General features: G+C 34.2%; 1 protein-coding gene and 1 long non-coding RNA gene across 7 annotated transcripts; both read left to right on the forward strand.

Annotated features, from left to right (window-relative positions):
- The first annotated feature begins 1,071 nt into the window (after positions 1-1,071).
- LOC149782500 (F-box only protein 15-like) lies at positions 1,072-71,686 on the forward strand. 6 transcript variants are annotated; one of them, XM_089933922.1, is made up of 16 exons: positions 1,072-1,107; positions 4,335-4,427; positions 9,420-9,605; positions 10,807-10,911; positions 15,081-15,206; positions 18,997-19,089; positions 20,706-20,915; positions 33,094-33,229; positions 36,429-36,511; positions 38,968-39,023; positions 43,713-43,811; positions 48,199-48,314; positions 61,564-61,625; positions 63,616-63,653; positions 64,664-64,749; positions 68,602-71,686. In XM_089933922.1, the coding sequence occupies exons 2-16, from the start codon at positions 4,366-4,368 to the stop codon at positions 68,689-68,691; spliced, it is 1,548 nt and encodes a 515-aa protein (XP_089790048.1). In that variant the 5' UTR covers positions 1,072-1,107; positions 4,335-4,365; the 3' UTR covers positions 68,692-71,686. The 6 variants fall into 6 exon arrangements, with proteins under 6 accessions (XP_089790048.1, XP_089790047.1, XP_089790046.1 ...); XM_089933921.1 differs by lacking the exon at positions 1,072-1,107 and adding an exon at positions 1,114-1,325; XM_089933920.1 differs by lacking the exon at positions 1,072-1,107 and adding an exon at positions 1,114-1,277.
- LOC149782501 (uncharacterized) lies at positions 44,681-46,706 on the forward strand. Its single transcript, XR_016414371.1, has 2 exons — positions 44,681-45,317; positions 46,156-46,706. It is a non-coding gene; the product is annotated as an uncharacterized LOC149782501 (long non-coding RNA).
- Positions 71,687-144,179: the final 72,493 nt, after the last annotated feature.

Here is a 144,179-nt window from a genome sequence, read left to right on the forward strand (position 1 = left end):
ACTCAACGATATACACAAATACCAAAAGTAATCAGGGATAACTGTAATATTTTAGTTGTGTTTAATGGCGTAGAGACACAAACACTTAGAAATATTCATCAAACCTGGTGCAGCGGTGACATGGATATAATTAAATTCAGAAATTTCTTCTCACGAGCGCAAGCTACTCCGCATGGATTTATAACAATAAATTTGCACGATTCTAGAACAAGATATCGTGTAGGTCTTGATAAAATATTTGGATAGCAGGGGTGATGATAAAATTAAATTGAATTAAAAAGATATCATTAATATAATGAACAACTGTACGTGGCTGCGTCAAGGAACCACTAACACATGTGATAAAAAATGTCGTGGAGAATATTGCAAGAAACACAATTACATTTTATCAAAAAACCCTCATGCTGGTCCACGAAGTTGTGTTGGTTGTAACAACGGCGTTAGAGGATTATATCAGATTTGCAAAAATTGTGGTGGAGATCGATACAGAAGTTTGATGATGCATTACAGAAAAAGAAAGAACATAAATCCAAAAATAGAAAAACCACCATCAGAACTTGAATATTACTTGAAGAACAAAACAAATAAAGATGAAACAAATAAAGATGAAACAGATGAGGAGAAACGACAGCGAGAACGCGTTGAGAAATATTCATCAAACTTAGTATGGTGGTAAATTTAAAAAAAATTAATAGCAGCAGAGAGGGCGCCTACCAACGTTGGTCGTCCGTGGAAATTAAACAAAAAGTAAATAAACATGTAGAGTACTTTATTTTTCAGCTACTATTTCGAACTAAGGTTTTATTGATGGGGTTGGTTTCAACAAAAATAAAATCATCTCAAGGAAACGTTTATTTGTAAAAATCTGGACCTTTCTACGAGATGATTTTATTTTTTTTTGTTTTATTTTTTGTCGGAATTCTTGGGTCTGTTCGCCCTCTCTGCTGCTGATAGCCTTTGCTGGAATAGTTTTAGGAACCATGTATTTACCGGTTTATTTTAATTCTCTCACATGTTTTAATAGGCTCTTCATTTGGAATACACCTCTGTTCTTCCTTAATTTAGTTGAGTCCAAAAGACCGGCGAATATTGTTTTGTGCTTCCGTGGTTACTATCTTATTTCGCGTTCAGTCATTGGAATATTTCAGGACAAAAATTGACTAAACTAAGGGATCAGTTCGTGGATTTATACTATATCTTGCATGGCATTGATATTTCAGAACTGCGGATAAAGCGAGAAGACACGGACATGTGGCTATTTGATCGTTGTTTACACTGTAGAATATATTTACTTTCACTGTCTCAGGAATCCGTAGTCCTACAATGTAAGACATACCACATGCTGGTTTGTTTTGGCGCCCAAAACATAAATATCAGCTTCAAGATCTTACATGTAGGACTAAGGAATCTGATAACCCCAAATATACACTATATAAAAAAGATTTTAAAAAGTCCCCTACTCCAGTTGAGGCTCTTCTTAAGTTCATAAGTATTAGGGTTGACACGGGTTAATGAAAGCATTACTAGTATGAGCTTCCTCTAATGTTACCTTCTCCGTTTTATGGATATCTATACAGTTAAGCGTGGAGGGGAAAGATGAGAGAAAACTCTGATTACAAATAACTGCATATGTTTTTTTAAAATACTTTTCAGTCAATTATATTATTATTGGATTAGGGTCTTGATACTTACTTTCATGTCTGAATCAATCAATCTTACCTGAAAAGTTATCCATAATTGCAAGTGAAAAAACTTAAAACTTTAACAAATAATTTAGAAAAGTCTGCAATTTAGGTGTTTATGTAAGAATTGTTGGCTGAAGATGGAGTAAAACAAATGGATAGAGTGTGAGAGTCATATTGATAAATACTAAATCTTCATAAAATATCCAGTTTATTTGATACAACAGTATATATATATATATATATATATATATATATATATATATATATATATATATATATATAAACAGATTTTTAATCTTTAAACTAGTACTTTTAATCCATGATTTTATTGACCAACATGATGGTCACTGTTCCAATTAAGATATTTACTTACAGGCAAAAACATTTCCATAACACAGCTAGCATGGATGAATAATATTCATTGTAAGGCAAGTAATATTACATGTAAAATGCCCAGATTTACATAGGAACAAGAAGAAAAAAAGAATTAGGGGATCAATTTCCCTGTATAATCTACACCTGGTTTGTAGGTAAAAGTTGGAATTGCAATCCCAGACTTGGTTCAGACTTTTCAGGTAAAGCTTAATACCAAATTTTGATAGAACATTAGACTGGATATAACAGTTCTTTCACATCTGATAGCAAGTACATTGTGAGAAGATGTGATTTCATTAATCATAGTTTGAAAGGCACAGCATTTTTAAAAAACTAGTGTGACCTACAGTATCAGTCATTGGATTGATACATTCAGTATTTGGCCAGGTAAACGGTGTAGCAAGAAATTCATGACCTTCTCCCAAAATTAATTCTGCATATTTGATGGGAATTTTGGCCACCTTTCCAGTAGTTGCTGGGATTGCTTGGGTGCTGCTGTGATACTGGCCTAGTTCTGTTATTTTAGGAGGCTAGCTCCAGCTTCAGTATGCAACAAACAGAGCTGACTCTGTAACTATATAAAATAAGTGGAAGTGTACTACTTGAAGAATTGGTAGAGTGCAAACTTTATAAAGTCTATGCATTAAAAACAATTCCTCAGCAAAATCTTTTAATGAGGAATAAACCCAGTGATATAAAATTGCATAAATTGCTGAAAAATTTAGAAATTTGGTGTAGGTGCCTATAATACACAACAATGATCATGTAAGTATTATTTATTTGAAAGCAGAGATTCTTATTTAGTTCCCATTTGGCATGTAACTCTATGGGCACATCAGTACACAACACAGATATTAATTTTCCAGACAAATTAGCCAGACAGAACGAAAGAAAAGTTGTATATATTTTAATAATTGTTTTCAATGAAAGCACTTAGAATTTTGTGCTTTTGATATTTTTATGTCTGGAAACAAAGTGCAGTATTAGGAGTATATAAATTGAGAGTGCTGCACGGTTGTAAATAATGTACAAATTGAAAGTGCTGGACCATAGTAGGACATATACAGACTGATAGTTCTGGAGCACAGTAAAACATACATTATGCAAACTGAGTGTGCTGGACCATAATAAGATATACAATATGTATTTAAAATGAGAGCATTAGACCATAGTAAGACTGAAATGAATTGAGAGTGCTGGACCATAGTAAGACATATACAAATTGAGTGTTCTGAACCACAGAATGACATATATGCAAATTGAGACTGCTGGATTATATTAAGATATACATGTATACAATCTGACCACACTGGATCATAGTAAGACATACACAAATTCAGGGTGCTAGATCATAGTAAGACATATGTAGACTGAGTGTGCTTTACCATTGTAAAACATACATGTATACAAATTAAGAGTGGTGGACAATAGTAACACATATAAATTGAGTGTACTGGACCATAGTAAAACATACATGTATACAAATTGAGAGTGTTGGACCATATTAAGACATATACAAATAGAGAGTGCTGGACCATATTAAGACATTCAAATTGTGTGTGCTGGACCATAGTAAAAAATGCATGTATACAAATGAGATTGCTGGACCATAGTAAGACATAAATGTGTACAAATTGAGTGTGCAGGCCTATAGTAAGACATGTATATAAATTGAGAGTGATGGGCAATAGTAAGACAAATACAAATTTAATGTGCAGTCTCGTAGTAAGACATGTATACAAATTGAGTGTTGGACAGTAGTAAGACATATACAAATTAAATGTGCAGGCCTATAGTTGACAATCAAATGATTTGTGCTGGAACATAGTAAGACTTGCATGTATACAGTTGAGTGTGCTGGACCATAATAAGACTTGTATAAACTGAGTGTGCTTGACCATAGTAAGACATACAAATTGAGTGTGCTGGACCAGAGTAAGACATAAATGTATACAAATTGAGTGTGCAGGCCTATAGTAAAACATATATATAAACTCATTGTTGGACAATAGTAAGACATACACAAATTGAATGTGCTGGCCCATAGTAAGACATACAGATTGAGTTTGCTGGACCATGGTAAGACATACACAAATTGAGAGTACTGTATGATAGTAAGACATATACAAACTGAGTGTGCCTGACCATGGAGTATTTTCAGTGGAGTCTTTACATCAACAGGGGACTGATGGAATATATAACCTTTAGATGACTCTTTCTTCAATGTAGGTATTGTAGATAATTATCATTCAGTGTGTATGTTTCCAATTTCAGGAAAATGAGTTGAACATGCATAGAAAAACATATGGCTTCACAACATAGACAGCAACTTCGACAGTATCTGGATACACACAAGAATCGTAAAAGGTACAGCCATGATAAAATACATTTGCACAACACTTGGGAGATGCCAACTACAAAGCTAAAAAGTTGGAATTAGATGTACATAATGTAGATTTTGCAAATTTTGACTTCCTTATAGAATTAGGTAAGTTTACCATGAGTAGTTCTGTGATATTATTATATTATATTATATTATATTATATTATATTATATTATATTATATATCATAATTACTGATAATTACATTTTATAGTAAAACATCAAAATTTGATATCTGTTAAATTTGTTAAATTGTTTGTACGTTAGTCACTAGAGTATGCACATAACAATTCATGTGTTTCTTTTTTTCGAAATCGGTGGCGTCTTAACCAGTCAGCATTGACATTATAGTGAAAACAGTATTTATTTGCAATGACAACTATAGAACTTTACTTTGTCCAGAACTAGTAATAAATTTGTTCTACAATCAGAAGGATTGTTAACTTGAAAACAAAGTGACTTATGCCTCTACAGGTCTTATTGAGCCATGTGCACTGGCAGAAAACTTAGAAAATGTCATTTGGGAATTAAATCGGGCTGATGGAAAAGGAATATAAAACTTAAATCAAGACTTCTTTTGCATAAAACATAGTGTTTATGCAGCAAAACATATATATTAACACAAATACAGGTTGTTTAGACTTGCACAAAAATAGAAACAATATACCTGTTAGTAAACAGCCATGGTTAACAACATAGATGGACACTTCACTTTGCACTGAGTGTTATTTAATTTACCAGTAATATTTTCAAATTATTAAGTTTCAAATACTGTAACTGCTGATACAAGTACTGTGTATCTAATACCATCATGAAACAAATAAACTGTGCATACCACATATGCATTTGTGAATGGGAATAGTGGCATGAAAACATAAAATATTTGAATTGATAGTATTTTTATGTACTGCAGATATCAAGTTTCCAACATTACGAATACATGTATTCATTTTTTTGTATGCCATGCTTATAAGACAAGCCCTACTCTGCTGGAATAAAGTTTTCAGCAATAAAGGTTGACTTATAAGCAAGTATATACAGTACTTGGAGGATTGCCATGAAACTTTAAATGTACAATCATTCCCAGGGTCTAATTGGTTGAAATGAAATTGGTGTTCATGAAACATCCATATGAAACATATGGCTGCCACATTGGCCATCTAGAAAATACTGAATTGATCACATTAACATGGGGTTTTCACTAAAATAATTCTTAAAATGTGTTCATGGTCTTAAGTCAAAATGGTGCTGATCTGACATTCAACTTGGCCACTATGGCAGTGACCTCTAAAATCACGTCACTTCTACAGAATGAGTGGTCATATTGATTGAGGTTTTATAGATAGTTTTTGTTGTTCTTGTGGGTTTATTGTCATTTTTCAGCACACGATGGCACATTATACATGGCATCCAGTATAAATGGTGGATGAAGAACCCAAATACTTCTTATGATGTCTAGATCATTCTAAATGACAGCTGTAACTAAAAATAACATTTGTAATAACATTCACACATGGTCACATTTTAGACTGGATTCTTCATAGACCTGATGATAGGATTCTACGGTCCTCCCTGGTATCCCATGAACTTGCATCAGATCACCTCTGCATTATATGCCATCTTGATGTATCCTTCCCTAACCCTCCACCTTCATCTGCTATTAAGAGAAACCTCTGTATGATAAATAGAACCAAACTAATGCATGACATCCATGCAAACCTAACACATTGCTTATCTCTTACAGCAGAACAACTCGATAACTGCCGGCATTCATTGCTCGACAAACATGCCCCAGCTACCAAGTGCAGAGTATCAATTCATAAGTGTTCTCCATGGTATAGCAGTGTTAGGGACCAGCTTTGCACTGCTAAAAGAGACCGTCGTAAAGCTGAAAGGCTTTGGCTTTCCACCAGACTCAATATTCATAAGCAAATCTATGAAGCCGCTAAGAAGAATGTCACAAATATAGTCCATGCAGTGAAATCAGCCCACTACACTACTAAAATCATGGAAAGTTCCAGCTGTAAAGAACTCTTTGAGATTGCTAACAAGCTAATGTCAAGGAACAAATCTACACCACTTCCAACTACCTTCTCTCCAGTCATCCTTCCAGACATGTTTGCAAATTTCTTCCGTGACAAAGTACAAACCATTAGGGACAAGCTTGACACCACAATTTCAATTGACTTGTCGTCACCATACAGTTGGGATACAGAATTTGAGCGGCAACCATTTGCAGCATTTGAACCTGTCTCTATGGATTTCGTATGTACAATCCAGATGAAGAGTGCACCAAAGTCATGTGAATTTGATCCAATTCCACCATCACTGCTGCTTGAGTGCTTAGATCCAGTATTGCCTTCACTAACTGATGTTATTAATACCTCTCTCTCATCAGGGGAATTTCCATCATTTTTGAAAACTGCCATTGTAAAGCCTGTGCTGAAGAAACCCACACTAGACCATAACGATTTAAAGAACTACCGCCCAGTTTCTAATCTCCCATTCATATAAAAAATCTTAGAAAAGGTTGTTCTATCCCAGCTTGTATCTCATCTTAATTCAAACAGTCTTTTTAGCAATGTACAATCTGCATATCACCCATACCACAGTATCGAAACTACTCTTCTAAAAGTAGTTAATGACATTCTCTCTGCTTTGGATAGCGGAAAGATTACAGTCCTCACCCTCCTTGATTTGTCTGCAGCATTTGACACAATAGACCATGATATATTACTTCACCGTCTCCAGCATGTATTTGGCATTCATGATACAGCCTTACTGTTGTTCAAGTCCTACTTGGTCAACAGGACACAAATTGTATCTGCAATTGGAATACACTCCAGCCCAGTTGATCTATGTTGTTTTGTTCCACAGGGGTCTGTTCTTGGAGCTGTTCTCTTCATTCTATACACTCAGCCGCTCTCATGTGTCGTAGATCATCATCCAGTGTCTCACCAATTGTATGCTGATGACACCCAAATATACAAATCTAGCCACCCAACTGAAGTTGATGCTACCATCTAAGGTGTAGAGAGGTGCATTTCTGATGTGAAATCATGGATGACATGTAACAAGCTGCAGATGAATGATGATAAAACTGAGGCCATTCTGATTACAACACAAAGACTTTCTCATTCACATCCTTTACCTCAAACAATAAATATCATCAACACCAACATCAAATTCACACAATCAGTAAGAAACCTAGGTGTTACTCTGGAAAATACTCTCACATTGCACCAACATGTCATGAACATATGCAAGGCTGCATATCTTGAGCTGAGACGCATCAGCTCCATTGGCACATATCTTTCAGTTGATGCCACTAAAACACTTGTGTATTCATTAGTATTTTCAAGACTGGACTATTGTAACTCAATACTGTATGGTTCATCTCAATATCTACTCCAAAAACTTCAAAAAGTTCAAAACACAGCTGCTCGGATCATACTTAGAGTACCACGATCAGAGCACACCTCCCCGCTGCTCTGTACCCTACACTGGCTATCCATTTGATCCAGAATCAAATACAAAATTTGTTCTCTGTGCTACGTTTCTCTGATGGACTCTAGTCCAACATACCTATCCGACCTCACCCATGTGTACACACCAGCAAGATACTTATGCTCCTCTTCTGACAATCTTATACTCATTATTCCCACTAAGAAAACAAAGTCATATGGACAGTGTTCTTTTGCATACCATGGCCCAGCAACGGGGCATGAATTGCTCACTGAACTTAGACACAAAGACACAGCAATCACATTCAAGAGTGCTCTCAAAACCCACTTATTTCGACTGCAAGAACAAACTTAAAGACCTAATAATGTTTCTTACCTTAAATATTCTCAGCATGTTTATTTTATGTTTTCTAATTTCATGGTGTCTGTGTTTGTAATCATATCATTATATATGTTTTCATCTTATAGGTGTTGTCTAATGTTGTAAAGCGCTTAGAGCTTCTAAAGATTAGGCGCTATACAAAGTATACAAATTATTATTATTATTCTCAAGAAAAGCCAATTACCATAACAGAATTTAATCAAATTTGACAACACAATAGCTTGAAAACCTTTCACTTTTATACAAATACTGCCAACATTAAATATTTCCTCCATTAATAAAAGTAGAAACAAAGGTATTTAAGTAACTTTTTCTGACAAAAAACCCTACTTCACAGAATTTGACCAACTTTGAAAGAAAGTGACCTGGCAGAGAGACATTTCAGTTTTATACCATCAGATAGAGATTAAAATAAAAACAATCTTGACATTGTTTTCATAACATATGCAGTCAACAGCATTGGAAATAAGTTATACAAAAAGCACGTTTCTGACCCAAATTTCTTGGCTGTCTTCTCTTGCATTTGGCTATGAAGCAGATATCAGACAGATGGGCAATCTCAGGCCCACATTGGCCTCATTCTTTCTAGTTTTTGTTCATAATTTATACACATGCATGTGGTTGCCTTCCTGACCATTATACATAAATCCACTGAAATAGCTGTTTGTTGTCCTGTTTATCATTAGCCAGAATAAAATGTTTGACAGAATAATTAAATACAGAGTTTTGTAGCTTCTAAGAAATATGACTCTAGTTGGAGTGTTATTGAAATGAAAGCTAAGGATAGAAAGAAAGATGATTAGTCTTGAATTCCAGTAATTATGAATAGGTCACTGAAGTGAGGTTCATTAGACTCCATTCTTTTAATATGTTATAAGTTGTAGTTCGTTATAATTCCAGTGTTAAAAAGCATTGAACTAGATGATACTAAACATCCTTTCATTGCCCCACCATGAATATATAAGGGGCATACAATGTTACTGATTGTGTCCATCTGTTAGTACATCTGTCTGGTTAACTTTTGTTTTCATTCAGGAAATACATATATGCTTTGGTGGGGAATTCATATTCCATGAACCCATTTCTGCTTTTATTTTATATTCCATAACAAAATGAAAGATAATTTTTCAGAGAACAAACTGATTACAGTTCAAGTGATGCTGGTTCCAGATCATCTAAAAGTTCTTTTGAGTCTTGTTTCAACTGCACGCCTGAAGCCATTACATCTGGATCATCATCCAGATCTTCCAGGGCTGTTGACTACCTCAGCAGGCGAAAGGTCCCAACCAAAATTGTGGGAAGAGCCAATATTAATGAGTAAGATTTGTTTCTAATCCTCACTTTATGAAATTAGTCTAGTTTAGATTAGTAAGTTCAGTTTGTATGTGACCATTTTTTTGGTGGTATTCATTGGTTTATAACTGTGGATTATATTGTTGTGCTGGATGTGGTGAGTAAGACTAAAGTACAATGTACTTCAGGTGAGAGCACAATATCCAGTATCACAAACACTAATTTATTACTTATATAAAGTGAAATGTTGCTGTAGCACAAGCAAATTTTGGATACAACATTGATGTGGTGTAGCTCCCGAAAGTTTACATTACTTTTCCCAATTTCTTGAAGAACTCCAAAGTTTTTGTACCAAAATAATCAGGAGTTTGATTTAGTTATATTTTTTAGAGATCCACATTGAAAATCCTTATAATGCAGACAATGGACACAATATTCTAGTCCAAATAAATGTATATAATGAACACCATACCATGGAATCTGATAAATTGTCTCCTTATAGCTTGTTACAGATGTTTGTTATTAAGTCCATTGAACTCCACCTTGTTTTGGAAGTTAATTATGCCATATATTATGTTAACTTCCCATTTATTTCAAATACAGCTCTCCATAATTATAATGCCCTTCATTTTAAAATGATTTCAGAAATAATACAATACCACTATTGACCATGTAACCAAAATTAAACCAGGAGGGTACTAGACAACTTTGACAGATCTAACTCCAATAATATTCTGCCATTACTAAACTTATATCAGAATTAATTCTTACCAAAGTCGGTTACTCAATAGAATCACTCCCTATGGAGAATAGAAAATAACCCTCATTATATTCCTTTATGTTATACATCCAATAGAAATCTAGAATAAGTCTACTAATTATTATTATCAGGTTGAGAGATTAGCACAAATTTTACATTCCAAAGTTCAGGTAGGCTGTAGCTGATTAAATTTAATATAATTTATGACTATATTTTCATAATAAAAGGGTCTGCATTAAAATTAGAGGATTTATAGTGATGAACAACTTTAATAAATTGACCTACTGTTTTACAGTGTACCAGGTCTTTTTGACAGCTGTACAATAGGGAGTTATAAAACAAACCAAAGAGGTAATATTTTATGATATAGCCTCTTAAGATCAAAGAATTCTTTAAGTAGGTACCTAATATACATTAATGTATCATTTAAAGTGAAACTGAAGGTCCCATTTGCAATAATTTCAGTTTGCCAGATGAAACTGTGCTGAAAATATTTGGGTACCTGGATGCACTAGGCTTGTTGACAGCTGGTCAGATTTGTCAGAGGTGGAAAGCACTTGCAAATGACAAGTAAGTAAAGTCTTTAAAAGAAAAATTAAAGTGTTTGTACATAGTTAATTAACTAACCCTTATTACATGTATCTGGATACTTTAGTATCAGGAATATTATGAAACCATATTGTTTAAATGTACTTATGTCTGTCCATTTCCGAATAAGATGCTGTTTGACATTCATCACACTTGCTTGTTTTTTTAAATGGTTAACATTTGCAAGAGGAGTGTTATTTTTGGATTCCATGCCAGGGTTTCCTGGGAATGGATCAGAGGTCAAGTGTACAACAGTGTTAATAACAATGACATTTTAAATATCTTTTATACTTTATATGGTCATAGAAATCAAAAGAACATAATACAGAGGAGCCTTGTTTATCTGGACACCTTTGTTCCCAGTGAATATGTCTGGATTAATGATAATTGAATCGTGCACATTTTTATTTTATGATGTCATCATACCATATACATGTACATGTATATGCTAGTTGTAAATGTACTGTTTATTCAATAATGGTTGAAATAAGTTAATGAATACATCTATTGACTTGTGTTTATTTCACATTAAAATAACATGTGCTTGTACATACATGTACAGTAAATATAACATACACATACAGTAAATATAAGTTTGAGCAAATCTTTTTTATGCTGGCCGGTATCTCTACTCATTACGCTTGCTTGATGGTGTTGCCATAATATATGTAAAAAGTACAATGAATACAAACCGATATCTCGCAGTCAAATGCGTTATGTTAAACTAATAAAATGCAGTCATTTTTATAAGTCGTATTTTACAGCAGTTACAGCTGCTAATGAGCTGATAATTGACGTCCCCATTTTATTCTGATATGAAGCCCTATACTGTCCACAACTTAAATCAATCAACTGTATTTTTTACAGCCATCAATAAACTGTGATTGTTACATACAATCAGTAAAAAGAAAGAGGCTTAATGATGCACTTAATTTATTAACCATATGTTACGTCAAAAGGCATGGACGATTTGATCCCAGTGTGGTTATTTAATTATTAACACCCCCATTGGCGACCAGCTAGAACATTGTTTATGCAATTGCTGGTTACAATATGGTCACGCTACTTAGTTTATCCACACACATGATTACGTGATCAATTGATAACTTTAACATACCACTAGAAATTGACCTTTCAGAGATTGATTCATTGACATACCTCCAAATTTGCATAATTGAATCTGTGTTTTCTGACTGACTGTATTTTCATATGCAATTTTTCAAATTTTCTTGGTTTGAGTCCAAGGCTCGGCTAGCGTGGGTACGTGGGAAAGCCTGCCAGTAGCTTCTCGTGGGTCGGTGGTTCTTCCCTGGGTTTTCCAGGGTTCTTCCTCCACCAGTTATACTGGCTGCCATGTATAGCCTATCTTGTGCTGAAAAATGGCGTTAAACCCTTGAACAACAACAACAACAATCAAATTTTCTTATATTTGGACAAATTATTTCCGGATTATCAAGACAAGTATTATAGTAATTTTACATTTTGGTCCCTGATTTTGATTTCCAGTTTCAGAACGAGGATTTTTTGATTAACGGTGAAATTTAATGTTTAGAAATTCCATTCCTGTTGAATTATGTCCAGATAGCGAGGTTTCTGGATAAACAGAGTCTGGATTAATGAGGCTTCTCTGTATATCTGGTGGATGTTCTGTTCTGACCTCTGGGTTACTGTCAAGGGGCAGAATTTATGTTGGGTACTATTGTGTTTGTTCATGTAGATATACCGTATATAATCACTTATGAGTCCATCTGCAAACTACACAGACCCAGATCTGCTGGTGCATAACATGCAGGTGCTGGGTATTTCCAGTTTCTTGGGAGCAACCATTAGAACAAAAAAGATAGACCTTGATCTGCAGGTGCATTATGCAGGATTCCCACGCTACTGGGAAATCGGGAAAAAGTCGGGAGAAATATTAATTTTTTTCCCGATCGTGAAAAGTCCTTGAATTTTGCAAATATTGACGAAAGTCAGGGAAAAACCTGGGAATTTTCCTCCACAACGTGACGCCCGAAACAATTACATAATTGAGTTGTAACTGAACTGGTCATGAGTTAAATTTATCGAGTTCTAACCAGAATATTAGGAGGTTGCAGTATGGATCAATTGGGTGCTTGCCATAAATATATTTGTTGAGACAATCCAAATGCTCAGTGGATTAGATTCATCTAGTAGACTTTTTGTTTCACAGACAGCTCGTTAAAGCATAGCCGCTTAGCGGATGGGCTAGCAAACGTAAACGTTGTTAAATCGAGTTATACCTGCATGAAATTGATATGAAAATTATTTATTTTCTAAGAAATTGTGAGAGTATTAAAATCGTTTTGTCTTTAATCTGCTGAAAGACGATGAAACTAATGCGTTGATGAAATTTCATCTGGTACCCGGATTAGAAAAATTTAGAATTTCTGAGCTGAACTTTGGTGCGAAACTATTACACAGTGACATCTAGCTTGAAGCATTGGTTTCAGATCTTAAATGGAATGCAGGAGAAATGGGAAATTGTCATCCCTTTTATTATATATTAAGAAACGATAAGAGCCCATGTATCAATACAGGTTTGGGGACTGATTTATTGAACTACAAGAAGACAAGTTGATTTTAACAGAAAATTCCGTCCTTGTTTATACAACAATATATAATTTTGAAGGTCTTTTGTCAAAATTTAAATCAACCCTTTTGTAAATGTCTTTAAATGATGGAATTTTTAACCAAATCATCTTAAGGAGTTTAGGTTGGTTGAAAAGTCTTGTTTGAGATTTTATTGGCACAGATAATTTCAGGGTTAAACTTTTTTCTTAACAAGATAAGATTCTAAAACTTTTCATACTGTGATAGGAAATGTTTACTTTGTATAACATGCACACATATTGCTCTATAATTCCTTGGAATTAAAGGTTTGAAAGGAAACAAAATAATTTATGCTCATTATGTTGTTTCCATAGATAAACATAATGCAGGCCAGCAAAGTAAAGTTAGATTTTGTATTCTGTACATTGAAATGGCTTTAAATGCCAGTTTATGGGAATATAGTCAAATTTGTTTCATTTGACTCATTTGGTGGTTCTGTACATGATCATCTATTCTGACATATATGTTTTGGAAAGTCTTGAAAGAGAAACATTTTCAGATTTGGAAAATGCATGTTTTATAATCCAAAATGTTCTTTGATTCCATTCAGTAATGGTCATATGTTAACCGTGAAAAAATTAATTTCATCCTGGAAAAAACCTGGAAATTTATATTTAGAAAAGCGTGGGAACCATGATTATGCTGAAGCAGGTCAGGACCTAAGTTTTTTGCAGTTTGATTCAACTTATAAGCAAGTATATTTGGTAATAAAAGGCATGGCGATTTACAATAGCAAGCCATCAAAGTTGGTCTAGTCCAGCATCTTCTCATTTAATCTTATATCCAGTTAAATTATAGTTTTATGATTATTCATATGTATGTTGTGCAGCAAGTTTGAATAACTTCTGTTCTTGATAAGTAATTTTGATAAGTAATTTTGACAAGTATTCCTGATTTAACAGTGACAAGTAATTTTTAACAAGATTTTGTGACAAGGATTCTTGACAAATAACATCGACAAGACAGTAATCTTGACAAGAATTTGATAAAGTAATCTTGACAAGTATTCTTGACAAATAACATTGACAGCAAAGATGGTTGTAGTTTTCACATGACACTTTAAGGCAAAATTGACAAAATAAGATTTTTAGAAATCATAATTATTTGACAGTTTCAGAATGTTTTCTTTGGTAAACTTAAAATATGGACATAAAAAACACATATAATTACAATTTAGGCAAAGATGTTCTTTGATATTTTAATACAACAATTAAATTTACAAAACTATTAAGAATGCATTTGTTTTATCATAACTGAATAGAGAGGAAAGTAAAAATCTGTAAGCACCAACTATCTCCCTTTCTTGCTAATGTAAGTGTGTATATAAACATAAATTCATAATCTCCTTTTCAAATAAAGACTGTTGACATTAAACATTCTCATTTACAATGTCAAAGTTGTTTTGATGAGTAAACTGTGCAATCAAAGTTAGGAGATATGGGTTAAATTTTGCAGAGTTACTACAGAAGTGAAATTTACATTTGTACACAGTTTTCACATTGTATAGCTTTTTTTTTCAGTTTTCTGTGGAACAAGGTATGTAAGAGATTTGCTGCCATACCAACAGTCTCCAGGCAACAGCAGCAGCAGGAAGCTAGAAGAGAGAGATTGCCTGCATCCCACTGGAAAAAAATGTGTTTTAAAAAGTGGGTACTTAGCTAAACAATATCTTATTTGTCTGAATCATTCAGAAAATTTGTACATAATTATACATTCTGATTCAGATCATGGAATACATACACTGTAAGTAGAATCTGTTAGAAAAAAGAAGAAAGAAAACAAAGAGAAGATATATTTAAACTTTATTCACCACTAGGACTTTATTAAAATTACCATGATTGTTTAATCTTGGTTTTGTTGTCTTCTTGTCAACATTTTGTTGAAAAAATGTATATTTTTTGGCACAGAAAGTTGAGTGTCAGTATTGAATTTGAGTAAATGGCTTTAGGGTTTCTTTTTAATTCACATTCCTGTGGAAGTGAATGCTTATATTTTGATGGGAACCATTCTTATAATATATATTATTACATGGAAACCCTGCTGTAGCATGCATATGTTATACTATGGATTCAGAAATAACACATTTGTGATGTGACTTCGAAATTTTTACTGCACTTTGTTTCTTACCTTGTTTTTTAAATAAAGATATTGGTTCTTAAAAGGCTGACAATTCTTAATCTTGTATTTAACTGTCAATAAGACTAACCATTTTTTGAGTGTTTTTGTCTTCAAAGTTTTGTTTTACGTAACAGCTGCTGTTCAATCCAGGGCCAATACTAGCCAACTGATGCTTGCTCATCAGCTAGCATACATACCCATGTACCAAAACAATTCCTTTGCTGTAATAAATTTATCACCTGAATTGACAAATTAAATTACTTACCTACCTAATTAAGTAGTTCAAAATCTTCAGAGTTAATCTCACAATAAAATGTTGCGACTAGGTGCTGCATTATAAAAGATAAATAAATCACAAAACAAAAGTTACCATTATGCACAATTGGCTTTGTATTTGTTAGCAAACTGTCACATGATCAGTTACTACAGGATGAAAATCAATAAATTTCTTTGGAAAACAGTAAACATATCCTCAATTAGTATCCCTATATAAGTGGTATGAGATATTTTGCCTATGTATGTAGTGTTTCATATACTTTTGTCTGTGTATATAGTGTTTCATATACTTTTGTCTGTGTATGTAGTGTTTCATAATTTTGTCTGTGTATGTAGCGTTTCATAATTTTGTCTGTGTATGTAGTGTTTCATATACTTTTGTCTGTGTATATAGTGTTTCATAATTTTGTCTGTGTATGTAGTGTTTCATACTTTGTCTATGTATATAGTATTTTATACTTTTGTCAATGTATGCAGTATTTCATACTTTGTCTATGTATGTAGTGTTTCGTACTTTTGTGTATGTTTCGTACTTTTGTCTCTGTATATAGTGTTTCATACTTTTGTCTATGTATGTAATGTTTCATACTTTTGTCTGTATGTAATGTTTCATACTTTTGTCTGTGTATGTAGTGTTTCATAAGTTTATTAGCATTGAATTAGGTATTCAGATTTGAATGAAATCTAGCCTCCCCCCCAAATCTTTAGGTTTGAAATGTATACAGGTATCACTTAATGACCTTGACATCTATAAACACACATACTGAAACATAACTGTATCTTTCCTGAGGTTATTCTTAGATTTATTTTTTTGCTTTGAATTTGGACACATGATCTTGGTTGGGATGATTAAAAAGTATTCTTCTTTATGCACAGTTGTGATGGAATTGTTATGGATATACTGTTATGGATGTAATGAGAATAGTTGGTGAGTACACAAGTACTGCACTTAGTCATGCAATTCAGTTTGGTAATTTTCTTATTCATATATGTACCATTGCAAAGTTATCTGCACAAAATTAAATAATTCATATATTATCTCTGTACTATTTTGTGTTAAATATGCATCAGTTTGATCTGTTAACTATGTCACTGAAACTCAAGAGTATTGCAGCAATCCTAACACCACCCATCTTTCATAGTCTAGAGGACAAACCTGGTCAACCCACCCATCTTTCATAGCCTAGAGGATCAACCTGGCCACCTCACCCATCTTTCATATATATATATATATATATATATATATATATATATTGAGATTAAACATGGCCATTCCACCCATCCTTTATAGCCTAGAGGATCAACCTGGCCACCCCACCCATCTTTCATGTATATATATTGAGATTAAACCTGGTCACCCCACCCATCTTTCATAGCCCAGAGGATAAACCTGGCCACCTCACACATCTTTCGTAGCCTAGATGATAAACTGGGTCACACCACCCATCTTTCGTAGCCTAGATGATAAACTTGACCAACCCACTCATCTTTTGTGACCTAGAGGATACACCTGGCCACCCCACCCATCTTTCATAGCTTAGATGATAAACCTGTATATATATATATATATATATATATATATATATATATATATATATATATATATATATATATACATACATGTATATATATATATATATATATATATATATATATATATATATATGTATATATATATACATATTGAGATTAAACCTGGCCACCCCACCCATCCTTTATAGCCTAGAGGATAAACCTGGCCACCCTACCTATCTGTCATAGCCTTGAGGATAAAACTAGTCACCCACACCCATCTTTCATAGTCTAGAGGATAAACCTGGCCACCCTATCCATCTTTCATAGCTTTGAGGATAAACCTGGCCACACACCCATCTTTCACAGCCTAGAGAATAATCATGGCCACCTCGCACATCTTTCATAGCCTAGATGATAAACTTGGCCAACATACCCATCTTTCATAGCCTAGAAGATAAAACTGGCTACCCCAACCATATTTCATGTCATAGAGGATAAATATTGTCACCCCACCCATCTTTCATAGCTTAGATGATAAACCTGGCCCCTTGCCCATCATTCACAACCTAGAGTGTAAACCTGGCCATTCCACCCTTATTTCATGAGCAAAAGGATAAACCTGGCCACCCCAACCATCTTTCATAATCTAGACGATAAACCTGGCCACCCCCTGATCTTTCTTAGCATTGAAGATACTCTGGGAACACTTCTCTTTTTTTAGGGACATATCTCAATATTGCATAATATTTTGCAAAACGTGATGGCTCTCTGTGGACCAAAGCAGTTTTGTTATAGTGGAGTTTCCTTGTAAGTCCAGTCTTAAAATTGTTAGAAATGTTTCAGCTTGTAGTATTTTAGTCTCCTTACCAGGAAAAAAACTTATTTTTTAGACAACAGAAGTCACATGAGCGCACACTTTTGCATCCAGGACATAAATTACATCAATCCAGACAAAATAGATCTTACCTTGTGTCCATGTGAAATTAAAGATGGAGAGTGAAATTCAAAGATGGCATGTTGCATCAAAATTTATGGAGTTTCATTTATTTTAATTCTGAATAAATTATTCATAAAGTGGGAGATACCTACAAATGATTAATATCAAAATGATATTTAAGTTGCACTTTGTTGTTTATACACAAATGTCTGCTTGGTCCCCCAATCATTTACTCCTGCAGTACTCTAGGAAAAGTAATTCTCCAGCATACACAGGAAACCATGTATTATGTATGATTGAGGAACCAGATCTGATGAAACTCAGCTAGATGTGGTAGCTTACAAAATTTTCCTATTACTGCTGGAAGATACAAATTTTAACAAGCCATAACTTGTTAGATGCAGTACTCTGTACCTGTGAGTTATAGTCAGAATATGGTTTTGAGACACAGGATATAAACCGCATTCTAGAACATATGCACTATAAAGCTTGTGTGACATCTGTAGTCAAGGCACATAGAATGTCTTATTGCTATGCAGTCCTTATAAGTTCCATAGTTTTATATGTTAAAGTGCATATCAATTTTACAGATGTGAAGAAGAAAGGAATAAAAGAGCATTCAAACTTCTTGGGAAAGTGAATCCATACTCAGGCATTCCAAAAAATGCAGAAAAAGCCATTAAGTAAGCATAGCAATATTTCTTTCATTTTTAAGGATTCAGCTTTATTTATCCTATATAAGTCAAGTCCAGTTGCAGACTGAACAGATGAAGGTCTACCATCATATAATACAATGACAGATCTTTGTGTGTGTGTGCATGTGTGTGTGTTTGTGTGTGTGTGTGTGTGTGTCTTTGTGTGTGTGTGTGTGTGTGTGTGTGTGTGTATGAGAGAGAGAGAGAGAGAGAGAGAGAGAGAGAATAGTGACTGATGAAAGAACACATACATATTTAGCTACAGCTAACATGGACTCTTGTTCACAAGCAGAGGTATCAGAAAGGAAATAGATTGCAGGAAAAGGTTACTGGTAAATACTTTCAGAAGACTGTATTACTGTCACAACTACAATAAATATTTTCCTGAATCATTGCAGATACCTTTAATTTATTATGTTTAACAAGTGAATACATGAAGGAAATTATTAACACATAGAGGAGAATATTTTTCTTTATCCCATGCTTTCTGGAAAAAGTGCAGAGCTTATATTATCCTTCCCATCTGTATTTCTGTCAAGGCATCTGTTAGTGTTTGAACTTGGAGGGGTGTTTGAGGGCTGAGGAGGTCAATGAGGTGTTTTATAAAGACTCTTAAAAAATTTGTTAGATACTTGTTGATGTTTCATCACTGAGGCCAGGGCTATTACAAATTAAACTGGGTTTTGGATTCCACCCTTTGGTCTTGCCCCAGGTGAGGAGGAGTATTGTAGCTGTGATAACTTGGAATCTGTTGAGCTGTCCATGCTATAATCATATATTGTTTTAAGGGACATGAGATAAAATCAGACATGTGTCCAGTTTGGATTGTGGGGCATGTTCCAGGGGTAGGGGACTTGCCCCTGGATCATAACTTGGAAACGTTTGAGATCTCTATCTGATAGCTGTATCTAGGTTTGAAGGAAATTAAGGAGATGAAAGCAAACATGTGCACAAAATAGACAAAGAGCCATAGAAACATGCCGTTGGGTCATATCATGGATACTTGAGATTCTCACTTTATGACCATATATAGATTTGAAGGACTTGAAGAAATTAAATGAGACAACGTTTACAATACAGACCCTGGGCCATGTCTCTGGATTAATGGAGTTAACTCAGGATCATAACTTGGTAACTGTTATGATCCTCACTTATAGCCATATGCACTAGCTGGACATGAAGAGACAAATACACATTTACTGTGTTGTAACATCAGCCACAGGGTGAGGCCATGCCCCTAGTGGCATAGGTCAGAAGTGCAGGGATGATACAGTGTCATAGACCTAAGATATTGTTTAGATCCCATGTAAAAAACTGTTAAGACTGTTACCATATACCCAAGCATACATTTGACTCGAGGCAAATGCACTTGTGCAGCAGAGGTGCTGGATCATGCCTGTGGAGTAGAGAACATGCCCTTGGGTCATAACTTGAAGAAAAAAAACACAAAAAAAAAGATTCCCATATTATTTCCTTAGTGGCATAGCTTGGAAGAGTGAAGATATGTAGTACCATTGACGTAAATTCTAGAGTGATAATCATGCATTTAAGAAAATATTTCACAAGCGATTGGTGTGTTTTTTATTTAACACTTATTTTATTAGGTCAGCTGGTATCTCATTTCAACTGTCCCTGGTGGATTGGCAAGGAAAGGAGAACCCCCTATACAGTAGAGACGTATTTTACCACTGCATGTGTCTATCTGTCAGGTGGTATGACCTTCATGTTCTGCCAATGAAGGAGATCTGCAAGGTCAAAATATTCTCATGCAATCCCTTGTTCTTTATGTCAGATGGTAGGCCATATTCTAATAGGTAAGAACTTATTTGCAAGTTTTGTTTCATTTTAATTTGTAAATCATAAAAGGTCAGTTGACCTCTCAACTAAGATTGGTTATCAATCAATTAATGCATCAGCCACTGAACAGTCTAATTACCCATTGTCATGTTTACCTAAAATATTATCCCCATATGAGGGGCTCATTTGGTGGACCCAGTGGACCACCAATGTTGATTGTACTATATTACATATACAGTTTCAGATTTGTATAGCTTCAACATTTCTCATCCAATTTCTCTATTGAATACATTACTTGATCACATTAATGTTTAGAATTAACTTCATTATCTCCCAAAATCAGTCTTTCTGAAAGATGAAACATTTGTGTTTCACATCAGTATGTATTAGACACTATGAAAATATTATATATGGGAAGTGACTCTTATAAGATGCTATTATAATTACTTCCCAATGTCACCACTAGGTGGCTACCTCTAAACTTTATGTTCATCAGTTGAAGCTTTTTTGGTACGTGCAACATCATAGTTTGTATACCTCCCAAAATCCTCTGGGTTTCTCAGGAAATATCAGTTGTCTGTCTTCAAACTGAAATCTTTTGTTATTGAATTATCTTTGCTTCATGCATCAGTAATAATTTTTTGTTTGGTTTTCGTAAATAATTTTGTTTTCACTGTTTTTGATTTAGTTAAAGATCATGCCACCATTGTTATGGGTTTAGCTCACCTGGCTTTAAGGTCAGGTGAGCTTATGGTATGACCCTTAACCTGTCATGTATCATGTGTGTTGTCCATGTACAAATGCTATTCACAGCATCTTCTCAAAGACCCTTTTGGTGGTACTCTACAGTTGCGTATTTTGCAAAGGGTTAGGATTTTAAAGAAAAAGAATTTCCCTGACTTTCCTCACTGGTTATACTGGCTAGAGTATACAGCTTGGCCTTACTCCAGATGTGCACCTTTCAAAAAAGTACTAGCTCCACTTGGTCATTTTCACTTCCTGAAATTCAGAGGTAAATTGTATAAAAAAAGAGCCAATAACTTTTTTTACATTTTATATATTTGGTAATTCATTCATTGCACTTTCAGAAGCTGGTATTGTCTAGTCTGGCAAAATTCATTTTCTTTATTTTAATATCTGCAATGGATAGTGTACTTTAGACTAATTCAGACTGAATTTTTAGCACAAGGGAGCAGTCATTTTAGTTAGCAGTGTGTTTAAATCATGTACAATTTCCAAAAGTACAATATCCAAAGAAATATCATCCACATTACATTAATGTAGCATAGAGGTATGCCAACATTCTCTTCATTGTGCATGTTTTAAATGCAAACAACTTCACCTTACATACATCACTCTCTCAAAAGTACATGATAACTGGTGAGCGCCCCCTTTAACATAATTTGTCCAAATATGCCACAAAACATCCTGGACTGAAGATGTCTAAAACTTGTTCCAATGCTGCTGCTCTGCTGTCTCTGATCACCATTACTAAGAATACAAAAATGTTTGTACAGCTTCTTTAAAATAAACCCCCAAAGCCCCCCTCTCAACAGAATTTGACTAGATTTGAAAGAAAGCATCCTGGAATGAAGGTCTTTAAAATGATGCTGAAATACTTTAACATTTGGTCATGTTATTAAAAATAGAAAAATGTTGAAACAACTTAAAAAACAAACTTTCAACAGAATTTGACAAAAAGCATCCTGGCATAAAGGTCTTTGAAATTTATTGAGTAATACCAATCAGTCCCTCAGTGATGTAGAGCCACAATCAGATGTGCCCAGCATTAGACAAAACATAACAAATTTAAATAACTTTTTTGAAATGGAAAATCTTTTGAGTGACTTTTCTAAAATCACTCAACAAAATTTGATCAGATTTTAGATCATATTGAAAGGAAGACTTTTTAAGTTGTACAAAAGATGCCAATCACCCTCATATATGCTGCCACTACTTAAATATTGAATAACTTGAAAAAACTTCTCCTAATAAGCCATTTAACTGAATTAGACTTAATTTGACATTAGCATCCATTGAAGGCCCTTCATGTTCATAGATACCGAACCACTATCAAATATGGTGACCATCACTAAAAATACAAAAACATGTACACATTATCTCAAACAACTGCTTAACAGAAATTAACCAGCTCTGACAGAAAGCATTTTGGCATAGGGGTCTTATATATTTGAGAAATAATGTTTTTGTGTGATCAGATATGGGTGCAGGTATAAAACCTGGAGATTTTTTAAATCGGTACATAAAGTATCCTACTGATCAAGACTTTTTTGTCAACTGCAGCTCTTTGGCTATTAGGCATATGTCAGCCAGGTGATTGATCTGCGCTCACTTGGGCCTCTTGTTGGCATTTTACTGCACCTTTTAAATGACTTGTCATGAATGTTCAGTAAAATTTGTAAATTTTTTACAGAAAGCATTCTTGTACATCGAGCTTTTAAGTTTGTGCATATGATAGTGATTGTCAACAATTTACAGCCACCGGCTACTAAACAAAAATACTGTACAGAATTTGATAACTTTGATAGAAAATATCTTGGCATAAATGGCTTTCACTATTTTGACAAAAGATGCTGATGTGACAGACTATATATGCAGAATATAGAGATTATATAAAATTAATTTTATTATATATTTCCTTCATTTTTCTGCGTATTATTTGTGTATTTTTTGAAATCCAGTCCATTAGTTTGAAGATAAGATGCACCAAGACTGTCTTGCTCATGCACCAAGACTGTCTTGTGCTAACTTGGACACAATATATCCCAAAATCAGCACATGTTATGTTACATATTCTGGAAATGAATATGAATTATATAAATAATTTTTAGTGCAAGTGATCTTTTCTGAACCTGCTTGTTCATACCAGTTTGCAATTTCATCATATGCAAAAGGCAAGAAGATGGACTCATTTTAAAACTTTTTTTCTTTACTTTAGGCTCTAATGCTATTTTCTGCTGAATGCAAGTAACAGGTTAACAAGTCTTCATGCAAAATTAGAGAAAAATAATAATGTTTTTATGATGGACTGCAAAAGGATATGATAACAGCTCATTGGCTGAATTAGTATTCAGATATCCATAGATAAACCTTGAAACTTGTTTTCATAAGATATGCAATGAACTTCATTGTGTTATGAATATCTATATCATCTATTTAATTTATAATATAGTTTTATTTAAGTCATTTGGGTTTATGATGTTAATATTTTAATTCTTTAATTCAGTGGCTGGCTGGTTATATTGTAAAGTACATGTACATTACATGTAGAATTCTCATTTATAACATAGTTGGTATAGTTTTCCTATAGTATGTGCAGTTTCATATTTTTGATATTACCACATGTTAAAATATCACTTTATGTGATTCTGATTGGTTAAAAAAGGTCCATGAAATTATTGTGCAGTATTCTCTTTACTGATTGGCTATGATCGTGAGAAAACTTTTTTAACCCCGCCTTCTGCAATATTTTGTTTTGAATAAACATTTTGGCCACCATTTTTTTATTTGACTTGTGAAAGGGAATTGGGGAAAAATGGTCTCATCTGTTTCAATATTGCCAATTTACCCCCAAAGGAGTTTGTTATGCCATGAATACCAATACCATTATGTGAAAAATGGATGAAACCACAAAACAAGAACAATGACAAGAAGTAAAACTAAGGGTATTGCTCATTTGATAGCAGGTGGCGGCATGGGGGGAGGAGGGAGCAGTATATCTGTGACATAGAAATAGAATTCACCCTATATACAAGTGTGGTTTAAATGTTAACTTACAGAAGTAAATAAACTCACCTGTGTTCATAGATGAATGTGGATATAAACTGGTCTCCCAACTTTCAGAACTTTATCCAACCAAAGCATATTTACGCAGTAAATATGTGAAGCAAATCTGACTCAAAAAGAGATTTGTTTATGTCTTCTGTACTGTTCGAAATCAAATACTGTAAATATCAGTCACAAATACATTACAGTAAATATGGGAATTTCTGCATCCAGTAATCTTGTATCACATGAAAATTGTAACAATGTAATGCTTTGTTTTGAAAGTGATATTTTGCACTAAACATGCACTCTAGGCCTACTGTGTACCATATCAAACAATGTGGCATCACATCACATTGATCATTCTGTTTTGAAAAATGATTTTGTCATTATAAAATGTTCTGTTTATTTGGATGGATGCTTGTTCTTTGATTTATAGTTTGTAAAATAAGTAGATCAACTTTGTTTGGGACTATATTTTATGTACAACAAATGAAAGGTACACCATCTGTCAGAATGAATGAAATTATTCATTCTTTATATCTAAATAATTTCCACTTAAATAAAAACTATGTGATAAAAAGAATCTCAAATGGGTAATGATTTAATATTACATTTATGAAACTCATTGAATAATGTCCAGCTTTTGCTCACCAAGGCTTGCAAAAGCTGGACATTATTCAACTCGTTTCATAAATTCAGTATTAAATCATTACCCATTTGGGATCCTCTATTTATAAATCAAGGCAGATTGACCAGGCCACATAAACAACTATTTCAGTCAAGTACACTATCCACTTAGTTTGAATGGGGGTCATGTAAGCAGCATGATTCTTGGGAGTACATTTGCACTGTAGATTTATCACAAGCGCCCTGGCTGCTGATTGGATAACAAATTAAAAAGTATTGTTATTCTTGATCTAGTAATAGACATTCCTAGGAAGATCTAGATAGCCAGCATGGGATTGCTAATCTTTCACTTGTCTTGACAGACTTTACCTTCAAACCTAATTTTTTTCAGGAAATATTTGCGTAGAAGGGTGTTAATTTCTTCAGTTGTTGAGGTGATTTCATACGGGAAGGCCCCACTTTGAAAGCATATGAAGGAATATGGCATTCTTTACATGCTGTTGTAGTGACAACAACATTGTTTCATTGTGAGCTTCAGTTCTACAACTGGCCAGTTTCTTTTGCTCTTCAAGGAGAAAAAGATAACTGTCTGTTAAAGACTAGCCCTCCATGACTTCTGACACTTTCTAATATCATTGGAGAGTGGAGATAGATCATGACAGCAGTTTCTCTTGCTCATTGATTAATTTTGAGTTGAACTGGCCCAAGTCTCTTAAGCTGTTTTATGTGGCTGCAAGTTTGGCCTTAGATAAGAATGTTGCTCAAGTTGCTATTAAACAAGATGTGCTTTCTGATGGCCTTGTATTCAGTTTTTAGAGTGAGTTAGTTAATTTACTCAGACATGCCCTTTTATTTGACCTGAATTATCTCAGTTCCACTCAGGTGGTTTGTTGGTTCTGATGACACAACCAGGATTTGTGGAAAAGAAATAGTTGCCATCCCTTGGATAATCAAAAAGTGATTATTTACTCCCTCTTGTTATAAGATCCTATTTAAAGAGGTGAGATTCCAGACTCAGTTTGCACCTTCAAGTGCTACCTCAAATATATTAAAAGCTTTTGCCAGGGATGACAAAGACATTTCTTTTCAGTGAAAGTGGAAATGCAAGTCATAACCCCCCAGGTTATGACCTCAGCATATTACATTTTGCAGGATCAGAAATGCATCATGAAACTATCAGCACGTTAGATTAGGTCCATCTCTGTGAGCCTCACATTGGAATGCAGTTGTTTGGTTCAAGATATTATTGAGGTTGCCACACACACAGTTGACTTGACTTTCTCAAGCTTTTATCTTTGTGATTTAGCCTTGCAGAGAAGAGAGTTGAATCAGGTGGGTCCAGTTACTGTTCCCCAGACATCCACCAAATTTTGTTAAAGCTATTACAACCTCATCATGGTAAGGAAATGGCATATGCTTTCCTTATTATTTTTTAAGGCTTCACGATAATCACATGTTTCTATCATTTGTAGATTTCAGGAAAGCTTTTGACATGGGGGATCATGAAATCCTTTTGAAAAAACTGAAAATTTACCAATGTGATGAAAGCACAATTAGATGCTTTACTTCATACTTACATGAGAGAATACAACATGTTTATATAAATAATGTTCTGTCTGAACCTGGAACAATTTGATATGAATTCCACAAGGCTCATTTCTAGGTCTATTATTGTTTATACTGTTTATTAATGACCCACCACTTTTACTAAGGGACTCAGTATCATCTACAGATCTCTATGCAGATGACACAACATTGTCAGACATCCAAAACACAAAACATGAACTGGAAATTTCTTTACAGGATGCCCTAAACAAACTGGACAACTGGTATACATGCAATGGCATGGTGGTAAATACTGGGAAGACTAAAATATTACTTATATCAAGACAGCAAAAAGATCAAATCTTGATAGTGATGAACTATGTCTGACATGGAAGGATACAAATTTGCATATGGTCTGTCATGATAGACTACTTGGTGTTTTGGTAGATAATAACCTATATTGGATTGAACTTATCAAACATATCAGTAAAAAAGTTAATTCAAGTTTATGTCTTCTCAGTAGAATAACAGTTACAATCAACCCTATTTGGACCACTGTAATACAGTATGGGGTAATTCAAATGATAAAAACATAGCAAAGCTATCACATCTTCAGAATAGGGCTTTTGGGCTAATATCAATCCAGAAAGAAAGCAAGGAAAATTTAGCTGGTAGGTTAAAAATATTACCTTTTAAAGACCAAATCTGGTTGAGGAAAGCCAAATTAATGTACAGGATATCCAATAATAGTTCTCCTGAATATTTACAATCACTATTCCAGTATAGACTACCTGGTAATACTCCCCACCTGCGATCAATGTCTACCAAACAGTATAAAATTCCCAAAACAAATAAAGAATTATTCAAAAAACATTTCCAATTCTCTGGAACTTTGCTCTGGAATAGTATTCCAGTTGAGATTAGAAATGCTTACTCTATTTCCTTCTTCCAAACCCAATATATCCAGTGGCTTCAGAGATGCAGTTAAAATAAATAAATTTCCTTTGTATGAGAGCCTCAAGGTAGATTAGTTCTTCAGCTAATTGTGCTATCCTCTTTAAATAAAGCCATAATTATTATTATTATCCCTCCGTTTGCTACCTCTTGCAAGGAGATTGGTTTTATCATTCACATGAAGACCCATACCATACTCATACCTCCAGGGGGTGGTCAAGGTAAAGGTTGGATGCTCATGGATTTCCACCTCCTCTTTTCTATTCTGTTGACATTAATGTGATATGATAAAGTATAACTTACATTTAGATATAGCAGGTAAGTAATAAAAGCTAGTTTTAACCCCTCCCAAAAGCTACATTTGTATTATAAATTATTTTTCTACATCAGTACTTACTCTGTCACATTGCAATTCAATCCTTCCATACTGCCCTACAAATGCAAGCTTCCTAGTTGATGTATTGCTCAAGTTTTATTGATGCCCATCCATCATATCAGAGCAGCCACCTAGTCTTGATAAGGGGGGGTAATTATAATAGTATCTTAGAAAAGTACTTCCTGTAGATGCTATTTATATAGCCTATGCTAATATAGATGGGGCAGAAGATTGTTTCATCTTTCCAGGAGATTTGGATTCAGAAGATAGTGGAAACACATAATCAGGTAAGTATTCATGGAGAAGAATAATTTATCATAAAAGTTTCCGTTTCATAAATTTTTTATCAACATGCATACAAATCCTATGTTAGTCACCTTGATTTTTATCAAGGAGAAAATATGCGCTCTTAAAAACTCTGTGTTAATTAATGGGCAGAGCTTTCTTCTAAAATATGAGAGGTCATGTATGCTTGTGAAGTCTTATGTGAACTTGGATGATCAAGGCAAATATGAATCAAAGTATGGTTCAGTAGCTTGTTTTAATTTAGAACATGCCAGCCAACCTCCCAGATATTATTGGTGTTTTTTCTTCTTTTGAGACTCAAAACATGTGTTTTGTGGTCTCAAGAGGGGTCAGTGCTTGTAATCCAATAAGTGATATCATTCAGTTGAGACTAAAAACAAATCTTATCGAAGCCTCTTAATCCAGGGTCTCAAACTCAAATCACTACAAGGGCCAGATGACGACTAGTACATCGTCCCGAGGGCCACATCACTGAAACAATTTCATACAACAAAAGCCACTCATATAAAAGATAGCCCTTTTAATTGTTGGAAACAAGAGGTGAACAGTGTAACAATCACTTATTTCTTTCAAATCTTGCTGGCTATGAAGGAAACAATTTTGCATTTATTATTTTACAAATTTGAAGTATCATTGTGGGTTGCAGAAAGGAATTCCATGGGCCACATGTAGCCTGCAGGTGGCATATTTAAGACCCCAGCTCTAGATAATAACTATAAATTCAAATTTGAACTAAACAACTTAAATTTTTACATCTGTTTTTCTTGAAGCATTTAATACACTTTTAAACAAAACAAGTTGTTGGCAGACTTATCATTGTCATATATCATCTCAAACCCACAGACACATGTGCACAATACACCCAGACATAGATATCAAATAAAAAATACACATTTTTTTTTTGTCTCAAAAATCCATTGAGCAGATTACTGTCTTAACTACCGTATATACTCGTGTATAAGCCGAATACTTTAGGAAAAATTAAAGGCCTGGAAGATGGGGAGTGGGTGGGTGGGTGATGCTTATCTGTGGGCCAGTGTCTAAACTTGACAGTTTTTAAGTCTTTTTGTTGACTACTGTAAAGGCTGTAAATCTTGGGACACGAAAAAATAATTTTTTTCCATGTCCTAAGACATATGCATGTAAAAATATCATTTTCGGTGACCCGACACTTATTAAACTGTTATCAAGTACTATTATTGATTTTGTTATTATTTTTCTTGTGCATATTTTCTGATTTCTCCAACAGGAAAGTAAATAAAGGTAAATAAAGACTTCAAATTTTGTGGGCCAATTGAGTTTACCTGGGAGACCAGGCTGAACTCTAATGTACAGTACTTACACAGAGCAAAGCATGCATAGCATCATTTAAATCCATCCCAAACATATTAGATGATGCAGATTTTGCTTTATTCATTGTTTCGACCAAATTGCATTCTTCTAGATAACATTTCAGGAAGTCCTTAATAGCTGTTTCATTTAAGTTGAATCACGCGCTCACGAGTTACTCATTTTCAATGAGGTAATATTTATGAAAAGGTACACATGTTTAATTGTACAGCATAACTTACATGTTCACGAAGATTGGTAATAATAAAGGCTAAAATTCTCATTACAGATCAACTAAGATCATTATCAGTCTTTGTTAGTTTTGTGTTTTGGCTGAACAAAATCATACTTTCCACACAATTTAAAGCTTGATGTTTCGGTGTCTCCTTTGTTGATAGTTGGTGGTTACAGGCCAGTTAATCATTAAAACCCAGAAATTGGCTTGTGTTAAGAGGGAATTTTGACCAGCAACTATACTAGTACATTGTTGTGTAATTGCCTGAAATCGTGAGGTTTTTCATGGAATTTTCAAAGCCTTATTTTCACTAAATATTGATCCATCTTCTGAATCTGATATGGACGAAATTTGCAAAGGATCCATGGTTTCTCCCTGTGATGCACCTTATTTTCACCCAGGACGTGCCTTATTTTCATATTTTGCTCAGCTGTGGCCAAACTGCACAATAGCTAAAGGTTAGTCTTAAATAAACAGGCAAGAAAGCCAGCTCAACTGATTAAAAGTTAATCCTTATCGATGCAATTATTTTGTGAAAACGATTTGCCTTCCGTCATGATTCAAAGAAACCATGTTTTACACTACTGTATGTTACGCAAGCACCAGCAGTTGGTTGGGAAATAAAGGATTATCAATTTTGTTGAACTAAAGGTACCTAAATAGGCAGCCTCACAGTACCATGCATGTGGCAACTATTTTCCCCTCATTGTATATCTGACCTTATTCCCTTATTGTCAACTCGTAAGGCATTTAGTATTGTCTTCTATAAAACATAGGTATTTTGAATTAATGTTTTGAGGACACATATGCTGCATGGTATGTATTTTCATTCCTTCTTTTAATTTAACGATGGTAATTAACTTTTGTATATATGGTATAAAAAGGACAGGTGCTCACTTGTGTAAGTTTCATTGGTGGGAATGGAGCTACAGCATTCACGGTGATCATTCTTGGGATTGAAATTAATTGCTGACAATTTTATTGTTGTGGTTTTTTTTTTTTCTGGTTTATTTTCTGATTTTTGTATTGTTGTAGATGAAAAAAAATATCATAAATTTGCATGAATAATATTTAAACTTAACATCCAATTAAGTGAAAAAGCGAATTCTTTCTAGTAAAGTAATTATTTCATCACGATAATATTCACAGTCGTCCTACATGTAAGATCTCGACCCAAAATTCGGGATTTTTTTTCTTCCTGGCGTGAGAGTTGACAGGTATGGTGTAAGGTCGCTTACATCAAAGCAAACTACAACTCAGCTTTTATGGTATTAGCATAATTTTCGAAGGATTATTTATGAAACTTCATTATTGTATTTTGGAGATATCATTAAAGTTTAGTGCAGTGGTGCCCATGATTCGACTCTAAGGGATGTACTTCATTCAGCGGAATGTACTTCTTTCAGTCTGTGTTCAAACCTATAATGTACATGCTGTGGTGCCATTATGTAAATACGTTCAGTAGCCTAATTGCAAGTGTTGAATGAAACCGTTTTTTTGTTTGTTGTGTTGTCATACTGGGATCAAATTTTAATGTGTTAGGTATTTACAATTTCAAGGCAAAATAAAAATGTAATTACTGGTGCACTGATATAAAATGTCCAATGCAATGATGCATAAACAAACAATAACTGAGTCAAAAGGGAGAGGTAGTGTTACAGCAACTCGCAATTGCTCAATTCTTGTCATCATTTGATCAAATTATATACAAATCTAAATTAGGCAGAACCAATAAGATGACAGAAAATTAAATAATTACTTTTCAAACAAGTTTATACCATTTCTTTTTAATAATCATTCATGCCATGCCTGAGATAGGTATATGTGTACTTTTTGTTAATATAAATTTGCCTAAATAAATGCATTCAGAACTTACCGCATGCATCTTGTGATGTCTCGGAGTTGTGGGTCAACTTATACGCAGGTCATGCACTTTTTAGTGTTTATACCTGTTCAGTTTGAGGGGTCGGCTTATATGTGAGTGGGCTTATACGTGAGTATATATGATAGATGATTCCGACTCGCTACTCTTGACAGTTGAGTGCAATGTTTGAAGATGATGCAAGTGTCCTCAAGGACCAACCATTTAGTCTTTGGGAGGTGGTGGGGATTTGGATTTTCTTTCCAACCAAGACATGTTTCTCACTACAAACATATGTTTGCTACTAATCACAAATTGCTCAGTAATCTTTAGCAAAGATGGTTTAAACAGTTTCATTCAAGGCAATTAAGTGCTATAACTTTTTTTTTTTTAAACACTCATCAATTACACAGAAATAGACATTAAATGTTTTCAGTGATTTCTTCTGTAGTATTGGCTTAGATATTGGTAAAGACCTTGATTAGCCTATACTGGATATTGAACATATGTCAGATGAAACTTTCTTTCAGATACCAAACATTAATGAGGATTTTGTTAGAAATGAAACTATAAATACATCTAATTCAGAGGATCCTAGTTTTCATGTCATGTCAGTGAAATTCTTAAAACTCAAAATAGATTACATTGTTTTAAAACTGACATAGATATTTAATATGTCCATAGGCATAAATACTTATGTAGACAATTGGCAAAAGCTAGAGTTACCCCCAGTTTTAAGTCCAAGGACAAATCAGGTGTCTGTAAATATATATCTGTATGTGTTCTGCCTATTGTCAACAGAATTCTAAGACATGATTTCAATTAATTTTATGATTTTTTATAAAAAATAATGTCAGCCAGGCTCACATCCCATCATTCTTGTGAGACAGCTTATCATTCTTGTGAGACAGCACTCACTGGTTTGATTAATCCCTGTTTTGATTAATCACTGGTCAAAGAATATTGATGAAGCAGTAAATGCAAAACTGGGAGCTATTTGTCAGGAGAGCATAAATGAAAATAACAAGATGATTGCTGAAATAATTAAAAAAATTATTGGAATGGAAATGAAATGTAGAATGAATACAGATGAAATACTAATAAAGCATAAAACGCAGATTTGGTAATATTACCTGTTGTATTTGAGTTATTTTCCTTTTCCTTTTTTGTTAGCCCATATCAGCAGTCCTTGTTGCTGTCCTTTGATCTGAAGTGGGAGGATTACAAGAGGTCAGCAGCCCCAGTTGGTGCAGATGACCTGGTGGATTTGTATTCACTTCCTCAGGGTGTGCTGGTTGCTGTCTGGAAGGTTGTGTGATTGTGTATTTATTGGAACATTATAAATAACAGTCTTCAATTCATTTATAGATTTATGTTTCAGTGTTTCAGAAATTTATATTGTGATAGAAATCTTTTCAGTTTTAGTATCAACTACAGGTAGTTTACATCCTGGATCTGCATGTTCTTCCCAAACCTGTGATTCAGTTTTGCAATTGGGTGTCATGAAGGAGCATGGTGCAGTCAAAATTTTCTGCTATTCCAATCCTCTATATTTCCCAAGTGCAAGATCCATGTGTTTTCAGGTTGTTCATGGAAGGTCCAGTGTTGCCCAGGATTTAAAGAGCACAGAGCAGGTAAGGTTGCCAAAAATAGAGGTAGCAGTGGTGAAAGAAAATGGAAAAATGCAGTCAGCTCAGATCTGCTGTGAGGTAGGCTGAAAATTGGCAATTTAAATTTAAGTATACCTGTCAGACATGGTGTTTTGTAGCAAAATCAAGTGTACATAGCTTAAGCTAGGGAGTAAAGAGGTACGGGAAGAAAAGCTGTGTGAATGCATATTACAACATACATATGGAACATTGTAAATCAGGGTGTAGAGTCTACCCATGCTGGAAGTGTGGTTCTGAACCATAGACAGATTACAGGATGTATAGTCTGCCCATGCTGGAATTGTGGTACTGGAACATGGGCAGATTACAGGATGTGGAGTCTACCGATGCTGGAAGCATGTTACTGGAATACTGACAGACTACAGAATGTAGAGTCTACCAATATTGGAAGTGTGGTACTGGACCATGGACAGATTACAGGATGCAGAGCCTGCCCTTGCTATGTCTAGCATTGGACAATGGACAGATTAGAGGGTGTAAAGGCTACCATGCTGGAAGTGTGGTACTAAGCCATAGGAAGATTACCGGATCTAGAGTCTGCTCATGCTGGAAATTTAGTACTGGAACATGGACAGAATAAAGGATGTAGATTGTACTCACATTGGAAGTGTGGTACTTCAGTGTACTGATACTGGAAGTGTCGAACTAGAACATCGACTGATTACAGGATGTTTTTGAGGTGTGGTGGTGCACATGTGGTAAGAGACAAGTAAAAGCCAGAGCACTGGGCAAGACGGCTTTTAATAAAGCCTTATGTGAGCAAAACAAAAACCCATTTAGACAATCAGGTGTCTTTATTATAAGCTATTATTATAGCCTTTAGAGAATATGGTGTCCATGTGATAAGCTAATTATATACAGCATTTAGAGAATAGGGTGTCAGTGTGATAAACTTAATTTAGTATTTAGAGAAAAGGTTGTCAAAGTGATAAGCTTAATATAGCATTTAGAGAATAAGGTGTGAATGAGATAAGCCTAATATAGCATTTAGAGAATAGGGTGTCATTGTGATAAGCTTAATACAGCATTTAGAGAATAAGGTGTGAATGAGATAAGCCTAATATAGCATTTAGAGAATAGGGTGTCAAAGTGATAAGCCTAATATAGCATTTAGAGAATAAGGTGTGAATGAGATAAGCCTAATATAGCATTTAGAGAATAGGGTGTCATTGTGATAAGCTTAATACAGCATTTAGAGAATAAGGTGTGAATGAGATAAGCTTAATATAGCATTTAGAGAATAGGCTGTCAAAGTGATAAGCGAAATATAGCATTTAGAGAATAGGGTGTCATTGTGATAAGCTTAATATAGCATTTAGAGAATAAGGTGTGAATGAGATAAGCCTAATATAGCATTTAGAGAATAGGTTGTCAAAGTGATAAGCCTAATATAGCATTTAGAGAATAGGTTGTCAAAGTGATAAGCTTAATATAGCATTTAGAGAATAGGTTGTCAAAGTGATAAGCTTAATATAGCATTTAGAAAATAGGGTGCACATGAACAAGCAGACCTACACAACAGAGCTGGGCATCGATCTTTTGGATGGATGAAAAAGCAAGAGGAGATGTTTTGAGATCAGATATTACAAAAAATGTGGCATGGTGCTTGCATCAAGGGAAGTCAAGCCCACATACAAATACCTGCAGATCCTAATCTGTGTGATAGATATTTATTGATCTCTTTGTAAAGATGAACTAGCCATCACAAAAAAACAGCATATGGCTAGGCATTATCAGGGACTTGTACATGTGAGTGATTGGAAACTCTTGATTGGTATCAAATGCCCCTGGGAGATTACATGTACAGAACTAATCATGCAGGATTTTTCTTATACATGTAAAGGATTTGAAACTCCTGATTGATATCACAATGCCCCTGGGAAATAACATATATGTAGCTAATCTCACAGATTTAAAAGGAGTGAAAACAAATGAGTGGATGAAAGTGCAGAGGGTTCTGAAACCATCTCTCAATACTTAAGAAAGTTTGAGGACAAACTTGAGAACATTGTAGCGTCTTATCACTATGGATAAAATGCACCAATTTGCTTCATTTGTAAAAGCTATAAATTTGTGTACTTGTAAACTCCTAAGCCTTGATTTGGCCAGGAATGTTTCATTATTCTTCACTAAAGGCTTTTTTTTTATGCAGCATATTTTAAGATGAAATTGTTTTAATTTAAATAATCACACATGTGTCCCATATTTGAAATTTCTTAAGTGATCATCCCTGCAGTTTCTTTGTAACAAATGTTTAAGTTCTGTTTAAACTTGGTATAAAAAGTATAATTGATTCTAATCTTGAAAGCTGGTCTTTGGTTAGATTAAATACCTTTTTAAACTTGAGGCATTTTTGTTAATAAATATTATCCAACATGATTGATATATTAAATGTAAATTAATATCAGTTCTTGTTCATTAGTTGAAAATTTGAAAAAGATCTGACATGAAGAATTTGTTTTTTATATAGTTTTAAAGTTTGGTTAAAGACTGGCCAAATACACCTGCTGTGTCACTGCTTTGTGTCTTGTGTAAGAAGCACCATACTGCATTTGCTTAGGTAATTTCACACAAGAGGTATAGTGAATGTAATATAATATGAGAGTTGAGAGAGTTTCTAATCCCTTGCATGTACAAGATCATGGATTTAGAAGTACATCACAATAGTTTTTATATTTCTTTAACTGTCACATTTACATGTTGCTATGATGGAAGCAGTGTACCACAGGCCATTCAAAATTTGAACTGTTTTTCTAACCAGAAGTTAATCTGCCATTTTTAACAGTCAGGAAATTAGATACTAGACTGTGTATTTATTACATTATATTTTAATTCCAGGCAGACAGTGAGTTAGCTTTTGTATCTGTTGGTCTGCATTTGAATGGACTGCTACAGAAATGTCTGAAAGGAAATCCCACTGAGTAAGTTCCATTTTGAATAATGTATTGTAGTTACAAGTAGGATGTAATTTTATTCAATTACTTTATCATTTTAAAGTGTGATTTACTCTTTAGGACTCATGGTAGTAATTCAGCTTTCATAGGAAACCTATAAAAATGCCTTGATATTTACAATTTGATAACTTTTAATTCCTAAGCGTATATTTGTCAGTATAAACCCATCCTTTCAAACATGAAAGGCTTGTAGGTGTGTCCGTAGATAATAATTTATTATGGAATGACCATATTGATAAGCTTTGTAAAACACTGTCATCCAGATGTGCCCTACTCAGCAGAATCAAGAAATATTTACCTATGGAAACTCACAATTTGTACTACAAGTCATATATTCTTCCAACAATGGACTATTTTTCAAATGTATGGGGAACTGTGCTAAATCTGAAATTGACAGGATTTATAAACTTCAGAAGCGAGCAGCACATGTAATTTTAGATGCATCTATTGATCATCCCTTGAAAGCATTATTTACAGAACTCAAATGGTTCACAACAAACTTAAAGACCTAATAATGTTTCCTACCTGAAATATTCTCAGCCTGTTTTTTAGCTTTTAATGTTTTTCTAATTTCATGGTGTTTGTTTTTGTAATAATATTATTATATGTTTTTTATCTTATAGGTGTTGTCTAATGTTGTAAAGCGCTTAGAGCTTCTAAAGATTAGGCACTGTGCAAAGTCCTTATTATTATTATTATATATGACAGGATAGATTTTCACAAGGCAGTTCTTTTATATAAATGTCTACATGGAACTGCACCAGAGTATCTTCAGGACTTATTCAGGCCTTTTTCAACACAATACCAGTTGAGATCAATATCAATTGTAAACCTTCTTGCACCAAAACCAAGAACAGAGCAATTTGAAAAGAGCTTCCAATGCTCTGGTACAGTTCTGTGGAACAAGCTTCCACTACATGTAAATTCTGCTGAAAATATTAGAGTATTTAAGAAGAGATATCATGAGCATATATGTGTTTCTAATAGATAATGGAATTTAGTATTTTAATACTAAACATGTTAAAATAAACAGTAATTATTGCTATCTTCATATAATGTGCATTGTTATACTCTCCTTAAGAGGACCTTAAGGGAGAATAGTCCTTGACTAATGAGTCACTTTCTATAAATAATGCATTATTATTATTATTATTATTATTATTCTTGAAGCAATCTTCTCTGTTAAGAAAACCATATGAGCCACTTCATTTTTTGTTCTACATGTGTTTGAAACATGATTTCAATTCCACACCTGAATATTCAGGTGTTAATTTTGGTAATGAGTGTTCCAAAGTTAAATCTGTAGAACTGAAATTTCATTAAAAAAAAATCATTGTCTCTATTGTTTTCAGTTTCAGTAGGATAAGCTGTCAGATTCTTATTGCTAAGGTTTTACTTTCATTAGCAACCTATCATGGTCAGCCATACCCATCTTTTTTTTATCTTCAACCACTTCTAGACTGGTTCCCATTTTTCCATATATTTAGTATGGTGAGTCCTATAGTGTCTATGGTAATTATCAATTTTTCAGACAGTGATTCCATTCTAATAATTTAAAAGTACATCCAAATGACAATATTTTTGATGATTGGAAATATATATTCAGATAGTACTTTAAATATATGTTTACAAATATCAGTACTTTGCAGTATTAAATTTTACTTAAATCAAGAGGCATGTGCTTAAAGAAAAATATGTTGTGGTGTATCTACACCAACATTTTCATGTGCCTAGGCTTACCTTCTTCAAAATGAAAAGAAAATTCATATAACTTAGCAGGTCACATGAAATAACTGGTATATCATCTTATGCACTCCTTTGTCCAGCTTCCACCATATTATTGCCTTTTCTCATTTAAATCTCTGTTTAAACTATCTTTGACGACATTTTTAAATACAATATTTTAAATGTCTCAGTAATCATGATGGAAAAAAACATAATATTGCAATGTTTTGATTCATTTATTTGTCATTGACTGTTTGATTTATGAAGAAAACAAAATGAAATAAATGCTTTGTGAACTCTAATGGATATAAATGAGGATAATATTTTTTGTGTAATTTGAAATAAAATGGCGGTTGAAATCCCACCCAAGAATTGAAATCAAAATCACCACACAAAATTAGTTGTATTCATTCTGAATCAGAGCATATTTAATAATATCTTGTATTCTTTTTACAGTAATTCAATGAGTTGACAAAAACTAATTACTTGAATTAAAGGCAGTTATAGTTATTTTTGTTATTTTTTGGTAGAAGAATGAGTATGTCTGCTTTAATTAGATTTGAATGCAGCTTGTGAAATAACTTCCACCTGTATTCAGTTTGTTTTGTTTGAAGATTGGTGATTTAGCACTATAAAGCAGAGACATTCATCTTCCTTGAAGTTTTCATTAAATGGTCTGTTTCTATGATTATTTACAGAATATACACTGTACCAGCTCATAAAATTATGCCAGATGACATAGACTCCAAATATGGTAAGAAAATAAACATTTTGTTTTTGCTTTATGTATTTTCTGCCAATAAAATCTTGAACCTAATAAGTTTATCATGAATGCTGAAAATATCTTGATGGACTTTGTTGTGAAAACACACTTAAATCTTCATTTTAGGCCATCATTTAATTAAATATTTAATTATTTGATTGCATGATTCTGAAGTTGAATAGACTCTTGCTATGTGAAAAACATCCCTATTTAAAATTAGAAGCATTTGTGGAAATAAAATATATGTTTTATAATGAAAAAGAGAATTTGTTTGATAAATTGTTGTGGGGTCACACTGTTTACTTGAATACCCAGTCAACAATAATATTTTTTGTGGTTGATTTAATTTTTTGGGATATTAGTTACACCCCCTCTCAATTACACCTCTCCCTCAATAACTTGCACACAATGGGGTCCACAAACATAGGCTGCACTATAAGAGAAGGCGTGAGTTACCGAGGACCTCTAAAAATTGAAAAAATCCGCTTAGACATCAAGAAAACCATGGGCGGTGGGGGGAGGCAGTATGGAACTGGGCTGTTTAATGACTGAATCCTTGTTTTACAATCACATCAATAATAATTGTTAATAACATGCTTTTACTAACAAAATTGTTCATTTTTCTGTATAAATAAAATTTATTTTCAAAATGTCCAACGTGAAAGATCATTCCAACTGGTTTCAACAACCATCACATGTACGTGAAAACTTCTGTGTATTACATCACTGCTTTTTGTTTTGATGATTCATCTGGTTCCTGGAGTGTATTTAGAATTGTAATGCCAAGTCTGGAGCAAAAGTTACAGGGAAATAGACTAACTGTTGATACACCGCCAAACAAGATTCCTTTTTTTTAAAAAGGGACATTTATTTCGTGAGACAATCGGCTACATTGAAACTCAATTTTGTTATTGTTCTGTTAGTATGGTATTGATGTCATGATTTCATTGGAAGTAATAGTGAAACTTCTTATCATCCCTGAGGATATCTCTAAGTGCCAGTTAGGAATTCTCTGAAACTCACTTGGCCACAATGGTCTGTATCTGTGAAACCAAGCTCCAAGAAACCAAGATGATCACACTTAAGAGGAACTAAAAGAAAAAAATTTGAAGCACAAATTTCACTTAATAAAAATTATTTAATTGGCATTTAAATTTTAATGTATAGCCTACATTCGGCATAAGTAACATTTTCATTGATCAGAAGGTTTCCTTGAATATCTTTAATTACAGTGTACTAAGAATGTTGTTTGGAAAGAAAATGTAGCCAGTTATATAACTTCTTATTAAAAGTTGATAATTTCAAAATGTTGATTAAAATTTTCAAGTCCTATCAACATTTTCGACCATAAAATGAACGATATGTCAGCGTTTTAGTTACCAATTTTGATAGCAATTTTCTTAAAATTCAAGAAATAGGGATCAATTTTTTTTGTATTTTGTGGTTTAAAAAAATTGGGATCCATGCCTGACCCCGCGTTATAAGCGGGTTTTGCAAGTTATTGAGGGAGTGGTGTATATCCTTTCCAGACATGTCTGATTTTACTTAGGTCCATTCCTTTTAGTAAAGTAAATTGTAATTTTAGTTCTTGATACACAAATAAGGTTGTAACTTTTATGTGCTTCTTATGTATCACTTTGAGCACACTGTGAATGCATTATTTTTTGGGTGTACCAAAGTCTGTGCTTTTCATGGGTAAAGCCAAAAGCTTAGTCACAATAAAATATGAAGATATTCAAAGCCCCCCTGCAGCTGGTCAGATATCATTCATTTGTATATTTATTTTAATACCATGGCTATTTATAATAGGATATGTTTATAAAAGACGAGTATTAATTAATCAAAATTTCATAAGCATGAAGGCTTGGTACTAATGTAATGACTCTTATCTACTGCTGCTTTATTATTGTTGTTGTTGTTGCAGGCTTAATGCCATTTTTCAGCACATATTAGGCTATACATGGTGGCCAGTATAACTAGAGGAGGTGGAACCTTGGAATCCCAGGGAAAACCACTAACCCAGGTGGAGCTACTGGCAAGTTTTCTCACATACTCAAACAGGAAGAGTCTGAGACTTGAAACCAAGAGGACAGAGGTGAGATAGCAGTGATCTGTAAAGGCAAGGGCTTTAGACCAATTGGTCACCCAGGGCCCTCCCTACTATATTGTAATAAATACAAAATTACTAATGTTTTGTGTCCTCCTTTACATTGAAAGTACACATTACATCCATTTAGATAATAAATACAAAAATGTTTAATTTATAATTATAATGAATATACTGTACAAGTTTATGCAGTGCAATCAAACATTTGAGAAACATGAAAGTACTTAAGTTAAAGAAAATGAAATGCAAACGCAGTTACATTTTTCTAAGCTCATATATCCTTGAGTAACTTTAGTTGCTGTTATATTTTATGAGAATATCCAACATACTGTATGGAGCATGAAAGAACTGTATCCTATGCCATTAAACACTTTTCCACACACACACACACACACACACACACATATATATATATATATATATATATATATATATATATATATATATATATATATATATATATATATCTATATTATCTGATATAACAATAGACATCTAATAAATATTAGACTTAAAAACAATTTTGTTTCCTTTGATCACAAGTACCTTATAGACTTGATAATGAGACCAGTCAACTGTAAGTTGACCCTCCCCCTTTTTTAGGGCTCCAAAAAATGTATATCTCTTTGACTCTGTGATAAGTTGGAATATGTTTTGCAAGTCGTATCCATCTGTAACAGGTGCTAAACTGTATGGATTGATAGATGGGAAAAACAAAGATAAAACTAAAGTAATACAGCTTCTATTGAGTTGATTATCTCATAAATAAATTGACAAGTTACATTTTGTCCCTCTTCATACATCCATAATGCTTGACAGTTTGAATCTATTTATATAATAAATACATTAATTATAGGTCATGTACCGATATAGATATAGTCCAGAACGATCTTGCAGGTAGACAATGGAAGTAAGGTTGACATGCAAATAAATGTCACTGTCTGATGTAATCAGGTACAAAGCCTAAAAATTCATCTTCATCGTCTGAGTCACCAAAAGTGATGAAATCATCCATCATCATCTGGTCATTGTAAACATCGCCCAACTTGGATTCATCTTTACTGCCATCTGCATTTGCTAATATGTGGAGACTGAGGTTAATCATATATATATATATATATATATATATATATATATATACCCACAAATATTTATTTTTTGGAACTAAAACACATTTTTATATCCACATATTGAAAGTGATTTATTGTATTCCTTTGTATAGAGCAGTACAGCCCATGTTACAATTTGCATACAGAAGTGACTTCTATTCTGTGAACTGTATGGTTTAAATAAGCATGCATTTCATATCCATTAATACATTTTTAGTGGCACTGTGAAACTGAACACATCATTATGTTATAGGAATCTGTAAACATTGAGGTAGCTTGTCAAATTTTGAATGAATCTGCTCAGTTGAATATAGCTGGAGGCTTATAGTTTATGAACAGAAATGTGTTTTAAAATTAAAAAAATGTCTGCAAAGTAATAATGGAAGAAATAATCTAATAATGTATACTATTAATGTATTTGCAACAAGGACTGATTTTTGCTAGTGATAACAGGATCTTTACAATGTTCCTCAATAGGCCAGACATTTCACTTATATGATGATTGTGAATAGTCATAAATGCAGTTTAGTCTTTTTAAAAAAATCAATAATTGCTTTGATTTTAAGATATAATTTTATTTTTAGTTCTTTAAAGGTTTTTATCAGAATTGAATTAAAATGTATTACATGCATACACAAAATTATTTAAATAATAATAATAATAATAATAATAATATTGAGATCTTCTTACTGATGTTGTTAAAATATCTTTAATTAGAGGTGAATTTTACTCTAGTGTTTATCATCATTATTATTGTTATTATTATTATTATCAGTGTATTTTATTATTAAAAAAATTATTTAAATTGACAGGGTTTTCTGTTTGGAAAGACACTTCTAATTTTTTCATGGAGTGTATTTTGGAACATGATGAAATAATGGATAGATTATGAGACAAGGGGCATTGGGAGTAGTTTCACTATGCAGGAATGATCTATTTTTTTATTTTAACAATGATTTTGCAGAATAATATTTCCACTTGTGCTATTGGCTTAGCTATTGATGATGTGGGAAATAATGACGTGAAAACTGGGCAAGAAGTCACAAATTTTATAGCCATGCACATATAAATTCAACATTTCCAGTGCAAAGAAATGTGGCAGGGGTTGTATGAATTCATTGGTAATTACAGTGCTCTTCAGGAATTGTAGAAGTTGCTGTATACACAGTCCCAGATAATATGTAGTAAAATGTTCATTTTCAGACCTTGAGTTATCCACAATTGTATGATTTTCTCCAATGGAGTTTTACATAATTTATTTGTGCTCTTTTTAATAATATAATACAGTTTGGTTATAATGGGAGTCAAGGAATAGTTTAATATATTGTCATGCATCTATAAACTTGTTTTTAGATCTAACCCAAAAGAGTCATTTTTTATTTGTAACAAAGACTTGAAGAAGTCTTTAAATTTAACATTGTCATTTTATAGTGTTTGTGATGTGTGATTCTTTTTTTTCTGAAGGTCTTCATGACTACAGCTGTACCATTGAACTTCGTACAATGCGGCAGTCAATCTGGCATAACCAGTTCCGAAATCTTTACTGTAAAGCTGATACAATGGGTATGTATCACGTCTGCTATATTCCCAGACTGTGTTGGCTTTTTTTACTCACAAATTTTGTTTTGAATTCCCAAGTTGTAGGGGAGGGGGACAGTGCACATGACATACAGTTGCTATGTTACCAACTGAGAATAAGTTATCTTTTCCCAGAAGGCTACATAAAATTACTAGGTACTCAAATTTGATCAAAAGAATTTAACATCTCTGTTTTCTTTGAAGCATTTATTATACTTACAAACCAAAAATAGTTTTAATACTTAGCATTGTCCAGTATCACCACACATGCACACACTCACATAAATACAATCACACTGCCATGTAGAAAAAATAAAACATGCCCATATTATTTCTCTTTGGGGAGGGGCAGGGTTGAAGGTAATGCAAACATCATTTGTGTTCATCTTGGCACTCATTTTAGACTGGATGGTACTGTTGTTCAGACTTTCCCAAAGGTTTTGTTGAATTTTTCTCAGCGTAAAAATTATCTTGCTGAGTGGCAAACATATTTGGTGGTGTTGCTATGTTGACAGATGTCAAACATGTCAGAATGACTAATGCTAATATAGTATTTGCAAGATATAATATGTTCCCCATTGCTGCTGCACTTCACAAAGTCATACTCCATAAAGGAATTTTTAAATTTAAGTTTTGCTGGGCTTTGTTTGTTTTGCTGATGTCTTATTTGTTCCGAAGTTACAGCTATACACCTGTACACAATTTTGACTACTGAAATAATCATGTTTTGCATTTATTTATGGAGTAAAATCGGGATTCACAGAAACGTTGTTGATGATACAAATTGGCAGTAATCTTTACTAATGATAGCTTAAACTTTATTATTCAAGGCAGTGTTGAGTAATAAGTTTTGTTCTTCAACAAGCATCTCTATGGTTGTACCTGACTCGAATGAATTGGGTTGTTCCACTTAGTGGACTTAACCTATTCACAGTAGCCTAATGGGCTCTCCCACAGCAGTGTTCAAAGGAGTTAACAGCCAGTCAAGTAATATGTGTAATGGTGGTACTTATCTCTGACTGCTGTACCTTGACTCCATGATACTCAGCTATAGCAGAGATTGACTGACACTGTTAATTGCTAAAAATAGCATGCCTATTTATAGCTCGCAGAATCAGCTGCAGAATGTAGGACAAATAAACGGGCTTTTTTTAATACAATATAAATGGTGGAACACAGTGAAGAGATTGCATCTATCCCTGAAAAGCGAAAAAATTGCGGTGCTTCAAGACATTGTTGCTTTTGACTTTGTAACAGCAATAGTAGATATTCAGATCATGAACATATGACGTGTATATTTTGGATTCCATTTCCAAAAATGAAAATAATCTTGAGAAGTACGGGTGTTAGGTGCATGCTTGTGGAAGGGGAACTTTTACTACTGACAAAATCACAAGATGGACATATATCTGCAGTAAACATTTCGTAGGTGGGAAGATACTGACGACGGGTCATCCTGACCCTATCCCAGCAACACTTACACCAAATCAGGTTTGTCATTTACATCTATTTAGAAACTAGAACATGTTCGATTAACATCAAGGGTGGGGGATGTTTTTAATCAATAGATGTGCTAGTAATGCAAAGCCTTTCAGTTCTGTGATACAGGGGCAGATCCAAGAATGAAACAGAGGGGGTCTAGATAAAAAAAATAAAAAATGAAAAGTACACAAGAGCTCAAACTTTAAAGAGTATATATATATATATATATATATATATATATATATATATATATATATATATATAAACAACAGAAACAAGAAAACACACTTAAGATTTATTGAACTGAGTAACTTTATTGCATAGTTTAGAATAGACCAGTTATATATATATATATATATATATATATATATATATATATATATATATATATACCAGTCCTGCCTCCTCACTCATTTGTACACTTCAGAATTATATACAGGCCTGCTCAGTGCAAGGGGGGAGGGTACTTAGTGTCCCGCCATCAACTCAGATATCAGAAAAAAAAAATATTTTAACAATAAATTTTCAAATGTTATCCTTGGAGATGTCTAAATAATGGTAGATTACTATAGGCTTGATTTACAAAACTGTACAAAGATGTTTATATACAAAACAATAAACTAGTAGTGGGACCCTTGGGGCATAATTTATGTATTACCAAATTACATAGTAAGACAATGTTACTGTTCAAATGGCAGCTTATTTGATATGTAGGAACCTTTATTCAGATATTTCTTTTTAAGTGTAAAAATAAAAACACGAGTAAACAAACTTATAAATTTCACACATTCAAAATTCAAGTGTGATATGTAACATATTTACTTATGTCTTCTGAATCGTTTTGTAGATACCAGAAGAGGCCATTATGTATAGAGCAACCCCTGTTTGTGATGCTGGGACACAAACTACCTAATATGGCAGTGATGTGGTTGCCAATAAAAAATATAAAGGAAACAATGATTCCAAAATGGTGGAAACTTCCTGAAAAAAAGACAAAAGTTGCATCACCAATAGATTTTATTTTGATATTCTATCTAAAAGTAAAATGATTCATGAATATTTCAGGATGGCATGTTATTTACTAAATGATAAACATTTCTACATTGTCATCAGTTTTAAAATGTCTTGTGTGTACAATTGTATTATCACTAAAAGAATATACAACTTTATTATTTTTAAATGATTCATGTAGATTAACTCTTCAAAATGTTATAAAAACATGAATGAACTGTCTTCAATAAAAACTAAATCAATCAAAACAGAATCATGTCAATTACTTCATTATATTTATATCTTTTTTCTGTCATATATATATATATATATTTGTACACTATGGATATAAATTTTCCATTGTTGAAGGCTGTAAGATAAAAGCAGCAATAAAAATGCAGTTCCATACCATTGTTTTGTATTTCCTTACACATGCTATATTATCAGCCGCTGTCATTGTTTGTCCTACATTTTCACTTTTGTGTATCACGTGATACGCATAACACATTTACATGATGCGTCACCAATCTCTGCTATACAGACTGCCCTGGGAATTGTTTTACATGGGCTCTAAGCATGACTGTTTATTGTTTATACAGACTACATGCTTTGGACATACACAGTGGTGGTAAAAATGCCTCTTTTGTGGGGGTTTTCCCCAGCTAAGATTATCAGAAGTCTTGTTGTTTGAAACATGACCATGTCTTTGGGTTTGGGAGTACAAAATTGTTTTTCACTTGACGTGCTATAGCAGGTATGTGGTATTCCTGTCTTGATCTGAGATCAATCTGCAAACAACAAGCAAGGGGACTTAAGCAACACAGACATAGTGATGTAGACATATTTTATTTCAAATCAGTTTGCATTTACAGAATAAAAAATGTTAGCTCATTGGTACTACTTTTACAAACTATAAAGAATAAAATAACAATTGACTTTAAAATCAAAAATACGTAATAGGTTTGAAAATACATACATATATACATACATACATACATACTGTTGGATTCCAGGTACAAAAGTCATGTATGATAATAGATTAAAGATTTCATCAGCTGAATATTAATATGAAAAAAATGTTTTGGAATATTGCAAACTGCAGCAAAAACATTGCAATTATTGCACACTGTAGTTAATACACTGCAACCTATGTTCTGTCTTTTAAAACCATGGTGCACAAATATGACATGTATATATACATTATTAGCAGCCTGCTTAGGACCCTCAAAAATATTCTGTTGTAACAATTATTTGTTTTATCAATATAATAATGCTTATATTGTATTTCATCAGGTGTGTGAATTCATTGCATACTAAATATATATTCCATGTATCCATTTTTGTACTAATAACAATGTTTATTCTGTTTTATTGGACAATAGTGCTTGTCAGAAATTGTGAGAAATCTTCATGAAGTTTTAATTTGAACTTCCGATATGTGGAAACCAAAAAATATTATGACACTCTTTTAAGTAGTTTCTTCAATTTTTTTTTTTTCACAATCTATTAGAAAGTATAGCAGTAAATGTCTCCAAGGTGATGTTGAGTTGGAAACATTAGAGTATTTTCAGTGATTACAAATTTATCATGATAATGAAAAATCCTTGTTTTGAAATTTAATGCATTGTTTCTGTATTTGATTTGCAAAACATATTTTTATGTGGCTGTTTTAAATAAGCAAAAAGTCAAATTATTTACCAAGAATTAGAATCAAAATATTAAGAATGTATTCCACAGAATACAGTCATAACAAATGAGATTCAAGAATTTTAGGTTTTATATGATTTCAGCAAATCAGATGGAAGACTTGAGAGAGACATTTTAAATGATGCCTGAACATACACACATGTAAGCATCTGAGTTAATATCTTGAACTTAGACAAACTCTTATCATTTGCAGCTCCAGGTTTTGCAGAATTTCCAATAATAAGAAGAGATATTCCCCCAGATCATGTAATACTGCCAAAGAAACTCAATTTTCCTTGGAAAACAGATGCATTCAAAGGCACTGTCGAGGTATATGATATTTTTTGTCTTTCTGACTCATTTTTTAAAAAAAAACAACTCTATCTCTCTTTCTTTTCCTTTAAGTATCACAGTTCTTACATAAAGGTATATCTTACCTGATCAAATTAAATATATATCACAGTTCTTACACAAAAGAATATATGTCTTACTAGATGAACTTAAAATATATATCACAGTTCTTACACAGAAGAATATGTCTTACTAGATGAAATTAAATATATATCACAGTTCTTACATAGAAGAATATGTCTTACTAGATGAAATTAAATATATATCACAATTCTTACATAGAAGAATGTGTCTTGCTAGATGAAATTAAATATACACCGCTCCCTCGATAACTCGCTCCTGGATAACTCGCGATCCCGCTTATAACGCGGTGTCCGTCTTGGCTCCCGATTTTTTCCAGAGAAAATGTATTTAAAATATCTTTAAAATATGCTGAACATGAAAAAATTACGATAAGAATTGATAAATTAAACCTTGATACATTGCTCGTTTTATCATCGAAAATGGTGATTAATGCCCGTAAAAATATAATCCATATTTTGAAATATGCAAGTTCTAAAGAAGAATTAATTTCAGAGATCTCGAAAATGCTTAATTACGCGTATTTGGACGCCAATTTTTGATCTGGGAGGCAGAAAATCACTGAGGCGGGAGTCCTCCGTACACATGTAATAGGTGTGCAGGAAAATGCAAAGATTTGCCGGTCCTGTTTCAGCCACCTGCTTTGTGGGAAAATGTGTTGATCAGTTAACTGTGCTGATATTTACAATGACAGAATTCAGTGACTGAAAAACTCTTTGATGTACTGTTGCCATTTTATAAGAGTACATTAAAAAAAAAAAGAACATGATGCAACAGCTAGGCGGCTAGTTCAAAGGCTTTGACTAGCAGCCGAGTGAGAAAATGTACTGATATTTAGTGATTGAATTCAGAGGCAGAAAGACCCAGTTTTGAAATCCTAGTGAGACCTCTGTTTAAAGATATCATATATTATGTAAGTTTTTATGATAAATAGTTGTCAGTATACTGTAAATAAACAGTCTGGTGAAATAGCGATCAATGAAAACTTCTGGTAAATGCTAACAGGTGGCAACAGAGAATGAAATAAACACCAATTAAACGTCTTCCTGTGTGAAAGTCACGTTCTAATCCTTTAATTCTGTTTCAGTGTAAACATTATAATCACAACATATTCTGTTCATTGAAAACATGAAAAGCATCAATCAACCATCACATCAAAACCCGTGAGTACTTCTGTGAGAACCTAATTACATGTACATGCTGGCTTTGTTTTGATCAACAACTTGGGGAAGTGTTTGTTGCATTAAAAAAAAAATCGATTACAAGAGACCTCGGGTGCTGGATTAAGTGTCTTGGAGCTGCCTTTGACGTAAAGCAAAACAGTAACAGAGACAACGACGATGATAGTGACTTCGAATGTTTCAGTGAAACTGATGTTATTAATGCCGAGGCTGTTTGGGAGAAATTCATACAGACTCATGGTCCTGAGATGGGCGTTTCTCTTGATGATATGGAGGAGTGGATTTGTGCTGACAATGATTGCCCCACAGCCGAATACATGTCAGATGAAACTATAATTATTTCTATAGCGAACAAATTTGCAGCAGAAGACGATTCTAACTGGAGTAACACAAGTGTTGAAAGTGATGCAGACGCAGATTTTGCACCCCCCACCCCTCTGCACAGGAAGCAATCAAATATTTTGATATTGCCATAAGATGGCTGGAGACCCAAAATGTTTACTACGTAAAGCTCATGCAGTTGAGAAATCTCAGGGATTTTGCTCGGCGGCAGAGAAACCAAGGAGTAACACACACACAAAAAAAATAACTGATTTTTTTCAAAAAGTGAATTGATATTTGTCAAGCGTGGCACAAACGGCAAGTATTAGCTTGTTCTAATTTACGTTGTTTTAAATTTGTAGACCAATTAAATATGTTAGTACTGATTAACCCTTGTTTTTTTTCGTTTTCCATTTTACTTCTATCACATTCAAAAATATTTATCTATCTATCGTTCGATCGACACTGTTTCTCGAAAAGAGCGATCTTTTGTGTATAAAAAAACGTCTAATTTGGATCAAAGAATAAAACTAGAATATATCCAATTCAACATAAAAATTAGTGACGTAGTACACAATGTGTGAAGTGGTACACATGTTAAGCGAACGGAAACCACGTGGAATAATGTTTTCGATGATCGCCTCAATATACTGTAATTTATCCTGAAATTAATGTTGTCCTATGAGGAAATAATAAAGTACACCGTTATGAAGAGATATTTATTAACATTTAATCTCAGAACGATTATAAAGTGAGTATTCAACAGTATAATCTGTCTACCCCCCCCACTTATTTCTCCGTTATGTCGTCAATCACTTTATTGGTTTTGGGCTTATTTTATAGGTCCCTCGATAACTCGCGCCTCACTTATAGTGCAGTCGATGTTTCTGGACCCTGATGTGCGCGAGTTATCAAGGGAGTGGTGTATATCACAGTTCTTACATGGAAGAATATGTCTTACTAGATGAAATTAAATATATATCACAGTTCTTACATGGAAGAATATGTCTTGCTAGATGAAATTAAATATATATCACAGTTCTTACATAGAAGAATATGTCTTGCTAAATGAAATTAAATTTATATCACAGTTCTTACATAGAAGAATATGTCGTGCTAGATGAAATTAAATATACCTCAGAGTTCTTACATAGAAGAATATGTCTTAATAGATGAAATTAAATATATATCACAGTTCTTACCTTACATAGAAGAATATGTCTTACTAGATGAAATTACATATATGTCACAGTTCTTACATAGAAGAATGTCTTACTAGATGAAATTAAATATATATCACAGTTCTTACATAGAAGAATATGTCTTGCTAGATGAAATTAAATATATATCACAGTTCTTACATAGCAGGTTGTTGTTGTTGTTGTAGGGTTTAACGCCATTTTTCAGCACAAGATAGGCTATACATGGCGGCCAGTATTAATGGTGGAGGAAGAACCCGGAAAAACCCCGGAAAGAACCACCGACCCACGAGAAGCTACTGGCAAGCTTTCTCACATAACCACATTAGCCGAATCCGAGACTCGAACCGACGCAGACAGAGGTGAGATGGCAGTGATCCGTAACGGTGAGCGCTTTAGACCACTCGGCCACTCGGGGCCCCTTACATAGCAGGATATGTCTTACTAGATGAAATTAAATATATATCACAGTTCTTACATAGAAGGGTATGTCTTAACCCTTTAGCTATGACTGTCGCATCTAAGTGTCTACTGTAAATAGCTCCTGAACCCCACTGATGCATATATGCAGCGCCGATAAGCCTAGTTTACTACCCCAGTGTCGCTTATGTGCGTAAAGTTCAGTATTCAAAACCCCAGTGTCGCATCTATGCGGACGTGACCGCTATGTTAACTAAACTTTGACTGGTTGAAAGTGCAGAAGTTTACATATTTTGATTATCATAACCAATGAGAGGACTGGTTACTCAACATTTTGATACAAGTTTGAAAGCTGAGAGGTTAAATTTAGACACACTGTAAGTGGTTTTCTGCACTTTAAGAAACACGTGTAGTTGATGTAAACAAAAATGGATTCCGATTCAGATATGAGCGACTTTGAAGGGTTCAGTGCAAGCGATATTGAAGAATTTAATGGAGCATTTGTAGAAAATGGATCTGATATTGATATTATCCGGTTTCAACACCCGATGTAAGTGATTTTAAATCGGATGATGAGGAAGACATAGTCCCACTTGCACAATGGAGTGATGACCTCGCCGTGTTCCAGATCAATGATTTCGATTCTCGTGTTGGTCCAACAATCGAGCTTGGACCACTAAGCAATGAGAAAGATTTTTCCTCAGGTTTTTCCCTGAAAGTCTGGTGGAAAAACTTGTGAAAGAAACAAACGATTATGCCAAAAGAGTGTTGGGCCAAAAACAAGACCAGAAATGGTATGAAACTGGCATCACGGAGATGTGGGCATATCTTGGAATATACATCGTCGTGAGTATTATTCAAATACCTAAATATTCCATTGCCTGGATGACATCTGTATATTTTGGGATCCCAGGAATACCCGAAATCATGACAAGAGAAAGGTTTGAAAAAATAGGGAAATATTTCCATGCCAACGACACAAGCATCAACCCACCCAGAGGCCAACCAGGACATGACAAGATTTTCCATATAAGACCTTTCTATGACACAGTTTACGACCCTCCCAAAAACCAGTCAATTGATGAAGGCATGATTGCTTATAAAGGAAGACTGTCATTTAAGCAATATCTGCCAGCCAAACCTACAAAATTTGGCATTAAAGTCTGGGAAAGAGCCCATCCTCAAACCGGCTACGTCTGTGAATTTCAAGTATATGTTGGAAAGTCCGACGGACAGAGAGGGAGAGTGAGAGAAGAAGGGTTAGGATCTAGAGTGGTGAAAGCCCTTACCAGAAAAATAATAAACAAAAACCACCACATCTATATGGACAATTTCTTTTCAAATCCCCAATTATTTGAAGATTTACGTCAAGATGGACTCTTCTGTTGTGGTACTGTCCAAGGAAATAGGAAAGAAATGCCAGAACCTTTAAAAAAAACCCCAGTGGTTTAAAAAGCCAGGGGGATATGAAAATTATGCAATAAGAGACTCTGGTCTGTGTTGCCTGGAAAGACAAGAAAATTGTCCATATTTTATATAACAACATGGATCCCACACAGCTGTCCAGTGTAACTCGTAGAGAAAAAACCGGACGACGAAAAGAAGTAACTTGCCCAAAAGTTGCAGATGAGTATTCCAAAACAAAGGGGGAGTGGACATTGCAGACCAAAACAGAATGCAATACAGTTCTTGTCGTAAAGCAAAGAAATGGTGGAAATATCTTTTTTGGTTTCTCATTGATACAGCGATATGTAATGCCCTGATATGTATGAAAGAGTCACCAAACCACCAGATCAAAACCAAGTCCAGAAAAGAAAAGAAAAGAACACAGCTTGAATTTAGAATGAACTTGGCCAAATGTATGGTTGCTGGCTTTCAGGGAAGTAGGAAAAGAAAAGCTCTGTCCAATGTTGATGCTGAAGGTTTGAGGCACTGGCCAGGATGGTTCCCAAAATGTGGGAGATGCAAGATGTGTGTTAGGGAAGGGAGGAGACATGAAGTTTTCATTGGATGCAAACAATGCCAAGTACATTTATGTGTGGATAATGACTGTTTTGAGAGGTACAACTCTCATCTTTTTAATTAGGGTGTGGATTTCATTCATGTTTTTATATGTACATATGTAAATATTGGATTTATTTTGTGTGATTCAATACAGTTTATATGACTGGGATTTCTTGTATGATGGGATGTAGGAGTATATGTAGTGAAAATATATGAATAACAGACGCTATACAAGGTAAGCTGTTTTTTATTTCACTGAAATCCTCCAAAAAATAATGAAATAATGAATATAAATGTAACCATGTTTTTATTGTCAGTTTCTGTAGTCAGCCATGATGATGCTCTAGTATTCAGCCTAGCAACCAGCCTCAGTAGTATCAGTAACTGATATGATAGCACTCAGCAGTAGTGAGACTGCACAACAGCTGTAGTAGCTAAAGGGTTAATAGATGAAATTAAATATATATCACAGTTCTTACACAGAAGAATGTCTTAATAAATGAAATTAAATATATCTCACAGTTCTTAATAGAAGAATACATCTTGCTAGATGAAATTAAATATATATCACAGTTCTTACACAGAAGAATGTCTTACTAGATGAAATTAAATATATATCACAGTTCTGACACAGAAGAATATGTCTTACTAGATGAAATTAAATATATGTCACAGTTCTTACGTAGAAGAATATGTCTTACTAGATGAAATTAAATATATGTCACAGTTCTTACACAGAAGAATGTCTTAATAGATGAAATTAAATATATCTCACAGTTCTTACATAGAAGAATATGTCTTGCTAGATGAAATTAAATATATGTCACAGTTCTTACACAGAAGAATATGTCTTACTACATGAAATTAAGTATATGTCACAGTTCTTACACAGAAGAATACGTCTTACTACATGAAATTAAATATATGTCACAGTTCTTACACAGAAGAATACGTCTTACTAGATGAAATTAAATATATGTCACAGTTCTTACATAGAAGAATACGTCTTACTACATGAAATTAAATATATGTCACAGTTCTTACATAGAAGAATACGTCTTACTACATGAAATTAAATATATGTCACAGTTCTTACACAGAAGAATAAGTCTTACTAGATGAAATGAAATATGTCACAGTTCTTACATAGAAGAATACGTCTTAACAGATGAAATTAAATATATATCACAGTTCTTACAAAGAAGAATATGTCTTAATAGATGAAATTAAATATATATCACAGTTCTTACACAGAAGAATATGTCTTACTACATGAAATTAAGTATATGTCACAGTTCTTACATAGAAGAATATGTCTTGCTAGATGAAATTATATATATGTCACAGTTCTTACGTAGAAGAATATGTCTTACTAGATGAAATTAAATATATATCACAGTTCTTACATAGAAGAATATGTTTTACTAGATGAAATTAAATATATGTCACAGTTCTTACGTAGAAGAATATGTCTTACTAGATGAAATTAAATATATGTCACAGTTCTTACGTAGAAGAATATGTCTTACTAGATGAAATTAAATATATATCACAGTTCTTACATAGAAGAATATGTTTTACTAGATGAAATTAAATATATATCACAGTTCTTACGTAGAAGAATATGTCTTACTAGATGAAATTAAATATATATCACAGTTCTTACATAGAAGAATATGTCTTGCTAGATGAAATTAAATATATGTCACAGTTCTTACGTAGAAGAATATGTCTTACTAGATGAAATTAAATATATATCACAGTTCTTACATAGAAGAATATGTTTTACTAGATGAAATTAAATATATGTCACAGTTCTTACATAGAAGAATACGTCTTACTAGATGAAATTAAATATATATCACAGTTCTTACACAGAGGAATATGTCTTAATAGATGAAATTAAATATATGTCACAGTTCTTACACAGAAGAATATGTCTTACTAGATGAAATTAAATATATATCACAGTTCTTACATAGAAGAATATGTTTTACTAGATGAAATTAAATATATGTCACAGTTCTTACATAGAAGAATACGTCTTACTAGATGAAATTAAATATATATCACAGTTCTTACACAGAGGAATATGTCTTACTAGATGAAATGAAATATATGTCACAGTTCTTACATAGAAGAATGTATTACTAGATGAAATGAAACATATATCACAGATCATATATATAAGTATATATCTCGCCCAAAGAAATGAAATCTATGCATATCAGGTCAGTAATTTAATTGTTTTGCCCACAATCATTTGTTTATCATTTTAAAATGATCCACTTTACTCTTGCAACACATGCCATTTAAAACTCTTTCCACATTTTGATGGATACAGCTGTTTTGTCAAAGTGGACATGGATGTACACACACAGATAATTATGTCATCAGGTTCTTATCTTGTGTATTACATCATATCATTAGCTCATCTAGCCACGAGGCTAAGATTATGTTATGGTCATGTATTGTCTAGTGTTCATTATCTATAACAATTGTTATTTAAAGCTTTTCCATACCTGCTTAATAACCACTTAGTACATGATTTTACAGGGAGCGTTCTGGCATTGTGGTCCATCAGATAGTTCATTGGATCCTGAACTGTCCTCTGATATGGCTACTATTGTTCAAAATGGAAAACCTTTAACCCATTCAACACCATAGACCAGTAAAGTGGTCCAGGAACAATAACTCCTGCTCAACACTGCCTGGTATTTCAGTCTCACACACATATCATGTTTTTATGATATATTCTTTGATTGGTCAATGACAGGGAAACCCCATTAGTAAATAATTCTTTCATAGTATAATTCTTTAGGATACCATTTGGATACATGCAGATTTTAAGGTAGGTTATTAACAAGAGTTGGGGTTTTTCTAATCTATAAGTGTAAATCTTCGAAGTCATCTGAGTTCATCCCAAATGGTGGACTCATCTGAGGGGGTGAGTAGGAAATGTGTGGGGACAAGTAATTGAAAACATTGGCACTTTTGATCTTGTAGAATAAATCAAGAAGAGAGGAAATATTTACAACAAGATTGGAGATATATTGTGAGGAATTAAAAGGCTTTTAACTGCTGATATATATGAAGCATTAAAATTGAATTTCATTAATGGACCGAATCTCAGTTGGTTCACAATAGTCACATTTTCAGAATGTGCAGGCCCAGTGTTTGTATCTGATGGATCAGGAACACCTCTTGAATATTTTCAGTTATTGTATAGTGAGTATGTATTTTTGGGAATAGCAAGATTTACAAATATGAATGCATACCTGACTGACACAAATCAGCAAAAAGATGCATGGACTGATATCATGTTATCTATAAAAAAATGGTTTTTATGGGTTTTTGATAATGATGGAAGTTATGAAATTTGACAGATATGTGGTTTTGGTCTTAAAGTAAGAACTTCTGTCTTGTTGGATCCAGTTTTGGAGAAATTGTGTCACGTAACAAGTTTGTCCAGCTACCTGCATTTCAGTGATGATACAGGTGAAAATTTTCAAGGTGACACATTACATCAAAAAATATTCATATTTGATAACTGTCAGAAATTTCAGTCAGAATATGTTCCAAGCAGAAAAATGTCAATAGATGAAGCTATGGCAGCATTTAAAGGTAGACATGGAATCAGACGGTGTATGAGAGAAAGACCTGTCAATTCGGCATTAAGTTATGAGTTGTTGCAGATGCAGTATCAGCATACTGCTACAACTGTGATGTTTACCTGGAAAAAATGGAACTTGTGTGAGAAGAAATCAAGATTTGGCATCAAGAGTAGTTATTGAACTAACAAGATCTTTTGCAAATGAAAGGCTACATCATCAGCAATTTTTATACAGGTCCTCAGTCAGCAGATTCTCTGTATCAAGTGAATACCTACCTTTGTGGCACAGAGTGCATGAATTGCAAGTGGTACCCAAAGAACTTAATCTTATCAAATACTGCAGTGATACACCTAGTCAGAGAATCATCAGACTGGTTTATGTGTGGCCCTTACTTGAGTTTTACTGGAAGAACAACATAATTGTCCACTACCTGTCATCTTTCCATGCACCTGTTGAACTTGACCTGACCACAACACCATATTAGTGAACCTCCCAGATGTTGAAAAATGCTATTTTGTCCATTCTTGTCTTACACCTTGCTTTCAGTTTAGTATATTTATGGTAATATTATCTGTGATCATGTGACTGTGAACTGGCTTAAACATGGCAAGATGATTCAGGTGCTGATTTCATGCAGCACAAAAACAATTAACATCCTTTGATTCTGTCAGCAGGGTCAGTTGGTTTCAGTGTTTGAAGTTTGTGAACATGGATTATACTGTGTGTGATCCAGTGTAATTTTAAACAGATGACTAATTGGGTTATAAAGAGCTTAATCAGCATAAAACAGGGTCAGTTTGTTCTGTGAATTTAATGATGGATGGAAACTTGAATTTCAGTGGCCAAGTTTACAGGACATGAATATGAATTCTGCCCTTGCTGTAAAGCTCATTTAACATCTTCTATTGTGGCAAGAATGACATTATGTGTCATGCAGCATATTAAAATATATTAAACACGACAGCAAATATGCCATCACTGACATCCATGTTTATGGAATGTGCATCAAATATAGATAAAAATATATGTGTTGAGATGCTGTTGGCCAGCTTTATAGCCAAAGGTAGTCTACTGTTTATGGTAGCAGATCATTTTTCAGATGTATTTAAAATAATGTTTCCTGACTCAGGCACACATGTTCTCATACAAACAGACAAAAACGGATGAAACCTACTGAGATATTGACCCAAGCTTTGGGGCCTCATAGGGATAATATAGTCAAAGCTACATGTCACAAAGAATTTTTTTTGCCATTCTCATTGAAGTCAGAACTCTCAACCAAATTTTGCAAATCTACCAAGTTGTCCTCAGCTGACTTGTCAGTTGTCACATTTAAGCAACATGAGGAAACAAGGATGGGACAGAAAACAAACTTTCAAGAACAGCTACTGTGCTTGCCTATGCACAGTACATGGGTGGAATAGATAGATGGGATCAAAATGCTAGGGCAAATTGGTTAAAGAAGTCTGTGCAATGGTATATTGAAATAGTAGAAGCCAAGTAGCAGGAGCAGTCATTGTACAATGCCTGTGTCGTTGAGGGGACTGTCATTGATCACAATCCACCTAATGAATGGAAATGGGACTTCTTGTCAGAGTGCCTTGATGTTACACATGCTCTCATTGGAACATTCAGGTCCCTTTCAAGCATTCCAGAAGTGAAGGCAACAATGACAGTTGACTCAATGGCAAAGACCATGTAGATCTAACAAGTTGTGCATTGTATGTAACAAGAGACATCATAATTATTAGGCAATCAACACTGGTACCTCTTAGAGGGATAATCCTTACAAAAGGAGCAAAACAACAATGGCTTGTGTGATGTGTGATATTCACCTGCACTGTTAAGGTCACAGCATGTGCTTCATGACCACAACACAAAGTATACTTCAAGCAATGACTTTAATGCCTGTACAGTGGAGTTGGGTACCACAGAAAATTTTGTACTTAGTTTTTTTTAATAACATACCACAGTACAAACTACAGTATACCAAAGTTATGCTTGGGATCAACACTTTAATGATCTGGGCTAGGGGCCTGGTACTTTTTTTAAATGTTCATTTGTCAAGCTGGAAAAAATATCTTGCACTGATTTATAGCAAAATGGCATCATATTACATCCATTATATTATTTGAAACTAAAAGAGAAAAAAAGAATTATTCTGAGATAAATGACAATAAGTCATCTCAGCTCAAAAGAAAATCACAACCCCACCCTCATGCCAATTAAATGGCCAGCACCTTATAGCAGATGAAGTTTGTTATGTGTATGTTGTTGTGTAAGTTGTAATCTAAAAGCTGTAACTAAAGTGGGATGATTAAGCATACATTATAGCTGACACCTTGTGAAGACATTGTGTTGACATTAGATAGGTTGTTGATAAAAGATAGGAAGTATTTACACTGAAAACTACAATTTACATGCCACATTGTTGATATAATAGGCAAGGAAACTTTGAGTGGGATGTCAACACCTGGGCAAGATATTTATTAGAGAGGGCCAGTAAACATAAAACAAACTTACTCAACAAAAGAGAAAATATATTTAGTGGACTTGGGAAATTATATAAAACTCAGACAGAAAACAACTGCTCTCCTGAAAATTTAGGATGATTCACAATCTTACTACAGTATACAGGTACTCTATTTTTTTAATCCAAAAGTTTCCAGAAATTGGAGTTAACCTGACTGTCATTCACAACAACTATTTTGGCTATCACGTTAGCATACCTGACATGTGTCAAGTATATGATTAAAGGATCATAAATGTAATTATATTTGTAATATTCAAAATTAATATTTGACCAATACAATAAAAAGGTACTTTTTAAAATTAATTTGCATGAAAAATGAAAACATGCTGTTAATATCATTTAATTCACAAACAGTTACTCAGGAATATCATTACATTCCTTACTGATGGAAATGACTGAAGTACCAAAGCAGTGAAAAAGTACCATGCTACATACCACTCGAAAAATATGCTCACCAAAGAATGGTCTTGTACTTTTGTTAAATTAATCCTTTTGCAAACAATGTCAATACCTGTATTTTAATTCGCATTTATTTCCATGAAAAGTTATTTAAGGTTTTAAACACCTGTAACTGTATTGTTACATACCTTTGATTTTCCATGAAATGTGCATAACACTGCATTCTTTTCCTTGTAGTTACTTAATACTGAAAGAGTTAATAACGTCTTAAACAACACACACAAAAGAATTTGATAAAATTCAGCAGAAAAGCATACAGCATGAAGGTCTTTCAAAATTATTTAAATGTTGTTGATCTACCATCAGATATGTTTGCCATTACTAAAAATAGGAAAACCTTTAACATTTGCTCATAAATTACTCAGCAGTTTGACTAAATCTGGTAGTCAAAAAGATGCATCCTGCCATTATAAGCTTTTAGCATTGTATAAATGATGCTGATCTACTTTCAGTTATTGATACAATTACCAAAAAAATTGAAAAACTTTACAATGACTTCTCAGATGATGTCCTGCTGAGAGTAACCAGTTTGAGAGAACACATTCTAGAAAGGGCTTTCAGATTTATACCATATATGCTCTAAATGCTCTATCATCAGAATAAAAAATTGAGAAACCTTTAAATATCTTTTCCTCAAAACCTTCTTAATGGAATTTGACTAAATTTGTTAGAAAGTATCCTGGCTTAGAGGGCTTTAAAATTTATACAGCTAATGCTGGTCACCTTCAGATATGGCCACTTTTACTAATAATAGAAAATCTCCAGGCAACTTAATCTCAAAAACTGCACAACAGGATTGAACCAAATTTTTGCAGAAATCATTCTGGCATAGAGGGCTTTTAAATTTTGTACAACTGATGCAGATTCATCATCAAATGTGGCCTCCATTCCTAAAAACAAAATCAAATGGATTCTCATTTTTGTACATTATGATGATCTCATATTATCTGGCTGCTGTTAACAAAAACTTAAATGACTTCTTGTAAAACCCTACATAAGATGATATGAACAAATGTGATAGAAAGTATGCTAATTTGATGGCCTTTTATTGGTTGATACCAGTGATGCCAATCTGTCATCAGATGTTGCCAAAATTACTACCACTAGAAAAACAATTGCATAACCTTATCTCAAAAACCATTGGAATTAAATAATGACTTTGATCGAGTATATCCTGGTATCATGGTTTTTTTGTGCTGATGTGCCATCATATATAGATGAAGATATATATATATATAAGAGAAATCTTGAAATAATTATTTTTTTAACATGTGCAGTCAATAATATTTGAAGATGTGTCCTCATAAAGTATCCTACTGTCCCAGATTGTTTGGCCAACTATTCTTGAATGCCATTATTAGACAGATTTCAGTCAGGTGAGCAGTGGCAGACTTATAGGGGCCATTTATTTTTCAGAACGGGATTTGGTTGGATGTAACTATAATGGATGAAAAGAAGGAAATTTTCTGGCACAAAAGGTAACATAAAATCTTTTGCCCATACTGTTTTAAATTTAACAATCAAAATCAGAAACTGACTTTGTTTTGCTGTTGACTTGTAATTACATGTTCAGCACAGTATTGGCAATATCATGCCAAGGAAATGAAAGCGGAAAGACACATTGAGGCAGCTGACCCAGAGTGGGTATCAAACCTGAAACCATTGAATTATGAGTATGATACATGACCAGGTGAGGTACCATGGCTCCCCAATGAATTGTTTCTTTCACTGCATGATAGAGGACAGAGGACATACAGTCTTATTATATGTACTTGCTTATAAGTCGAGTACAACTGCAAATTGCACTGACCCAGATCTGCTATTGTATAATGCACTGGCAGATCTGGGTATGTGCAGGATATTATGAATAATCAGTAGAACAAACAATATTGACCCAGATCTGTCAGCACATTATGTGATGGCAGATAGGGTTTCTGTTTTTTGCAGTTAAACTTCTCAAATAATTGAGTATATATGGTAATTTTAGCAACTAATAATTGAGTATAGATGGTAGTTTATTAGTAGATTTTATTGCTTTTTTTATAGATCTTAATACACTGAAATAGGCAAGATTAAGTTAGTAGCAACAAAAATATTCACACCATTAAAAAATGGAAACAGATTTAAATACAAAAGAAATATTTGTTCATTCATAGGATATCTGGCAAGTAGATGTTGAAAATATGTGCCATAAAGAAAAAGTATGAGATTCTTCACATATGTATGATTTTCTTGACAGCTTCTTCATATGTATACAGTGTTCTTGACAGCTTCTTCATATAATTATATACAGTGGTCTTGACAGCTTCTTCATATATGTATGGCCATCTTGACAGCTTCATCATATAGGTACAGTGGTCTTGACAGCTTCTTCATATATGTATGGTTGTCTTGACAGTTTCTTCATATATGTATAGTGGTCTTCACAACTTCATATATGTACAGTGGTCTTGGTAATTTTATCATATATGTGCATTGGTCTTGACAGCTTCATCATATATGTACATTGGTCTTGAGCGCTTCATCATATATATACATTGGTCTTGATAGCTTCATTGGATATGTACAGTGATCTTGATAGCTTCATTGGATATGCACAGTGGTCTTGACAGCTTCACTGGATATGTACAGTGGTCTTAACAGCTTCATTGGATATGTACAGTGGTCTTGACAGCTTCATTGGATATGTGCAGTGATCTGATAGCTTCATTGGATATGTACAGTATCTTGACAGCTTCATTGGATATGTGCTGTGGTCTTGACAGCTTCATTGGATATGTACAGTGGTCGTGACAGCTTCATTGTATATGATGTTGTGCAATGGTCTTGATAGCTTCGTTGGATATGTACAGTGGTCTTGACATCTTAATTGGATATGTACAGTGGTCATTTGGGTATAAGTAGACAGTGTTTAACAAATTAGGCATGTTCAAAGTGATTAAGATTGTCTGCTTTTGTAAAATCAATGAATAGTTGAAATTACATAATTATTACATTATGACATCATAATTAGGACATCGTCATTATGACATCACATTTTATGTAGATGTATCATGATGCTATGAACATTAGGAGGGATTGGATGTAAAATGGCTTGGTTGCATTTTTTGTCTCATATTAAAGAATGGAAAAGAAAAATTCTTACACAATTTTACTGATTCCCATTACAACTCTATGAGAAAAAAAATGAAAAATATTCAAGACTTTTGAAAATCCTAATAGATTTATGACCTGTTGTGAAAAGGCTCTCTGCTGTGCAAACAGATGTCATCTCAATAGTTGTGTCATCCTGAAAAAATTTGATTAACCAACATGGCCTTACCTTGTATATTTGATAAGGGGAATCTTTGATCTTCAACCAGTGCAAATTTGATAATTTTTAAATTCTCATTCAGCTATAATTATCATTCTGTTTTAGGAAATGACTACCTGGAACATTGTTTTCATTGTTTTTTATGTTTGTTGCAGTTCAGCGGTGAAAATAGCCAGTCAGATGATGCAGTCAAGTAAGTCCAATTTAACATAAAATTACATGTGCAGAATATCTGAGCTCTTCTGTTTTTAACGTTTGAAGTCTACAATTTAGAAGTTTGTAGGTTTTTCAAAACACTAGAAAGGTATAACTACTTGACCATGTGAAAATATACTTTGGCTTGACAGTGTCCTCCAAAAGAGTTGTTAAATACATTTGATAGATTAACTGTAGGAAATTAAAGGCTAATATCTTTTTGTTTTGGATTGATTATCTACTTTGTAGCATTTACGACTGATTACTTTAAAAAAACAAAAACTTTAAAGGACTATAGTAGTATTGTTAGTAAATTGAGCTATCTTGTTCTTTCTTGCTTTCTGTCAAATTGATGTTCTTTCTTGTTTTCTGTCTTTAGGTTATCTGTCATGTTCTTGTTTTCTGTCAAATTGATGTTCATTCTTGTTTTCTGTCTTTAGGTTATCTGTCATGTTCTTTCTTGTTTTCTGTCTTTAGGTTATCTGTCATGTTCTTTCTTGTTTTCTGTCAAATTGATGTTCATTCTTGTTTTGCATCATTATCATGTTCATTCTTGTTTTCTGTTATTAAGCTCTATTTTTTAAGATAATTTCAGATAATAGAACATGGCAGTCATGTTGTGACACTATGCAAGTAATGATAAATCAAAAAGACTGTAGAGGGTCTGCACCATAGGCTACATAAAAGCAACTACTGCATGATTATTAATTATTTTAAATTCAGTTCAGTGAGTATTTGAGATAGTCTCAGACACAACTTATACCATCAATGCACATGAAGTTTTTTTAGTCAGTTTAAAATATAGTGAACCAGGTGAAGAATAAGTAACAATTGTACTTGTAATTGGTTCAGTACAGAAACTGGTGCAGACCATTTATAATCCATTCAGCTTTATTCAGAATATACATTTTTACCACAGTTACTTTTAATTATATCAAACATGTTTACAGTGTCATTCTAAGCAAGATAGATACAACAAAATTCTTGACTCTTTTATTTCCTCTGCAGACTTAAACTTTGAATTCACCAACCAGGAAGTATTTCACATTACATGTGCAGATGATAAAGGGAAGATCTACATGGAGATGAGCCAGGTGTGTTTTATTATACTTCCTATTTACACCGAATTGACTCCCAATATTGAGCCTCCCCCTACCCAAGATAGTCCCAATGCACCAACCTGCATGAGCTAAATCCTATATGAAACGTAGGTCACTTTTTTTTAGTTCACCTCATACTACAAGATTGAAACTGTGACCTACATTTCAGAATTTACTGGCTTAGGTTAAGATTTTGTATTTAGAATTTTACCACTCTTTTGATATATACTGTTTTACCTAGATTTATGAAAGTTGGTGAGGAGATGTATTTTGATGAGTACTACACCCTCTTCAGAGAAGTAGGTCACAGTAACTGATATTTAATGCTTCCAGACATTGACATAATTGTGTATTTTAAGTTTATTTCTTGTGCTCTGTTTGTGCTGGAATTATACTGGGAAATTGTATGCTGCTTTATTATTACCATACCTTACCACTAAAGAATGCCACTGTGACCTAAACATTTTTCAGGCATGGTTAAGTTTTTCTATTGTACCTTATGACCAAATAGGTTCTTAGCACCCTCTGTGTGTACGTGTGTGTGTGTGTGTGTGTGTACTTGTATGTATGTATGTATGTATGTATGTCATTGTGATGCATATGTCATGCTTCACTGCCCTGGTTCTGGTCTCAAGCACTGTATATGCCAGAAATCACACATCCCTATTACTACCGCATATATGCAACAAAAGGTCATTCTGACCTACATTCAACATTTTACTGGCTTTTGTTTTTGGATTCATCTCATGACCACATTGGTGTCTTATCTGTTGTTAAGTATTTCAGTTTATAACATTGGTTCATCCATGTTAGACCTATAAAAATCATACATTATGAAGCCCTCTATGAATTATACATTTGGAAAAAGGAATCAGTTGTAAACTTACAAAATAATGACTGTACATTGGATATTGTGATATGTTGTATATGTGAATAAATCTCAGAATTAGATAAATGGACTGCATGCTGCCTGTATTTCATGTTAGGCCTCACCTCTGGTTAATTAATGTAATTAATTATGCATGAACTACATGCTGCTGGCTGTCACTACAAGGTTGCTCAAAGCCTGTGACTTTCTACCAGTAAAGTCTGGCTATATTGGTGGGCAATGTTAATAACTTTTCAAATAGATTTTGTGAATATTGATTTTAAACACTATACAAAAATCACATTAATTTGTTTTATATTTTTTGCACAGTCATTTTAGTTAGGTAGATATGTAGGTTGGTGTTTTCAAATTTTATAATGATTAAAAGTTGGAATTTAAAGAGAAAAGATTATAAAAAGATCTTTTCCAGTTGTTGGAACAGAATTAAGATCACTTTAGTCAAAATTTATTTTCAGTATGATAATGTTTACAATGGCTGCTGGAGACTATTGAAAGTTGAGGTGTGATCATTGATTACACTATGATTGTCTTGGTGGGACCCTGGTTTGCTGTCTGGTATAATGCACTCACCTTTACTGATCACTGACATCTCACTTTTTTGACATATTTCATGTCTTGGGCTTGGCCAGTGCATGCATGTGAGAAAGCTTGCCAGGAGTTTCCCTGATGGGTCAGTGGTTCTTCTCAGGGCTCCCTTCATCATATATTCACTGGCAACCATGTATAGCCTAGTATGTCCTGAAAAATGGTGTTAAATCTATAATACCACATACAAAGTGATTGTCTAGGTATGCATTCCATGATGATGTTCACACTAACATCGAGGTTTATATAAACACATTTTTCAATGATTTATAAGGATATGTCATATGTTATCTGTAATTTGTATGTCTTTTTTGGAATGAATAAACTTATTTGGGACTGTATAGCCAGGATTGTGCAGATTTCCTATTTACAGGGGTAAGGAGATAGAAGTATTAGTTAAGTTGAAAATACTGTAGAAATCATTGTAATTTATGCCTTTGTAGGTCATTAAGAAAAGATTTGAAAATTCAGTTGTATGCTACACGATAACATAAAACGTTTATTATTGTACAATCCTGAACACACAGTATTTTGATTATTAGCAACTTATATTTGTACACCAAAAATTTAATTTCTCTCAATTGTTAACAGTTACCAACAGTGATACTGAGGAGGTAAAAATAGCAACAACAAAAAAATTGGCATAGTCCATATTTTCTGTGTTCAACATGTTTTAAAACAAAGACATTATCATATCCCTTCATTAATTCGTTTGATGGACCCAAATGTCTGTATTGTATGTGCGCATTTCTGAAATCATTAGGATATATCATTACAGACTTGTATTAAGTCTTTTTGAGAGGGTCCCAAACAGTATTTATGAGTACTTTAGGACTTTTTCTCCTTTATCTGAGTCATTCATAAAACTATAAAGTTACATGCAAAGACCCTTGGTAACAAACATGAAGTCCTTCAATCCAGTTCACTCATATTTGAATTGATGCTTTCTATACTTTCCTGCAAGATAATTCTAATTTTATTTGCAACAAATCATTTGGAGAGACATTACCTTGTCACAAAATCTTCAAAAAATATTTCTTTATATACTTCACTGACTTTGGTAATTTTGATGTTTAATTTCTCAGGCACTGTTCATGGTAAAGTCAATATGTGATTTTATGCATCTCTATATGGGTACTACACCCCTATTACAGAACAGGATCACTGTAATGTATATTGCATGCAGCGCTGACTTTGGTTTATTTTCGTTGATTTCTCAGGTGTCACTTATGTTTAATATCTTAGGCTTTCCTTTGCAATAATATTTTTTAAATGTCCCTTTTGTTTATATGCCCAAGCATCAAAGGTCAAGGTTATTCTGGTCTTAATTTATTTTTGACATGAAAATCATGTTGATAGTTCCTTCTGAAGATTGCTAAATGCTGCATAGAAGCAAGTTGTATAATTGGTCATTATGGTTTACTTTATGGCCAGAACCTGTCAGGCTATCATTACATCTGTTCTTTAAATTTTCCTTTTCTGCACCATAAGCTTGCAGTTGTGGTAAGAAAAAAGCCTACTTATTTTGGGATCAAAATGTCACAGATTAACGTCACTGACAGAAAAGAAAAATTCTGCACAAAAAGTTCACTTTTTTTTACCATTACTAATTTTTGTTAATGACCTGCACATAGGGTAAAAGAGAAGTCTGTTTATTTTGGTGTAAAAAATCAAAGGACTGAGGGTCATGGTCATTGTGACAAAAAAAGAAAACTGGTGTTTGCACAATACATTGAGTTCTACATCACCGTTCTGTACTAAAATGTGTGAATGGCTTGCACTTTAGAGTAAGAAAAAGATTTTGGGTTCAGCAAGAATAGGTTACTGTGAATGAAAGAAGACAGTATATTGTGCATGGCAATGTTGGTTATAGACCACATACATTTACCAAACTTTGTAGGTTACTTGCATGTAAAGTATTCATGATATTGAATGAGTTTGGAATATAATCCTCAAAGGTAAATGTTATTGTGGCCCAATATGGATTTTGAAGAATAACTTTCATTCTGGAGTATGTTTCTTGACTATACATAGATGGCATGTACCTTGGGTAATTAAGCAACCTTTAGGCTCTGGGGTCTAGTGGTCAGAAGTGACAGACATGTTAAGTTTGTGCACAATTAACTGTAGTTCAAGACTGCATGCCTTGAACAAAGATGAAGGTCAACGAGACCCATTGGTTAGTAATCTCCAGAGACAACCATGCCCTACTAGTTCTAAGTTGAATACTATTAAACATGGGGCAGACCTATAGTGTGCCATTCACTGTGCTCATGCTTTAAAACTATGATAAATTGTATTATCTACCACATGTACATAGATATCTCAATTTTATTGCTAATGTTTTCTCTTTTTCCTGCTTTTTCTTGCAGAATGATCAAAAGGAAATCTACATTATTGTCTTGGACTTGATGCTATCTCTTGTTGCAGTCAATGACTGGTTTGGCACAAACTACAGATAGGATCAGGAAGTGTAGGATGCATGTGTTCTTTGTAACAAGGAGCAACATGAGACTTTCCGAATGCTCCATCCAAAATGTATATAAAAATGTTTGGATGCTGCATGAAAATGGTTGTTGAAACTGGTTTGTACGTAAGCACAGATGGACAAAGTGATAGTTTCTTTTACTTTAAAAAAAATGCATTGTTTTGAACATTCCATCAAAGATATAAAAAAGTGGATAGATTTTGTTAATATTTCATTCTGTTCAGGACTTGTATCTTATGAATCAAGTGTAGCACCAGACTGTATGACTTGTCTGGCAGTGTCAGTGGCCAAGTTGTCATTTTCACTGTTATGATTCTGTGATAAAGTTTTGTGATAATGTTTTGCCAATATGGTGGAGGTACATTATGGCATATTTTGCAGGTGAGGCACCAACTTTCATGGAATACTTGTTTGACACAGCAGTATGACTAGATCTTGCCAGATACGAATATTTTTTACCAGATTTGTTCTTCATTGCTGTTCAAGACTTTTTTGATGTCAAAAGCAGCTATGACCTGTAGCTAGAATGTTCATCTTGTTCCCTTTGATTATTGCATAATGTGATCATTGCAGTTTTACCTAGATTTTGGTCAGCTGGAGAGGATACCCTGAGAATGTATTCATAAAAATGAAAACATGTGAACAAATTAAAAATTAACTTCATGTCCAGCCAGATATCTGTTTCCAAGATATGGGAAATTTAATGTGTATTTTATGCTACCATTAGTAGCGATTGTAAGCATAAACTTTTTTACTTCAAAAAGAAAACTTTCATGGTAAAATAAGCATCTTCTGGTCACTATTTTTTTATTTGCTTAGTATTTATACAGAACAATTGGTGCTTCAAAGGTAATCAGTTTTCTTTGAAGTTTCAGCAGAATTATGGTATATTTTTTTGCCAATAAGGAGAGGAAAAATTGCAACTTGCAACATTGAAAAAGCCCTGTGCGATTCATGAATAAACTTATTAATACTGTTAAGAAGAAAAAATATTTTTCATGTACAAGAAAATACATGTATAAATAATTTCAGGAGCCACTACACGATTGTCTTATATTAGAATTTATACATGATTTCTTCCTCAAAATTATAATAAACTTTTTGCATATTAATTTTTGTACTTTTAAGAAGAAAATATTTGTTAATGTACAACAAATATAAAAATATGTGCACATGAAATTTTATGAACCATGACATAGTTGTGTTTTATCCAAATTTGTGTTATAACTGAGTGTTCTATAGTGGGATCACACACACACAGTGTATGTATGTATGTATGTATGTTAAACTTGCATACAGAAATGTATGGAAGGTATGAATGGGTTCCAATTTACCTTAGGGATGTAACCTGCTGTTAAGGGCCAATATATCTGACATTTCAGGTCACATAATCTGTCCAGCCAGATATCATTCTTCCACAGCTTCCTTTTGTGGAGGGATTCTCACTGGAAGGGATCTTTGGCATCAGTCATGCCATTTTTTTTGTATGGAGATATGTTGTCTTTGTTTGTGAAGAATGTTTCCCATTCTTTGCCTCATCATGCCTATTTATACTTATTACATTTAGATTGTATATTCCATCTTTTATTAGTGACATGTTTGTCTTCACAATCATCTAGATATATGGTGGTTGTAGCCTCTGAATTTCTTCATAATACTGTATGTTTTACTATTTAGTACTTGGCATGCTTACTCAATAGACTTTTTTGATATAGTTATGTTATTCTGTAAATACAGCAAATTTTTTTGTTTGGAATATCGTTCATGTTGAAAGTCACAAAAGTTGCCAGCATCAGACACATTTGAGCCAGTTTGATTATTTGGTCAAGACAAATTGTCTTTACTGGTATTACTTTTTCATTGTTTGGACATTTGGTTTTCAAACTGAAAGTCAGATCTGTCTGTAAAATTGAGTATTGTTTACTATATATATTCTTCGTTTGCATTTCAGATTTTATTACCTTTCTCTTTGATTTGACTTGTACCACATGTGTAATTAGCCATTACATCTGTAAATGGTCATATTGGTATTTGAAATTGGAAAGGGGGTTAGTGTGTTAAGTATATATATATATATATATATATATATATATATATATAGTCTTTTAGAGCCTTGGATACTTATTTGTATGATACAGCATTATAGTATTCAAATTTTGCTATTGTTTATTACATTTGCATCTGTAAACACTGGTGTTAATGAAATTCAAAGAAATTTAATCATTGAAAATCATTTGATGGTTTATGACGGGTGCATAACCTGTTTTTTGCCAAGGGCCAGATTGCATTTTCTAAGACCACTTGAGAGCCACAAACACTAATTTCTTTAATATAATTACTGTTCACGGGCCAGATTGCTGTGTTGTTTTAATTTGCAATGATGGCCAGACAGAATACATTCATGGGCCAGCTCTGGCCTATGGACTGGGGGTTGTGCACCCCTGGTTTATGATCAAAGACTGGTAAAAAATATTTGCTAAAATTTAGCTTCCACATGGGAATAATGCAGATTATGTATTACAGTTATATTAAGGTCTGTTATATAACATATATTCCTATTCATTTTTAAAATAGGGCAGTTCTTTTTACTGTGCAGTTTTTTTAAGGTTAATATTTTTATGGCTTTGGAAAAAAGACCATTTTTTTAGTACTTAAAATGAGAATTTGGTGATAGTGTCATATTATTTCCAAGGATCATTGGTTGCCTCTTTAAATTTATTCTTTGCAGTGATCATGAAGTCCAAGAGAATCTGTAACCACAAAATATGAACAGTATTTAAATCAGGAAAATGTTTATGTCCCCAGAATGTGGTAATAGTATGAAAAATTTGGGACATAAACCACTAATTATTTGCTTCAGGTTGTCTTTATATGTATATACATTTCATCTGCAATGATTGATTTTGTGTTGAAACATTGACTATATTTTTTAATTTATAAATAAAATAAGTTTTTTTTGGTCTCCAAAACATTTTTCATTTTTCTTTATTAATCTTTTTAGCAATCTCTCATGAGGGCCAACTACCATAAACAACAGCCTGTCATATCCACCAAGGGTGTGATTTTCTCTTCTTGTACAGTTGACTACATATATGTGTAAATTTCCCTCAACTGCAAACTCCATTACCAACTAAAGTTTTTCCACCCCATTCATGTTTGCTTGAGAGAATTTCACCACTGTAAAAGAAATGTTTCTTTTTGAGGATTGACTTTGTTTGACATTTTCCTTGGTAAGTATCAAATTAAGTTTAATGCATGGGGGTCGGGTGGGGTGAAATCTGTTTTAATCTATCTGATGATACATCTAGTTCTAAATATCCCCATATATTGCTTTGTACTGTAAATTTCTATTACAAATCATTCTGTAATTATATAAAATAAATCCCCATAATAAAATGGAAATTGATATATTTCTGTCAAAATGATTTTTCACTAGATTCTTTTCATGTGACTTTTGTATCCATTAGTGCAAGAAATATTAATCAGGGTCATGCTTAATGAAATAAAATGAAGTCTATGGTAAATAATGTTGCTCAACCATACCACAAGTTAATGTGTTTATCTGTCAACAATTTTGTTCCACACTAGATAACTTTACTCGAAATTGTTGGATTTCATTCAAATTTGGTATGCATTTTAATATTGACAAGATGAAGATTTTGATTTTCAGACCTCTGTGAGCAGCAGGGTGGGTGAACAGCCTCTAATAGGTTTACCCTGGAATTGTCATACCCTGGAATTGTAAAAAAAATAATTAGCATTAATTGGTACTAAGTCGGAGGCGCACCCGCCCTGCTGCTATTCATTTCATCAGAATATTTTATCAAGTCCAATTCGATATCTTGTTCGAGGATCATGTAAATTTATTGTCTTCTATAAATTAAAATTATTATTATATTAATAATAATGAATGTTGGAGAAGCACATTCTGTTAGATTAGCACAAGAGCGACTAGAAGCAATAAAGAAATATCTTCCCGTAAGAGATTCTGTCAGACGAAAAATACAAGCACGAGGGGAAACACTGGAAGATTTAGCAGAATCATCTGAATTATTATTTAAACCCATTACAACGACTACTGAAAGAGTTATATTAGGAGATATTAAAGATCCTGAGGGAAGAAAAAAGGGCATTCTTTCAGTATTAGAAAAAACCGCAGCGCAGGCTGAAAAAACCGCAATGCAGGCTGAAAAAAAGCCGCATTGAGAACTAAGAAAGTAAAAGGGATTTTACGAAATCTTCCAGTTGATATAGCTGCATTTCAACCTCAACCTCCACCTCCACCTCAACCTCAACCTCAAGCTCAACCTGTTGAAGAAATACTTAAGGATGATGATACAGATCTTACACCTGATGATGATGATACAGATCTCATACAAGAAACAAAACAATCCAGGGTAGGATTGATATAAAAGAAAAATTTACCGTAGATAGTATTAATAATGTAAAATTATTTAGAAATCTAAATGAATTAGGTAATTTTGCTGCGTGGAGTTATGATCAACGAAGGAAATTTTTAAAATCAGAGTATCATAATGATGTTATAGATCGTGAAAACTGGAACAAGTGGATATTTTGTATACATTTGAGACTTGGTCAGGTTAGATCAACTGATCCTAGATACATGGCATTTTCTGATGCAACAAATAGATATTCACAACAACCTCCACAACAACAATCTCCACCTGAACAAACAGAACAACAACAATCTTCACCTGAACAAACAGAACAACAAGAATTATCATTTCCTATGACGATGTTTACCAACATTGTTTTTGATACTTTTGAAGATCGGGATAAATTAGTTAATATTGCTGTGCATGGTTATTGTTTTAGAAAGAATTATCTAAGACCAGGATTTGTTAATAAAAAAGGATATAGTGATTGGATTCCTTTAGTATATTTTGCCTCTAGAAAATTGGATTTTGATCCAGAATCCAGTGTTTAAAAGATTTAAAAGTGATGTGTATGGAAAAAAAGTACACGAACCTGAACAATTTGTACGACTAAAATCTCCAGACTATGATGCTGAATCTACACCATCACAATCTTCTGGTGCTACTGGTAGTGGTTTAGGAAATAATTCTGCTTGTCCTGATAATATTGTCAATGATGTGTCACGATTAGTTCTTATTGGAGGAAAACGATCTGGAAATAACTCAAAACAAATAATTAATGAAGCAACTGATATTTGTCGGCGATTATTTCAAGGCGGTATCATGGATATTAGTGTTTATCGAAATCTCATTGATGAAATTGTTGATGATTACAGTGACTAGTTGTTAAATAAATAAATAATTAAATAAAATGATTGTACATGAAAACCATCGTAAACCCACACCTATTCGAGTAATGAACTCGCGGTTACCAGTAAATGAAATTACTTATGGAAGTGGAATCGGTGATGATGTTAAAGGTTTTATCACGAGGATAGCTCCTAAAGCAGCACCTATTGCAAAACAATTATCAATGAAGGCAATGGATTTTATTCGTGATAAAGCCACTACTGCTATTGGTGATGCTGCTAGTAAAGTGTTTCATACCGTCAAAGATAGAATAGAAAAGTTAATACGCCGAAAAAAACAACCGGTCAAATTGCCTAGCACCTCGATGATGCCTATTGATGTTAGCAAGGTAATAAATGAGGCAGCAAATCAAAAACTAGCAGAGTTGATAAATCATGAGGCAGCAAATCAAAAACTAGCAGAGTTGATAAATCATGAGGCAGCAAATAAAAAACTAGCAGAGTTGATAAATCAAGGAACCGAACAAATAAATACGAGTCTAATATCAGGAAGTGGTCTTCGTTTTAGAAGATAACACCTTTATAATAAAATGTTTAAACGTATGTCTGACACAGCTTTTGAAATGGATGTACCGGCACGTAAAGATGAATCAATGCGCGATTATCAACATTATTCATATGAGGCAATATCACCAAATCAAGAGGGACGAATTGAACTATGAGTTCAGGATACAGGCAGATATTTTCTACCCTTTGAAGCATTCACTGAAGTTGCAGGTGAAATTGTAACAAACGTCGCCACTAATATACCATTCTTATCCACTGAAACAGATGGTTTTGTCAATAATGGTATTATGTCATTATTTAAAAGTGCAATATACATGATTGATGGAAAAGAAATTGAGTCAATTCATGATAATGTCGACGTTGCTACAAGGATTATTGGTCTAGCGAGATATTCAGATGATTATACTAGATCAGCTGGTCCAAGTAAGATGTTTGCCAAGGATAATTCTAACTATGCTGATCATCATCCACATTTATATATGCAAATGGATAAAGCGCCACGAGTAACATACAATTTGAAACAACGATAACTAAACCAGCTGCTGATTTTTTGATGCCGTATCTTCAAAACCCTCTTTATAATTTAGGATTTGTTATGTGTAAAATGATGTTAAAAGGTGACCATAGAAAGTTCTCATGTGTAATTCCATTATCTCACATTTTTGGATTTTGCAGAAATGTCAGAAAGGTTATTTTTGGAGCTAAACACACAGTTGTTCTTCATCGAAAAGGTAATAGCAATGATGCTATCTGGAAAAGCCCTGGTATTATTGGTGATGGTAAAGTAGTATTATCTAAACTTACACTATGGATGCCGGTAATGACTCCATCAATCGTTGAAGAACAAAAAATACTTTCTTTTATGGATCAAGGTGGTAAATCAATATTATCGTGGTTAACAACAATTACTGATAGTATCACTAGTAGTGTAAATAATATTTTTACTTGGCATATATCATCACAGCAAGGTGTTTCTGCACCAAGACATATCTTTATTGCTCTTCAAAATGTTAATCGATTAAATCATCAAGAAAGAAGTCCAATGATATTTGACAATTTTGGTGCCACTGAAGTATCATTGAGAATAAATGGACATCAAGAACCATCTGAGGAAATATCATTAAATTTTGAGAATAATTATGTATCACGTGCATTTTATCGTTTAATGAGCTTTATGGGACGTGATCAAAACCCAGATACTGGTTTACAAATATCACAGTTAGATTTTACAACATTATATCCAATTTATTATTTTTCACTGGAACATATTGATTTGATTAACCAATCTGTCGTTGATATACATTTCCGAGCTAAAATAAATAATTCGAATCCTGATTAATTTAGAGCAGTTGCTGTTATACTTAGCAATAGAACAATGCTTCTCGAGGGTATTGGTGGACGAATGAGAGTCGTTGATGCTCCAGTGGAAAAAATGTGAGATAATTTAAATCAATCGTTTTTATTATAAAATGCCATACAGTTATGTTAGTGTGACTCTAACTCCGGGTCAGGTGAAAAAACTTCAATCAAAAACAACAAAAATCTGTGGAACAAAAATAACATTAAAACATGATCAGATTTCCCGTGGTGGTCCAAACAAATTATCGCTAATTAAAACTAAATAAAAAAATTTAATAAGGCGAAATCGGCAAATACTGGAATTCAAATTGATCTTTCCCTGAGTGCTATCAAGGATATGATTAAAACAGGTGGAATATTTCCCCTCTTCACTTTATTACCATCATTAATTGCAAAAATGACTGCTGTTGCTCCAGCCATAGGAAAGGCGGCTGCATTAGGTGGTGTTGGATATCTTGGTAGTAAAGTAGCAGAAAAAATAACAGGAGGAAAATATCAAAATAAAAAAAAGGGATCTGGATTAAGACTACCAGGAACCCCGCCATCGTGGTACGGAAAGGGTCTAAGACTACCAGGAATCCCAGCATCATGGTATCCAAAGCGCCGCTAAGTATCACACCGATGTCAAATCTTGATTTAATTGATGCAGCTAAAAAATTAAAAATAAAATTCTTCAGAGGTGTTTTTATGCGAGATCAGTTACTGGAATAACCAAATCATAATGAAACAGGAATTATTAATCTCGATAAGAAGGATGGTCCAGGAACTCACTGGGTTGCTTACGCGATAAATCCACGTGAAATTATTTATTTTGACTCGTATGGATTAGCACCACCAAGGGAATTTCTAAAATATGCACAACAATCAAATACTCCAATTTTGGTATTCAACGTTACCAACACAAACATTAACTGATCCGCCAATATGTGGTCGTGAAGCAATTAATGTTCTTGATGCATTATCAAAATCAACCAAACCATACCATAAAGTCGTGCACGAATATACCGCAGATAAATTAAATCAATCACTAATAAATAATGGCTGATATTTACGGAAGATCTCTCTTATCACGAATGTTTAAAAAAAAAAAACGTGCCGACGTGGATTTGTCAAAATATGCAACAAAAGATGAAATTAATAATCTTTTATCATTATAGATAAAATAGATCCAGATGAGGTTGTTATTTTTCAGGACCAGCATGGAAAATTAAAAACGAGTAATATTAAATTGAATGATATAATTCGACGAAACGTGTATAACAATCACTTAGATGATTTTACAAATCTTCAAGAAAACCTTGGAAAAACCTGAAATGATTTTACAAATCTTCAAGGAAATCTTAGAAAAACCGACGAAACTATTAATAAATTCTTCGGTGTTCCATCTAATATTAGTATAAGACTCGCTGATATTAAGACCAACATTGACATGTTAGAAGGAATTCGATTACTGATTCCTGGAATTTTTGAAAAAACTGGTCTTATTAAAATTCCACCCGGAATAACCTCGTCACAGGTCAACAACATCGTATACACGACATCGACTGGATCCTCAACATGGACACAAGAAAATAATAATTTCAAATACAATGCATCGATCACTGGCGTATACAGATTATGTGTTTTTAGTTCTGTGAGATTCAGAATAATTACTACAGAATATACCTGGCGACATCCCAGTGACAGGTTTCTCGGATTTTTAACTGTTTTATTAAATAAGGGAATTGAAGAAACATTTACACTAGAAACTGATAAGATAACAAATCCAACATCGTTCTGGTGGTGTATGGAATTTATAGTTGAATCACCTCAATTATTTACGTAGATAAAATAATAAATGAACGATGCATCTCAATATAGATACAATCAGGCGCGTGAATGGCAAACATCGTTAAAAAATATCATTGAAGTGTACACGATAAAAATAAAAAAATATCGACGACGATTGGTTATCGTTGATGTAATTGTTTATTCAGTATCCGCAGCTGTTGCTGGAACCGGCATAATATTATCCGCGGTGACAATGATGGCACCGGTAGCTGTAACTATTTGTATTTCAGCTACAACAACGATTGCAGGTGTTCTTAATATCATTGCAAAAAAATATGTTCCTGTACGAATGAAAAATTATCCGATTACATAATGAAATTACACACAGCGACGGTCGCATACTCGAAATTGTCCTCGTTGTTATCGGCGAGTCTCAGCGATGGAGTTATATCCGACTTCGAATTTTCGTCAATGATTGAAATATACAATCAGGTTGATATTAAAGATACAAATATTAAGAATGGCGGAATTTCTCCAGCAGATCGCAACAAACACAATCCCGCACAGGACCACGATGCTCTCGGCGAGTTCAACTAAACCAGAATTTAGTATTAATTTTCCGACTGCAATTCCAGTGGATGAAATCGCGCTAGCACATTTACGAGTATATCACAGGTGGCTCAATATCAGATCAAAATCATTTTGGTGAATTACTATCGAATAATTCATTTGTATTTGCTAATAAAAATAAACCCGATGGCACTCCAGATTAGACCGTCGTTGGATTACCAACCGGTAGTTATCAAGTCGAAGAAATCAATGGTGAATTATCACGCAGAATAAAAAATATCACCGGGAAAGAATCAAAAATAAAAATATCCGCTCATGAACCAACGTCGGCTTCGGTCATCGAGGTAGAATCACCCGACTACGCTGTAGATATTTATCAGAGTTCAATTAGAGCTGTCTTAGGATGGCCTGAAATTCAACCACCATCACCACCGCAAGCACCAGAACCAAAAAATCTGATTATACTACGGACAAACAACCATATCACGATATTTATCCATCATACAAAGAATATTTATTTGATATAAAAAATGCAACTTCAAGTGAAATTTACTTCAGAAATAAAAACGATATATTATGGAATTTTCAATATCGAACAGAATCATCAATGAGAAGTTCATCTATTGAACTAATTGAAATTATTGAATAGTTTAAAGAAATTAATCAAGAACATAAAATACAACTACAATTACTACGACAGTATTTTTAAGAATGTGTTTTTAATAAATCGGGTTCATGCATTGAGATCATCAAACGCGTAGAAATATTAAATCAGCTCGCATCCGACATGGAAATTTTTAATCAGCGATTAATTCATGAAATAATTAATATTAAAAATTTAAACATCAAACAAAATTTTTCAGACGCGTATTCGCTGACAACGGCGTCGTTGCCAAATTATAAATTTCCCGGATATACCGTACCAGAATTAAGAAAATCCGTCAAAGATGTCATTGATGAGTTATTTTCTGAATTACTAGCCGCGTGGAGAAAATCACTACCCATAGCAACTATCCTTAGACATAATACTGATCCATCAGGAGGTGGACAGCATATTTCACCAGAAACAGTAAATATAACAACCGAAGTCGCTGTTAATATTACATGTGATATCGTCGACGGCAGTTACAAAACTGACACGGCAATATCAAATCAAGCTCAGCAAGGATTTATTCTTTATTCATTTTCACCAAAAGAACCACCTGGATATTTTCTCATACAAGAACCAATCAATCCAGTTTATCCACGATGTTATAATCGGTTGTTATCAAGGATGAATTTGAGATTAACAGATCAGTCTGGGAATTTATTGGATTTGAGAAATGAAGTATTAAGTATTAATTTACTTCTAAGATCATAAAAAAACCAAAAAAAAATATAAATTTTTCCACTGGAATTATTATTTTGTTTTGTTTTTCACGGTGGTTGGTAGACATTTCAGTAAAAATTAAATTTTACTTTTCGTCATTATCTAATATATTTCTTAATTGTCTCACACGAGTATTAATTATCTTCTTTGCTTCGTATTCATGAGATAATTCTGATCTAATTTTTTCAATTGCTCGAGATAAATAGACAAATTCTTTTATTTGTGTTTCATCTACGGCAGCCAATGATTGATTCATTGCTGATTTAATTTTCTTTATAAATCTGTATTCGGCTGGTAGAACACATCTTCCTTCGTGTTTATTCTGTACTAGTGTTTCACAATCAGAAACAATTTTTTTTAATGATTAATTCATCAGATATTTTTATTCCATTAATTTTTAATCTTTCAATAGCATCAATTATATCATTAATATTTTCGTTATTCATTATTCGGTATTTATAATATACTGAATATTATTTAATTTGAGGAAAAATGATAGTTATACAATCTCAATATAATATTAGAGGAATATAAGAAAACGAAATCCAACTTCCAAACCGATATGAAAATGTTGATTTATTTATATTCTTTGCAACTCTATATACTGAAGCCCGATTAATATTAAAATATTTACCAGCCGAATACATTCACTGAAATATTATTTCTTCGCCAGTCTCCATATTTATGGATTTAACCGCTTTGGCACTTTTATCATTACTACCAGTTCTTCCATATGTAGAATTCTCACTCGGTGTGACCGCTTTTAGATTAAATATGGAATTTTTTAATTTATTTCCGTCAATATGATCACTCACAAGACCGTCTTTGATTAATCAGAAGAAACACTCGTATATAAAACGGTGACATGAATAACTTTTTCTTCCAGAGTTAAATATTAAATAACCACGATTATTAACTACACCAACTGGTTTTTTTCAATCTGCAATGTCTAACGGTGCCATTACAAGATGCTTCGTAGTTTTTAACGATTGGATGCTTTGCGTATTCTCCGCTCATTATAGTATTCGTTTAAATTGTAATTTGTCTGAGAACCTATTTAGATAATGCTATTCGCGCTTGATAATTTTATCATCATCGTTATTTTTTTGTCATAATGTCTTTTAAGTTCTCTATAGCGTTTTCCACCGCAGTCTGGGCCTAATCGTGTTTTTCCTCGGACTCCAGCACCTCACCGCATACATGATATCGGTCCTGAGCAACCTCGATGAATGCACTGTAAATGCTGCCCGCAGAATTCTCCTCTGCAGGATTTTCTACAATAATCCAACAAACCAACCATTAGCCATTTGCACTGATTCATTATTCATTATTATATTCGATATTTGTCTAAAATATAATATGAATATATTTGATCTTGATGATGCCGAACACGATCTAACTGACGTCAATAATGCCAAAAAAGAGTTTTATGATGATGGAGCATCTCATGTATGGTCTACGTGGAAAATTGTAAACAATACTGTCATTGATAATACAATGACTGATGCACGAGCGGAAACAATTATTAATTATATAGGTAGTTATGATAAGAAATTTATCTTCAGAATAAATTTATCGCGCAAATGATTGACAATGATGTATGGGTTATTCGTGATAAACGTGATCCTGTAGTTAGCGGGAAAAAAAACCTGTTATTTTAAGTGGTGATTCTAAACCCGGGTTATTGACTGGCATTGATAAACCATATTACGAGCGATCGTATCCTGTAACAGCAGCTGTTTATGGAATTTACCAAATTAATGATAAACCCAATGTTGGAGATTTTGCTCCGATGAAATTTTCTTCGTTAAATTGTGTGGCCGAACGAGTGATGGAATACTTTGCAAATACGAAACGTGGATCGGGTTTAACGGATTTAAGACGTTAAAAAATAATCACATGGGCTGAATCAGTCGCGGACAAAGGAGCATCAATAAATGATGTTGCTGAATCATCGAGTAAATTAAAATTTCCCATGGTAGCAAAACCTCTATCGGGAGAAATTTTATACGAATCAGTAAATAAATCAAAGGGAACACCAATTGCAATAATTCATCATAATGCACATGCGTGGACATCCTCGTTAACAATATTTCCACGAAATCGTGTTGTGAAATTTTATTCGTCAGAAAATTCTATGGATAAAAACATATTTCATTTTATTTACGAAATAAATAAATCCGATCCAGTGTCAGTATGGTTATTTAAGAGTTCTGAAAATGAATATGATCAATTTGTAACACCTAATGGTGATTAATACCGAAAAGAATCTTTACATGATGAGATGAAAAAACTCGCGGAAAAATATTTTATGAACTCTGAGCAATTATTAGTTAATTGTTTTACGGTTCCATCGGTTGCTGCTCATGCTGCTCGAGAAATAAACTCGTGGAAACCAACACGCGGGGAATTTATCAATGATGTCCGAATGAGTGGTATCGAATACGGACATGGTGGTTTATGGAATACTAAATACAATTACAGCGATATGATATCCGTTGATATGGTCGCGTGTTATCCAGGAAGTTTTCTAGGAATGGCTGAATGTGCTGAATACTTTAAAAAATTCGGACATCCCACAAATGAAATGACACGAGTATCAATTAATAGTCCGTTATCCGATTTTCCATTAACAGGATTCGCTCATGTAGTATCATTTGAATTTGCTTAAGATCTTCATAGGATTTGTTATATTTGGTTTGGTAGACATTTCTCTGAGCGACGCTGGGTTTATATAGCATTACTGAGATATATGCTTAATTGTTTAATGTTAACATCGTGCTCAGTTAGTGAGGCGATTATATCGTATCAAAAACAAACTAATGTTTAGTTACCAACTGAACATGATTCATATAATGAAAAAAACAGCAAAAGATCTCGGTAGAAAAATAATTGGTAAATTCACTCAGAGTGGAGCATACGATCACCGACGACATCATTCACGATTAATCATGGATGATGCTGAATTAGATTTTATAATCGCTGATACCGCTGCGAGAAATATATTTTGTAATCGAGAAAATATTTACCTACCGGATGGAAAATAATTGGAACAGTTGTTAGTTACATTGATGGAGAATCTCCTCAGTATACTCATTTAAGATCTTCGATGCTTGCTTATGTTTCTATAAATTTACTATGGATGATAAATAAATTTCCTCATGACGCAGTTAGAGTTGCTACGGATTCATTTTATATCGATAAAAAACATTCAGCGCTGTTAGATAGTTTCGTAAGTATTGATGAATCATGGGGTTCATGGAGAATCAAAAACGAAAATATCCTTGATTCTGTGAATCAGGGGATGTTACGATAAAAGATAATTATTATCGTGATGAAATATCAGAAATGTCGTTTTAACCATCTGTGTATGATCCAGCATGTAGGTATAAAACAGTTTACCTAAATGGGCTAGGTCGTTCTGGTAAAACAACACGAGTAATATAATTATTTAGAAATTCTGATATGATCGTGTTGACACCAACACATAGACTCGCGCGAGAAATGAAACAACGAGGAGTTAATTCGTGTACTTATCATATTTTTTTCAATGGACTTCTGATCGAATGGGAGAAAAATATATTAATAAGGTTATTATTTGGGATGAAATATGTACTGTGTCGTTGGAAATATTAAAAACATTTCTTGATTGGTTATTATTGAAAAATACAGCTGTGATAATGTGCGGCGATCGCGATCAACCATGTCCTATTGACGGAGCGTCTCCACATGATTGGCTGAAGAATTTTGTTGATTATTACGAAGAAGTTGATACCGATTATAGATCACCTGATGCAGAATTAAGCGAGTTAAAAAAATTAATCAGACTTCAGCCGAATAAAATTCAATGTACGGTGATGCGCGGGGTAATTTCAGAAACATCCATGAAAGACTTTTTACAATCGTGGAAACCAAATGATTTGATAGCTGCGAGTAGAAAAATAGTCAGAGACACACTTCAACGAGAGTTATTTCAGTTACAACGAGAGAAATTTCCAATGATGCAAGTTCCGCTGTGTTATCGACCAGCAGATACGCGACGACAAAATATTGACGTTGATGTACCAGGACAAGGAAAACGAAATCTCGTGTTGAAGGATATTGTTACAGTTGATATTTATTTCGTTGAAGACGCGCTAAATGCCGATAAATCTCCATGGACGCTTGGATATGCAATGACGATCCATTCATCTCAGGGACTAACTATTTCTGATATAGTTGTTTGGATTGTTGATGATCGCATTGACTGGTCAAATTTAGTTTATCTTGCAGTATCTAGAGTTAGAAAAATATCTCAATACGAAAAATAATCCTAGACAAGTCGGTAATCAATGACGATATCGACGGTGATATAATAAGAAAAAAATATCTAGTTATAAACGAGATGATAAAAAAAATAATCACAAATTTGATCTCGACGTTGAATTTATCATATCGTTGAAACAACAGCAGAATAATCATTGCTCAAGTTGCAAATGTATAATGTTATGGAAATATATAAAAAATGATTCAAGACAATGTACCGTAGATAGAAAAAATAATCATCTTGGTCATACACGAAAAAATGTCACGTTGGCGTATCTTGAATGCAATCGACGTCAAGGTGCTGACACCTTTAGTGCTAGTTAAGTGATTTAGGCGGTAATTGAGTATCCTCAGGAATTATTTGTAATTCTTCGCGTGTAAATCCACGTTGAGGAGCAGTTGAATCAAGTATATAAATTGCTGGTCTACCAGTTGATCTTGCTACGCCAGATATTTTATGTGTTGTAATGCTCCAAATAGGATCAGTCGCTCTTTTTCTGCCGCCTTCAAGTTCACTCCGGTTTATGTAAATATCTCACGGTGATATTACCTAATACCGGTTATGTTGAAAAATCACGTCGTCGTATTGGTATATTTTTTTTTGGTAATTTCTTGAAAAGGTTTCATATTTATTGCTCGGGTTGTTTCATTATTTAATGCGGATATTACATTTGGCAATCTTTCAACCCATTCGTAGGATCTCATATCCTGAATAAATTCTTTCGCATACTGATATCCAAATAACCGCTCAGCAAGTGTTCGATTAAATCGTTCAATAATTGCCTGATCATTATGTTGTTTTATTAACGATAATACAGCACCAAAAGATTCTCTGCCGGGATCAATTTGTAACAATTTTGGCCACTGCAGAGGTCCTCGTTGATAAATTCTTTTAAATGCATCCGCTACTTCAACTGCAGTTTTTGTTGATAATGGTTCTGCTTTTTTATATCTACTTGCAATATCAACTATTGTTAATACATATTTGTATGTTGTTTGATTAGTAATATCATGAGGTAAAAACATGATATCAGCTTGATGAACTTCATTAGGAACACTAACATCAAAATGTGCATATTGAATTCGTTTAGGCGGTGGTAAATAAATTTGCCATATTGCCTGTTTGGATAACCATAATTTAGCAGTAGAGTATTTGACCTTCGCTGCGGTGGCGAGTTTATTAATTGCTGCTGCTTTACCCTTCCAGAATCCAGTTGGGGAATAATAAATTGATTCCATTTTTATATATTACCAGCACCTAGCGCTAATTTACCTTTCATTGCGGATTTTATTAACCAATAGGCTAATTTTTCTTTAATGGATTTATTAAAAATTGAATTTAATGTATGAATCAAATTCACATCAGCGAGATGCCTTTGTTGTAGATCATTATTTCGATAGGCAATATCATGAACATAACATGCCCGATCAATAGCATTTATTGGTTCTTCATTTGATTTTGGTTGATCTTGATTGTCAAGTCTAATATCAAGTCGGGTTCCGTGACCACAATAATTATATCCTGGAAGATGTTTTTCTCCTGGATATTTAGCCCAGGGAATTCCTGGTAATTTTGCTAATTTTGCGGCAATATCACCCCCGTATTTTTCTTTTTTTTTGTTATTTATTTTGTCACTGATTTTCGTCCCTGACCTGTAGAAATAAATCTAAATTTCTTTGTACCACATCGCGTACATTTACCCGTAGCAGCTGATCTGTTATTGCGCGGTGTGACCGTAGTTAGAACAGTTGCTGGAGTACGCGCTTTACATTTTACATAATATAAATCCATAATATAATTATATCATGAATGTAATTGATTTTCCGCGTCAAAAAAACAAGAACCAGTTAAACATCATGCCGCATTACCGAATTCTATTAGAATGATTATAATAGGTCCATCTGGTAGTGGAAAAACACAGTTGTTGCTTAATTTGATAATGAGATGGTTAAAATGGGATAAATTGTATTCAGTAGCACCATCAGTTGATGATCATCGATGTTAGGAAGTACTTAAGGATTTTAATGAAAATGCAAGATTGTTAATTGAACACAATGATGAAGTTATCGAATTTATTACTGATATTGATGAAGTACCTTCCGTCGATTCTATTGATGGATTTATTAATAATTTAGTCGTGTATGATGATGTGATGTTAGACAAACAATCGAATCCAGCTAGGATATTTTCTCGAGGAAGACATAAAAACAGTGATGTTATTTATGTTACTCAGCGATATACACAAATTCCTAAAGTAATTAGGGATAATTGTAATATTCTTGCTGTGTTTAATGGAGTTGACACACACACGCTGAGAAATATTCACCAAACTTGGTGCAGTGGTGATATGGATATTATTAAATTCAGAAATCTATTTAGTCAGGCCCAGTTATCTCCGCATGGATTTATAACGATAAATTTACACGATCCTAGATCACGATATCGAATTGGACTTGATAAAATATTCTGATGAAATGAATAGCAGCAGAGCGGGTGCGTCTCCGACTTAGTACCAATTAATGCTAATTATTTTTTTTACAATTCCAGGGTATGACAATTCCAGGGTAAACCTATTAGAGGCTGTTCGCCCGCCCTGCTACTGTCTGTGTTATGTCACCAGCAGTATAGTAAATTGTCCTCAGGCAGAATAACTTGATGACAACCCAATTCTTCATAAAGAAGTAGAAATTGCAGTTAGGTCACTGAAGAATGGAAGGTCAGATGGCACTGACAACATACCAGCAGAGCTCATTCAAGCAGGAGGAAAATGGCCCACCACATGGACTCAATCCTTGGTCATCATGCGCAAGAAAGGAAACCTACAGCTATGCCAAAATTACAGAACCATCAGTCTGATCAGTCACCCTAGTAAAGTCATGCTGAAGATAATTTTCAACAAACTAAAGCCTCAAGCAGAGAAAATTATTGCTGAAGAGCAGGCAGGCTTCCGAGCAGGAAGGAGCACCACAGAACAAATCTTCAATCTCAGACTCCTTTGTGAGAAATATTTTCAGCATCAGCAGAATCTGTGGCGTTCTACTAACGCTCTGTTGTGAGTTGGGGGGTGGAGTGCTCCCAATATTTATTTGAATTACTATGGAGTTCCCACCCTGGCTCGTTTTTGTAGGAAGTGAAATTAGTGATAGAGAGAGATACATCTCCCAGCCCCCAGTCAGCAATACCGACAATTAAATTATTAAGAACACAAAGGTGAAATTCAAAAGAATAACAATTTAATACAATTTAAACGATATTAATTTCTCAATCTTCTTCCTCTCTACCATGTAACAACCTATTTCGTCACGTGATTATAGTGTGAGATGGCTTCCTCTGTACTTGGTTTCTACTCATCTGTGCTCTACTCTGCTAATTCCTTTCCTCCTTCTCCGTACACCGATTCTTCCTATCCTCTTCCCCTTTTGTCTCCTTTTCTCCTCCTCCTTCTCCCTCTCTTTCTCTAGCAACTAGGCTTGTTCTCTGCCTACTGCCTTGTTCTATCCTGTCTCTCTGAGACTCGGGACTTGACTACCAGGTAGTTTTATCCCCAAAAGCTTCCTGCGAAAAACACAAGGACGTTAACATGTTTCGTTAGCCATCTCGCTCACACTAAATCAACAATCAGTCATCAGATAGAGGCTATCTACATCTTCGGTCACGCATTCGTGCACATCGTAAACCACACACGTTCTTATAGAAAACAACGTTGCAATAAAGAGCTGTATCCTACTTATCATACAGACATCACTAAATTGCGTCACATCAATATGTTCTTAATCTTATTATTCTGAACAATATTACAACAATCAGACGCATTTCTGTACATTACACTCCCACAAGTGTACACAAATATTCAAATATCCATATTATTTAAATTTACACCCTGCAAGCATTTCCAAAGTTACAATTTAATTCAACAATTGCAAAATCTAGAATATCACATAAATAAATACACTAGTTTACCACGAAGTAACCAGATAGCGAATTACAATATTAATTCTGACTACGAGCTAGCAATCTACATAATCATAGCTCATTTCTCAAGTACGCATGTAAATTAAACAATACAAAGGTAATTCTACGTACTAACAATTCTAGTAAGTAAATATACATACTGCACATAATTACAATTACAATGCCGTAACATTCTGCAACAATGGAGCAAATAACTCACTGACCTTTACGAAGCTTTCTTCCCTTGAATGTACCAAGGTTTTTTCCCCGCCAATTCAAGAGTGGCTTCCTCGGAGTTATTGCTACAACTTCTCAGCACGATGCTTCAAAATGACTAATTCGTTCCCAGCCCAAATGACTGTTAAATTCTGGTTCGAATTGATGGCCACACCCTTCCTCAGTTCCGATTGGATATCAATTCTACCCCAGTCGAGCCTCAGGCCATCTGTCAGGCCATCTTTCAATGCGGGGAGATTTACAACAGCATCGAGGGTCCTTTGTTTTTAGAACAAAGCTTCCATAGTCTACATATTAGTTTTGACACCTAACGATGTGGGCTCTTGTAAAACACGAATCACTACGATAGACGCAGGGTCTACATACACATGACGCTAACCCATTCCTTTGTTCCTGACTTATGTAATCGCGGGCAGGTAAATGTGACAGAATCTATACCACATATTTATAGATTTCAAAAAGGCCTTTGATAGGGTATCTCATGCAGCCTTATGGGCAACTATGAGGAAGTACAACATCAGCTCAAACCTAGTGCAGTTGTTGAGCACCTCTATGACAAAGCCACCAGTGCTGTCCTCATCAATGGCAGCAGGTGAAATTGGTTTTGAACAACATTTGGAATCAGACAGGTATGTATACTGTCACCTACACTCTTCAATTTTTTTCCTGGAAAGGATCATGAAGGATGCCTTGTATGACCGCAAGGGCACTGTCAGCATCAGAGGAAGAATAATCACCAACCTTTGCTTCGCAGATGATACTGATAGTTTAACAGGAGGTGAACAAGAACTGGCTGGCTTGGTTGAACGCCTCAACACAACCTCCACAGCATACGGTATAGAGATTAGCTCTGAAAAACCAAACTGATGACAAACAACACCAACAGCATCAGTGCAGAAATAAAGGTCAGAGGACAGAAGCTTGGCAAGAGTCACAAGCTTCAAGTACTTGGGATCAATTATCACAGATAGAGGGCTCCAAATCAGAACCACTTTGCAGGATTGCCCAGAAAACAGCAGCAATAACAAGGTTGAAGATACCAACAATGCTTTTGGTTCTGAAATAAGGCTGATGCGTTCGATTGTCATAGCCATCTTTCTGTATGCTTGTAAAACATGGAGGCTCACATCAGATTTACAAAGAAGGATTCAAGCCTTCTAAATGAGATGCTACCGCATGATCTTGGACATCTCATACATTGACCATGTAACCAACGAAGAAGTCCACAATAGGATCCAATGAGCCATGGGATCCTATGAAGACCTCTTGACCACTGTAAAAAAACCATAAACTGAAGTGGTATGGTTATGTCTCAAGATCATCTGGACTGGCACAAACAATCTTGCAAGGCACAGTGTGAGGGTGCAGAAGAAGAGGCAGACAGAAAAGAGGTGGGAAGACAACATTAAGGAGTGGACAGGCAAGGCATGGGATTTGGATATTCCCAAAGAGCAGTAGAGAACAGGGAATAATGGAGAGAATTGGTTGCAAAGTCAACTGTGGTGCCCCAACGACCGCTTGTGTTAAGAGATTGATGATGGTGATGATGATGATGATGATGATGATGATGTTATCATTTAGATGAGTATGATTCTTGATTGTGTATATTTAACTTTTTGTTTCTGTTCTTAATGCTAGCAAGAATTTCACCCACATTTAGCACACAGCTTTATGAAACATAAAATGAGATCCATTTCAGGCATTCCATGACTTTATTTACGAGATTTCCAGTCCTGCCATGAGTTTCCATTGCTTAACTTAAACAATGTTTGTTGGCTTTCAACCATATTTGGTATGTATCTTTATATTGATGAGACATTAAATAAGTTTGATTCCAGAATTCGACATAATCATTCAATGAAATTATGCCACTGATTTTCCAGTCCATGCATTAAGTCGGATGAAAATCTATCAACCATTATTCATTTCAGTGCAGTTTTTAAGTTGAAAATGTATATATTTTTATGCTCATAAGAGGACAGAGAAAATTTGTTGATTTTAACACTCATCTCTTTTGAGTTTTATTCTTATGCACACGTATGCACGTTCATCAACTATGTTCTTAACCAAGGGATTAATAGTGTATCAGGCAAAGCTGGGGCTTTAATTATGTATGAAAGTTATGATTGTACCATACTATATGCCGTTGATATGTTCTCCTTTCATTATAATTAATCTTTCTAGAAAATTATTATTTACTTTGTTAATTTATTATTATTATTATTATTATTATTATTATTATTATTATTAAAGTCAAAGTTCCATATATAAAACAAATTTCCTTTAGAATATTTTAGCTATACATACAAGTAATACAATTTTTAAAAGTCAGTTTATCTTTTTCTTCTTGCTGTTTCATTAGGATGCTATATTGCTGCTTATGCTTCTTTACAATTCTCTTTGCTTTACTTTGTCTTGCATTTATTGTCTTATAAGACTGGTCAAATCTCGTTATGGTAAGCTTCAACACAGCAAAAACTGAAGTCATGTTTTTCAGCAAAAAGAAAAAGACACTCTTTCCCAAATTAAAGTTCCAAAATAAACACTTGATTTTTTGAAATCATAAACTTTGGGTCTCACAGTTAGTAATGCATGCACTACAATATTGTCTATATTGAAAATATACCTATGACGCCACAGAAATTGTTAAATATTTTAAGATTCCTCAAATGGAAGCTGAGTAGAAAGTCCTTAGATATAATTTATTTATCATATAATGTTGATATCAGAATATGTCGATGTCGTTTGGAATGGATGTTCACAAGCAGACTCTCATAGATTAGAGAAATTTCAGTTTGAGGTGAGATGATAGTCACAGGTTTTACCATAAGTGCACACGAATGCAATATTTACAATAATCTCACAAACTCTGTAATTTTCGTAGAAAATTTTGCAATGATTCACCAAGTTATTTATATGAACTGCTTTGTCCTCTGGAAGGACTTAAATATACAATGTACGCAACTGACAATCCTTCTCTCTATTAAATTACAGACTTGATATGATAAAAACATATTTCACTAACTCTTTTCATATGGAATTTCACACATCCAAAATGTCAGATCTGCGTTTTGGAAAAAAAAATATATTACCTTGCTAAATAATATCGTTCCTTATTATCGTTCTGGTGATCGCAATACTTTGTAATTCATACTAGGATCAGAAACCATAATAGCGAACTAAAAAAAAGTATGACAGTCATCCCATGGGCAGCAGTGGGGCAGAGGGAGAAGGTGCATTCCATTATATTTTCATATACACTCAATGCACATTTGAAAGGCAAAATCCAAAACTTAGTCTTAACTAAATGCCTGTACCGATATCTACTACTATTTCTTTCTTTGCCTGATGTCTAGAGTTCTGTGGTACAAAACCTATGCCGTGTATCTGACTTGTTCTTACTTTATATAGTGCCAGGAGCGTGCTGATTTTGTAATCATCCCGTCCCTTAGCTAATAAATTTCAACCACTAGCATACCAGTGATTCCTTTTCATTTACAATAATTTACAATCTGCAGACGTCAGAGTGCTAAAGAACATTGTTGAAATATCATTTCCTTTGAAAGTTATAATCAATTACAACATTTGACATTTTTATAGAATACATATAATACTAATATTTTTGAATTGTACCTATCTTGCATTTCTAAATAAGTCATATTTTACACGAAGTAAACGTGAGGGAGGAACAGATGATTTCTTTCTTTGGGTTTCCGTATGGCAATTATTCTTTACAATTGCACATCGTCGGAGTCAGAGGGTGAAGTACGCAAGTGATAGCCATACCTACGTGGTCCTAGACTGAATAGCATTTGGGGAACTTTTTACCATGCCACATTGTGAAACTACACGGCTAAGGACACCCAAGGTATGGATCAACTGTCAAGATATGCTTCCGTTGGGTAGCAAACAATAGACGAGACCTTATCTCATACAGGTCAGTAACAATGGCGACAGAGAATGATTAATGGCAGCTGCAACGCTTTAATGACTTGCGTTTCATCGTATGAATATGAGTCAGGAAACGTTAAGAAGCTTGTTCAAAACCAAAATCGTCATCTTTAACGCTAAGTAATATTTCGTATTTATTCACCCACATCAATGCCCTCACCCCACCCTCCACACAAAGACACACACACACACACACCAGCAGACAGCATAATATAATTCATATAATTGCAACAGTGTGAGTTTTCTACCTGGAATGATTTCCGAACCGTCAGAAACATCACGTGGAGATGATTTTATAGTCTATTTTCAAATATTAACACTTAATAATTAGCTGCAAACTTTCCACTTGTATTGTTTTTTTTATAGTTCAAAATACGGGTACTAGTATAATGTAAATGATGCACTTTATGCGGAGTTATCTCATTTTGCATGCGCAGACGTCGTAAATTATATAAGGTGTTAGAAATGTTGGAAATTATTTTAAATATATTTAATAGGCCCAATTAATAATTTCAAATAACATTTATTTTCTCTTCAGAATTATTACAATATATTGATGACCAGACTGAATACGATAAGCAGAGGCCTTATGAAGATGCATAAATATTTATGTAAAACTAGAAAGATAAATACATTGGCAGAAAATGTTTTATCAAATAAATTCGTCCTTGAAGCAAATTTCCACGCTATAGACTCGATCACTGTATGATGACGATTTAAATAGATTTCGAAAAGAAAGAGATATGACTATCAATAGAATGTACCGTTTGATTATTTTCTAGTGACATTTCTGCCCAAGGTTTTGTACTCGACGCAATATTCATGAGTGGATCGCTCGGGATAATTGCAACTCTGTTTCCAATAAACCGAAAAATTCAGTGCATTCGACTATTTTTGTTCATTATATGCTAACGTGGCACAATTGAAGAATTTATTAAAATGAGTTTTCAGAAACAATTCAAATGAATGGTAGGCAACATTTACTGTGATTGTTTACTGACAGAACACTATCACATTCAGGGATTTGTAAGGACAAACATTCTAATGAGGTAAATCACATCATCGAATGAACAAGTAAGTCCGAATAGCGCACTCTGATTGTTATTAGCTGAATGTTAATTATCATGTAATGGTAATTCATAGATAGTGTTACGCTTATCCGTAGGTTGATGTTATGGAAGATTCATATTAAGAAATTCTAGTTGAACTTCGACTATCAGTCTTTCTCTTGTTACTTATTTTTTACCCTGAAGACCACTTTTGACGAAAAGTCATCTGACCTTTTAATGTTTTCCACTATTCAACTTTATTTGACAAGTTAGGTTCAATATATACGTTTCTAATATGTTACGGCTTTTATGTGGGCGGATATGGCGTCATATCTCTTAGTGAGCGACTCGATAGATGCTCGGAAGAATGCGATATAGAGCCGTGTTGCATAAACGTTATCCACTGTAGACGTAATTGTCTAGCAGCCAAGCTGACTATAGAAGACACAATGCTAAACCGTTGACGTTGATGTAATATGACTAAAAAGGTGTTGACGTGAGGCGGTGGTATGGGAATGAATCCTAACGTGATCGTTTTAATCTCTAAAAGGAGGTAAAAGAAGTTTCGGACTGGTAATAATCAATGACTAGGCGACATAGTCATTTGTTCTTAAATGTGTCCTGTTGTAAAGTCATAAGTTAATGTGTTTTGTCATCTCTGTCTTGCATTCACTTTGCATACGTATTAAGATGTACATATATCAAGTTCATATGAATCTTAATACAGTGAGCTAGAATGTTAAAGGAATTATGTTCCATGCCTTTAGCCTTAGTACAAGTACTTGACAAATGTGACGTTGATGCTGCATGCATAACTGAGCATAAACTATTTCAGCACATACTTCCGTTTTGCGATTCTATTCGCAAAGATTACAAGCACAGTACTCAGGCTGGGAATATTTCCTTTAATTGTACGTTGAACAAATGCGGTAAAGGAAGCGTTGCAATTTTCTTTCAAATCTCTCTCATCAAATGTGCTATATTTATAGATAACACTAACAGTAGCAGGATTGTATGCAAAGAATTCAATTTTAAAGATAGCAAAATGTATATAATTTTGTGTATATATGTCGACACTATTTTACGGTATAGAATGATAGAGAACGCAAATTGAGATAATTGAAACTTTGCATCATCATTCCACACAGTTTGGTAGCGTGTCTTTTACTGGGGATGACAAGGATATGATATTTCACAAGTTTTTAAGATATAATAATCTCGCAATTACTAGGCATTCAACAATTTGGAATGGCTCCGTTGTATATCCAAGGCATCGAAAACGATGATTGATGAATTTGTATTTTCGGATAAACGCATAAGTAGCAGAAGCTGTATGCACATTATTTGAGACCACGAGAGATCTTAACACCTCCCTATACCTACCGCTCTTGACGGAATTACACGTAGGAAAGACTTCAGAAGCCTATAAAGAGAAATAACATAGCTTGAAATAAAGGAGATAACGAGACGTAGAAAAAATTATCAAACGGAAACAGGCAATCGCCTGATGATATTTAGTAGAGATATTATTTCGGACAATGTTGATAGATTTTATGTGTGGCTTTTTACTACAATCCAGCATTACGCTCCCCAAGTCCAAATTAAATTATCACGCCCAACCATATAGATCAGATGAACTTACAGAAGCAGATAGGCTTCAAAGACAAACGAGGCACATTTGATTAAGTTTAGGAAGACCAATGTGTAGTGAATATCATTCTTACAGGGACGATACATCTAAGATGAGAATCTTTAGAATACTGCATAATATAGCTATGGAAATTTTTATGTGAGAAGTATATACATAAATCGAAAAAGCACAGAAACGTGATTTGAAGCCTTTCAGGAATGTTCAAAATGTAATGAGAGGTGAAAATATAAATTATTTTCAGGAAATATTGATTGATGTAGGTTCTGTGAGTGATAACACTTCCACTGGAAATGGATTTGTCAGATATTTTGAATACATTCCCAAGCCAAACGTTAGTTATAATTATGACGAACACTTTATGCATTTATACTTTATGAATTTATAAAGCTGGAAGGAAGTCAAGCCCTGCAAGATGTTACAGGTCATGATGAGCCCTTACATAATAGTATCAGAGTAAGTGAAGCAAAATAAGTCATTAACAGTCTATATAAACCCAAAGCAATGGACATTAAATCTATGGCAGTGATTTCATCAAAGAGTGTGTGACAAATTTATTTACTCATATGAGTGATAGATCTTACGTACCAACTGACTGCATAAAGGGTTTGTAATAGTACTATGAAAGGATAGCATTAAAACAACTTACTCTTTCGAAAGTTACATGTTTGTTACTTTACTACATGATATATGTGAAACATCTGAGATAAATATTCATGTCGGTTTGGTCACATTGAACAAATATATTAATTCTAACATTCCTATTTTACAGAAATCTGGTTACCAAACGGTTTAGGTTACACAACAGCGAGTTTTGTGCTGTTGCAGTAATTACAATATGACGTAAGCATGGGTAATTTGTTTTCTACTTGTTTTCTGGATACATAAAAGGCATTCGATACCGTGTGGCAAAAAGGATTAATTTTTATATTATTCACCTTTTGGGAATTGCGGGTAATTTTTGTGTGATATTTGTTAATATGTACATGAATTTAGAGAGCCAAGTACTCACCAATGGGCATTATTCTGATTGGTTCCCAATAGGACACAGAGTGAGACAAAGATATGTTTTAACAATTTTGATGAATAACATATTTTAATCACTTGATTCTGTAGGTAGATAATGGTGGATTTATAACAAAGATCGGATCCAAAGCTGTGTGAAATCCAACCTAGCTGATGATATTTCACTTCTGTTTATCTATCCTAACAATCTGCAAATGGTAAGATATATCGCATACACCTTCAGCACCAGGTGTCGATTTCAGAGTGGCGTCACAGTGTGACACTTTAGTACAAAACTTATATGAATATAAATTAATATATTAGTTTAAATCTTTGGTTGCTGTAAATGTGAATATATCCTTCAGTGTTTGATGGCAGTGAATTAGTGTGTACTGTTTCATAATGAGACCTCCCTTCAATGGAAAAAATCTCTGAGGTATTTGGCAAACAACACGGATTAGCAACACATTTAAGGCCAGTCATTGTCCATGGAATGCTAGGTTAGGCATTTTTTTTTTGCAGATAGAGACTGATAGGAGAAATTAATGTGTTTACAAAGATTACGTTTAAGGCGAAATGATGTACATACAACATATGTGTATAACGTTGCGTTATTCACTTCATTTTTAGCGGATGCAAGTGTAGCTATGGTTTAATTTCAAATCTATGAGGATACGTAAGGAACATTGAATTTCCTCTAGTATGGAACTGACTATTTGCAGAAATAGGAAATTCCAGATAAACAAAATTGGAAAGATATTATAAAGTCTACAATTACTGGTTCTGAAAATAGCCTGTGAAGAATTCGAATGCCTAATGAATCCGATTTTGACAGATTCCCTTCGATAAACTAGTCTATACCAACTGCCCCAGAATGAAGTTTGGCTAAAGTAGGACAAGTCACTAAGGTATTTTCTTGCCTTGCTAGACTATAACCCGCTGTTCCTCAAGTACAGCGCGGTATGTGTATTCGATGTGTGGATAATTATACAGACTTGATACGTCATATTTATGTTGCATGTCCTTATATGTCGAGTTTGCGAAACTCTTTCTGGGATGTCTTGACTGATAACTTTCCACAGCGCCAACATGTAACGTTATTTAACTGCAACCACAATATCTTGAGGTAAAACGTTACCAGCTGGTGTAAAGGACAACGAAAATTCACAGCTATGTTTCCAGTATGCAACATGACTCGATGTGAAAATGTTTTCAATAAATCTAGGTTTTGAACGTGGTATCTTCTGCAGATCATGGAGAATTTAACGACGGATATCATGTAATCATTTGAGTCTAATATTTTATTTTGTAACATAGACGAAGTGTTTTATGATAGTCGTACTATATAACCCTAGACATATTTGTATTATTACGACTCTATGGTCTTAGACAAAATAATAGAAAAGAATATTCATTTCCCTAGAACACAAAGTGAAAATGTAAACAGAACTTATGATATTGCAAATCAAATAAAAAATAATCATAGAATTGCTATGATAGAAGCTAATGAATAATGTTTCGAATAACCATTAGTGAATTCCCAATAACTGTGAACACTTTAAGTGTTGATATACCTGTAATATAACTTTACATAACCCATATACTGTATGATTAATACAACACTAATAAACGATGCGAACTAAAGCTATATAACAGTATGCTCAACATTATTGATTTCGCATCGGAAGCCCATTACTGACCTTCTCCATATGAGACCAGGCTGCATAGTTTGGGTACATGTTTCAGTACTTGCATATACTTGTGGCTGTTTTATAATATTTTTTATTTCTTAAATTCTTATAAAAATGGAATGAAGTACGTTATTATATTTATTTATCATATCATGTTATATTCTACGGAAGGATATCAATATAATTTAAGACTGGAAAGGAAACCTTGGACCCTTCACTCACTGAGATACGAATGGAGAGAACATAATGGATAAACTACCCTCCCCCAATAAACTAAGATCCTCAGTCAATCAGAATGTAATGTCTTGAAAAATCATTACTACTTGCGAAGCAGATGACCACGCTGAAATAACGTAATATTGTTTAGTATCGTTTTAATGGGACCGAAATAAAAAGGAGATAACGAGACGTAGAAAAATGATGAAACGGAAACGGGCGATCGCCTGAAAATATTTTGTAGAGATATTATTTCGGATAATGTTGATAGATTTTATGTTTGGCTTTTTACTACAATCCAACATTACGTTTCCAAAGTCCAAATTCAATTATCACGCCAAACCATATCGATCAGATGAACTTAAAGAATCAGATAGGCTTCAAAGACAAACCAGGCACATTTGATTAAGGTTAGGAAGACCAATGTGTAGTGAATATCATTCTTACAGGGACAATAAATCTAAGATGAGAGTCTTTAGAATACTGCATAATATAATTATGGAAATGTTTATGTGGGAAGTATATAAAGAAATCGAAAAAGCACAGAAACGTGATTTGAAGCCTTTCAGGAATGTTAAAAATGTAAAGAGAGATGAAAATATAAATTGTTTTCACGGATTACCAACACATTCAAGGTCAGTCATTGCCCGTGGAATGCAAGTTTAGGCATTTTTTGCAGATCGAGACTGATAGGAGAAATTAATGTGTTTACAGATATTATGTTTAAGGCGTAATGATGTAAATACGACACATGTGTATAACGTTGCGTTATTCACTTCATTCTTAGCGGATGCAAGTGAAGCTATGTTTTAATTTCAAATTTATATGATACGTTAGGAACATTGAATTTCCTTTAGTATGTAACTGATTATTTGCAGCCTGTGAAGAAATCGAATGCCTAATGAATCCGATTTTGACAGATTCCCTTGGATAATCTAATCTATGCCACCTGCCCTATTATGAAGTTTGGCTAAAGTAGGACAAATCAGTAAGGTATTTTCTTGTCTTGCTAGGCTATGGTCTGTTGTTCCTCAAGTACAGCTCGGTATGTGTATTCGATTTGGGGATAATTATACAGACTTGATACGTCATATTTATGTTGCATGTCCTTATCTGTTGAGTTTGAGAAACTTCTTCTGGGATGTATTGACTGATAACTTTATTTAACTGCAACCACAATATTTAGAGGTTAAAGGTTACCAGCTGGTATAAAGGACTACGAAAACTCACAGCTATTGTTCCAGTATGCAACATGACGCGATGTGAAACCGTTTTCAATGAATCTAAGTTTTGAAACTGGGAACTTCTGCAGATCATGGAGAATTTAATGACGGATATCATGTAATAATTTTAGTTTAATATTTTATTTTGTAACATAGACGAAGTGTTTTATGATAGTCGTACTATATAACTCTAGACATATTTGTATTATTACGACTCTATGGTCTTAAGCAAAATAATAGAAAAGAATATTTAATTCCCTAGAACACAAAGTGAAAATGTAAACAGAACTTATGATATTGCAAATCAAATCCCAAACAATCATAGAATTACTACGATAGAAGCTAATGAATAATGTTTCGAATAAACTTAAATGTTATTCCCAATAATTGGGAACACTTTACCTGTTGATATACCTGTAATTCAACATTACACAACCCATATACTTTATAATTAACAAAACACTAATAAACAATTCAAACTAAAGCTATATAACAGTATGCTCAACATTACTGATTTCGCTTCGAAAGCCCATTACTGACCTTCTCCATATGAGACCAGGCTGCATAGTCTGGGTACATGTTTCAGTACTTGCATATACTTGTGTCTGTTTTATAATATTTTTGTTTATTAAATTCTTATAAAAGTATTATGATGGAATGAAGTAGGTTATTATATTTATTTATCATATCATGTTATATTCTACGGAAGTCAATCAGAATGTAATGTCTTGAAAAATCATTACTACTTGCGAAGAAAATGACCATGCTGAAATAACGTAATAGTGTTTAGCATCGTTTTAATGGGACGGAAATAATTAGGCAAGTTGTATGTGAGATGGTATTCTCAAAGCGCGAAAAGTGGGCGAATGCTCCCGGAAGGTCCTACAGTTTAAGCAGTTGCAAGGCAAACAGTTAATCATCTAACTGTAAATAGAACTTACGTTGGAAGCCCCTTTTTTGTTGCGCGCTTTATTGTTTGTGCTTTTTGTAGTGGCGGAGGTCACAACCCCTCAACCTTCCCGGATAATCTCATATAATAACAATAGCTTCATGCACGTATGTCCTCGTTTCATAAGTAAAGAAAATTAAATATGAAATAGAAAAGTGTCGATGTCTTTGAGTAATATATCCTAAAGAGAAGTACTGAATCGTATGGTTCATACATTCAAATTAATCTTGTATACACCTGCATGCGTTTGTATTTGGTGGTTATATATATTTCCTTCAGTTCGTTATTCAAGTGTTCCAATTAATTCTGTATTTTGTGAGTTTCATCTAACAATTCAGAAAACCCCACTGAAAGTGAGAAGGTTTTTATGTGTAATCTTACTAACTTTTGGTAAGAATGTATCTGGTAAATAGCCTGTTCGATGTAACTCCTTTAAGTTCTAAAACTGAAACATGCATGCAAATTACAGAACAAATCTCAAAGCTGCATATCCTTTCTAATAGAGATTGGACCAAAGGTATGTTCATTTAAACGTTTAAGCATTTAGTTAAAATTTTGTTCTTTGCTGCTATTACTTGTATAAACATCTATCACAATTGGTTGCGGAGTGGCGTAGTACAGGAATGGTTTATGGGAGATAACTCCTGAGAGTCTCTAGTTTTGACTGATCCCACTCTAAACTACCTTTGTCTTCCAAAACATCATTTACAGATGTTATGGCCACTAATTGTCCATCCTCATGACTTTGGATTCTGCATTACATCTTTACCAAGGATTATGGATTTCAACCAAATATGACATTTGTTATGTTCAGGAGGCACCGAATGCGTTTAATTACCAGTCTTGAAAAATATGACTTTAACTCTAGTTGATAGTAATTTAAACAACACCTTACATCCATGTTCAAATTAATGACTATTCAAAATTAATGACTATCACGTAAATAGATGGATAGTACAATAGATATAGTAAATAGACCCTGAAGTTTCTAAGAAATGTTATTCAAAAAATATATTGCATCTGATTTTATTTTATAATGTTAAAACCAACAATATTTAAGACAGAACAACAATGATACATGTGAAAGCACTTTAATGCATAATACATTTCATGGAAATGAAATAGATGAGATAAATATAAAATTAAGGCATATTAAATTATATACAATACTTATCAAAATTAAATAGGTACAATACTCTGAGGACAGGAAACGAATGAAATCTCATTCTGAAAGGAGATGTGGCGAGTAAATATTAAATGTAAACCATAAAGTAATCACATTATTGAATTTGAATCTAATATTAATTTGCACGATTATTCAAATAAATGTCTACACATTCTCGACTATACGGGTTAAAAATCTGATAGCCGGTATCATTATGAGGACATTGTGCTTGGAAGGTTACACGGCCCTGATTGCAGACGACGTAAAATGGGGACCACTCTTTTCCAATCCAGGGATTCTTCCCATCAGGCAATTTGGTACAAGTGGGATATCGCACGTGACATGGAACGCACATGACGCTTCTGCATTGGTTAGATTCATATTCACCTATACATTAAAGGTACGACAGGTTGTTAGAAATATACGCTAATAGATATATTGCAAGACGTTACTTTGACGGAAAGATAAATAATGAAAAGTTTGTACTTGTACATGTATATTCTTGCCTAGCAATTTTATTTCCAGGTCCAGATTAAAGATCCAGTGCTAAACATTTTTCAACCTTAAAAAGTTTTTCTTCGAACGTTGTTTTGGTATGGGTGATACATGTTGTTGCAGGTGTGTGTAGGACAGAGAAGAATTTTAAAATTCTTTAAACTTCTTCTAATCTAGAATCTTATTTTTAAAATGGCTTAGATATTGCTAAAATTGACATGAGTTCAATATAGAAACGAGAAAACCTTTGGGTAATCCAATTCGCATAATATACAATTTCATTGACCAAAAACCTCTGTGATGTATTCACTTTTAACGATATCGGACATTTAATTTGGGAGGAGTCGAAACTGTAGTAGTGTTTATGATAATTTCAAGCCATGATGAACATACATTAAATTTATCCATTACCTTTAGCATGGCACAAAATACCCTTCCCTTTGTTCATGCGAAAAATCAAACGCTACTTCAATTTATGAAGACACCAATCCATGAAAAGTATCCACTACTTTTGTTGTAATTATAGCTAATTGCCATCTCCAAAGGATTTGATTTTTTTGAACATTTGTCTGAACAATTTGAAGATTTTTAAAGGCTGTCATGGTTTCTTTAATAAGTGGATTAAGGTTTCTTAGCACATGAGTTTGTAGAGTTTCAAATTGTGATTCAACGTCTCTATTACTTTAAAACTACTTACAGGGATCTTTGGGCTCAGGACGGTTTTCACACTTAACATGTTGATAATTAACGCATTTTCCTGATGCAACGTCATACAAAAGCGGACAAGGACACTAGCGCTCTTGCATGATAAGTGATCTATTTTCTACTTTTGTGCATTCTATAAATTTAGCTCAGCTTCCAAGGTGACTTGCAGAGTCGCCAGTTTTACATGTAGTTGTTAATTCCAACGTTTGGTCACTTGCTTTCTGCTCGGATCCAAGTTCTGTACCTGTTGAACAATAGCAAGGCATGTTTGCGAGAAAGGCTCATGATTTATGTATGCAAAGCAGCTCTATAACCCATCGTCATAATATTGTATATATTGAAATATTTTGTCTCAGACATTTGTTTTCATTTGGGGCATATACTTTTGTAATACTAAATCAATTACTTCCAATATTATTTAATGACAAAGATTCAGAAATAAAATTCTAGTGGAAATTTGAGCGATGGATAGATATCGATTTTAATTTATTGTTGTTATCGTTATTATTATAGTTGAAACATACATGTACTGCAAATATTTGTGCTAAAGATCCTAATGATTTGGAGACAATTATATGCGTGTTGAATAATTTTCATATTGTAGCAAATGATTTCTACGCAGATTGATATCTGCTATTTTGCCTTGCTTATGTTTCTACTTATTTATTAACTGTGTCACGAAATACCAAGATAATTGCTATGAACTTCTGTACGATTCAAACGGACAAAACTTCTCTTCCAAGAAAATTAGGTCTTATAGAATAACTGATAACTTACATATATTAGGAATGGATCCCTTGGAAACACACGACTTGCCCTTGACATCAGCTACATTTCCATCGGGACATGTATACTTCATAGCAGTGTCTCCCACACACAGGTAAAACACAGAACAGTCTGTGGGATCTCTTCTTCATTCCATGAAGAGGCTGTTCTTACAGAGATTGTCTGCAAGACCAAGGCCAAGGGAAGTAATAAACAGCAACCGTGTCATAATAGCCTTATTTGGTTTACTCTCGTGTTCTTCAAAACTGATATCTGGACATGACCTTTCTTTCCCTGCCTGATGTTAAGAGTTCTGTGCTACAAAACATGTGCCTTTTATTTTATATAGCGCCAGGAGCGTGCTGAATTTGCAACCATTCCGCCCTTTGGCTGATTAATTTCACCCACCATCATACCAGCGATTCCAATTCCAATGAGCAGACGTCAGAGTGCTGGAGAATATTGTTGAAATATAATTTCCTTTGAAAGTTATAATCAATTATGACGGACAAAATTTTCATAGAATGCATAAATAGTGCTAATTACTTTTGAATTTTACCTCTCTTGCAGTTCTAAAAGAAGGAGTATTTTGCACGAATGAGGGATGCAGAAAAATTTTCTTGATTTGAGTTGTATGGCAATTCTTTTTTTCTAATTGCACACCTTCGGAGTCAGAGGGTGAATTATGCAAGTGATTGACGTACCTACATGGTCCCTAGCCTGCCTAGCATTTGGGGAACTTTATACTACTCCACATTGTGCAACTACACGGTTAAATATATCAAGGTGTAGAGCAACCCTGTAGATATGCTTCCGTAGGGTAGCAAATAATACACGAGACTTTCCCTCATACAGGTCAATTTTAACACTTGGATGACTTGCATTTTATGGCATGAATATTAGTCAGGATACATGTAGTAGCTTCATCGAAAATAAATTCTTCATTTATACCGCTAAGTAACTTATCTTGCCTTTGTTTGTCCACACACACACACACACACACACACACACACACCAGCAGACAACATAATATAATATATATGTTTGCAACGGAATAATATCAACACCATCAGAAACATCACGAGGAGATAATTTTGAATCTAATTTGAAATCACAACACTTAATAATTAAAAAGTTGCAAATTTGACTTGTCACCTGTATTGTTGTTCATAGTTTAGTATATGGGTGCCAGTATAATGTAAATAATACCTCTTGTGCCGAGTTTATCTCATTCCTCAGGTGCAGTCTTCGGAAATTATATTAAGTGTTAGAAATGTTTTAAATTCTACTAAGTCTTTTAAGTGGAATAAGTAATTATCTTGATATTATCAATATTTCATGTCTTTCATTTTTTACCCAGAATTATTACAATATATCTATGACCAGACTGAATATGATTCTAAGCAGAGGCCTTAAAATAATTGGTGGAAGTTTAGAAAATTGAAAGATATATATTGGCAGATAATTTCGATCACATAAGTTCGTTCCTAAAGCTAGCTAGTTTCAACGCGATACACTCAAACATTACATGCCAGAGTTTGTAAATAGATTTCTTAAGGAAGGAGATGTCACCATCAAAAGAATGTACCATTTGATTATTTTCTAATGACACCTTAGCCCAAAAGTTTTGCACGTGACACAATATTCATGACTGGATTATACGGGCTAATTGAAAACCTGTCTCCATTAGGCAGACAAATTCCATGTATTGTACTCTTTCCGTTTATCCTGTATTATACAATAAAGTGACACAATCGAAGAATGTAATACAATGAGTTTTCAGAAGTCATTCAAAAGAATCGTAGTTGTCATTTTCTGTGAATGTTTGCTGATAAAACAAACTAGCCGCGTGACTATTACATCCAGGGACCTGTAAGGATGAACATTCGAATGTAGAAACTGACATCATTGAATGAACATGTAAATCGGAATAGCAAATTCTGATTGTTATTGGCTGAATTATGATGTAATGGTAATTCGTAGATAGTGTTCCGCTTATCCGTAGGTTGATGGATTCAATTTATTTTCCTTTATGTTATGGAAGATTCATATTTAAAAGAATCTGTTTGAACATCAATTATATTTTTTCTCCTGCTACTAATTTCACCGTGAAGACCACTTCTGAAGTTTAGTCATGTGACCTTTCGTCAGTTTCCACTATTCAACTTTATTTGACAAATTAGTTTCGATATATGCAATGTCTAATTTGATCTTTAAAGTTTTTCGGCCTTAATGTGGGCGGAATCGGTGTGAAATCTCTTACTGAGAGACTGATTCTCGGAAGAATACGATATAGAGCCGTTTTCTATAACCTTTATCCACAGTAGACATAATTTTCTATCAGCCAAGCTGACTGTATATATCTCACAATGCCATAGAGTTAAAAACGATGTGATATGACGAAAGAGGTGTTGATGTGAGGCGGTGGTATGGGGAGCAGTCCCTAATGAGATCGGTCTCAGACTAGTGATATTCCATGACTAAGCGAGATACTGATTTGTTCTTAAATCCGTCCTATTGTACTCTAATAAGTTAATGCGTCTTGTCACCTCTGTCCTGCTTTCACTTTCCATAAGTATTAAGATGCATATATATCAAGTTCATATGAGTTGTAATACACTGAGTTGGAATGTTAAAGGGATTATTTTCCCTGCCTTTTGTCTTAATACAAAAGCTGAATAAATGAGACGTCGATATTGCATGCATTACTGAAGATAGACTATTTCAGCAAATAATTCTGTTTTGCGATTCTATTCGCAAAGATTACAAACACCGTGTTCATCCAAAGGATATTTCCTTTAATTGTACGTTGAAAGATGTGGTAAGAAGGCGTTGCAAGCCTCTGCAAAATTTTTCTCATCAGATGTGGAGAATTTTTGGATAACATTAATAGTGACAGGATCGCAGGCATATAATTCAATTTTCCAGATAGCAAATTGTATGTAATTCTGTGTATATATGTCGACAATATTTTATGGCATAGATTGTGACAGGACGTAAATTGAGATAATTGAAAATCTGCATAAAAATCAGTACACACAGCTTGGTAACGTGTCTTTTACTGGGAATGTCAAGGATATGATATTTCACGAGTAATTAAGATCAATAATCTAGTAAATGCTAGACATTCAGCAGTGTGGACTGGTCCCGTTACAAATTCGTGGCAGAGAAAGCGATGTATTGATGATTTGGTACTTTCGGATCGATGAATAAGTAGGATGAAGGGTACGCACAGTATTTCAGATCACGAAGATCACTAATATCTGACCACCTACCTACACTTACTTTTCTTCACCCAATTGCATGTGGGAGTGACTTCAGAAAGCCCATGAAGAGAAATAACATAGCTTTGAATAAAAGAGATTACGAGACGTAGAGACATTATCATACACAACCGGATCAATACCTGAAAATGTTGAATAGAGATACTATTTCGGACAATGTTGATAGAATGGGTGGATTACAACTGCAATACAGCAGTCAATCGACATCATGCGTTCCAAGTCCAACTTCAATTATCACACAAACCATATTGATCAGATGAAATGAAAGAAGCAGATAGGCTTGAAAGACAAGCAAAGGCATATTTGAATACATTTGGCAGGACCAATGGGTAGTAAATATCATTCTTACAGGGAAGATACATCTAAGAAGAGAGTCTTTATAATCCTACAAAATATAGCAACGAAAATGTTGATGGGATAAGTATATCAAGAAATTGAAAAAGCATGGAAACGTGATTTGAAGCATTTCAGGAATGTTAACAATGTTAAGAGAGGTGAAAATATAAATTGTTCTCTGGAAATATCGATTGATGGAGTTTCTTTGTAATACTAGTGTGAAAAGGTAGCATAAAAGCAACTTACTCCCTCGAAAGTTACATGACTGTTGTTAACTACATGCTATGTGTAAAACACCTGAGATAACTATGGATCAAAGATATTTATTCTAACATTTCTGTTTCACAGAAACCTCGTTTCCAAACGGTTTAGGTTACAAACCAGCAATGATTACAATTTAATACAGGCATTGATTCACATGTTTTCTACTGGTTTTATCGATACATAAAAGGCATTCAATACTGTGTGGCACAAAGGATTCATTAATTTAGAGAGCAAAGTCCTCATCAATGTGCATTATTCAGACTGGTACCAGTAGGCCACGGAGTGAGAAAAGGATGAGTTTTTGCAATCTTGATGTATACATTATTTATTAATCACTTGATTCTCAGTGTAGGTAATAGTGGATTTCTAACAATGATTGGATCAATAGCTCTGGGAAATCCAACCTAGCTGATGATATTTCACTTCTGTGTACCTATCATAACAATCTGCAAATGCTAAAAGATATCGCATACACCTTTAATAAGAGGTGTTGATTTTTAGCGTAGTGTCACAATGTAACACGTTGTTCTATTCGGCCTGAAATACAAGACATGTGAATATAAAATGGTATATTGGTTTACAGTTTTGGTTGCTGTAAATGTGAATATTTCCTTCAGTGTTTAATGGCAGTGAATTAGGGTGTAATATTTCACAATGAGACCTCCATTCAATGGAAAAATCTCAGAAGTATTTGTGAAACATTTTCACGGATTACCAACACATTCAAGTCAGGTATCGTACGTTGAATTCCAAATTAGACATCTGTACACTTCGAGATTGATAGGAGAAATTAATGTGTTTAAAGATTATAATTAAGGCCTGATGATGTACATAGGACACATGTGTATAAGTTTGCGTTATTGACTTCATTTTTAGCGGATGGAAGTGAAGAGATATTTTAATTTCAAATCTATATGATATGTTAGAAACAACCTTGTCATAATAGTTTTATTTGGTTTACTCCCATGTTCTTGAAAGCTGATATCTAGAGATGTTTTTTGTTCTTTGCCTGATGTCTAGAGTTCTGTGGTACAAAACCTATGCCGTGTATCTGGCTTTCTCTTACTTTATATAGTGCAAGGAGCGTGCTGACTTTGTAATCATCCCGACCCTTAGCTAATAAATTTCAACCACTGGCATACCAGTGATTCCTTTGCGTTTACAATAATTTACAATCTGCAGACGTCAGAGTGCTGAAGAACATTGTTGAAATATCATTTCCTTTGAAGGTTATAATCAATTACAAGTAAGTCCGAATAGCGCACTCTGATTGTTATTAGCTGAATGTTAATTATCATGTAATGGTAATTCATAGATAGTGTTACGCTTATCCGTAGGTTGATGTTATGGAAGATTCATATTAAGAAATTCTAGTTGAACTTCGACTATCAGTCTTTCTCTTGTTACTTATTTTTTACCCTGAAGACCACTTTTGACGAAAAGTCATCTGACCTTTTAATGTTTTCCACTATTCAACTTTATTTGACAAGTTAGGTTCAATATATACGTTTCTAATATGTTACGGCTTTTATGTGGGCGGATATAGCGTCATATCTCTTAGTGAGCGACTCGATATATGCTCGGAAGAATACGATATAGAGCCGTGTTGCATAAACGTTATCTACAGTAGACGTAATTGTCTAGCAGCCAACCTGACTATAGAAGACACAATGCTAAACCGTTGACGTTGATGTAATATGACTAAAAAGGTGTTGATGTGAGGCGGTGGTATGGGAATGAATCCTAACGTGATCGTTTTAACAATTTCTAAAAGGAGGTAAAAGAAGTTTCAGACTGGTAATAATCCATGACTAGGCGACATAGTCATTTGTTCTTAAATGTGTCCTGTTGTAAAGTCATAAGTTAATGTGTTTTGTCATATCTGTCCTGCATTCACTTTGCACAGGTATTCAGATGCACATATATCAAGTTCATATGAATATTAATACAGTGAGTTAGAATGTTAAAGGAATTATGTTCCATGCCTTTAGCCTTAGTACATGCCTGGACAAATGTGACGTTGATGCTGCCTTCATAACTGAGCATAAACTATTTCAGCACATACTTCCGTTTTGGGATTCTTTTCGCAAAGATTACATTTCCTTTAATTGTACGTTGAAAGAATGCGGTAAAGGAAGCGTTGCAATTTTCTTTCAAGCCTCTCTCATCAGATGTGCTATCTTTATAGATAACACTAACAGTAACAGGATTGTAGGCAAAGAATTCAAATTTCAAGATAGCAAAATGTATATAATTTTGTGTATATATGTCGACACTATTTTACGGCATAGAATGTTAGAGAACGCAAATTGAGATAATTGAAACTTTGCATGATCATCATTCCACACAGTTTGGTAACGTGTCTTTTACTGGGGATGAAAAGGATATGATATTTCACAAGTTTTTAAGATATAATAATCTCGCAATTACTATACATTCAACAATTTGGACTGGATCCGTTATATATCCAAGGCATCGAAAACGATGATTGATGATTTTGTATTTTCGGATAAACGCATAAGTAGCAGAAACTGTATGCACATTATTGCAGATCACGAAGATCACGAGAGATCTTACCAACCCCATAATACCAACTTCTCTTCACAGAATTACATGTAGGAAAGACTTCAGAAAGCCTATGAAGAGAAATAACAATGCTTGAAATAAAAGACTTAACGATACGTAGAAAAATGTTGAAACAGAAACGGGCGTTCGCCTGAAAATATTTTGTAGAGATATTATTTCGGACAATGTTGATAGATTTTATGTTTGTCTTTTTACTACAATCCAGCATTACGCTCCAAAGGTCAAAATTCAATTATCACGCCAAACCATATAGATCAGATGAACTTAAATAAACAGATAGGCTTCAACGACAAACGATGCACATTTGATTAAGTTTAGGAAGACCAATATTTAGTGAATATCACTCTTACAGGCACCATAAATCTAAGATGAGAGTCTTTAGAATACTGCACGATTGTTCAAATAAAAGTCTACACATTCGCGACTAACCCTAAAACGGATCTGTTTGAAGATTGATAAATATCTATAACGTAGTCTTGCAAATATTTTTCTGCGTTAAAATGCATCATTTTTTTGTTGTTCGTTTTGATAAATACTTGTTGGAATTCTGACAACTTGCCAGTCAGGGGTTCCTTAGTCTTTATCTCTATTTGCAAATACAAGCGAATTATTCGCCTGTAATCCACCGAATGACTTTGATCTGATATTTGGCCAACTATAAGACACTCGTAAGTATGCTAGTGCTATTTCTTTCATTGGTATTGCAGTTAGAAAGTTAACACTAAATTCTGGATTAGTTGAGCTTACCGATATCATCGTAGTTTTTTACCGAGTTGTAGTTACCACAATCTGCTGTAGTAATTCGTTCGTTGACATTATTATTAGTATTATTATTTAAATCAGGCGTGGATCCTATCACAGTCGTGCTTCTTTGGAGATTTTAATCATCTCCGTGAACTCAAAATCTGATATTTTTCCATCACTAAGACTTGCTGATAATAACTAGGATAATTTGGAGTATGCTAACGTCGCTGTATGTAATTTTATTATATTATCATGCGATTTTGTGTTTTTACACGTGTATATTTGTTTGAGAGGATATTAAGAATACCGGCAATCGTTCTTGCAGCTGAAACACAAATTTTTACAACGGTTGGTGCTATCACTAACGATGGTGTTATTGTTGATAATAATAAACCGGTTTTAAAAAGAGAAACGGGAAAAATTAAAGAAAATTGAGCAGGAAATAATAGAAATTCAGGGGGGACTGTCGAATAACATAAATGGGGAAATTCTGGAAAATTTAGAGAGAAAAAAAGCAGAATTAGAGGAATCTAGGAAAAAATACATAGAAGGTGTTATATTAAGATCTAAAGCTAGATGGTATGAATTTGGGGAAAGAAGCACAAAGTACTTTTTAAATCTTGAAAAAAGAAACTATGTTAATAAGACAATAAAGGAAATCATTTTATATGACGGGACAAATATATCTGATCAAATAGGTATTTTAGAAGCACTAAAACAGTTTGATATGGAATTGTTCAAAAGTAGAATTGCTCAACTTGATGACGAGGCTACTCAAGAAATTCGAAATAGATTTTTTAATCTCAATATTAAACTTAGTCGAGAGGAAAGAGAATCATGCGAGGGTCTGCTTACAATTAATGAATTCGGTATGTCTCTAAAACGGATGGAAAATGGAAAAAGTCCTGGCTCGTATGGATTCACTGTAGAGTTCTATAAATTCTTTTGGAAGTCTCTGGGGGGGATTTATATGTAGATCAATAAATTACGGATATACTGTAGGAAAACTTTCAGATTTTCAGACTCAAGGAGTCATCACATGTCTACCAAGGGAGGAAAAAGACAGAAAATATTTTAAAAACTGGAGACCTATATCACTTTTAAATACTGATTATAAGATTGCTTCGGGAGCAATTGCAGCTAGGATTAAAAAGGTTCTTCCATCAATAATCAGCGATACTCAGAAAGGATATATGAAGGGTAGATTCATTGGAGAAAACACCAGACTATTATGTGATATCATGGACCAACTTGAGAATGAAAACAGATATGGTTTATTACTGTTAATAGATTTCGAAAAAGCCTTTGACTCAATGAACTGGATCTTTGTGGAAGAAGCTCTACAATCTTTTAATTTTGGTGATTCCGTTTGTAAGTGGTTTAAACTGTTTTGTAATGACTCTAATAGTTGTGTTATAAATAATGGACATATGTCATCTTTGTTTAGACTTGAAAGAGGATGTCGTCAAGGAGATCCCCTTGCACCTTATTTGTTTATCATTGTAGTTGAGATTTTAGCTATAACTTTAAAGCAAAACGTGGATGTACGGGTAGTAATCTTTGACGCCAGTGAATATAAATTGGGTCAGTATGCCGATGACGCTTTTATTCTTCTTGATGGATCTAGTTTGTCTCTTGAAGCAACTATGAATATCTTGCAAGGTTTCTCTCTATTATCGGGACTTAAATGTAACATAACAAAAACAAAAGCTATTTGGATTGGAAACAGGAAATTTTCTAATGAAAGAATATGTCCCGAAATGAGCCTAATTTGGTCCTCTTCTAACTTTACCCTCCTTGGCATAGAATTTTCTCCAGATTTACAACAGATGGTGGAAATTAATTATATGAAGAAACTAACAAAGGCAAAACGAATACAACCAAGCTGGAGTCACAGACATCTGTCAATAGTTGGTAAAGTAATTGTTGTAAAGACTCTTGTTCTGCCCATATTCATACATCTTTTTCAGCACTTCCTAACCCATCAGCAAAAGCTGAAGCAGAATTAAATCGCACGTTATTTAAATTTGTATGGGGTGGAAAAGTAGAGAGAATAAAACGTGATATGCTAGTTTCCCCAGAAAACGAGGGAGGACTAAATATGATACACATATTTTCATTCATTAGGTATATTAAGATAAGATGGGTTAAAAGATTGCTGGAAAAGGAGGATGGAACGTGGCAGAACTTAGTCAATACAACTATACTCAGAAATAAAAAGGATATTTGGAATTTAGGGAGAAGGAAATTAGAAGAATTTAGTAAGTTCATTAAAAACAGTTTTTGGAGAGATGTAATTTTGGCAGTATCTAAATGGAAAGAAGAACCGCAAAGTCCTAACGAGTATCTATCCATGAGTATTTTAAATTTTGTCCCCCCTAAAATGATTTATCAATAGAAATCCTGGACAGAATTTGGTTTTGAAATTCTGAACGATCTAGTAGATGATCACGGTAATTTAATACCTTTTGAGATAATAAAACAAAAAACTGGAAGCGATGATTTCTTGAAATACTTCTCCTTAATATACAGAATTCCTAAAGCATGGAAAGATGCCATAAAAAAAACCACCTAGTACATAATAATTTTGATAAGCAGGAGGATAAAATAACGAACTTGCGAAAACAAGATTCACTCAAGTTTGTTTACAAAGATCTTTTACAGGAAACTAAAAGGCAACACACTGCGAAGCAAGAAACTTGGATGCAAGTATTTAATAAAAATATAAGTAGTGAGGAGTGGTCTGATATATATAGCCGGGCAAAATGCTGTACCAAGGATACCAAGTTGATCTCTTTTAACTTTAAATTAATCCATAGAATAATCGCTACTAATGATTTTCTTAAAAGAATTAACATATTTGATGACAACAAATGTACTTTCTGTAAGAGTGAAACTGAGAGTATTGAGCATCTCTTTTATGACTGCAGTATTAATTCACAGTTTTGGTACCGTTTTATTGAAGTTTTGCACCTTTTTTGCCCAAATATTATACATCTGTCCAAAAAAGAAACATTTTTAGGAAGTGAACAACTGGACAGTTTGGGTAATTTTCTGCTTATTTTGGCAAAATATTATATTTATACTTGCAGATTCAATATGAAAAATCCTTCTATTTTTGCTTTTAAGCAAATAGTTGCAATGCATAAGAACATTGAAAAATACACTGCTAAAGTAAATAAAAAAGAGGACCAATTTCTTCAAAATGGACCTCAACAATGAACATTTAACATGTCTCTGACTTGATGGTAAACAGGAACAAAATATTGTAATATCACAAAGGCCATGTCACCTAGATTGTGTGCCATATGCAAGTGTATATGCGTGTGTTTGTGTGTTTTTTTTCTTCTTTTTTACTTTCTCTGTAGATTATATTTATTATCCCTAGATTATCTGATAACCAGAAATGTTTGATTGTAAGGTGACCCTGGGATTGTTCCCCGACCCATTGGTCAACCTATTACGGGGTTAATAAAAAAAAATAAAAAAAAATAAAAATAAAAAAAATAAACCGGTTTTAGCATTAAAGGCAGACGCTGAATAAACAATTATGTCAACGACAACTACGCGTCTGCGATATTTTTTTACTTTTACTGTAAACTCGTCAACGATATTTTTTAGTTTTGTTTGCCATTCACGTGCTTGATTATATCTAAAACGTTGAACGTTGATCAAAGTGCTCATTATAATTTAATTAGGTGGGAATTTAGCTGCTAATTCAAAACACTAATAATAAATCAAGCTGATTTTTTTTTCTTCGGGTTTCACAGTAAATGCTTCCTCGTCGTTTTGATCTAACATCACTGATATAGATCCAGGAGATCCACATGACGGAGTCAGTGGATAACGCCGTGAAAATTTTGATAGATATTACAAACATTACAATACCAAGTACTGAGAGCCTATATATACCGGTAACCTCAGCGCGATGTTAAATGGTTTTATTGAGTGGTAACCATAATGCTTGGTCAGACTGTATATACAACGTTGATAATCTGCTTGTGGGGAATTTTAATCAGATTAAACTTTTTAATGATATATGGAATTCCACTTGAAACATTTTCTTTTTTTTTTCCCTTCCTCTAATATCATCGATATTACTCTGCGCTATCGTGATTAACTCTGGAAACGATTTAGGATCTCTTATAACACCTAATCATTTATTAATGGTTTCAATGTCTGACATAGCTGTTTTAATATCGCCGAGTTCACGTCGGCAGTCAACTGACTTCCAAAATATTATCTGCGATTTTATTGAGTTTTTGAAAGTTTCTAGATTTGAAAACATATTTAGGTGAACGTTATACTCAGTTCGCAGCTTGGTTAATTTAGTATCTACTGTATTATAGTTACTGTCCACATATTTTTCGTTGCGGCATCTTCATCAGATGTTGGATCTCTTTAAAAAAAACTATTTTATTTCCATTCATGCTAAGTTCATCTGTCATTATATCACTGGCAGATCGTAAGCGATTAGCAACACTTTTTGCAATTTCAATTCTAATAGTTGCGATTGATATATTTGAATCTCTTTTTCTACCGCCGTCAGTAAATACTGGAATGTTATCCATAGTAGCACTGAGAACTCTACGAATTTTGACATTCCATTAAATATTATTCATCTTTTAAACACCATATTTATTCTGAAAAATAACAACTTCATCAAGGTCAACTCCAGAGAGGTTCATAAATTCGGCAAGCTCATCTTAAGTCGCGTAATTTTACAACTAAATGTCATCTTTTTGTGTCTTTGATAGAAGATCTTCCGTAAATCTCTACCATTATACTTTAAGATCTGTTTAAAACGATTAACAGCTACTTGTATACGCGTGCATGAATTTATGACGCGGTAATGTTGATGAAGATGTAGCGTTGAGTACAGAAATTGCTTCACGGCCGCATATTGGCGGATCGGTTATTGTTTGTGTTGATAATGTTGAATACCAGGCTAGATTTTTGTATTGATTTCACGTAACATAAAAATTCTTTTGATGGAGCCAACCCGTACAAATCAAAATAAACAATTCCGCGTGGATCGATTGCGTATGCAACCCAATGAGTACCAAGACCAGTAATTTTTTGAAGATTAATGACACCGGTTTCAATATTATTTGGTTGTTTTGGTAATTGATCATGGATGAAATATCTCTGAAATGTTTGATATTTAATGTTTTAGCAGCATCAAGTAAATCAAAATTTGACATTGGAAGTATTAAGGAAGTGTTCCCGGAAGTTTCAGACCTTTTCCATATCGATAAGGGGTTCCTGGTAATCTTAGACCCCTTCCCCTTTTTCAAATCCTTTTCCTCTTGCTTTCTATAATGCCATCTCAGCAGCAGTTTCAACAACAATAAATGCGGCTGCTTTTGCTACAGCTGGAACTGCAGCGGCTATTAGCGCTGGTATAGCCGCAAGAAGTGAAAATATACTGCCTGTTTTAATTAAGTCTTTAACCGCACCAGCAGAAAGATTGAGTTTAACGCCTGTTTTTAATTGCTTGGAGCTATTGAAGTGTCAAAATTAACGTTCAGTTAATGATAATTTATTTTGACCACCTATGATCTGATCTTTTTTAGTGATATTTTTAATCGGCAGTTTTTGATGACCTTGATTGAAGCTTTTTAATATGACCAAAAGTCAGACTAACACTAACATGATGATATGACATTATAAATATCGTGAGCGATTTAATTACATGTTTTATACTGAAGCGTCAATAACTCTCATTCGTCCACCAGTAGCTTTAAGTAACATTGCTTTATCGCTGAGTATGATAGCGATTGCTCTGTAATTAGGAATAGCTGCATCGCCTCTATTTACGCGATATTCTACTGAAAAGTAATAAATCTGATACAGACTTGTAAAATCTAGTTGTGATATTTGTTGACCAGTATCTACATTTGGAACACGTCCCATAAATGTCATTAAACGATGAGAAGCACGTGCTATATAATTTAATTCAAAATTTAACAATATATTTTCAGCTGATTCTTGATGTCCATTTATCCTCAATGTAACTTCAGAAACCCCAAGTTTGTCAAATATCATTGTACTTTCTTCTTGCGAGTTTACTCGTTCAGTATTTTGAAAAATAATGAAAATATGCCTGGGCGCAGAAAAACATTGCAGAGATGCTATATGCCACGTTAATAAACCATTAACATACTTTGAACACTGTCTGTAGTTGTTGTTAACCATGATAATAATGACTTACCTCCTAGTTCCATAAAAGAGAGTAATTTTTGTTCTTCGGCAATCGTTGGAGTCATTACCGGCATCCACAACGAAAGTTTTGTTAGTAATACTTTACCAGCATCAATGCCAACACCTTCTCGCCAGAGTGCATCATCGTCAGTAGTCTGTCTTACAAGTACAACTGTATGCTTGGCTCCAAAAGTAACTTTTCTAACTTTCCTACAAAATCTAAAGATGTGAGACAGTGGAATTCCACACGAATGTATTCTTCTTTCACCTTCAACACTAATCGACTTATTATAAAACCTAATTTAAAGGGTGTATTAACGCTAATCATTACATTTTGTGAATCAACATCATCGGTGTTGGCAGCGTTTCTTAGTTGTCCTATGTTATACGGTCTGTTGGCAGTAAAGTCAGAAGTTTAACAAACATCATTGACGGACCATCTGTTCTTGTGTAATCATCGGAATATCTTACTAAACCTATTATTGTTGTAGCAAAATCGACGTCTTTCTGAATTGATTCAATATTTCTTTCGTCAATCATGTATGTAGCACTATCAAATTAATGACATAATACCGTTATTTACAAAACTAATTCTATCGAAATACGGTATTATCGGCTTTTAAAATTTCACCTTCTACTTTAATAAATGCTTCGGCGGGTAAGAAATATCTGCTTGTATCTTGAATTTGTAATTCGATTCTCCCCTGCTGATCTGGTTGTCGTGAGTCGTAAGAATAATACTGATAATCACGTATCGATTCATCTTAGAGAATTGATGCGTCCATGTCAAACGCTTGATCTGATACACGTTTGAACGTTTTATTATAATTGTTGTCGTCAAACACGAAGACCACCTTCCGTTATCATACTAGCAGTTATATTTTTTCTGCTTCACCAGCCCACTCTGCTAGATTTTGATTTGCATTTTAACTTATTACTTTACTGACATTTGCAGGCATAAATACAGTGCTTGTTAATTTATCTGGCTGAGGTTTCCTTCGTACTAATCGAGCTAATCTTTCTTTGATCGATGAGAATGCTTTACCACCAACATTATCAACAGCACTGATACCTTTATCGCGAATAGTTTCAATAGCTTTCATATCTAATTGTTTTGCAATCGGTATTACTTTTGGAGCTATCCTTCTGAATAAACCCATAACGACAAATCCCTCTCCGTAAATTGCGTTTTATGTTGGGAATCGTGAGTTTACTACCCTAACTATTCACGTTGAGCATTGTGTATCATCATATTTTAAATTACACGCAGATAAATTAATTGCTTTCAGTCGCTATAATAATCACTTCAATTTCGTTAATGAGAGAATGGTAAATATTACGATCCATAACACCGCCTGTAAATAATCTTCGAGACATCAGATATTTCATTAATAATTTCTGGAGAATTATTTCCTGCGCGTTTACCTCCGATCAGAACGTTTAAGCGATCAACATCGGCAAGAACACTGTCAGGACAAAATCCACTTCCGGCTTTTAGTTCAGAGCTTTGCGTGTATTTTGACAATTCAGCAAGCATATCTTCTTCGCGTTCTAATTGTTCTTTTTTTCTCTTACAAAACCATAACAAAATGTTAAAAATTTACTTTCTTTTACCCCTTGCATCAAGAGGAGCAAGAACTAGTATTAACAGTAAGTATACTTTTAATCCAATCATTTTCTGACAAAGATCCAACCTGTTCAGGTTTTAAATATTTATCTCTTTCATCAAATGTTACTGCAATAACTATATATTTATCATTAGTTTTTATTTTTCTAATATTATCTAAAGCTTCAGGTGTAAATCTACTCATGGTTTCATTTTATTGCTGTTTTCTGTATTATTTTTTTTTTTGTCTTGTATTCTTTTTTGTTTGTTGTTCTAGTTCATTTTGAAAAATTTGTGATTGAGGAAGTTGAGAAGTTGTCGTCGAGGAGATAGTGCTGATCTTCAGTCACAATACGAGGTCGTTTTATGATGTTTTCTTTTTCTTAACTCTTTTCGAAATTTTTGGGAGAACTGTTTAGTGGAGATGAAATATACGTCTCTAACCCAATCATCCTTTGTCCAAGATTCAACGTGTTTTACTCTTGCATATTTACCCTTATTTACATGTTTCTCAGCAATATCATAAACTTCTGATTTTGTGTTCTCTATAGCACTGAAACCTTTTTTGGTCAATTTATTTTGGAAAGCAACTTTAGGTTCTCCTTTAAATTGTTGCCCCATCGATAATCTTTTATTTATTCACTTAAATATGCAATATAATCAAAATCACGTTTCCTAGCTTGCTTATTTTCTTTGTACAATCGAAATATCCAATCGTAGCAAGTATCTCTTGAAACCGGGTTATCAGCATATTCAGATTTTAAATATCTTTCTCTATAACTATAACTCGCAACAGCTAATATAGCTAAATATGCTGCTGTTTGCTGTTTTCTTATTACCCTAATAATTTCTTCAGTAAATTTTTCAGGCAATTTAACTTTTCCTTTTTAGTGTTTTTGGTTTTGGTTCTCCACCAACAACACCTTCAAGTTCTTCTTCAGGCTGAACGGCAGGTTGTGGTTGAGTGGCAGCTATTTCAGCTGGAAGATCTCTTAAAATCTTTTTTGTCTGTTTGGTTCTTCTTGCTATCTTTTCGGTGGCTTCTGCAACTTTCTCAGTAGCTTTTGTAGCAGATTTTAAAAATCGTTCTTTTTCTTCTGCATATTCAACTTGTGCTTCTTGTCGATCCTTTTTGTTAGAGAGCATCACGAAAAGGCAGATATTTTCTAATTGCTTCTAATCTTTATCTAGCTAATCTACTAGTGTAAGATTCCATTAATATATATATATATATATATATATATATATATATATATATATATATATATATATATATATATATATATATATATATATATATATATGATTTAATTACTCATACATTTGCATCAGCAGAAGAGGTGCGATCTCAGTGAAACGTCCGGCGGGTAAACAAAACACAAATTTAGAAAAACACGAATGACAACGATAAAGTAACAAAAACAACAAACCCAATTAGAGAAACTCTCGGTAAGTTAGAGGCTTCGGTTTGGCGTTATTAACCTTATCTTTTTCGTTTTCGTAGGAAGCTTTATTTTTTTCAAAAATGACGTTTCAGCAAAAGGTCTGTTCACCTCCTGTGGAAATTGCATGTGTTCTTAATACTAAGATGTGTGTGTGTGTGTGTGTGTGCGTGTGCGTGCGTGTGTGTGTGAGTGTGTGTGCGGGGTGTGTGTGATAAAATAAAATGTAACCTATCTATCGTTAAACATTGAGAATTACATGTAAATGGAATACTATAGCATTGCAAAAAACCTATCACTTTATCACGATAGACGTCTTATATTGTAAGATTATGCAAAGCAGATGATAATGTCTGATATATGCATAAATACAAGGATCTTACCTTTCCAAGATGTTTAATCATATTATTACACTTTCTGCAATCCAGAACTGTTATTTTTGTTTCATGTCAACCTCATTTATCGTGAATAACAACGTATACTCATTACTTCAACAACGTACAGCCTAATTAGTTTACCTCCTTCTTTGGGTAACTTAATAGTATACCTATGTACTGATTTACCGCAGTCTTTGCGGTACGCGCGTGCTAGAAATTGGGGCGAATGTCGATTAGATGAAATTGTTAACTGTTAAATTTGTATTCTCAGTAGAATTGCCGATAGTAAGTATTTTTGAAGCTGTTTAATTCAAATAATTTAATATGGATATAAAATATATGGTTGTTGTATTATAGTGACCGGTTTTGCTCACGAGTTTGAGTGATGCTCGCCTAGAACTGAGAGCACATCAGTTGTGAGCATAAAAACCGTGCGCGTTCGATTTACCGTCAGATCAGTGCCAAACCGAACTCAGCCAGTATGGCTGTATATGCGAAAATGAAAATTAGGGTGGTTTATTGTATATGTAGACAAAATGAGATTGTTTAAAACTAGGGTCGCGGACATTGAAAGACAACTAGGACAAGGTTCCTCCGGCTCGCAACGCTCAGGATGCCGATCGCCATACCAATTTATAATTCCTTATGAATTGTAGAATTTTTCCTAAGGCCAACAAATTCTGTCCGCGGCCCTGTTTAAAACAGAGATTTTAGTAAGTTATAGCAGAAATGAAAGAAATGATAATGAAAATTTTTAAAGATATTGATCGTATAATTGAGGAAGATATAAGCAACAAATAAATGAAATTATAAGAAAATAAAATTTACTATTAGCAAACGTAATACTAGATCTGCAATGTTTTTCCCCATTTTTAGAATGTTAATATAAAAGCTGAGAAAGAGAAGAAAAAAAAAACATTCCTGAGTTATCCATGTATATCTTGTTTAGTTTGATCTGTTCAAAACTAATTTTACAATTCATACCCTTGCGTATTATTGACGACCATAATTTAACATGCTGTATTTTATCAAAAGCTTTTTTAAAATTGACAAAAAAGTAATAAAATCTTCCTTTTGTTTTGGACATATATTTCTTTGCTGAAGCCTGAATAATAAAAGAGGTCTCGTACGGAGTATTTTTTTCTTAAAGCTTGCTTGTGCTTCGTTTATCAGACCATTGTCTTCCGCCCGCGTGTATATACGAGTGTTCAGTATATCAGTAAAGACTTTGCATAGAATATCTATTACAGAGATACCTCTGTAATTGCTTGGATCGCTCTTGTCACCGTACTTATATATTAGTCTGATAATACTTTTCTCCTACTGGTAAGAAAAATAGTCGGATTCAAAGATTTTGTTGAACAGAGCGTTTCATTCGTGCAATGATAAAAACAATTAGGTATCATATCAGGTCTGGGGGTTTCGTTTTTCATTTTAAGTAAGCTTCTCATTATTTAATAATTTGTAATAGGAGTATTTAAGTCATCAACATATAAATTAGTTCTTCACTAACAATATTAGAAATATGAATTGCAAATCTTTTAAAACCACAAATGGTGATTACGGATTCAGTTTCATTGTGGCTGTGACCAAAATGAAGAGAAACAAAACTTTTAAAAAATAAATCAGAATTCGAATATTTTATTTCAATTAAAGAATGTTATTTCGTATCAAAAGCAATTTGTATGCAGCAGATTCGCAGTCACATTGGGCGGTAGAAGCCCCTAGTTTATGTTTTGAACACCGACATATAATGCTAGTTTTGATGTTCTATTTCTTCCGAACAGCTTGATATAATTTAGGCATCCATAATTAACAGCAATAAATCAATGAACTTCTTATCGTCCAATACCTAATTTAAAATTGTGAACACTGACATTTTCTTTTAGAATTGCATCGGTACATAATGACTTTATTAATGGCGCCCGTGTAACATTTTCAGTCTCCACACAGACCGCCTCTAGTGGACAAGTGGTTAGAATGTCCGCCTCGGATGTGGAAGATCATGGGATCGAAACCCGGCCTAGTCATACCAAGGACTTATAGCAATGGTACTAACAGCTTCCTCCTTTGGCGCTCAGCATTATGGGCTTAGTGTTAGGACTGGTCGCCCTGGTGTCAAGATAATGTGACGGGGTGGGACATCATGCTACATGTCTGCGGAATGATGCCCCAGTGTTAGACATCACTATAATCTGCTACATTTCAGACATCTTTGCGATATCACTGCACAACTGTTAAAAGCTACGTTAAAAATTCAAATCACACACACACACACACACATACACATACGCACGTCTCCATAATCAGTATATTGGATGTTTATTTTTTTAACATCGTTTGAGCTAGTTTTACTTGATATAAATATAAAACAATCAATCAATAAACGTAGTGAAATTCACAACCTTGACTCATATTTGACCTTTTACGTATATTTGGAATAAATCGTGTACTATAAAGTTCCATCTTGAATGTGATCACTGTGTCTTTGTGTCTAAGTTCAGTGGGCAATTCTTTCCACGTTGCTGGGCCCTGGTATGCAAAAGAACGCTGTCCATATGACTTTGTTTTCATGTGGGAATAATGAGTATACGATTGTCAAAAGAGGAATGTAAGTATCTTGCTGGTGTGTACACATGGGTGAGATCGGATAAGTATGTTGGACTAGAGTCCGACAGTGAAACGTAGCACAGAGAACAAATTTTGTGTTTGATTCTGGATCTAATGGATAGCTAGTGTAGGGTACAGAGCAGCGGGGAGATGTGCTCTGATCGTGGTACTCTAAGTATGATCCGAGCAGCTGTGTTTTGAACTTTTTGATGTTTTTGGAGTATATATTGAGATGAACCAGACATAATTGAGTTACAATAGTCCAGTCTTGAAAGTACTAATGAACACACAAGTGTTTTAGTGGCATCAACTGAAAGATATTTGCGAATTGAGCTGATACGTCTCAGCTCAAGATATGCAGCCTTGCATATGTTCATGACATGTTGGTGCAATGTGAGAGTACTGTCCATAGTAACACCTAGGTTTCGTACTGATTGTGTGAATTTAATGTTGGTGTTGCTGATATTTATTATTTGAGGTAAAGGATGTGAATGAGAAAGTCTTTGTGTTGTGATCAGAATGGCCTCAGTTTTATCATCATTCATCTGCAGCTTGTTACATGTCATCCATGATTTCACATCAGAAATGCACCTCTCTACACCTTGGATGGCTGCATCAATTTCAGTTGGGTGGCTCGATTTGTATATTTGGGTGTCATCAGCGCACAATTGGTGAGACGCTGGATGATGATTTTTGACATTTGAGAGCGACTGAGTGTACAGAATGAAGAGAACAGGTCCAAGAACAGACCCCTGTGGAACACCACAGCATAAATCAATATGGGCTGGAGTGTATTCCATTTGCAGATACAATTTGTGTCCTGTTGACCAAGTAGGATTTGAACCACAGTAAGGCTGTATCATGAATGCCAAATACATGCTGGAGGCGGTGAAGTAATATATCATGGTCTGTTGTGTCAAATGCTGCAGACAAATCAAAGAGGGTGAGGACTGTAATCTTTCCGCTATCCAACGCAGAGAGAATGTCATTAACTACTTTTCGAAGAGAAGTTTCAGTACTGTGGCAAGGGCGATATGCAGATTATACATTGCTATAAAGACTGTTTGAATTTAGATGAGATACAAGCTGAGATAGAGCAACCTTTTCTAAGATTTTTGATATGAATGGGAGATTAAAAACTGGGCGGTAGTTCTTTAAATCGTTATGGTCTAGTGTTGGTTTCTTCAGCAGAGGCTTTACAATGGCAGTTTTGGAAAATGATGAGAATTCCCCGGATGAGAGATAGGTATTAATAACATCAGTTAGTGAAGGCAATACTGGATCTAAGCACGCAAGCAGCAGTGATGTTGGAATTGGATCAAGTTCACGTGACTTTAGTGCACTCTTCATCAGGATTGTACGTACGAAATCCATAGAGACAGGTTCAAATGCTGCTAATGGTTGCCGCTCAAATTCTGTATCCCAACTGTATGGTGACGACGAGTCAATTGAAATTGTGGTTTCAAGTTTGTTCTTTCTCACGGAAGAAAATTGCAAACATTTCCGGAAGGTCGACTGGAGAGAAAGTAGTTGGAAGTTGTGTAGATTTGTTCCTTAACATTAGCTCTTTGCAGCTATAACTTTCCGTGATCTTAGTAGTGTAATGGGCTGATTTCACTGCATGGACTATATTTGTGACATTCTTCTTAGCGGCTACATAGATTTGCTTATGAATAGTGAGTCTGGTGGAAAGCCAAAGCCTCTCAGCTTTACGGCGGTCTCTTTTAGCAGTACGATGCTGGTCCCTAACAACGTTATACCATGGAGAACACGTTTGAATTGATACTCTGCATTTAGTAGCTGGGACATGTTTGTCAAGCAATGAACGCAGGCAGTTATCGAGTTGTTCTGCGGTAGGAGGTAAGCAAGTTGTTAGATTAGCTTGGATGTCGTGCATTAGTTTGGTTCTATTTATCATACGGAGGTTTCTCTTAGTAACAGATAAAGGTGGAGGGTTAGGGACCGATACGTCAAGATGGCATATAATGCAGAGGTGTTCTGATGCAAGGTCATGGGATACCAGGGAGGACCATAGAATGTTATCATCAGGTCTATGAAGAATCCAGTCTAAAATGTGACCATGTTTATGAGGGGGTCAATTAACTGACTGTTTGAGGCTGAAAACATTAATGGAATCTATGAGTTTTGATGTATTTGAATTTCCGGGACAGGCAAAGTGAAAGTTGAAATCTCCAAGAATAATCAGGTTGCCACACATCGAATTTCCACAGTCCAGGAGATTCGGAAACTAATCCAAAAAGAAAGAGTCAGCCAGCTTGTTTTTCTATTAGGAGGAGGGCAGTATAGGCAGAAGAAGTGGACTGACCTTTGCTCCAGTGTGAGTGTGCCTTGGACCAGTTCAAACGATGTGTAGTCGAAACTGAATGTTGTAGTGTGATTAAGACGTTTTATCATGGAGTTCTTTGTGATAACAGCAATTCCACCTCCGCGAGAATTACGGGGGAACGACTTGATGGAGTAGCCAGTGGGTGCTAGATCCGCACACTTGGGCTCATCACCTGATGTTTCTAGCCATGTTTCTGTCAGGAAAAATACATCAATGTTCTGGCCGTTGATAAAATTAACTATTTCTGTGCGCTTTTCCGGTGGTCCTACTGACTGAGCATTGAATAATGCAATGCGCAAAGGTATTTCTTTGATAGTTGACACAAAGGTTGAGACTTAATTAATTATCACGCGTGAATGTGTTTATGCGAGAGATATATTCAGACAGAGATCATGGATATAAACTCAGTATATCACAAGGATATATTTGCATTTTGATTCATTTTGAATGTATTCAAACAATTTAATTTTGATAAATATACAACATACCTTCCATATGCGTGCTTCCATATGCTATTTGACGTCGTTCCTCTGACTGAGAGGTTGATGAATTCTCTCAACTAATGTTTGTCGCTCGAAAATGGTTTAAACTGCATATTTAAAGTTTTCTGCATGGGTGTCTGAAATTGTTTAAAGGTCATGGAAACGTATTTACAAAAGGAAATATAATTTTCTTTTGTGATTAGTTACTTTTAAAGTCAAGTCTTTTTCATTATATCATTATAATCACACCTTAACGTGCCTATATATATATATATATATATATATATATATATATATATATATATATATATATATATATATATACAGACATACATACATACATACATATATATATATATATATATATATATATATATATATATATATATATATATATATATATATATATATATATATATATATATATATATATAATGCATGTAAATACATAAAAAATGGAAAGGTCTTTTGCTAACCGGGACGAATCGACTGTTCAAAAACAGTGGAGCAAGACAGCTGAGAAAAAGTCTAATTGTTCTCGCTTCCAAAACAAGGAGATGAAACACATACGAATTTAACAGGCAATACATAATGAACACAATAACGAATATGAAAACAGGCAACAAGTACAAATATCATGAAAACGGCACTAAAAAAACGGAACAGCTGCTTCAAGTCGGTTAAGCGATAGCGGCCATCTGGTCTATATCAATGATTAACTAATCTATGTTAACAATATCATTTTCTCTTGTGTGTGGAATCAGTTATGCAATTTCATGCCGCATAACGACACATAACACATTCTTGACGGACCTTGCCATAGATGACAATGACGCAATGTTATACTCAACGACGTTTTATGCATATCGTACCAGGTATTAAAAAATATCTGCCTGAAAGTAATTTTCGAGTCGTCCTGGTTAGCAAAAGACCTTTCCATTTTTTATTTTTATAGCTTCCGACTTTTTCAAAGCCATACAGGATCCAAGTCCAACAGATCCTAATGCAGCCGTTTTGCAACCGCTGAAACAGTAGCCGCTAACAACACTGGAATGGCCGCTAGGAGTGGTAATATTCCTCCGTTCCTTTGCATTTATGCTAACTCTGACATGGACTTAGTAAATTTCGCCTTAATGTATCACTGGTACGTCTAATACATCCACGACGTGTCAGCAAGCTGTCTGATGATTTATTGTCCGATGATATATCAAATATTTAGTAAGAATGTTTTTTTTAGTAACAAGACATATCACAGGATATTCTACTCACTGCAATTTTTTACCCAAATCTACATTTTTTGTCTCGTACGAAAAGTCTCTTCCGTCGTCTTACCATTTGTTTTTGTTATTTACGCTGGCATCAGCGTTTAAATGTATGAAAGTATCACACATAATTGTACTCAAGCTGACGTCAAGCAGCGTCCGACGCGCTGATTATTAAACATTTAAATGGTACGCTATTTTGACCGGATATTTAATATATCAATCAAACATTTCTGTAGGAAAACCCAGAACCACAAGTATCATCAGCAACCATTGATAACGTGCCAATGAGTTACCCTAAAGTGTCTTGAGTTCTTTTGTCGGTCTACATATTTGGTGTTGTATTTCTTCAGCTGTTTCTGATTCAAACAGCTTGTTCAAGGCACGTCATTGCTCAACAGCTGCGTCAGCTGATTCTTTGCCTTGCCTGGATATAATCATCATGCCAGTCACTGTGGCAGATCCTAAAAGTGTAGATGCTTCCACTGCAGCTACCGGAGACCACTGTTGGCCGAGATTTCATTGACATCTCACCGCTGTAGGCGTTGGTTCGAGTTCTAGGCTGGGCCAACGTGGGTATGTGAGAAAGTTTGCCAGTAGCTTCCGTAGTTCGGCGGTTCTTCCGGGGGTTTTCCCGAGGTTTTCTCCACTAAATATACTGACCGCTTTAATGTTATGTTTCCCTGGCGATTTTTGTTTCGTCACTATAGCACCAGTTGTGGATTAGCGTGTGTAGAATAAAGAAGGACAGCATTAATCGAAATTCGTGGTGGTCATATTCTTGCCAATATATTTCGCAATTTTCACTGAATCACTATCGCGCAGATGTTTCCACTGGCAGCGGCGATCTCATAGCGAGAAGTTTCATATCCACGGACACTCCTTTGAATATATCACGTACACGCCATTGTGTTTTGTATTTTTGCGCACTGGTGATCCACATGCGTCATACACGCAATTGATATCCACGGTGGGACAAATGATGATAATAATCTTATATCGGCAGACAACATATTTCTTAACGACGAGACACACAAACATGATCTTGTCAAAACCGCGGCGACACAGCTATTATCGCTAAATGTGGGAGAGATACTCAAAGATGTGAATCATTTATCAAAACTGAGTTTATTCAACACTGATATTCTGTGCTAGCACAGGAACATTCAGATTGACCAACCGACGTCATGCACATAAGTGGATATGCGTTATTGAGTTACTGGGGCTTAGTAGATGAGAGCTTCAGATATCTTTACCCGTGTGTCCATGATCAGATACACGTAAAAGAGATTGTCTATCCTGATCCGTGCAAATAATTATTTTCTTTAACTTTCGTGTGAGGTACAAAGAGTGTATTTATTCAAATAAAAATCTCCCGTGGACACTGCCGACAATCTTGTTTTTGTATTTATCTTGACAAAAATACACGTTCGGCTTCGACAAACTGATCACACCTGGACTGATCAGCGGTATACAATCGCGTAGGAACTCCTTTGATGACTAATGTGAATTTATTTATCGATGGACTATACTACGATGTTGTATCTCTGTTAAGATATATTCGCTGGATTCCAAGAAATATCCTCAAAAATAAGATTTTTAATATTCTGCAGTTCCATGATTGAATTTACATGTAGTGTCTTATTTGTTAAAAAGGGACTCTCATTGGCGAAAAAGCTGGTGAGTATAATAACTATGTGCTGACATCAAAAAGGCATATATTTGCGAGGTTAGTTATGGGGCAATCACGACCTCAAATTACGGAGAGATATCGCTGATGAGATATTTCGCGTATATGTTTGTAGATAGAATAGTTCTCGCGTATGTGTTAAATGTCATCTCGAGAGAAAGTCTATCTGTAAATCAAACCTGAAAAATATGATATATGATTGCTAAGTACTTCCAGGTCGAATGGGATGCAGAAAAGATTAACCAAACGCATCTGCCACTGTGGTATTAGCAGTAATGACAGCAGCGTCTTATAAACTTTCCAGCGTGTTATATCATTATTCGACACCTCTGATAAAACCCAGTTTTACGCTCATCTGTTTAACACGTAATAACGTCCTTTGAATTTGATCACTAGTATCTGTACGATTGCAAGGACATTATTATTAACAAGCCACTACTGGTCATTATCTACCTCTTGTGTCCCGATTGTTAACCTAGCATCATGAATGATCTTAAATGTTTTTTTTTTTATTATATCCTGGGACAATAAAGTTATTCACCCTCAAATTAGGGAATGTAACGACTGTCGATGAATTATTAAAGATAGAATATTAACATTTAGTCAGAACATCGTGGTACAGGTATCTGGGAGCTTAGAGATATTTACTATCCCTGAAATACTTCTAACTGTCGGTGGAACCCTTACAGGCTCGTTGAGTATGATATCCTCACCAATCTGCTTGATCCCAATAGTGTACGTGGACACGCAGGTCAATAATACACGCCATTTGAATGCGTTGTTTGCGAATGAACACGTCAAAGCTGCTTAACCTAATTCTCATTTGTGCTGAGTAAATCATATATCCTTAAAAGAAATGGTTCACTATGCGCACCTACCGTGCCCACAGAATGAATTACTGTTATAAGTGTGAATGTAGTACCGATTAAATGAAACAGTCACAAGCATAAATGAACAAAGTTTTACTTAATTAACTGATATTCTTTGTGACGTAATAGTGAGGGAAATGTGCAATATTACTGATGCTCTAAGGGTAAGAAAGTTACTTGATTGTGCAATCATAAACTAATTAGCAATTGTTAAAGTCTTTTCAAATGCCTAATGCACTAGTGATTTGGGTTGTTGATTTACGGACCGCTACAATAAATATTGTGTTCCAGGGTTATATAGTTTTAATGAGTATTGTCTGTCCTCTACTACAAAGCTCTCATATTCAGGTCATAAAATAGAGGAGGCGGGCAATTAGTCGCCATTATATTTATAAATAAAAGTCCTTCCTTTCCTGTAGAACATCACATTTTTAACACATATCAATAATGTTTTCCTCGGTTGATTACTAATCGTGGCCTAGTGGTCTAATGCATTCGCCGTTTCAGATCACTGACATCTCACCGCTGTCTGCGTGGGTTCTAGTCTCGGAATAGGCCATCGTGTGATGTGAGAAAGCTTGCTAGTAGCTTCACGTAGATTGGTGGTTTATTAGTGGGTTTTCCCGAGTTCTTCATCCTCTAAATATACTGGCTGCCAAGGATAGCCAACATCATCAACAACAACAACAAATCGCTGCGTTTGGTCAGAAGCTGTATGTATCCCAAAACAAATTCGAACATATCCTTCTTAACGATTTGATTTTCTTATTCTCAGTCTATCAGATAATTAAATTTATGTAACTGTGACAAACTGAAATGCAGACAATTACAGAATATTGATTTTACGTTTAGTAATTAAGTGCACTGGGTCCTGATACTGCATTATTTGAGGGAAAACATATGAATAATACTTTTCCTCACTAGACATACTTTCCGTATAATTTTACTGCTGTCAGTTAAAGAACTCGTCGTAAAAAATGATGGGATAAGACAAGCTGGATATTTTATAGCGCTATCATCTTTCTTAAATTATTTGACTGCCTGCCACACACACACACACACACACACACGCGCGCTCGCGCTGTTTTTGTCTAATACAAAAATGTTTTGATATATTAAATTCAATATAAACTGAGACCAAGCAAATCTACATGCCCTACAGAGCACACTCACCAGTGGTTATAAATGTATTTGTTACCTAAATTACATGTATTTTTAAGAGTAACTAATCGATCTTTAAGAAAAATATAGTATCCAATCCACTGGTTGTTTGTCATACTGAGAGTCGATAAAAGCAGTAGATAATTACTGGTGGCTGGCTGTTAGTACGATTGTCGAATGCATTTTATCTACAGAGATAAACAAAACACTAGAAAATGTAAATAAAGGAAATGGTAGTAATTATCTCAATAATATATATTTTATTTCAGCTGCGTCTTTCGGTTTCTGGCGTGCGAGTGATTGGTGAAAATCTAGAACCGACCATTATAGGTTTATAACTCTGTGACATATCAGCAAAGGAATCCTTATACAGATATTTGTATAAACCATTTACGTTTGATTGACACACACACACACACACACACACACACACACACTAAAGCGTGCATCTGTTACAGACAAACAACCACCTTTTCCTCTACTATCCAAGTTTTACTGTCTGTAAGACCCCAAGGACGGCCAAGTACCTTTCGCACGTTCTTGCCAGGTAGTAGTTGCAAATACTGTCCCCATTGTTTCCTTCATTCCTTCAAGACATGGCTTTGTATCGGGCACATTCCTTCTGTATACATACGAGCGGGGAATTGGGTTTACGATTTTAGTAGATCTTACGGACTTGGAGGCAGGTGCAATAATTAGGCAGCGGGTTGGGGGATCCTTTCAAGAGACGTGTTTTAATCTTACAGAAACAGGTTTCTGTAGGCGGCATGAGGTAAGAAACCTTCGCATCGAAAGCCTGTTCGCTTGCGGAATGAAACGCCTGGTCATGACTCTATTTCAATGTATATCTGCGCTCGAAAACAAGCAGCACATTACTATACGTCAAAATGGATGACAATGATAATACTATACTTAAAAAAGCATGCTTACCAAAAAATGTGGACATCAAACGAAATAAAGACCATCAGGCAGTGATACTGGGTGAAACAAATGAAAACGAGTTTCTCATAGATGAGACTTCTGGCCGACCTGACTCTCCTCCATCGAAGAATGTAAACTTTAAGTTACATAGTCCATTCCTGGAAAAGGAGACATAGCTTTGTCAAACTCTGGAATAAAATATCAGGCCAAAATAATACCCACACTTGCATCCTGGTATGCTCTTTGTGAATATCTGGCTGGACAGTGATTTGATGCCATTTCTTGCACATGTTTTTGGGTCGGCGTCCGGTGACTGCAGAAGAAGACGCTACGTGATCGCCCTATGATTTCAGTGGCTACGGTACCATTTTTCGAGTGGGTGATTAGCTTTATCTAGAGGCACAGCTACTTACCTATTTTTAACAAGGATGACCCTAACCAAAACCTACCAGTTTAGCAGGTATCGGAAGTTAACTTTGATCACTTGAATAATAAGCAATCTGTGACATCAAGAAGTGTAAACTCTGTAAGGACCTGGTAACAGCATGGTACAAAACATGATGCTCGTACAGTAGACACGGGCAGTGTCGACCTACCCATAACCAGGCAGACTGAAGCAATTCAATGATCTAATAATGTCGCCATGGGTTTGGTGACGTACACGCAACACAGACGTGCAGTTCTTTAAGGACATACTAGCAACTGATGAACTGTTGTCCAAAGAAAGTACATAGCATGATAGGCTTCATTTTGAACATTTGGTAGTGCCGAGAAGGTACTTACAGGCACAACAGAATCCACAGTTCGTAGCTAATATTGCGTTTGGAATGTTCGGATTGTGACTGATGAACTAAAGAACCATGAAAAGCAATGTTGGCGACGGCTTGCAATACTGATAAGACAAATGTAAGTAAGTTTATCAAAGACTATGTGCATGATTTTGAAACAGCAATGTTTTGTTTCAAACGTGACCAGTGCGATGCCCATTTTTGTCAGTCGTTCTGTAGAATGTTTGGGTAACAAGAATGAAAAGGGTAATTGCCAGAAACAACTGAATGTTTGCAAACGATGAAGGTGTTGACAACTTGACACGTTTCACCACATTATCTTATTATGAAATGTATGTAGTATTTACATATCCTAATCAGTCACTTATCACTTTCATTAGGCTTATCCGGGATTGGCAGTGTTTGTAGGAGTGATCCTAATACGCACTGTATAGATAATTATGTTAAATCTGAACCCTTTACAGAGTGAATATAGACTCACAAAAGTTAAATGCTTATCAGAAATGTTTGAATGAGCACTTTCATAACTTTCCGTTTGAAAGTTTTGCCATATAATTGAGCCATCTAAAGTTTATAATTCTATAAGGAAAACTATTGGTTTGGGTGGTTAGGAATGCTGCTGAAAATCGTATGAAGCAAACTCTGTAAGGACCTGGTAACAGCTATAAAGCACAACATAACACATCCCCTGCAAGACAGCCATGGTTTGATAAATTGCAGCAAGATATAGAATCACTGGGAGATTTTGTAACGATTCGATCTTTCGATTACTTTGTAGAATATCGCAGAAAAGCGTAGTTATGAAAGGTTACATCATCTAGGAAACGTGACTACAAAAATAAATTATTAGTGCATCTTGTAAACCCACTTGAAATTAAAGTCACAAATATATTTTGGAATTTATTCATGCAATTCATGGAATTTGAAGTCAAGCAAGTTTGGATCAAGTAAAATTTTACACAAAGAGATGTCCCATCATTTGTCAACAGTTCTTTGTGGAATCACAGAAAATAATATTCCATAGTTTTAATTTTTCTGGAAATTTCGATAAATGTCTTTGTCCAAGAATTACTTTTGAGCACAAGTATTTCCAGGGGAAAATAATCTCTTAGAATCCAAATAATTTGAAGAAAAATTAAAACTTCAACTCAGACTGGTCACAACAAAATAGCTTTAAGTGTCGGGTCCTGAGACTAAGTCTGATGACAAATTTACACAATGGAGAGGAACATCAACAAAGCCGCACTCTAGTCCCTGAATAAGAACACTCACATTAGAAGAAGACTTCTCAGAAAAAGGCAAAGTACCTGATAATAAAAGACTCTGAGAAACTCCTGTGTCCCTTAAAATTTTAATAGGGATATGTTTGGCCGAATCACCCAAGAGTGATATAGAACCCTCGAAATAAGAGCATATGGAATAAGTCTGTCTTGATTCTAATGCTTATTTTTCAATTTAAAGCAATCAGAAATAACGTGTTCTGTTTTTTGCAATAGGTATACGTAGAAAGAGACAAGGATCTTTGATCAAACTTATCAGAAGCTTGATTTTTAAAACTTGTGTCAGATTAAGATTTAGAAGCGCTCGTATTAGGATGAAATACTTTTCTGTCAGAGGATTGCTGAGTATAACACTTGCCTACAAAAGGAACTTTCTGAGCTGAAGAAAACTTATCAGCGGCACGAGCAGCATTTTCCAAGGTTTCAACCTTATGCTCATTAAGATAAGTCTAAATGTCACTATGGATACAGTTCTTAAACTTTTCAAGTAATCAAAGTTGTTTGAGACTATTTAATCTTGATCAACTTTCTTGGCTAAGCACCATCTATCAAATAATTGCTCTTTTTCTATTGCAAATTGGACCAGAGTTTGTCCAGTTTCTTTTTATAGTTTCCGAATTTTTGCCGATAAGCTTCAGGGACAAAACCATAACCACTTTAAGATGCATTCCTTAAAAACATCATAGTCAGCACTTTGCTGGAGGTAAAGTGAATGGTAAATATAACTAGCTTTACCAGTAAGTACACATTGTAATAATAGAGTCCAATGCTCCCTTGGCCATTTCAAATTTTCCGCAATTTTTTGAAAGCAAAGAAAATATTTGTCTACTCTTTTTGCTCTGAAAGGGGTCACTAATCTAATATTCTTAGTAACCTCAGAACTGGAATTTGTATCCAATGTGGGAATGTGCTTTACATTTGCCAGCTCCATTTCTATTATTCTAAACTGATATTCCTTCTCTTGCTTCTCTCTTTGCATCTGTTGCTGTCTCTCTTCCTTATTTAACTGCATTTGTATCTCCTCTTTCAGTAACTGCATTTGATCTTTTTGTAACTGCATTTGTCTTTCTGTCTCTCTTTTCTCCTCATCTAATTGCATTTGTATATGTTTCTCCTCTTTCTGTACTAATATTTGTTCCTTCTCCTTCTCCAATTGAAGCTGCATTTGTTTTTCTTCCTTAATAATTCTGAAGTTCCAGCTTTCTTAACTCAATTTCCATCTTGTATTTTAATTTTAATTCCTCCTTTTCTTTTATGTCAGAGTCTGATAGAGACTTACTGATCGAAACCAATGCTTTTTTATCCAAAACACTGGAACAAAATTTTGTTTTTTTATTTCTTGCTTCCTTACGGAAGCCTTTGCCTCAAAAATATCATATTTTTCTGGCAAGTTGAATGAAATTATTTTTCTTCAAAAGGTCTAATTATTCCTGGGTAGGATTTGAAAGAAATATTTCCACTTTTGATGTAATTATAAAAAAGCTTGTTGATTTCACTAAAGATTTAAAGAAATGAAAAAGAATGCTTGGGATAAAAAAAAATCAAAAACATGGGGAATTTAAATTTGAAGAATAAAACAGTTTCCTGAAATATTCTAGCTAAAATTCATATATCCCAAGGACGAGCGCAAAGTTTTCTTTGTTACGTTTAGGCTCCTACAAAACGCAACAAGACTAAAGTGGAGACAACAAGCTTTGTAAAATTTAACAAATAATTTATTTCCGTAGAAAACAAGGTAAACATAGAAAAAGAACGTACGGTTTTACGAATCAAATCCCCCCCAAAATCCGAGAATAATCCAAGAATTAAAAAAAATAGAAGTCCTAGTATAATAAAAAGCTCGTATCGCGATGAAATCAAAAATGGAAGGCGATGGCGTATGCTGTGGTCAGCGTTGTACTGATGTGACATTCCTGGGAAACAATAACAAAATAATTAAAAAAAGGTTGTTTACCAGAACCCTTACTGGTTCTGAATCAGTCTGGAATTATTTCAGCAGTAGATACAATATCTCTATTTTAGCTGTTTATCGAAATTAACAGTTAGGTCCAACAGAACAGGATTGAATTTCTGGACAATGTCAAATGCATTAAATAAAGTTGCATTATAACAGCATGTAATGGAAATTAAAAAATTTAAAACTAACAAACAAACAATTCGTCTGTTTATTCCAATGTCTAAAGCCTATTATTGTCCTAAGGACTGGTACATAGCAATACTCATACCACTGCATAAAATGGGACAAAGATAGCCCTAATAATTATAGAGGTATTATTGCCTGTACTAAGTCTTCACATCAAATTTAGGATTACGGAATTGTCTAAACAAGAAAAAGTATTTGATAAACATGTAGAATGTAGGAATCCAAAAGAGAACTATAGACGATGCATTAGTACTTTACGGACAGGTAATGTCATGTTTCACAATATCTACCATCTCTAATTTCTTTCATCCGCAAGAGCTTGTTCTTCTTCAAATAAAAGTTTCTAATGTTCTTATATATTTGCTGCAAAATACAAACAAAACACTAGAAAACAGGGTTGTATTTTTGAATCATCTCCCACGCATATATTTAAAAACGTATTCCATTAAAAGTTCTTTTGATTAAGTTGTTTCTTTCTCTATTTAAACATTAGAGATTCATCAAACATAAATAATTAGTTCCTTAATCGACAAAAAAATAATAATGTAACAAATAAAAAGTCGTATTTAGTCACTATCGGATTTTAGTGCACGCATAGTTTTTCCACGATTAGTCATATCTAAATTATGGTTAATTTTATTTTCGTTTCATATGTTATAAAAACAAGCCGTGCTTACATACATACATACATACATACATACATACATACATACATACATACATACATCATGTATGAGGGGTCATTCATAAAGCCGAAGTTTTCCAGTCTCTTACCTAGTACTAATATTAATACCCTTACTCCTACCTCGTGGACAGGGTACTAACATGAGCATATTCGTGTTAATGGAGCAAGCCGGGTGTGATTCACACCCGGCGCTCTTTAAGCCTAATATCAACAATTTGAACATATTCCCTGCATAAAATCCAATAAATTGAGTGGTCCTCTTATTTAATACCGGAAGTATCGAAAATCATTGTAGAAATAGTTGTCAAATCTCGTTTACCTTTTTTATCCAATATTTTCATTTAGATCGTCCGCCATACTAGTTCAAATAATGATTACTTCCGTTCTCAGCTTTGTTTGTTTGTGTGCCATATAAGGACATTGAGGCCTTATTTGGAAAGGTAAACAAATCGTAGTAAAAATTTGGAGCGGTTTGATATTCTGCGCATTGAAAGTAAATACGGTTTATAGGCAACTTTGAAATTCCACCAAGAAGCCATTATTCGCCACTTGTTTGATAATAACATAGCGTAGAATATCCAAATATGGTCTGGCAAGAGTTACCTAGAAAAGGGGTCACGGCGAGAGTCTCGCGTTATCTGTAGTGGTGGACACGGTGATGTTAGTGTAACAATGCCAATTTATTTTATCGTGTAACGGCTTAAAAAATTAAAAATAAGCCAAACTTCTTTCACTGCATGATTATACTTATGTAGTAGATTTCTACACTGTTTGTTTTTCTGACTTTAGTGATGATAGTTTTTTCTCCATTACATGCTATGGGATCAGTTCGTAGCCTCAACCACAACAAATAAAGTTGAGGCTACGACATCGTAGCTATCTCTTACCCAGCAAGATGCGAAGTAAAGTGTTATCTTCCTAACTAAAACGTCAAGGGGAGAATCTGCTATGCCTATTGAGTCTATTATGTATTAGAGAAAATGGTAACACTGATATAATTAAGGAAGGGAAAATTAAAAAAAAAAAGATGTAAGGAAATAGCGATTAAATTTTCACAGATTAGAAGTTTTAAAAAAATGGAAAAAGAAGAGATAAAACTACAACTTAAAGAAAAAAAAAAACATCAGAGCTAAATATGAAATTAAATAAAAGAATGGCTGTAATATTAGAGGAAGAACTAAGGGGCAAAGAAATTAGAGCAGGAAAATTTACAGAAGTATATAAAAAGACAGTGGGTTTATATAAGAGGGAAGAGATAAGAAAGGGGGGAGAAAAATTCTAGATAGCTTAAAAACTACGGGAAATAAAGTAACTAAAGATAAAATTGAGATTATGAACCACATGAATGATTTTTACAGTAACTTATATAAAACAGAGGGAACTGCAGATAATAAAATTGACGAATATCTGCAAGACATCGAATGCGAGATGATATCATCAGAACATAAAGACTTATGTGATGATTTCATCTCGCAAGAAGAAATAATAGAAAGTATACAAACTTTCAATAAAGGGAAATCACCAGGTGGAGATGGACTCTCCCCAGATTTCTATATGAACTTCTGTGGAGAGTTGTCGCCCATAATGGAATGGTTATACATTAACATTCTACTAAGAAATGAGAGAATGTCAGAAAGTATGAGAGAGGGAATAATAATTTTAATATAGAAAGGGAAGGGAGACAGGGAAAAACTTAAAAATTGGAGACCCATCTCCCTCCTGAATATGGATTATAAAATATTAAGTAAACTTTTAGCAAATAGAGTAAAGAAAGGTATGGATAAAATTATAAACATTAATCAGACATGTGGACCAAAAGGAAGGGATATTCAAAATAATATATTAAATATAAGGACAATAATAGATTACATACAAGACAAAATTTTGAAAATAGGAGACTGGAGAGGTAAACACTTAGGATTACCCCCACATCTTATAAAAGAAAGAGTCAAAGCACTAGGTATATACTTTGGAGTAAATGAAGAAAAAGAAAACTGTAAAAAATGGAAGAGGAGATATAAAAAAATATAAACATCTGGGCACTAATGCCTTTATGCCTCATGGAACGAGCCCAAGTGGCAAAAACATATATGTACGCCATTATAAATTATATCCTAAAATCCACAGATATTAGTAACATTACATTAAATAAATTAGACAATAAAATTTTAGACTACATATGGGATTTTAAAATGCATTACATTAATAAGGAAACTCTGTATAGGGCCAGGGAAAAAAAAGGGGGGGGGGGGCTAGTCTTACCTAGCCCCATACTACTTAAAATCGCGAATATAATAATTAGATTTAAGAGGATACAAGCAGAACCAAAATTAGCATGGGAGGGGATCTATATTTATTGGTACGGGTTTACATTAAGGAATAGGTTAGACATATACAAAAACAATAAACTCGTTAAAAAATTAGAGATACCAAGAAAATTCAAAAACATAAAAGAACTTTTATTAAAATATAGGGATAAAAAAGATTTATGTGATAGGGAAGAAAAACTAACTTATAACTGGATAATAGAGGATATAACAGGGAAAATTAAATGTAAGGTAGAAAGGGATAACATGCATGTGAATTGGAATAGAGCATGGGGGCACTGGTCGAAACTGGGCTCCCTGAAGATACAAAAGCCTCTGCTTCAAATACATGCACAATGCATGGTTGACGGGAGAGGTCGCATATTATTTTTAGATGGAAATTTTAGCAAAAAAAACTTATATAAAATAACAGAATATATAATATCAGTAATAAAGGCCTGTGACCAAGTAATTATTATAAAATAAAAAACACAAAGAAATCCAAAAGCAAGATACATGTATTACTAAATAAAAGAAACCCCTATGAGGGAAGTACGGTATGATGACGCCATGGGGCTATGTTACATGGCGCTATGCAAAGTGAACAGGCCCATGGAAGAGTCTGGAAAATACCCTCATGGACGGTTTATATATATATACATACGATAACAATAGCTCTGTTTTATCTCTCCATTTACCGATACTAACACAGGTACAGCTAGCTCATACTGTACTATACACCCCGTAAGGGGAAATTTTTTCTTTCATTTAAAAAATGTTTTGGAAATTTTGGAAATAAATAATTAAAAGACAGCCTGCTCGAGAAGGGAGAAGTACAAAAAAATAAAAAAGTATAGACCCCTCCTCGAGCACGGCGAGTCTTATTGGGAAAATGCGAGAGCGAAATATATAGGTACACACATACAAACCACTAAGGTTTAAACTTATTACATATCTAGATAACGCGAACTCGCCAAATTTCAAAATTATAAAATCTCCCAATGATGAAATTGGGAGAAGATAAGACAACTGGGTTGAAATTCGACAAAAATGCTGTCCCAACATAAAAACAAATATAGCAAACACAACATATAGCACCAACATATAACATACACGGGACGTAGGTGACCCTAGCAAGGTCAACTCCAATGAACTAGGGAAGGAATTTCGAGAAGATGACAGAAATCATTCTCGGATGAACAACCCTCTAATTTCTAATGATTCAAATTTTTTTTAAACCACGCAAAACGCACCTTTGGCGGATACACAAACACATAAACTATTTCTAGATTGGGGGGGGGGGGGCATCTGTCTGGTGCCCCCAAATAAAAAAAAATGATATAAAAAAAATTCTTAAATAGCTTGATAGCACATTCATTCATATATTCATTCAAACACACATACAACCAACTGAAGACCACCAGTATGATTTACTCTATTATTTAAAATTCCTATTTGTACTTGGATCAAAAGAAGAAATTGATGGAAAGCAGTTAAATTCCTCGCTATTTTGTTTACTTAAAATCATGACATGGATTTAAAGACAACAGTTTAAAATGGAGAAATATCGAGGATGTGGATCTAGTAAGACCAAAGACGGAAAGCTTTATATTCTCTCACATACATTTATGATTATGTATGGCCCGTATATAACAACAATTGTCTTTTTGTCTGATTATTTTGTGACTCAAATGTCAGCTTGTTCATAATTTGTCTTCACAGAAGATGGTTACTGTTTACATGTATGCATGGCATTACTTCTAGTGAATGTGCGAACTATGAATAGGCCTGCGGTACTGAATTATTCTTTAATTATATAAATTACCGTAACTAAAGTTACTGAAAGTGCTAAGAAGGCGGATTGTTTTAGTAACAGTGATGGTAGGTATCAGTTTTATTTCATCAATTTGTTGATCATCAGGAAAAATATGTGCGCATTTATCGTCTACTATTTTGTTGCAGTAGATGTAAAACATCACAAATATCTTACTCGTTCTCATACTAATTGTTGTATGTGTCATAAGAAAATAAAGGCAATAATAATAATAAGTACATACTAATAGGTACTTGTGTTCATTTGTAATACAGGCCACTCGCCCATGGTACATATCCATACATCATGCAGCACAAAATATGTTTTGTGTGCTTAACAAAAGAACATCGTATCTGTTGGAAGTGTTACACATGAAAGTAATAATTATTGCATTTTTATAATTGGGTGAAATGCAAATATAATTACACAGTAATCACACAAACTAATTTAAAGGGAACTTTAAGTTGGCAGGGAGCGGGTTTTGTGAATATTGATCTTGAGTCTTGTGTAGCAGGAGTCGATGATTAGACAGTTTCTGTTATCTTTAAGGCTTTTATAGTAAACATTGCTAAATTTATCATCATAATTTTACCTGTATCATGCTATAAAAGACCAAATAATTTCTAAACTTTGGTTTATATATATAAAGTTGGGTAGCTATTTTCTTCGTAATTCTTTCATTAGCAAACAAGCAGTAGTAAAATGGGATTCATTTTGGATGTTAACGTTATGACTAAGTCTTTCTTCATAAAAAATAGTTTTATATCTTCCTCTTATTGGCAATTTCCCCACTTTAGGCGTAGTGATTAGATACCAATAATCGCTATCTCCTAATAATTTTAGGTATCTTTGACAAGTGAATTCTACGCCAATGACCCACATAAACGCAGTCATTCCATTGACATAATCTCATCCTGCGCCTTTTGCCTCAAATATCTTCACATCTCTGACTGTAAAATGTAAGAAATGTAGTTTCATCATTTACGCCTCGACTACACCAACATTGCCTAATCCAAACGTATAATAGAAGCATTTTAATATTGTTAATAATAATAATAATAATAATAATTGTGGCAACCACAACAATTTCTGTTAAAGTATAGTTATAATTAATGATTGAAAGCATCTTCGTTTTCTGCAAAATTATGTATGTATGTATGTATGAAAGTATGTATGTGTGTGTGTGTGTGTGTCTGTGTGTGTGTGTGTGCACGGATGGCTGGTTGGATTGATGGATGGAAGGATGCATTATCACTGGATAAATAATATGGACAGACTTTAAAGTTTGATTTAACTATATTTGCAAGAAAAATGTCAAATTCTATAACAATTAGGACTCAACTAAAAGGCGCTTGTAGAACAAAGGTTTTTATATTTCTTTAATATGTAGCATTTCGCTGATTGGACCTCACAAAACGTCCGTTTCCAGCTTTTAATATGATTACTTCGAGAACGTTTGGGCTCTGATTACCCCTTATTAATTTGTTTTGCGTGCGAAATTGGTACTATTTCAGTTTACATCTTGATTTACCATTCGTTAAATACAATAATCCCTCGTACTGTTGTCCATTGTTTAACAGGGATTCTGTACATTTATGTATCTCACCTGTTGATCGATCAAGCAATCAATCATTAGATCATTAGATCGAGCGCATAACAGAGATTTATCGAACATCAGAAGCAGCGAAGAAGACACCAGACTTTGACATTCTTGGCTTTACGAAGTAGAAAACCGAACGTTGACAAAGAGATTTTCGACAAATAAAATGCATCATTAGGTAACGAAATTATAACCTGAAGTTATATTAGCCTTTTTACGTCACCTTTATAAAACGTCGACAAGAAGTCAACACATCTTTTTTGTCATTAAAAGCCCAGATTTGTTACCTCCTAATTTATGGAAGCAGCGGTAGTTCAGTTGGTGGAGCGTCATGCTCGTCATCCAAGTTTCGCGGGTTCAATATCCGTCAAAGCTAGCAAAGAAAGGGGCTGCCTTGGTGTGTCCTTGTGACAGCCACTTGGCTCACATTTCCTGTCGATTATATGTGATTGTGATGTGATGTGATTTTGATTTTTAACGTAGCTTTAACAATTTTTCAGTCATATCGCTACGATGTCTGCAATGTGGCAGTTTATAGTGATGTCTATCACTGGGGCATCATGCCGCAGACATGTAGCATGATGCCCCACCCAGTCACATTATCCTGACACCGGGCCGACCAGTCCTAACACTAACCTCTTAATGCTGAGCGCCAAGCGAGGCAGCTGTTAGTACCATTTTTGTAAGTCTTTGGTATGACTCGGCCGGGGATCGAACCCACGACCTCCCGCATCCGAGGCGGACGCTCTAACCACTAGGCCACCGGAGCGGTCCTGTCGATTATATAGCCAATAATATGTTACAAGTACCATTAATGCCAGCCAATCAAACAACCATTTAATAATAGTAATCCATAATATAAATTCCCTCCTTATATTGCTGCCTTCTTATAATGCAGATATAATGAGAGAGACCTTTTAATTAGTTACACTTTGTTACGCAATTTATTTCACTTCATTTTACTTCTTGGAAATTCCAACCGATATTGTACTGATTTTACATCAGTTCATATAAATGTATTGGTGTTTATTATTATAGTTTTGTTGGAATATCTCTCAATGTAAGATATCTTATTTGTTAAATGAATCATTTCTATTGACCCCACCACCCAAATTAAAGGGGTTGTAAAAAGGGGAAACTATTATTTATTCGCTTACACTAGAAAAGAAGAAGAACAGCATAGGATGAAGCGGGACCGGAGGACATTTCCTGACACACATGGTTAACTTTTCTAATCAGCAGAGATACTGAAGGATACAAAATACTCTAGGAGAAATTATATGAACCAGTCAATACCCACATAGAAAGTTAATGTTATTATCATCATTTTTATCATTATTATTCACATTATTGCAGTCGTTATTACATTGTCGGCTTTAATACTCTAAATGTACATGGAATGCACATTTTGTCGCTATCCATAAATTGATTAATTTGGCGCCTTCTACAAAGTAAAGGCTACTTATAGTCTAAACCTTACACCCTTTTCTGACTGTCTCCAGGTACATTAAAGAAAATTTGAAGTTTTCCTTATCTATCTCCTAGTGTAATTCAATTTTGAATATATATTTTTAATTTGAAAAATAATGTATAAATAAATAAGATGTCTACATGTTTGTTTATGTTGGTGAGTGCATGGTTTGCGTGTATTTAATGTGTTTTTAGTTGTACTTATATGCCGTAGCATATTAGAGTCTAATTTTTGTTTATGTCATGTTTGCGCCATAGCGCTGTTCGTTTTCAGCGTCATGTCCGTATTGAAGTGGTGTGAGGACATATTAATTTAAATATTCAATGTTAGAATATTTCTTTTTGAATGATTTTTTTTCGTGTTAGTTCTATTGATGTTCGACAAGGTCGAGACCCTCCGGGTGAGGTCTTATTAAAGTGCTAGGGTATGGCTTCCTCAACCGGGGCCCCCGCCATTGTCTTGTATTATATTAGATTGCATTCATAGTTATAATTTTAAAATTTGTTAAGTATTTTTTGTCTTTGATTTATCTCAGACTGTGTTCTTATTTAAGTACCAATTATGGCTTGCACAGTCCCAGACAAACTACGTCTGCATTAGTATTAAATATATGATTTTTGTGAAATTAAGCTTGATATGTCCTTTGGTTCTTATTGAGATATGTCATGTTTTTGTATAATAAATATGTTTTCGTCAGCTTGTTGTTTCTTATTTAGTGTTAAGGCGACGAGGTCTTTAGTATAGTATCCACCTGGTTCATGGGATTGAAAAGTAGGATTTAAATTTTCCATCACGCGGACGTGATGGAAAACATGCATTTTTCCTGGTGTCTTTAGACTGGCCTTCTTATACTCCTTCTTGAGAAGTACAGTCTGTTGTTATATCGTCGGCAATGGCACGTACAAAGCAAACTTCAAGAAAGTCCACCGGTGGAAAAGCACCTAGAAAGGAATTT

The sequence above is a fragment of the Sinohyriopsis cumingii genome, chromosome 15, assembly GCF_028554795.1.
Source record: "Sinohyriopsis cumingii isolate HCF-2022 chromosome 15, ASM2855479v2, whole genome shotgun sequence".
Classification (NCBI taxonomy): domain Eukaryota; kingdom Metazoa; phylum Mollusca; class Bivalvia; order Unionida; family Unionidae; genus Sinohyriopsis; species Sinohyriopsis cumingii.

What these genes read in the sequence shown, in the direction of transcription:
- LOC149782500 (XM_089933922.1), top strand. Translation starts at nt 4,366, where the DNA reads ATGGCTTCACAACATAGACAGCAACTTCGACAGTATCTGGATACACAC. An exon ending in AAAAAAATGTGTTTTAAAAA is followed by an intron (nt 15,207 to 18,996) that starts GTGGGTACTTAG and finishes TCAATTTTACAG; the next exon opens with ATGTGAAGAAGAAAGGAATA. An exon ending in TGCTGGTTGCTGTCTGGAAG is followed by an intron (nt 33,230 to 36,428) that starts GTTGTGTGATTG and finishes TTTTAATTCCAG; the next exon opens with GCAGACAGTGAGTTAGCTTT.